Consider the following 144,179-nt stretch of genomic DNA (forward strand, 5'->3'; position numbering starts at 1 on the left):
AGGAGGACCTTGAGTCGATGGTGAAGGACTATCTGAATGACTCCACAGAGGTCTATGTTAATTCTGACCCATTGGCGTATTGGCATGGGAAAAAAGAATTGTGGCCACAGCTCACCAACCTGGCTTTAAACTACTTGTCTTGCCCACTCGCAAGTGTGTCTTCTGAACGGGTTTTCAGTGCGGCTGGTGGGATTGTAACTCCCAAACGGAGCCGCCTCTCGCCCAAAAATGTGGAGAGGTTAACAATGATCAAGATGAATCAGCACCTCATACCACCAGATATAAGAGTACGAGAGAGCGTGCCGGATGAAGAGGAGGTGGCCAGCACCATAGATGAGGGAATTTCTACTCTGTCAGGTGGCACTGACCTCACCCGGGCTGAATTCGCAGAGTATGATGACGAAGCCTTATTCTTATTCCTGGACCGTGATTCCGACTTCGAGCCCTGAAAATGAGACAACGAATCAATAACTTTCTTTTTCATCCTTATTCACTTTTATTCCTGTGTGTCTGTCTTTCTTTGTTGTGCACAGTTAATATAATTCAAACTTTAATCAGATTATCACAAAGACAAGCCCATCAGCAGAACTGTCTTCACTTGTTTGCTAATTTATTTGAAGGTGCCGCAGTCTGCATTCCTCAGGTTCACAAGTTCAGAAGAACATGCTCCTCTATCCTCCTCCTCCAGACTCCTATTTCCATCAAAGCAGAGGGCTGGTTTACGCCCAATGAAGAAAGACTCAGCACTTGTGGGGGTGTTGTTCTACCTCTTTGCAGGTGAGTTGACGGGTCTGGGGCCATTGCTGGGAAGCACTAAAAGTGGTTTGTGCCAAATCCGAGGCGGAAATTTTTTTGTGTTTTTGATGACTTGCTTGCCTTTGAGGTGCTCTTAGGGGGGGTTCCGTCTGTTTGTGGGTGAGTTTCATGGTCTGAGAGCATTGCTGGGACACTCTAATCTTGATTGCATTTGCTTTTCAGGAAATCCGTCGTGCCAACCCCGACTTATGGCCTAGCTACGCAGCGCGTTTGGACCGAAGGCCCAGAAATATTGCAAGTATGAGATTTTGCTTTTGGCCTGTTTGGGGGTGTTATGCTTCTTGGCGGGTGGGTTGCCGGGTCTTGGGGCATTCCTGGGAAGGTCTAATACCGGGTAGAAGTGGTTGGGACAAAATCCAGGCCGATTTTTTTTTGGGCTATTTCAGACATTTTGCTCTATGTAGCGTTTTCGGGGGCCTGTTTGGGGGGCTTGCTGGTGTTTGCGGGTGAGTTTCGTGGTCTGGGAGCACTGCTGGGACACTCTAATCTTGATTGCATTTGCTTTTCAGGAAATCCGTCGTGCCAACCCCGACTTATGGCCTAGCTACGCAGCGCGTTTGGACCGAAGGCCCAGAAATATTGCAAGTATGAGATTTTGCTTTTGGCCTGTTTGGGGGTGTTATGCTTCTTGGCGGGTGGGTTGCCGGGTCTTGGGGCATTCCTGGGAAGGTCTAATACCGGGTAGAAGTGGTTGGGACAAAATCCAGGCCGATTTTTTTTTGGGCTATTTCAGACATTTTGCTCTATGTAGCGTTTTCGGGGGCCTGTTTGGGGGGCTTGCTGGTGTTTGCGGGTGAGTTTCGTGGTCTGGGAGCACTGCTGGGACACTCTAATCTTGATTGCATTTGCTTTTCAGGAAATCCGTCGTGCCAACCCCGACTTATGGCCTAGCTACGCAGCGCGTTTGGACCGAAGGCCCAGAAATATTGCAAGTATGAGATTTTGCTTTTGGCCTGTTTGGGGGTGTTATGCTTCTTGGCGGGTGGGTTGCCGGGTCTTGGGGCATTCCTGGGAAGGTCTAATACCGGGTAGAAGTGGTTGGGACAAAATCCAGGCCGATTTTTTTTTTGGCTATTTCAGACATTTTGCTCTATGTAGCGTTTTCGGGGGGCCTGTTTGGGGGGCTTGCTGGTGTTTGCGGGTGAGTTTCGTGGTCTGGGAGCACTGCTGGGACACTCTAATCTGATTGCATTTGCTTTTCAGGAAATCCGTCGTGCCAACCCCGACTTATGGCCTAGCTACGCAGCGCGTTTGGACCGAAGGCCAGAAATATTGCAAGTATGAGATTTTGCTTTTGGCCTGTTTGGGGGTGTTATGCTTCTTGGCGGGTGGGTTGCCGGGTCTTGGGGCATTCCTGGGAAGGTCTAATACCGGGTAGAAGTGGTTGGGACAAAATCCAGGCCGATTTTTTTTTGGGCTATTTCAGACATTTTGCTCTATGTAGCGTTTTCGGGGCCTGTTTGGGGGGCTTGCTGGTGTTTGCGGGTGAGTTTCGTGGTCTGGGAGCACTGCTGGGACACTCTAATCTTGATTGCATTTGCTTTTCAGGAAATCCGTCGTGCCAACCCCGACTTATGGCCTAGCTACGCAGCGCGTTTGGACCGAAGGCCCAGAAATATTGCAAGTATGAGATTTGCTTTTGGCCTGTTTGGGGGTGTTATGCTTCTTGGCGGGTGGGTTGCCGGGTCTTGGGGCATTCCTGGGAAGGTCTAATACCGGGTAGAAGTGGTTGGGACAAAATCCAGGCCGATTTTTTTTTTGGGCTATTTCAGACATTTTGCTCTATGTAGCGTTTTCGGGGGCCTGTTTGGGGGGCTTGCTGGTGTTTGCGGGTGAGTTTCGTGGTCTGGGAGCACTGCTGGCTATATATACTTTACTTTGCAAGAGGTTTGAAGCAAATCCATGGTGGCTGAGGGGACTTAGGGCCTAGCTGCAGAGCGCGCGCGGAGTGATTTGGGAAATTTGTGAAAAAGTGACTAAGTCCCCATTTTTGTACTTTTGCTCTTTGGCTGTTTGGGGGTCTTCTACTCGTTTTCTCCTGGGTTGACGGCTCTGGGGCCATTGCTGGGAAGCTCTAATACCGGATAAAAGTGTTTTGGACCAAATCCCAGGCGGAATTTTTTTTGTGTTTTTGATGACTTGCTTGCCTTTGAGGTGCTCTTAGGGGGGGTTCCGTCTGTTTGCGGGTGAGTTTCGTGGTCTGGGAGCACTGCTGGGACACTCTAATCTTGATTGCATTTGCTTTTCAGGAAATCCGTCGTGCCAACCCCGACTTATGGCCTAGCTACGCAGCGCGTTTGGACCGAAGGCCCAGAAATATTGCAAGTATGAGATTTTTCTTTTGGCCTGTTTGGGGGTGTTATGCTTCTTGGCGGGTGGGTTGCCGGGTCTTGGGGCATTCCTGGGAAGGTCTAATACCGGGTAGAAGTGGTTGGGACAAAATCCGCGCGGAAAAGCCTTTAGTTTTGGCACTTTTTGTAACTTAGGGTTCGTTAGGGTTAGCCCTAGCACCAGGATTGCATGTGTATCGGGGTGTTCTAGATTTTTCAAACTGAGTTCTGGGGTCTTAGAGCACTCGTGAGAATGTGTAATTTTGGTTGCAAGTCATTTGAAGAAAATCCATGGTGGGAAAGGGGGGATTTGGCATAGTTAAAGAAAGCCTTTGCCACTATTCTTAACTTAGGGTTCGTTAGGGTTAGCAGTATTTCTATTGCATGTGTTTGAGTGGGGGGGATTTCGAGTCTTGGAGCGATGCTGGCTATGGCTACTTTTGCTTGGTTGCTTGCAAGTGGTTTGAATACAATCCACGGGGGGTAATGGGTAATTAGGGTACTTCGGCCTACTTTTACTTTCAAAGTAAGTTTTGTCTCCAGTTTTCTGCTAGGCCTCGTTTTTTGGGTGGGAGCACTGCTAGGAAGATCTATTTTTGTTCTAAAACACAGTTTACAGTACACCTAGCTTGAGGGGCAAGATCCGCTACATTAATTTGCCCATACTTACTTATCCTTCAAAAGGTGACTCAGAGTACGCACTTTCAAAAACATTGTACTGTCTGTCTACTAGGAAAAACAAATTGTGACTTTTTGCACTCCACAGCCTACATACCTTATATTTATTTATCAGTGGTGTTGTAATATTATATCACTTCCTGTTTTTCGTTGAATAATTACAGGCCGGGTTTCAGTCTCTGCAATGGGGAAAAAAGGATGGAGTCAGGCTTCACAGTAGCGAGCCACAATTCAGCATCAGGCAGGCAGTGGACAGGGTGTCTTCTGGTGACCAACATCGGTGGACGAAGCGTCGGCTGCAATGGAGGAGTGCCGCTAATAGGAGGATTTTTTTTCTGCGGGCAACTTACTTACCACTTCCAACAGGACCACTACAACCACACATAGATACAGTATCCCTTGCCTTTTTCTCTGACTGTGACTGCATTTCTTTGCTCTCTCTCGGCTTCTACATTGATCCCTTAACACATCACTTAGTCCACTCCACTATCTGCACCACACATAGTCATTTGTAAGTGCTCCTACGTAATTCGCAAGTCGCAGCACGCCCCAGGCCGTAGAGGACTGGGATGGCCCCAATGATGAAGCATGTCACCAAGGGGCAACCCTGGTGAGTGAGGGGACACCTAGAAAAAAAGCAATTTCTCCTTTTCTATCTACTATACCTTCTGTCAGGTTACGCAGCCCCTAAGCGCCTACCGTACTATGAAACTACATTTCCCATGAGTAGGCGGGAGACTTGCAGACTATTTAGTGAGACTATATGAGAGTACCCTTGTATGTTAGGACATCACTTCACTGATGCCTGTCTTGTCTTCTCTTACAGGTATCCTTTCCCTGCTGACCCTACCTTTACCCATCCCACATTTTTTATTTTAGTTTGTTATTTTTCTCCCTCGCCTAATGCCTCGAACACCCTGTGTTTACACTTCTGGGTGTTGGTGACATTTGGAGGTGGAACCATATTTGCATCGACTGGATCACGGGGAGTAAACGTGACACCTTCCAGACCAACCCCATTGAGTGTTGTTGTGAATGGATTTATAGTGACCAGCAAGGCTCTCGGGTATCTGGCTACAGAGACCTTATGTTGAATATAGTTATCAATAATTCCACACAGGCCCTGTACTGTCGCATTCTTTCTTTCCACAGTTGTCGATGATATATTCTTACTCTGCTTGACAAAGAACCATTGCTAATGTGAAAGAACTTCAACCGAATTAGTAGTTATACTTTACCATTTGTTAGGCTACAATGTGGCACTGCTCTACTGTACTTCTGTCACCTGCTATATTCTCAGTTGTACCGTTGAATTGCTCAGGAGGACAAACCAGATTTCATTTTCTTTTTTTTCATAGGCATGCAACTGCCACTGTGGCACACCACTACTACCACCGCTATGAGGAAATTTTATCCGACCAAGATTGCCAACGTTATTCGGTGTTTCCCGTGGAGCCAGCCCTGGGCCTAGCCCTACTTTCAAACACAAATTACAGGTAAGATAAGCGTTTGGTGGTTTGGGGGTATAATGGAGTATTAGTACGAGAGACGAGAGCCTGAAGGTAGTACTACTAAAGTCCTAGGACTCTTGGATTCACTTCACTTAGTCTGTGAGAGGCACTTAGTGTTGAAAACATTTGGGCATTTACACTTAAAGGAAGAAAATGGAACTAAACTTTCAGGAAAACAGTCAACGTTAAACCCCCACCCACCAGGCAAGCAGTAAAAAACAGGTATGCTCAGATAAAGTTTGAAAAAGTATATTTATATCCCTAACAAAATAATCTCCCGCAAGACCCTCCCTAACCCCAACGATTGTCCTTCAAAAGTCCCCAAAAACCCAACTCCCAATTCCCACCCCCCAAAAGTCTCTAAAAAAGGGGCAAGGGACACTAGGGGTGGATGCTGTTCACTTTTTGGGCCAGGGCATCATGCTCCTCGCGGAGCAAGGCGAGCTCCTGCTGAAGGCGGGACACCATCAGGGTGGTGCGGCGCAGGCGTGCCTTCACTGCCTTGCAGGTGCAAGGCCTGTGAGAAGCAGCTGTTGGCCTTGCTGCTCGGCGGTGGCGTTTGCCTTTGGCAGCCCGGCTCAGTCTCGGTGGACCACTGTGCTGGGTCACGGTGGCAGCCGGTGAGGCCACGGAGGACGACGTTGTCGTTGTTGTCGACCGCACACTTTCCACGTCCTCCAGGGCCACCAGCCGCCGATATTCCGCAACAGTGGCCTCGATTCTCCGTTGCCGGGCCGCTCTAGCCAGCTCCTTCCTCCTTGTTCGTTTGGAAGGAGAACCTATATGAAGAAAGAAAGACATAGTCTGTAACCAATGCTCTTTAAGATTAACTCAATCATTCAGCAGAAATGTGTGCTGCAGTACAACTAGCAACTTGCAAGCGCATTACATAACTATTGAGGCCAGTATCTATCTAACCTCACACTTCTTCATCCTTGCTCTAACATTAGTGGGAGTTTAAGGAACAAATTCTATGAGCACTGTGGACTTCCATTGGAGTCGACTATGAAAGTACACCAGTCTTATTCTTCTTCTTGTCTCTTGTTTTGGAAAATTGGTACGTTATTTTCTGCAAGCCGGCATAATGCCAGCGCGGTAAACTTGCACCCGAGAAAAAGAGACGCACGCCATGAGGAGTGACCTAGACTTGCGTTGCCGTTGCGTTACTGTACCCGTCCAGTACATGCAGGTGGTGAATCTCTTACTTTTCTATTACGGGTGGCACTGAGAATACTCTGTTACAACTCAAGGGCTACTGCTTAATTAATTTAACTTTCACCCTACAGTGGAAATGAGTACTAGAAATGGAAAATTGAAGAAGATAAATAATCTGATTATCTATCACTTCACATGGGATGTTTTTGCTTATATATGGGATGACTTTAGGTGCTTTGCTTTTTATTGAGTGACAGGCAGTGATACATCCACACATGAATGACTGAGTACTACTAAACTTATTAAGAGAGGTAGGGAGTGGCCACCATAATAACCGGATCTATGCAGTGCTTGCAATACAAACTACTGCTACTATTTATGGTAGTATTTGGACAAAATTAAAAGTTCTTTTCCTTGCCTTTCCTACACTGGAACGGACGTGCGGGTGCAGTGTTAGTGTTACATGCTCTTCAAAGTTACACTTACTTCATCCACTGACCGTCTACTCTCTCTAGATCATGGGTACTCACAAACTTTCTCTCAGGGGCTACATTTACAGTGTAGTTTGGGGCCGAGGGCCGCACTGGTGGGGGCGGAGTCAGAGGGGGCGGGGCTAAAGCAAAACGATAACTTGTGACCATGAGGTTGCACACAGGTCCCTGCAGCAGATGCCCTCATCCACTGAGCCACCAGACCCAGCATTTACATACATCTCTCTCCCTCCTGCTGTCCCTCCTGCCCTCCCTCCATCTCTCTCTCCCTCCTGCCCTCCCTCTCCCTCTGTCATCTCACTGTGTGTGTGTCTATCTGTGTCAGCCTTCAGCCCGGGTTGAGACCGCTTCCTCAACGCGCACACACAGACAACAACACCAAAGTACTTAACAGGTCTTTAAAAGACCATTAACATATTATTGAGGCTTTGTTTGTTTTAGCGCCCCTGCTTCTCCACCCTGACAATCACTGCTTGCCCGGCCCCACAGAGCAGAGGCTTAGTTCTATTTCACCTCTTTGTGGCCTTGCATCTCCACTCTGCTCTGTGGGGGCCGGGGGAGCAGTGATTGTCAGAGTGGAGATGCAGGGGCGCTAACAGGTGAAATACAAAAAAGCCTCTGCTCTGTGGGGGCCGGGGGAGCAGTGATTGTCTGCAAGGTCAGCGCACCGCCAACGAAGGCTTGCCGGGCCACCACCGGCCCGCGGGCCGTACTAGGAGTACCCCTGCTCTAGATACACATATGCTATCTAAGAGTCAGATAGTAGCATGATCCAGGTATATGGACACATACAGTTTCTGTGTCACCCACCCAGGCTGTTGTCCTTCCACCCATCATTGCTTCATCATTCACCCAGCCATGCATCTCATATTCTTGCCTTCCCAGCTAGTCTTCAATCTCAATAAGTAAGGAATATATAAGAGCTTACCTCTGGCCGCCACCACCACCGTCTCAACTCTCACAGCTGCCGCCGCCGCCTCCTCCCCTGAAGCATCGCCCGATTCGCCCTCCGCCTCGGTGTCGAGCACCACCACCTCCACACTGGCCCCGCCACCAGATGTTCCACCTACAAAGTACATTTAAGAATGTTAGAATAAAGCAGTCACTAGTATTTGGTCTAGGAATGAAGACATGTGAAAACAATGTAATTTGTGACTGTCGTTAAAGTTAAAAAAAAAATGTCCCTTTTTCCAGGGAAGGTTGTCTTGCTGCACTTTTTGGCACAACTGATGAAGGCTGTTTTTTTAACACGCACCATTTTTCTCCACACAGACAGAAGATGGACTTCTAACAACAAGATCAAGTTGAAACCAGGTGAGAGCTCGGCTCGACCACAAGAAATGTCTTCAATTAATCGTCAGCACTAACCACTTTTCCATTATCAGTTAAACGTTTAGTTTTATTATGACTTCATTTTAATAAATGTGTTTACTTTTAATAAAGCTTTTAAACTTAAATACAATCTGTGTTTTTTGGTCCAGACTAGAGTGACTGAGCGAAAGGTTTTGCAATTTTTGCAAGCATGAGTCCAGATAGAACACTTCAAAAGACATTATGGACAATCCCAGAGGACTGCACTAAGTTGATAGAGCTATTGCTGACTAGAATCATGGGAGTTTCGCCAACCGTGCAATCTTAGTTAGCTACACAGACAGACTAATAAGAATAATCTAGTAATACCACAGGGAGTCATAGTAGAGGCAGGATAAGAATTTAGATACAGTCTACAAGAAGAGCAAAGACAATTTTGAAAAAAGTCAAATGAGGAACGCTAGGAAAAATAGGTACTAGTCTAAAATGAAAACTTACTGGGGCCAGCAGAGGAGCCCTCGCCTGCCCGATCCTGGCCCTGTTGATGAACAGCATCCGCCGCCTGCTGCTCCTGTGTCCTCCTCTCGCCCCTGGGGGGAGCTGACGTACAACATGAAAGAAAGAACAGAAAACATGGATGATTGTTGCTTGTCAATGTCAACCAAATCAAACATTTCAAAAGAACAATAACAAAATATTTCTGCGAAATTATATTGATTATGGTTACTTTTCATTTATATGCGGACCTGTGACTTCGAAAGTCACGTAACTCACTAAACAAAGTACTGAAACGTTCACCTAGGACTGGCAGGCAGCAGTCCGCAGGCAAGACGCAAAGTGACAGACAAACTCCATTGTGATTTCAGTCAGATCAGTGACAACACTAACAGTTGCCTGCTACATTACCAGTCATTTAAATATTCAAACTATCAATCCACCGCCACTATTTTTCTTATTGTCAGGGTTACAAAGGAAGGGGCAGATTTAAGCCCTTGCGGCTCTTTTGCGCCGTTCTTGCGTGACTTTTGTGACGCAGCAGCTAAACAAAAAAGGGCGCCATGGTGCGGCGTATAATATTATAACAACGTGACGCATTTGGGAGATGCATCCCGTTATAAAGCCCTGCGCCATCAGGGGGCGTTCCGGCGCAAGGGAGGGCATTCCTGCGCTGGAACACATCCTAATAGTGGCTGAGGGAAATCTACAAAATATCAATCAGTCACCTTTAGGACAATGATGCGTCACACAAACCCTGCACCTGCTTGAAGCAGACGTACGGCTTGACCCAGCATTGGGGAGATAGGGTACCCCAGAGCATTGATGGAGCTGCGCCATCGTTGCGACGCAACTCCAGCAGTAAAGCTTCGGTGACGTTTTGGGCCCATGGGGCGCCGCCGCCGCATTGCAAATACGGCGCACCATGTTTGGTGGTGGTAGCGGGCCGCACAATTAATGGCGCATCCCTGCTACTTTGCAGGGATGCGACGGTAATTGCAATTCTGCCCCTTAGGGGCATACTTACTTACGCGTTCTGGCGCATCTCCAGAGATGCGCCAGATCAAATGCGTCACGCAAAACTACCCTTGCGACACGGCAGATGTGCCTCATTTACAATGCGGCGCGCCCTGGCGCAAGGGTAGGCACTTGCGTGACGCATCTCGTCACGTAAGAGCGGCGCATCGCTGGAGTCACGTCGCCAACGCAATGCAACTCCAGTAATGCTCAGGGCCACCCAATACTTTACATGCTGTGTCAGTCCTTTCGCCTGCTTCGAGCAGACATAAGGAATTGAATTGACGTAGCAGCGGCGCAGAAGTGCCTGCGTTAAATCTTGTAGATTTCACGCAGGCAATTTTGCGAGGCGCACAGCCGCTGGACCGCCCACCCTGCGTACTAGGAACGCACCCATTGTGGTGCAGGCCCATGGCTTTATAACGTGACGCATCTCCCTAGATGCGTCATGCTGTAAATGACTTGCAGGGATGCGGCACGTTTACGCCGCTGTTGCGTCACGCAAGGCAACGTAAACGTGGCGCAAGGGGCTTGTAAATGTAATCTGCCCCCTAGTGTCTAGCATTACGCAGTTCTGTTAAGTACACTCATACATAATAGTTACTCAGGCCAATGAGACCACGAAATAGAAAACAAATAAGCATAGTAGCAACCCCACTGAGAAGGAGAGCAGTGCACCTGAAATGCACAGAAGATTTTGAAATATAATTTAACTACAATGTAATCGTCATCAGCGGCATTATTGGCTTGCTCCATGTAAAAAACAAATATTTGCAATACAACAACACAGAGCAGGAGAAAACATCATAGTAGTGAGTGATTAAATGCCAATGGCTACTACTACTCACCAAGGCCGGGGATCTCCAAGCCGAGCTGGTCCAGCAGGTCGCGCTCGCGGTCCAGGAGGTCCGTCCAGCGATGGGTGACCTGGCTGTAGGTGCGCTGGACCCCGTAGAGGTGGGATATGGCCCAGCACACCTTCTCCCACCGCTTCCGGCGCTCCCGCATGTTATAGCCGCCGGCCGCGATCCTGCCGCCTCCCGCGATGGTCCTGGGCAGGCGGCGCTGGACAAAGTACACCAGCGCGCCCACTTCCTCCGGGCTGAATATCTCCCGGCGCGTCACCTGCTCCCCCCTCGATCTCACGCCTGCTGTCCTGCCACTGGGTCCAGCACTACTCCCCGCCGCCGCTGCGGCCCTCAAGTGCCTGGGCAGCTTCACGGCGCCTGGCTTGACCATGGTCTGGGCAGGTAAGGTAGGAAGAAGTAGAAAATTAAGAAAGAATAGGATAGGGAAGAAGAAAAGAAAAGAGTTTACAAAAGTAGTTTAAAAGTAAAGAAAAATAGCAGAAAAGACAAAAATATACAGCTAGGAAAAGAGAGGGATAGATAAGAAGCAAAATCGTAAAAAAAAAACTGAAAACAAGCAAAGGATGGGAAAGATATCAAGAGGATTAAACACCATGCCCAGACACAGGAAATGAATGAAAAACAAGATGGCCGGCGCCCGTTTCCGAGCGCGAAAGTCAGTTCGCGCGAGATTTTCCTCGCGATCTCGTGCGAACCTCTAGATTTCCCGCGCGATCTCGTGCGAACCTCTACTCGCAATGCGCTTACTGCGCGAGATTATACATAGCGGGCGGAAACGGAAATACGTCACGCAAACAAAATGGCCGCGCCCGTACTCGACCTTGGGGTAAATTCGCGTGTTGCGCTGCAAGCGGCTCGCGAATACTGCAAAAAAACTCGCGAAACAACAAGCCGCAAAAAAATAAAATGCTCATTCGCACGAATTGGCGGCTTCCGCGGTCGGTTTCGCACGACGCCGCGCCCCGCGAATAGCGCGAAAAAAACCGCAAAACGATTTCAGCAAAAGCAAAAGCAATGAGCAGGTGCAAAAGGTCAACCTCATGATTTGTAACGATTCTTTGTATTGCTTCCTGAGGGGGCCCTCCAGAATTCGGTTGCCTGCTTGCAACTATTGTGTGACCCTGCTCTGACCTTAACTGTATGCCACAAAGGTCCTGATTTACAGCTAAAGGAGCAGACAAGCAGGTGCCAGGCTGGAACTTTAAATTCTTTCAGTGACACATTAATTAGCCCCTAATTCATTATTGTCAGTTGGGGCAGGGCAGGTGTTGTAACTAATTTTGCAACAATGAAAGCACTTAGCAAGTGCAAAAGATCACTAATCAGGGCGCACTAAGGAAGCAGGTGCCAGCTAAAAAAATATTCTGTGACACATTAATCAGCCCCAAATTAATTCAGGTCACTTGAGGCAGGGAAGGTGTGCTTTGCTTTGCCGAAAATAATGTACACTGGACAACCAGAGGGTGTGGTGATGAAACAGAGGGTGGCATGGGTGGGCCAGAGGGTGGCATGAGTAGTCAGAGAGTGGCAGTGGTGACAGAGAGTGGCAGTGATGAAGAAGAGTGTCCCAAACAGGCTGGACATGTAGAAACAACAAGTTCGCAAAACTTGCGACCCGACAGGTAAGTTCGCAAATTGCGAAATTGTAAAAACCCTCGCGAACTGGCAGAAACACGGGCGAACACAAAAAAAAAAAAAAATCCGCAAATTCGCGGGAATTCGCGGATTTTGCGGATTGCGAATCCGCAAATCCGCAAAATTCGCGAACGCGAGATCCGCAAAATTCGCCCATGCTTACTGCAACCTCGGCATTATCTTCGATGACCAGATGTCTATGAAGCAACAAGCGGTCAGAGTCGCTTCCACCTGTGTAACGATTCTCAAGTGGCTCAAGAAGATCATCTGGATGCTTCCTCAGGACGCACAAAAAACCGTAGTTCAGGCGCTAATAACATCCAGACTGGACTATGGTAATGTCCTTTACCTAGGTGCATGTAAGGAAGTAACTCGTAAATTGCAGATGGTGCAGAACATAGCGGTCAGGCTTCTCTGCAAACTCCCTAATAAATCCCCCACATCTATGTCCTTAAGGAACCTTCACTGGCGTTGCATTGAGTGTCGCACAAAGTTCAAGGCCCTTTGCTTTATGCACAAAATCCACACTGGCAGGGCTCCACTTTATCTCAGAAATCTAGTCCACCAATATTGCCCTTCTCGCGTCCTTCGCTCCTCCAACCAGTACAAGTTTCAGGTACTCAGGATCAAACGGGCCAGAATGGGTGGACGGTCCTTCGCTTACTTGGCACCTTCCCTTTGGAATTCTCATCCACCTTCTCCTGGGTACAGAACCAAGTTACCTCAAACTCCGCAAGGACATAAAAACCTGGTTGTTTAATCAATAGGCTGTTTCCCTTGTCTTTTGAGTCTCAAACTTTGCCTTTTTCTCTGCCCTGATCCTGTTCTTAGCGCCGGGAAACCTCTGGGTAGCTGTGCGCTCTATAAGCTTAATAATAATAATAACTCTATTGATAGGAAACCTGTGGTGAAGCATCCAGTAATTTGACTATTAAAAAATAATTTAGGATAAGTAGACCTCCTTTACCAAAATATTAAACGTTATAATGTGATAACGTAGTCTTTATTGTGTTAAATGCCTGTCCTGAGAATCCCGATCTCTCTCTGATGGGTCTATCGAGTCTAATTGACCATGACTTTGCGTTTCAGACAGCCATAATATGGATGTTTTGGCTAGGCAGTGTTCTCTTGGAATTCTGTTCTCAATTTCCAGCTGTACAAAACATTTTTAATAGCCGTGGATTTTCCTGCCTTTCCGGAGCGACCAAATCTCTGGGCTGCTTGATGTCGTAAATAATAGGAAGTTTGAACTTCGGCTCTCTGAGTGCTTGATTCTCAAATCCATCTTTACTTTAGGAAGCTTCATTGTCCTGTATCCTCGGCTACTGTTTCCAGATGTGTTACGTGGTCCATTAAACAATCTGGAATTGATAGAACCTGTTTCATGGGGTCATTCCGCTAGGGGTGCCATGGCTTCCTAAACGTGTGCAATAACAGAACATTCTTCTTTTTTTCTGTGTATATGTTTTTTACTCCTCAACAAGCAGTCAGTTTTCCAAATTATTTTGAATGGAATAGTACAATATGGCAGTTTTTCCTCATTCATGTTCCTCATCTCATCAACTCTTTCAAATACTTCAGCAACCAAGCTGGTAACACCATACAGTTAAAAGGAAGGGAGTGTTCCTTTAGATCTGGCCTAACAGTGCAGTTCTCTCAACCTTTTTTATTTTGTATTTTTGTTTATTGAAATGCTTGCAACAAGTATACACAACACCCCAAGGCTGGGGCGCAGCAATATCATCCTCACATGTGTCGATACATGTCGATACAAGCCAAATTTAGTTTTTAACAGAGAAAATTAAAAAAATAACTGACCCCCCCCACACACCTCTCCCGGCACTGAAATAGTTTTGCATCATACAATTGTCGGATCCAAAAGCCATGTGAACACACTTGAGTGATAGTACATAAAAGGTAGTTCCAAGTCCAATAAGTCCTGGCCAGACACATGAGGGAAGAGCTCATGTAAATACGTAAGGCACGTTACACGTCAGGGTGGCTCAAAAAGTACAGTCAGTGGAGCCCAAAAGTCTTTTGGTCGTGAGGCCTCAAGCCGCTCTTCCGCGTACGCCTCCAGTTGTTCCCTTCAATATATTAAGTCTCGGATCCATTTCTTCACAATAGGCGTGGATTTTGCACCCTAGCATTGCGCCACAGCACGCTTATCCACAGGGTTTAGACAGTGACTACCCGCCTGTTGAAGGGCTTAAGATACTTCATGCTACCCAGCAGGCATGCTTCCGGTACACACCGCACACTCCCCATCACAACATCTGAAAGCACACTCGCTACCTTGGCCCAGAACGCAGCTATCCCATTGCACTGCCACGCCAGGTGTAAAAAATCAGCGTCAGCCCGCCCGCACCGTACACAATTACAAACGCTGAATCTGCGTAATTGCATTGGAGTCTAATATAACTGGTGCATAAATGAATGATGTGTAATAGTTCGCCGTGAGGCGCCTAGTCAACTTGCAGCAGAATTTCCAGTGATCTAACGGTAACTCATACCCCAGCGTAGTGTTTCACTTAAGTTATGAAGGTTGGTCCCCTGGCTGCCTCTCCCGCTGTGATGCATCCTATAGCCTAGTGATCAGACCTTTGCTTCTTTCCCAGCCAGCACCGCCTGCAGTGCTCGCATTGTTTGTGGTTGAGTGGGACAGTTAGGGTAAACGACCCTGACTGCCTGCCGCACTCTCACATAAGTGAATCTCAGCATCACCCTGGAATCCCGACCTGCCTGTACATCTTGGAGTGAGCGGAACTGTCCCCTTTCATATAGGTCACCCATTTGCGTAATACCAACAGTCTCCAACACGCGTAGAGCAGGTGGCTCCTGAGCTGCCGAAATGTCTGGCTGTGCAGCAATAGGGAGCTTCGGGGCATGTAGCTAATCTAGCTGTGCCTTCTTGGCAAGCGTCTGCCAGGTCCAAGCAGTGCACTGTACCAGATAAATCTCCGTCCTCAGGACTCCATTCCCTCCAGAGAGTGTTGCCGCCACTAGCGCCATTGGGAGTGCCACATCAGACTCAATTGCCGTATGAGGCAAAAACCACTGTGGAAAGAACCAATAATGGGCAAACTGCGCCTGCATGCAAAGATAATATAAGCGCATATCGGATGCCTCAAATCCTCCCTGGTCAAATGGCTGCACCAGAACATTCCAACTACATCGTGGCTTCTTACCCCCCATACAAATGACAGTAGGGCCGATTGCAGTGTTTTGAACTAAGAGATATTCAGCCGAATGGGGATATTGACAAACAAATATAACAGTTTGGGTAATATAGACATTTTCGTAACTGCAATACGATCAGCAAGCGACAGCGGCAGCCGAGCCCACTGCTCCGCCCTATCTGTGATCTGTGTTACAACACGTCCATAATTCATGGAGATTACCTGGTCAGGATCCCTATGCAGCCATATCCCTAAGTATTTCTACAGGTCCAAGTCAGAGGGAAGTTCAGCTCAACCTCACACGTGCCAGCTGTCTGCTGGAACACCGTCGACTTAGCCCAGTTAATCCCTAACTCAGAATAGCCCTCAAATTTAACGTACTCTCGGTTTCATTCCTGCTGGTAAGTCGCTGGCTCGCGAACATAAAGTAGCATGTTGTCAGCATATAACAAGAGACAACAAGGGGTCGCTGACGGAAATGCAGAGCAGCTGACGCATGCAACAGGCGCAATTTGCAAGCCAAGGGCGCTAACGCGAAAAGCATCAGCGACAGGGGGCAACCCTGCTGCGTGCCTCTACCGATTGGGAAGGCAGAAGACACCCAGCCATTGACACTCACTCTGGCCATGGGTGCGGTATACAGCACCCTAATCCATTGAAGGAAGAATGGTGGAAGGCCCATCCTTGTTAAAACAGTGAACATATAGTCCCACTGAAAGGAATCAAATGCTTTCGCTGCATCCAGCAGCACCGTCACCGCTTAGAAGTCAGAGTCAAAGTAATGTAAGGTAGCGAAAACCGAGCGCAAATGGTGTATAACAGAACATTCTGTGAACAGCTAATCAGTTTCGGCTTCCACTTTCAAAACTTGCCATTGCCAACCAATTGTGCATGCGTCTTCTGTTATTAAGCAGCTTTAAAATAGCATGATGGCAGTCTCCAGTCTGGCAAGAAAATCCAGATTTTCCCAGTTTTAAAAAATGTCAATTCATCCAAACAATAACTTTGCTACCACACAAGGTGACACACGTCTACTACCAGCTCCATGATATCTGCCTTTCAAGGTCTGACAGTGAATGAGAAAAATAGATATGTAATCTGGTTTGACATTTTGGTACTCTAGTTTTACATATTCTTATTATGCTGGTTTATCCCATTTATGTCTCAGGATGATTGAAAGCCCGCCAATGTAGAGTCTGTTGTTAACACTATATACACCTCATGAATTGACCACTGAACTAGAGAGTTCTTCGCCCCAGGTTACCGCAAGAGCTCCTGCCAGACGGCTGCAGCATCCAGTCATATCCTGAGAGCCAATCCGGAGCAGAGCTAAGCCCAGCTGATGTTTGTTTTCTTTCCAACTTAAATCTCGTAGTCACAGCTTCTCCAATGTGAGCAGGTATGCAGTGTGCCGAATCCCAAGATACTCTAGAGGCACGTTAGCTACTCCAAACTCTTGTAGTGTAGCACATAGCAGTAGTCTTCCAGTTGCTAGGCTCCTAGGAACATTCCATTCTTGTTACAAATGTTCATATTATTTTTGCTGCTAGTAACAGACATTTGTGCTGTACTAATTATATTCTATGTGTTTATTATTACTCGTGTACTAAGCAACTAGGCGGTTGAAATAAACACTTTCAAACATATTTAGGGCATCATTAGGATGTCCGCCCGCCATCCTGATGGAAAATGGGACCGTCCACCATATGTGCGGGGGTCCCGTGGGGGAGATTAGGATGCGCCCGCCACACTGGCGGGCGCATCACACATTTTCAACATTGCGGCTGGCAGTGCTTTCAGCAGCACCAGCACCAGCCCCAGTGGTAAAAATGCATTGTGCATGCAAATGCAGGGAGGTACCATAGGTACTCCCCATGTGCACCCCCCATGCCCCAACTTCCTGGGGGCCCGAAACGGGCCCCCAATAGCAAAAACTGCATGCCTTCGCCAAGGAAAGGCACATCCCTGCATGTATCGTAATATGGATGGCAGTGTCTAACAGACACCGCCAACATATGAAAACCATTTCCGCCCGGTCGACTTGTGGACTGGACGGAAAAGCAGTGGACGGTCTTTCCGTCTGCCACGGTACCCCCGCCATACTAATATAGCGGAAGGGAAATGGGTGGCGGGCGGGGAAGGATGTAGGGCGGATCGTGGCGATCCGCTATCCTAATGGACCCCTAAGTGTCTTTTCTCATTACAGTGCTATTCTAAAGAAAGAAATTTGGTTTGAATTACCACTGCGTCCCTGACCCCATCACAGAACTGTTGGTACCCCAGAAAGCATGGATACCACACCAGCAGGTATGCCCAGTGGGGTTGTGTGGTGGTACAATAACTTTGAACTCTGTTTAAGCGATAGAGCACTGAACTCAGTCCAGGCACCCGTGAGTGGGAAGGCCAAAGCCTAGTGAGCTAGGCCAGCGCCCTAGTTTATGCAACACAGCAATATTGTTTACATGATTATTGGGTTATCATAAACAATATCTTTAATCCAAAAACAGACAAACAGTTATCATATGTTTCACCTTGCTTTACATAAGACCGTGTCTTCAAGACCATAATAAATACACAAAGAAAACATTTTATTAACAAAGGTCGATTATCACCCAAAAAAGTACATGAAAACAATTTAAGATATCAAAGCAATTGTAAATAAGAATGACATCTCAAAAATATAGTGTAAAGTCACAATACATTTCCACAAGGTTATTTTGCTCACTTATGTGATATTCTTTTACGCCTGTCCACATTTAATTTAATAATTTTCTTAGTAAAATATGACACTAAAAGTTATTTCACAGTATTTGTCTCTGTTAAATAGATAGCATTTCATATTTAATATTACACCATAAAGCAGTTGACTTAAACACTAATGTTCGAGGCATGTGTGCTGTAGAAAAGTCCGCTACCTAGTGTTGGGCTCAGATGATTATTTATTGAAGTTTTGAATAGCGCTAGCTGGACCTGAGGGTATCAGAGTGCTTCACAGCATGTACAATTATGAACAAACAAATTTTGGGCGGAAAACGAGAGCAGAGAAAATAAATAAATAAATAATCTTCAGTTTACCAACTTAAGAGCAATATGTACACAGTTCCAGGTTGAGGGGTTTTAAGAAGTGGAGTTAGTTATCCTTCCCCAAGTCCTTTCTGGATTACTCGTTACGATCGAGAGTACTCTAGGAAGAGGGCTTTGAGTAGTATCTTGAATTTCGGGAAGGAGGTGGTCATTTTGATGTGGGGTGGGGGATGGAGTTCCAAATCTTGGGCGCATTACCCGCAAAAGATTTATTTGCGGTTTTGTGTTTCCGTGATTTTAGTGGGATGAGTAGAAGCGTATTGGAACTTCTGAGGTTCCTGGATTGACCCGCCCTTTTGAGTTTGGCGGCCAGATATTCGGGTTTGCCTGTGTGCAAGGCTTTATGCGTGAGACAGGCTGTGCTGAAGCGGACTCGTTGATCAGTAGGAAGCCACTTCAGTTCCCTGAGTTCCGGCGAAATGTGCTCATATTTCTTAGTTCCTCTGACCATTCTTGCTGCGGCGTTGAGGGTAGTGGTCAGGGGACCTAGGTGAGATTTTGTTGACCCGGTCAGTACTGCAATTCCATAGTCAATTCTGGAAAGCACCAATGCCTGTGTGGCCTGTTTAAGATCTTTCCGGGGGAGGAAGGGGTTTATTTTGTACAGCAGCTTCAGATTTAGGAACGCACTTTTGGCGGATTTTGATATGTGTTTTTTCATGTCCAGCTTGGGGTCGAGGGTAATCCCTAGGGATTTCACCTCTTGGTAATACTGAGCATGGTCATCGACGCCATCTTCAGAATGTTTTTTTCCGCTGGCGGGGTCAGATGTAAAATCTCGCAACCCAGTTCGAGTCTCCTTCTGGCTCCCTTCGGTCCGTTATATCTATGGTATTGTCTTGCTCTGTATCTTATTACTTCTCATACTTAGACTCTACATAGCGGGTTTAGGCTCAGGCAAAAACGTCTCCATTTCCAATGCTCTCGGAGAATGACCTGCCCATGGAACGCATTTTGTTCCATTTCTGTCCGATGTGCCACTCCAAATGCCCTCAAACCGACCAACATCCCATTTGTAACCAGTGCTTAATTTGTGCCGGTGCTTTCCGGTGCTTAGCACCGGCACTTATTCATCAGGGCCGGGTCTACACTAGGCATCTGCCACAATGCCATATGACCTGCACAGTAAATATAATTACGTCATTGACTCACCGCAGACAGTGCTGCTCCTCTCCTGAGTCCCGGTGAAGTGTGTTGTGGCTGGGAGAGCTAATTACACAAAGACTTAAATCCTATAGCAGAGGTCTTCAATCTGTGGGGCCCGACCCCCAGGGGGGTCGTGGAGTCCTTGGAAGGGGGTCCCAGATTCTGTCAGAGTGCAGTTCCTGGCTTGGGCTGATCGAGGGTGCTCATGAGGGTGCTCACGGTGGAGGCCTAATTCACACCGAGGTGTGAAAAGCATCAAAGCCTCATTAACAAGTAAAAGGTCTTCTATAGACCTGTCAAGTACGGGTGTGGCTGTGTGTGTGTGTCCCTGAAGCCATTTCGAGCTGGGGGAGGAGGGGAAGTGGGGGCTGGGGCGCAGGGGCCTGGGGGAGCAGGCTGTAGTGTAGCCCTTTGAGGTCAATGGATATTGCGCGCCTGGAGCTGTGGGTCCCTTGACACGTCCCCTGCCCCCAGCAGGGAGGCACAGAGATGCCCTCCCATGATGGGGAAAGAAGGAAGAAGACGCTGAGAGATACTGACCCCCCCCCCCCCGAGAGAGGCACAGAAAAGGTGGGTGGATGAATGATGGGTGGATGGGTGGATGGATGGATGTAAGGATGAAGGATGGATGGATGTGTGAAAAGGTGGGTGGATGCATGATGAATAGATGGATGAAAGGGTGGATGGATGGATGAAAGGATGGATGCAAGGGTGGATGGATGGAAGGATGAAAGGGTAGATGGATGAAGGATGTATGGATGGATAAAAGGTTACATGGATGAATGATGGATGGATGGATGTGTGAAAAGGTGGGGGGATGAATGATGGGTGGATGGATGGATGAAAGGGTGGATGGATGTATGGATGGATAAACGGTTGCATGGATGAATGATGCATGGATGGATGTGTGAAAAGGTGGGGGGATGAATGATGGGTGGATGGATGGATGAAAGGGTGGGTAGGTGGATGGATGAAAGGGTGGATGGATAGATGTATGGATGGGAGGATGAAAGGGTGGATGGATGTATGGATGGATAAAAGGTTGCATGGATGAATGATGGACGGATGTGTGAAAGCGTGGGTGGATGAATGATGGATGGATGTGATGAGGTCTAACAGGCGCATTTATGGTTGTCAAAAGTTGATGATGAGGAGTACCAGTTTCTGGAAACTTTTGTTGGAAGGGGGTCCTTACCCCTAAAAAGGTTTTACAAGGGGGTCTCGGAATCAAAAAGTTTGAAGACCTCTGTCCTATAGATTGTGCAAATTTGCTGTGGGCCCTTAATTTAGTGTTGCCGGTGGGCGGGAAACTGATTGAGCTGGGTTTAGTCCTGCCGGGGTCGGGGCTGTGCGGCAGGCGGCAGCGTGTATAGATTTTTTCAACACGCCACGCCCTCTTGCACACACGCACGCCCTCTTGCACACACGCCACGCCCTCGACGAGTCAGTCGAGGGCAGGCAGCAAAGGCAGTGCAGCCCATCAGTAACAGTAAGTAGCAAACCAATGCTGCTTGATAATAAACAGACTTATTTGGTATGTGAAGATAACGGAGTGGGAGGCCTGCCCTGACCAATTATGCCTCCGGCGCCAGCCAGGCACTGTGTGCAGGTACAATGCCCCTGACCAGGAGGAGGCTGAAAGGGCAGGGCCTTTAACTTAACCCCTATCGGCAATTCTTACAAATATGCAGTGTTTCCATTAACAGCAGAAGGAAGTGAGAATTCATTTCCCCTCAATCAAGGACACGCATCTCTAGCACACAAACATGATCTTGAAAGGACACAAACATATGTGCACAAACCCCTGAACACACATATACTTAATCCCCTAGACAAACACATACGTGCACAAATGGGCGCACACAAACACACTCAGATCACACACAGACATGACCATTATTTCAACATTGTGCACATGCACGCAAACATAGGCACCTAGGAATGCCTCAGACACAAAGCTACACCCACATCTTTATTTCAGCCCACGCATGCGCACATTTCTCAGAATCATTTGCACACTCAGCACTTTCGCCGAGCAGTAGCTACACGCAGCAAAGGTGAACACACACACTGCTATGTATGCCATGTACACACACACACCCCCAAGTATATCTCACATGCGCGCTACATTCACAAACATAGCAGTGGCAGCACATATACACACGTGTTCAAAGTATTAAATGCCTTCATGGAGACCGTCAAAAACTAAATAATGCATACATTAAGCGCTTTTCATTGCCAGGATGTTTATAAATTTGTACGAAAAAAACTCAAAAATAAATCCACACCAGTTTCTCACATTGATACATATGCAGACGTATACACAAAAAGTACATACCAGATTATCTCTTTCCTGTGTTTCTCAGCCACAGATGTCGTGGTTCATCGTCACCATGTCTAATCAGGTTATGAGATTGAAAACTATATTCCAAAATAATCCAAATCACCTTTTTCAGAAAAAGCATTTCCAATATATGCAGACACACGTGACGCACATCCATGCTCACACATACACTAATAACACACACACACACTTGCACACAAAGGAGCAACCGATGCACCCATGCAGACCAGGGGACACACACTCCAGCTTGAGCCATGAGTTTATAGGTAAACAAACAAATAAGAGGATCACTTTCCGGCTCCTAACCCACGCACACAAAGCACTCTACGAAATCGGACCCGAATGCCTCAACACGCGACTATCCTTCTACGCCCCCTCCCGCCAGCTACGATCCGCCAACCAAGCCCTTGCCACTGTACCTCGCATCAACAAAACCACCATGGGAGGTAGATCCTTCTCTTACCTAGCAGCTAAAACTTGGAACTCACTTCCCACTCACCTTCGCCTTACTCAGAACCACCTAGCATTCAGAAAGCAACTCAAAACGTGGATATTCGACAAGTAACTCCCCACCCTTCTTCAAGCGCCTTGAGACCCTCTGGGTATGTAGCGCGCTATACAAATCTTTTGACTTTTTTTTTACTTGACTTGACGTCACACATACAAACAACCCCACACATACATGCAAAATCCTGCACATCCACGCACACGAGGACCAGCCACAAACATAACAATTATTTAAACATAGTTCGCGCAAGCACTTGGAAAGCCTCACGAGTAGACCACAAGCACATACAAATATGGACAAAACTGAATTTTCAAATACATACATATTTTTCAATACAACGCACATTACCATATACATTTCTATCTTTCACATGAGTGCCCATGCACATTGGTCCAGTGGTACCTGCACATAAACATTTGTAGAGCAAGAATTATACACACAGCAAAGGTGCTCACACACACATAAATAGAAAGGGATATGCCTGCGACAGGCACAAACACATACAGACAAGTGGCTTGCGTAAACAGGGACATACAAGCAATCAGTCATGCAACAACACTCTAAGTCAGGCAACACAAACTAACATACGGTAACATACACTATCAGGCACATACAAGCACAGGCACAATTGATGCACATAAGCTTGAGGCACACACAAACATAGACGAGCACACAGGATTTCACTCATAGGGGTATGACACACATAATGTGCACTGTACTTCTCCCGCAAGTGTCCCCCAGCTCACCTCACCACTGTACCACCTGCTGCTCCTCTCTGCCCTGGCCACCCTTAATCTCCCCAGTGCAGGCCTTGCTTACCTCCTGGTGAGCACTGACAGAACTTGTCTTTGTGCCTCTGTGGCATTTAACAACCTGGAGCAGATGCTCCTCACACTGCTGTCCCAGCTGAAGCAAAGGATTCAGGGTAAATCTGTGTTCACAAACCTTAAATATCATTCCATGCTAATAAATGAAGTGAAGTTGTCAGGGAGGTGAGTCTACAAGGGCCGGTGTGGCCTCCTTGTGTGACACTTGTGAGAGCAGGGTCTTCTGGGATCTAAGACAAAGTACCGGGCTCGCTTGTAGGGGTGAAGGCGGAAGGGTAACAACGGAAGAGTATATTCATTTGTTTGTCGTCACAGCAGCAACTACTAAGCACCATTGGCACATGTGCAGGATACAGGTCTGGCTAGAGCCTTAGTCCTGACCCATCTAGGGCTTGCCAAACTGGTGCTCATCTGCTTTAGTTGCCTATGGGTGCAGGAGAAGAGTTTGTTGACCTCTACTGATCTAGCAAGAGTAAGTAAAGCCTAGCCCTTTAAAGTTCATGGAGTTTATCTTCAGGTTGCCAAGAATGAATTCTCTTTCCCTTCTCTCCTCCTTGTTCATGAAGGGTTTTTGCAAGAAGCAGGCAATATCCCTACCTTAAAGGAGGTCAATGGATACAGCTCATGTCGCCAAGTCCTTTTACTTGCCATTTGGCCTCTTTTTATTAATTTGCTGGCCCCTGTGCCATGTGCTTGTTGTGCCTTCGCTTTCCCCTCCTTTGCTCTGTGCATACACAGTCCTGCACTGTCGCTCTGCCTCGGCTGGTGCTGTTTGGTTGCCAGATATGTTGGTATTAACTGTGCACCTGCCCTCCTGGGCGCCGCCCCTCAGATAGGAGCACCTCTGTTGCCAGATATGTTGTTATTAACTGTGCACCTCCCCTTCTGGGCGCCGCCCCTCAGATAGGAGCACCTCTCCGGCTACACACACCTGACACCAAAACACTTCCTGCAAATTCAACACGGCCAACTGTGCACTCCTCGAAGGCGCAGCGTGCTATAGCACACCACATAGGGCTATGAAGCGCTATACAATGCCAAGCACACAGTGCCTCCAACAGAGACGCATCTGTCACGGTCCAGGTTGCTTCTGTACTACACCTATCATTGTCCTTCCACAGACACTTCCCATATAAGCATACATGTAATTATAGCTCAGAGGTTAACAGTGTCTGAAACAGAGAACTTGGCGTGTCTGGCAGGGTCTAATTCGAAGACCTCAAACTCTGCTTTTCAACCTTTCAAACTCAATAAAATCAGTACCATTAAGTTGTATGACAATAAGATGAAGTATTTGGGGAGTCCACTGATATGTGTTTTATACTTTTAAATAGTGCTTAATTTGTGCCAGTGGTTTCTGGTGCTCGGCTCCACCACTTAATTGTCAGCATCATGTCCAACTCTAGTGACAGTCTACCACATGGTAGAGCTGCCTAAGATGTACACAACAACTGTTTTTATTAAGTCACAAGGCACTGAAAAATGAATTCAGCCTTTCACGCCATTATTATAGCTTTGTGTGGCCTGAAAAGACTGAAATGTCATACTTGTAGGATTGCGGTGGTGAGATGTTATGTTGGCATTGCCATTGGCAACGCTGGCAGAGGCAGTGCGTGGTGCTGGCTGCAGTGGCCTTTCGAGAAGAGCCCCTGGGACTTAATTTTTTACAAATTAAGCACTGCTTATGCCTCTCACCCGAACTCCGAGAAGACAGCTGTGAGGCCTGCCAGTCTTTTCAGTCCAAAAAGACTCTTAGGGACTGACATCTTAGAAGACAAGGAATGCAGCGCAAACAAACTGACAATTTCTCTGACATCTTGGGCTCGGCAAGGAGAGGACAAAGAAGCTTCAGCAGCACAAGCAGAATCACTTTCTACCCATGATTCCAAATCAGAGTCTCAATTAGAAGAGGTTTCTGACTCTCTTTAACAGGCAAAGAAGCAAAGTACTGTGAACACTTCTACACCTGCTCCAAAGCCCAAATCATCTGTTCCCCCCCATAAAAATGCTAACGGGCCTCCACTGCACACAAGCCATGGTGCGTACTGAAAACCAGACTCTGAAGCCTCGCCCTCTGTCTTGGCTCCGAAAGTTCAGCCTAAAGCACGGGCTTTACTCCATCCGAGAGCATAACGCCTCGGTTCTCAGTCTCAGCAACAAAAAAAAGACTTGTTTCGGAACCGAATGTTCCTGCATCGAAGACAAAGCATCCACCACCAAAATGCTTTGTTTTCAGACCAAAATCTCAATCCTCGAGCAGTTTAAAAAAAATCTCAATCCAAAACAAACAAAATGCTCCAAATTTAGCTAGGAACGAAGAAAATAATGGTACAGCTGTTGTATCTTAATGATGATGTCATGTTCTTTGGTCACTGTGCTCACTGGATTCCAGAGTGTGGAATCCAGGGAGCAGTCCAGAGATGCACGGTTACTGAGGAGGTTGGTCCTTGAATACCTATGGGGTTGTTGTACTGAATAAACTACTTTTTCTACTTGAACCACTGTACTCCAAGTCATTTCAGTGGCCACAAGGATGGGATCCATTTAAAGAAATCATTGAAGAAAAATTGACTTGGACTGAAGATTTTCTACAATCTGAAGACTTTCTACATACAACCCCAGGTTAAAGCTGAATGTTTCATGAAGTTTCAAGGTACCTAATGAATATTTATTCTAAACGTTTTTCTTTTTAAAACCAAAAAACTCTTATTTTTGCTCTTAAATTGAATTTTCTTGAGAAAATCGTCTTAATCTAATTTCAAAACTACCCTGGCATTTCAATTTAGCGCGTTACATCGTGATTTCAATGCTAACTCATTAGCGAAAATTCGTTTTCCCCTGAGTAATTTTGCGGATTATAACAGACTTACAGCGTTACTTATTTTTGAAAAATGCCACCATGTTAAAGATTTCAGTGGACTTACATCGTTGTTGCTTTTGAAAAATGCTCCTGTGTTGATCGCTGCCGCCTTCGTGTGCACTTCGGTTTCCTTCCTGGTTACCGCGTCACTGCGTTCTGCATCAGCACGTCTAACGCTCTAACGTTGATCACCTGCATCATCACGTTTGACGCTCCCACGTTGAACACGTACTGAAGCGGCCATCTTAAATTTCCATAGCAACCAATGCTATTTCACTTGTCGGAAGAGAGCAAACAACGCTGTTTCACTCGTCGGATGTGATTTCTTCATTAACTCGGCAAGTTTACATTTCAGCAAGTTTACAATTGGTTATTACTGGAATTTTCACATGGTAAAATTTAACGTGCATCAAAATTTAACGTGCATCAGTAAACAAGATTATTCATTCATTCTATATATACACATTATTACCATGAGATTAACTTTGAGCATGAGATAAACTTTCAACAACAGGTGTATACTTTATGAAATAAACTTCTGGCAACAATTTTACAAGCAAACACCAGCTATTGACGACGGTGACTACATTATTTATTTTAGTTCATTTATTTATAATCTATATCGACAACGGTGACTACATTATTTGTTTTAGTTAATTATTTTATTATTTCATTCACAAGGTGGTGTTCTAATATTTACATATCTATTTAATTAATATGGATGTTTCATCATCAGTAGTTGCTCCTCCCAAGTTTTTGCAATCTCCAGGTCCTCCTTCTATGAATTGGGAGGATTGGTCAGAATCTTTTGAGACCTATTTAGAGGCGATAGGCGGTGATGTATTCTTACCTTCAAGAAAACTAGCATTACTTAAGCACAATTTGGGTGTAGAAGGTAGAAAAGTTTTAAAAACTCTACCTATAGTAAATCGTGTTGTTTCAACAGTTGTTGATAATGATGAAACTAGTGAAACCAGTGAAACCAGCTCAAATGATACATCTATTGATGTGTATTCTGATGCTTTAAAAGCTTTAGAAGAAAATTATGGGAAGAAAACGAGCATTGTAGTTGAAAGGCACAAATTTTTCTCTAGAGCACAATTGGCTGGTGAAAATGTGCAACAATATGTAGCATGTTTAAGAACCTTGGCCATCACATGTAAGTTCAAAGATTTACACGAAGAAATAATAAGAGATCAATTTATAAATAGAATTAAAAACATCAAAATTCAAGAACGTTTACTTGAGTTCAAGAATCCATCTTTACAGAAAACACTTGATACTGCTAGAAAAATGGAGAATACTTCCCATTATGTTAAAGATTTAGGTTCTAAAGATGAATCTAGTAATGTTAATGCTTTAACTACAGGTTATAAAAAATTTGAATATAAAAGTGACAGCAAGGAGGTTAAACCTAATTTTTCTAAAAATAAGTCTAGTTTTACCAAAGAGTATGTTATAGGTGTGGTAGTCAAAAACACACTGCGGACTTTAATAAATGTCCTGCTAGCAAAGTTACGTGCATTAAATGCAAAAAAATTGGTCATTTTGCCAAATGGTGTAGAACTGGTGATTACAGTAATTGGAAACGCTCTGTAAATCTTGTGGAATCTCATGTTGACAGTGATGATGAGGAAGTTGATGGCAATGATAATGATATTGAAGTAATGATGCTGCAGGATGATTTTGTTAATGATATTTCTGAAGATTATTGTCCGCCTAAATGTGAAGTGCTAATAAATGAAGTGTACATGATGCTTTGGGCGGATTCATGTTCGCCGTACACTATCATTGATAAAAATATGTGGGAAAATGGAAACAAATACACCTTAATAACTTCAGATGCACGACCTAAAGGTTATTGTGGCGTTAAGTTACCTGTTTTGGGTTATTTTGATGCTAAGGTAACTTTCAAGGGTAGGTCTTGTTCAACTAAAGTTTATGTTGTAGAACAAGGACGTGCTTTATTAAGTTGGAAAGATCTTAAAAAGATGGGGTTAGTATTAAATCCTAATCATCCTGATCAAGTGGTTTTGGCTAATGATTATCTTGAACACGTATTATTAACTAATGAAGATTCATCTTCAAGATGGGAATCTGTTTTTCCCAAATTATTTAGCAAAGATCTAGGATGTTTAATCAAATTTGAACATAAAATCATTTTAAAACCAGATAATATTCCATCTGTTCATAAGGTGAGGAATGTACCATTTGCCCTACGAAATCCTTTAAAGGAAGAATTAAATAGATTGTGTGATGCCAAGGTAATAGAACCTATTGAAGCTTCAGATTGGCTTAGTCCCATCGTTTTGGCACGCAAACCCAATGGAAAAATTAGGATGTGTGTGGACCTGAGGGATCTAAATAAAAATATTTGGGTTGATAGATATCCTCTGCCACATATCAATGAAATGATTTCAAGTATTAAAGATGCCATGTATTTCTCATCTATTGATTTGTCAAATGCATACCACCAAATCAAATTACATTCTGACTCTAGGCATCTAACATCTTTCATTACACCTGAGGGTGCTTTTCAGTATCTCAGAATGCCATTTGGATTGGCATCTGCATCCTCAGTTTTTCAGAGAGTCATGTGCAGCATTTTGAAGAACGAGTTGAATGTGAGAATATTTCAAGATGATGTTCTTATTTGGGGAAAAGATCTACTTTCTCACGACCATGCAGTACATAGTGTGTTACAGAAATTACAAGATGCTGGTTTGACTGTATGTGGTGAAAAATGCAAGTTTGGGGTGAAAGAAATTGACTATCTTGGTCATACCATTTCCAGTGAAGGTGTTAAACCTAAGATGAAATTATTGGAAGCCATTGAAAAAGCACCTCATCCCATTAATAAAGATCAGTTACGATCATTTTTGGGACTTGCAGAATACTACTCTAAATTTGTCCCAAACTTTGCTGACAAAGTGTATAATTTAAGATTACTAATGAAAAAGGGTACTTCTTTTGTATGGTCAACCTTGTGTCAACAAGCTTTTGAGAACATCAAAAATGATATCACAAAAGCTGTAGCTCTAAAACCGTATGATCCTGATCATCCTTCTATAATTGTCGTGGACTCTAGTGCTTATGGTTTGGGTGCTTTTCTTATGCAAAGGCACAATGGGGCCGAAAGAATTATAGCATTTGCGTCTCGCACACTTAAGGGTGCTGAACCTTCATATTCCGTAATTGAAAAGGAAGCGTTAGCATGTTGGTGGGGTGTAGACCATTTCAAGACTTTTATTTGGGGAACTTCATTTGAATTAAGAACTGATCATCGACCTCTCATTGATATTTTTACCACTAAAGGTGCTTCAAGAGCCACACCTAGAATAGCAAAGTGGTTATATAGACTGCAGGGTTATAATTTTTAAATAAACTATGTTCCTGGTCATAAAAATATAAATGCAGACTGTTTATCTCGTCTTCCTTTGCCTTATGTCGAGGATGATACAACTGAGGATAATGATGAGTGGTTAATTGCCAGTATCGAAGAATCCTGTAATAATGCATTTAGTGAACAAGAATGGGTTCAAGCTGTAACCGATGACACCTTGCTACAACAGATTATCAGTAACTTACATGTTGGTGTAGATCTGTCATATCTGGACAAATCTATTTTGGCCGATTATAAAATGGTTTGGCCGGAATTATCTTTTTATGATGGCATTCTTAGGAGGGGCGACAGATTAGTTGTACCTGCAGTTTTGCGTGACAAATTATTGAATTTGTTACATGAAGGACACAGTGGAATGACTAGCATGAAAAGGAGAGCTAGGAATTATTTCTGGTGGGTTGGCATGGACAAAGACATAGACAGGTGTGTTAGAAATTGCCTAGCATGTATGTCTAGTGATAAATCTCATAAATCCCAAGAAACTACTATTTCTGCAACTCCTTTTCCTGAGAAGCCTTGGGACAAAGTTGCCATTGATATTTGTGGTCCATTTCATGTTAAGGGTATTGAAAATAAGTTTGCAATTGTCTTGATGGATTTTCATTCTAAATGGCCTGAAGTGGCTTTTGTAAGAGATATCAAAGCCTCCAATATTATTGAATTTTGCGAAGGAATTTTTCGTAGAGAGGGATATCCAAGTGCCATTCTATCAGACAATGGTCCACAATTTATAGCAGAGGAATTTTCCGCTTACCTTTACAAAGTTGGTGTAAAACACATTACTACTTCTGTATATAATCCAAGAGAAAATGGTTTGATAGAAAGATTCAACCGAGTGTTGAAGGAATGCATTCAACTTGCCAGCAATAATAATGATGACTGTAAAGATGCTGTTAAGGAGATGTTATGGTGTTATAGAAATACTCCCCATACAGCTACGGGAATATCTCCGTTCTTCTTGTTAAAGGGACGTGTGGCTGGATCCAAAGTCAAACCTACATGGATGTCTAGTAAAATTCCAAAAGTAACTGACGGTAAAAACCTAGCCATTAAAGTTCGACAATATCAAAATAAATATGTTCAAAATCACAATTCTAAGATCAATCGCAGTAGCAAAGCATTTAAGGTTGGTGATTGGGTACGCTCACAATTAATGGGAAATCGGAAACCTGGTTCCTCTAAATGGTCCAAACCAAAACAAATTATTCAAGTGTCTGGTAATATTGTGAAATTAGATGATGGTAAACAATGGAATGTAAGAAGCATTACAAGATGTAATGATCTGGAATGCAGACAAATGAGTGGTTTGGTTGACAATTCTCCAAAAACATCTGTTGAGAAGGGAGATAATGTACCCATTTCTGACAATTCTCCAAAAACATCTATTGAGAAAAGAGATGATGTACCTTTTTCTACAAGGCCTAAGTGTAAACCAGTGTGGATGAAGGATTATATCTGTCCATGATTTGGGTTGTAACATTCTATACTTGTTGCTCTTTTAGTTTTTCTTTAGTTTATTATTTTGTAGTTTGTTTTGTTTTTTTATAGAAAGGGAGATATGTTGTATCTTAATGATGATGTCATGTTCTTTGGTCACTGTGCTCACTGGATTCCAGAGTGTGGAATCCAGGGAGCAGTCCAGAGATGCACGGTTACTGAGGAGGTTGGTCCTTGAATACCTATGGGGTTGTTGTACTGAATAAACTACTTTTTCTACTTGAACCACTGTACTCCAAGTCATTTCAACAGCCACCAAAACAACATACTCCCAAGAACCAGTTGAGTTTTGAGGAGGCTTTGGACATTACTTTTCAAACCCTAAAGAATGAATGCTGCATCTAGTCCATTACACATTACCATTCATACTTTACCTGTACCACAAACACCAGCTCCTCCACCACCTCACTCACCACAGTTGTCTGAATCAGGTAACCGATCTCCTCAGACGATCAGGAGATCCCAGATGATACACATCCAGGGGACGCTTGGGATGATTATAATATTGACCCACTGATCCTAATTTATACCACAGCCGTCGATCACCAGTAGATGATAGATCTGCTTATCAGGCTCTCAAAGCCAGAGCAGCCACATTTCAGCAGGTGCCTTTATATAAGGTCTCAGTAGAGGAGGATTTCCTCTTTGAGACTTTGTCTACTGCACAAAGAGTGGCACAATATTTACCATTGCTCAAAGGCATGACACTTCACTGAGATGAACTTTTTAAACACTCAGTCAAAGCAAGGATAATAACCCCGCCCATTGACAAAAAAGACAAACCACCACAATCAGACCCCTTTTTTTAGGTCTCACCTGGCGTTGCAGCACAAAGCGTTGCTCTCTGGGCCAGAAATATTATAAGAAAGTAGATTTGAGAAGGGGACTTGAAGCCCCTCATTTTCATTGGCTGGCGTCACCTTTTATTAGGTCTCCCCTGCGTAGGCTGCGCATGCTCAGTCTCTCTGGCGAGATTTTATGTTCCTGGTGATCTTTCCATTATGGGTTTTAAGCCCTTCCCCTCTTTCCCATTGGCCGGTGTCACTGTTTATGCTAAATGGTGGCCAGCCATTGGGACATCTTTTCTCTTTTTCTTCCTTCCCACTTGGACGGCCTGGCCTGCCTTCCTTCTGGCGTAAAAGGTTTCTTATCTTTATGGGGCAAAACACATGGCCCCATAAAGATAATAAACCTTTTACTTCAGAAGGAAAGCAGTCTGAGGCCGTTCAAGTGGGATGGCAGAAAACATAAAAGTCTCCGTCGTGGCGAGCGCTTGTGCTGCACATGATTCGAGGTGAGCGGGCAATCGAGCTGAGAGGCGAGGAGACCCAAAGATCTCTCTGTGTCTGCCCGTAGAGAGGGGCCATGAGTTCGTATTTCATTTACTCGCTCTTCTCCAAGTACAAGGCGGGGGACTCCCTGCACCCCAACTACTATGACTGTGGCTTCGCGCAGGAGCTGCGGGGTAAGCCCACAGTGGTGTACGTGCCGGGCACCAGGGGCTCCTTCCAGCACCCCTGCCAGAACCAGGACTTCCCGTCACCCACCCAGCTCTTCTCGTGAATGCGGCCGTAAGGTGAGGCGGGTTCCGGATGGACACTTCCGGACCAATAAAGGCACTTTTTATTGTTTTACGGGTTCTCGCATGCCACCTCCGCTGCTGCTCTTAGAGTTTAATCGCGTTAATTGGTGTCTTTTGTCTTCCAGCTCAGGCGCCCCCCTTTCAATGACCCTTATGGCACTTTTTACAGCTCTCGCGCCTCTTTGTCTCCTAAGACTTTGCGCACTCCTCGGAAGAAAAAATAAATCTGCAGGAAACAAAGTCTTCTTTATTTATTTATTTATTTATTTACTTATTGCTATTTGTAAAGCGCGACAAATACCCGCAGGCGTCTTGGCTCTGCACACAAGCTGCTCCCTCGATCCGATATTGTACTTGCAGGATATTTCTTCGGCTGATGTCGTAGGTCCCTTGGCAATACCGAAGTTTTGAAAATTAGGCATCAGCTCAGAGAACGGGGAGGACAATGGACGGAGACGCAGCATCCCAAAAGACTCGGAATAAATATTGGCTGGCGTTGTTTTCCTCATGAACATCTTCACATAAACAACCCTTAAGAAACCACCGGTGTTGACTGTATTATATTTCCAACATTGTATCAACTGTTGAATGTAAACGGGTGCCCAGGATATGTTCAGACTCGGAATAAATATTGCATCTTCACCTAATAAAGGTCTCGCCCGCCTTGCATAATTTTTATCAGTTTTTTCCCAAAACGCCAACGCACCTTCTTCCTCCTTTGTCCTTAAAATACACCAGGGGCCGGAGCTCACAGCTCTACTCTAGGGCAGCTGCCGCTGCCTCATAGCCCCCAGCTTCTCTTTCTATGCACATGGGGTCGTAGCTCCCCAACTCTACCCCAGGGCAGCCGCTACTGCCTCAGAGCTTTGCCAGTGCCACAGCTTCTCTGTCTTTTATAAACAAAGAGAATCCAACTAAAGGTCTGGGTGAAGTGTTCAACAAATTGGTGTTGGAGCACTTAGTGTTTTGTAAAATACCCCTCACACACCAAAAGGCCCCTTGGTGTCATGCTTCATCGTCGGGGTCTTCGCACCCCTCTAACGGGATGCAGCGTGCTACGACCTAAGACTACGTGGGAGCACTTTTTTAGTTATTGACTATATGTGGTGCATGTGTTTTGGGTGTATTTATAAGTGAGTGGTGGGACGTGGTGAAGGATAAAAAGTACCTGGCTCGTGAGTATACTCGAAAAGAATTTATTTCTAACTCCGGCTGGTACTATTAAAAAAAGTGCAGTGCGAGATCAGATCTGTCGTGTTAATGGACATGACCTCAGGTGTGCGTCGACATGTTTCGGAGGCAGAGCTCCTTCTTCAGGACGGGGGCACAACTTCCCCACCTTACTCACATTTCATTAAATATTTATCAAAATGTATTAAAGTGAAAATAATATATTAAGGCTATGGTGTGCCTACAGCGGTCTGCTACAAGTTCAATGACCTGTAAGTAAAGGAACAAAAGGAACAAAGAAAGGTTACCCATGTATCGGGTAGTTCAAACAGGTGCAGTCACCTGGAACCTCACCATGTGCTTTAACAAGCCCTGTAAAGAAAAAGACACTGACAAAACATACAACACAGATACATATATTGCTAATATGCAATCTGAAGTGAGAGGTAATGCAGGTATAAGTATACATTCTCACTTACTTAGTTGGTCTTGGAAGTGACTCACGGCGTGTCCTATAACCAGATACCTCCTGAATCATACTGTAAACAAACCTTTATAAACCATATATAACACCTGTTATTTTGACAAAATGGCTCCCATATACACCAATCTCCAAAATTGTGGCAGTTTAAGAGACTGAGGCTGTTCCATGTTATAAAATCGTTCTTTGCACTGCACGTTTACAACAACTTCTTTCAGCCTAACAACGCTATCCGCGCATGCGCCGGTGACTACCGGCACTCCTCGCGCATGCGCGATAAAGGATACACGCTTCTGAGCAAGCGCAGAGCAACAGACGGCTCCTCTGAACATACGGAGCCATGAGTTCTACTGATCGCTATCGGATATCCCATACATGGGCATGTAATTAATCAATTTAACTTCGATCTGACGCCGTGAGTCGGAATACCCATGTTTGGCCATTTTTCCTTTTCCGTTTACTCGCATCAACAAGGCCAGACAATTAGCAACAGGGTATAAATAAGGATCACCCTGTGCTCTCCTCACTTCAGCGGAGCAGCGTGCGGGGTAAGACGGTGGATAACTCATCCCGAACTCGTGAGTATGAAGTAAAAAACAACCACTTCCAAGACCAACTAAGTAAGTGAGAATGTATACTTATACCTGCATTACCTCTCACTTCAGATTGCATATTAGCAACCCCCCAGACGTTCCTAATGTTCATGAAGCAAGCAAGCAAGCTTCATAACTATGACCACGACTTCCAGTATTTCCTAGTAATATATGCATCTGTGTTGTATGTTTTGTCAGTGTCTTTTTCTTTACAGGGCTTATTAAAGCACATGATGAGGTTCCAGGTGACTGCACCTGTTTGAAATACCCGGTACATGGGTAACCATTCTTTGTTCCTTTTGTTCCTTTACTTACAGGTCATTGAACTTGTAGCAGACCGCTGTAGGCACACCATAGCCTTAATATATTATTTTCACTTTTTATGTTATCAACTTTAATACATTTTGATAAATATTTGATGAAACGTGAGTAAGGTGGGGAAGTTGTGCCCCCGTCCTGAAGAAGGAGCTCTGCCTCCGAAACATGTTGACGCACACCTGAGGTCCTGTCCATTAACACGACAGATCTGATCTTTAATAGTACCAGCCGGAGTTAGGAATAAATTCTTTTCGAGTATACTCACGAGCCAGGTACTTTTTTTCCTTCACCATGTCCCACCACTCACTTATAAATACACCCAAAACACATGCACCACATATAGTCAATAACTAAAAAAGTGCTCCCACGTAGTCGTAGGTCGTAGCACGCCGCATCCCGTTAGAGGGGTGCGAAGACCCCGACGATGAAGCATGACACCAAGGGTCCTATTGGTGTGTGAGGGGTATTTTACAAAACACTAAGTGCTCCAACACCAATTTGTTGAACACTTCACCCAGACCTTTAGTTGGATTCTCTTTGTTTATAAAAGTAATTCTGTGGAGCAAGAATCCTTCTCTATTTGCTCTGCCTCCCCCTCCTGTTTTTTGTACAGCTTCTCGGTGTGCCATACTCTCAGCTCCGACATCCGGGGAGTTGCGACCCAGCGAACCTTTCACCTAAAATTCACAGCTCCCCAGCCATCTGATGCCTTCTTACTACATAGCTGCCAAGGTTTCAAATTGCCAGCTGAGACATTTTCAAAATTTCACTCAGCAGCTAGTGGAGTTAGTCCGGTCGCAGGTTCATTTACTGCCGTGTGAGCAGCTGTGTTGCCATTGCCAGCACGACTCGGAGCAGGTTAAAGTTAGCCGCCGGTGGGGTCCGACCCAGTTGTGGGACATATCTCACCATTAACGGCCGCTGTGCGAGCAGCTGCAAGCTGCACTGCGATTACCAGCAGCTGCCAAAGCTCTATTCAATTATCTCATGAACTGCATGCTAGGACTTGAAGTCTTATTTTCCTTTAGGAATGACATATGTAAACCTCTGTCTGCCTCAAGCTAAGGGCGAGGGCCTCCTCTCTAAAATAAGTGTTTGCACTCTGTCCACCTCAAGTTGTTCCCTACATTTTGCTGTGTCTCTGTCCACTTCCTGCCTCGCTCAAGGCTTGCCTCTTGTTGAACGTCGAAATGGAGCTTTCAAGTACAAGCACTGTCACAATACGTATCTGCTTCCTCCGCACTGTGTCCTCTTCAACAGGATCTCATCCTCGTTGCCAGTTTTGTAAGACAGGGCCCAGAGGATAACACTAATTAGAGCTTTATTCAGCAGGTTACAATGACCCCTGGCACATCCCTGATCTCTGGCAACTGTCTGCTTCAGAGATTCTCAGAATCCACACACACCAGATTCCAGAAGTGGAATCGTCCATGTTGCGGGGAAACAGCATCACAGCACCAGGGTTAAAGTATACAATACAGAACACAACACTCTGGGGGTAGAGGCTTGACGAATCAGCACAGCACCCTCAAGATGCAGGTGTCTGTTTACAGTGCAGGGAGCTATCGTAAAGAAGCTAAAAGGAAATATGCTTATTTATTGTTACCTGTGATATTGCATAACAGCATAGACCGTGACAGCTGCACCTATGTGAAATGCTTGGATAGAGATGAGGTGTGACTTCAAACTTGTGACCGGCACAACTTTATTTTACATTGTAGCCTGAGGCAGCTGGTCTCATGGTGAAAGGCGCAGCTTTTATTTGGAATTCTAGTTTTCCACACTGAACTGTTTGGACACTAGGTGATAGGCCCACTATCAGGCTGTGTCGCATGCATTGTGTAGTACTCGGGGTTCATGGTCTTGGTAATGTCATGATGCAATGTCATGTCGCAATGTTGTGGGTGCGGGATTCTACCTGAATAAATTGCTCTGTGGCTGGGGAGGGGAGAATCACGCTACATTATTGATGTCTGTTACTAAAGGTGTTCTACCTTTACAACTAGTGTGGTGCAGTCACTTCAACATTTTGGCAACAATCGCCAGCCACGTGTTGTGAATGACACCAGACTGTGGTGTGAGTGGAGTCGGTGCTGGGTGTGTGTCGCACCTAAATGAATTTTGAGGCATGGGTAGCACTGGAAAAAGAGTTTCAAGTCAGTGCTTCCAGTCAAGATTTATGTCAGGTAGCCGAAGTGAGAAATGGGCACGTTTACTTTTCGCATCCTGTGTCTGCCTGCTGTATCTGCAGTGTAACATTGTCTCATGCACCGAGGCCTCTGCTGTACTGCCATGTCAACCGCTCTACAATGCTGGACTTATAATGTGTGAAGACTGCGTCTGTCAAGATGTGCGGTTGGGGGCCGAAGTGTGACCGGAGATTGCTGTGAGTAATGGGAGCATCAGACTGTCTGGCCTGCGGTGTCTGCCCATTGTAGCTGCTGAGTAACGTTGCCTCACAAGGCCTCTGCTAAGCTGCCTGGCTGGGCACACACACTACACAACTGGTCTTGTGTTGGAAAAGACTGCACACTCTCTACACGACGCGCCTGTTGGAACCAGTCCCCTTCCGTTCTGGGTCAGTGTACACTGTGGAGGACAATTCATCAGTTCTGCTCTGTGGCTGGGGCATTTCTGAAGACGGAGAGTCATGGCTCATGTGACACATTAGAGGAAAAGCTGTATCCTCTTTCTGAGTAGACTGTGTGGTTTTCAGTAGAAGAAAGTACCTCGGCAAGCAAGACCCAGCAAGACATTAACCCTTTCAGAGCTCCCCTGGCATTTAATTATGGCACGTTCCTCAATTGTGATTCCACCCCCATTTGTGGCAAAACAAGGTCAACCTTCCATTCAAGGGGAGGAGTGGATAGACCTGTTTGATAATTGCATTATTGCACTGGATGGGCTGGAATTCACTCCTGAATGGAATAAAGCGTTGTTATTAGACACCAGTAGCAAGGAGGCTCATCATATTTTTTTTAATTTTACTGAGACGCTGGGTAGTGACAATCAGCCTGTCGAGGATGTGTTCAAGGAAGCAAAACTACATCTGGAAAAAAGGTTTGCCAGAAGAAAAATATTGTAATGTAATGTTACGAGTTTTATAGCAGCCCTCAAAAAGCAGGCAAATCTCTGGATGACTGTGTATCAGACTTATGTAGTTTGAGAAAGGTCTATAGTCAAGTGAAATAACAGGAACTTTAGAGCACTATATGTGAATACCACCATTTGAATTAATGGTAGTAATTGTCGAGAGTAAGTAAACTCACCACCCAAAAGAACAATATTGGATTATGTACTTTATTTATTCAAAAATATATATATATATTTATTTTATTTTCATAGAGGTATTTCATCTTTATGTGACAATAATTTTATATACATATATATCTATTTTTTTCTCATTTTATATATTCATTTTTCATATGACTAATTTATAGTTCATGAGCATATAGGTTTAAAATCATTTACAAACAGACATTGGACATGGAACACAATGAAGTGATATAGGCAATACGGCAAGGTAGTTCACAACGCGCATTTCGGCCAATTAGCCTTCCTCATGTGGCCGTGTATTGCAGTGCGACAAATTTATCCAAACCGTATGTTAGTAGCGACGAACTGCTAGATATCACGCCTCATTTCTTGTAAATAAAACTAATGTAGACTGGAGTAAACCATGATGATCAATGCCACACTTTGGCGGTTTGTTAATGACAATATCGTGAAGGGTGGGTTTTCGTATGGCGTGTTAATATTCCTATTTGTAGATGCAGCAACTTGATTTGATAATTTCTATGTCCAAGCTCGACTCGGGGCCTGATGATAAGCCAATATGGATGTGAATATCTTCCGGGTATATTGAAAGTTTAAATTTACGAGACGTTCGTGGAGCAACAGCTCCTCCATTCTAGTCCTGAGCGTATATAGATACAGACACCGAGAGTCAAGATTCAACGGTTTTGTAATATCTCCTTGTTCGTGGCTCGTCAAGATTCGATGATTAGGTAATATCTCCTTGTTCGTAGCATGGAAGACTGTTTTCCGGGTATGACTCTCGATTTTATTTTCGCACCATGACAGATCTTCAGATAGCGGCTGGCTGGATTCAGACTTATGTACACATTCTATAAAATTTAATTTTGGCCAAATGACCGACGATCAGGGACCAACTTATTGTCCAGTGGCAGAGTAAAAAAACACAAGAGCATCTGTGGGCAGAAAAAAATCCTTCCTTGAAGGATGCCATCTCCATTGCCAAGGTTGTTGAAGAATTGGAGGGATTGTATGAAAGAGATGAGTAGGAAAGAGGCTGTAAAAGGCGAAGTTGCTGCAGTTGGAAAGACCGAGCAAATACAATAATCAAGCACAGAGAGAGGCAAAAGCGAAGGGTTGCTCTTGGTGCTGCAGTGCCTATCATACCAGTGACTCAAAGTGGTGTTTCACTTCAAACAAGGAGTGCAGAAGATGTGGGCATAGAGGTCAATATGCCCGTGTTTGTAAAGAGTCTGCCAAATCCCGTGCTGCAGTTACCGATGACTTCAGTTGGGAAGACGAGAATGAGGATTGTGTGTTGATGGTTCTCCCTGGCTTGGTAGAATATGTCAGAAGGATTCAACCAAAGGCACAGGTGTGGCCAGCATGGCTCACGGATGGGGGGCCGGCGAGGGGTCACGAGGGAATGGGGGTCGCGTTGGGAGGGGGGTTCAATATTTTAGGAAAAATAAAACCTATCTTTCTGCCGGCCTGGGTCTTGCATCTTCACTGCTCGGTATGCTCCTACTTTCCTGCCTCCGGCTGGAACAGGAAGCAGGCAACCTCCCTCCCCTCCCCTAAGCCAATCACAATGCTCCAGTAGAGCGTTGTGATTGGCCGGGACGCCGCCCTACCAGGGGCTATAGGGGATTGCATATTCTCCATGTCGGCTGCAACCCAGAATACTTATGACTGGTTTGGGCGGCCCAAGAGGGCTGACCAAACCAGTCATGCGTACTCAGGAGTGGGCAAACCACTCCTGCCCTGCCCGGGCAGCTCTGACCACCCCCCGCCCCCCGCAGTGTGGAAAGAAACATAAAATGGTAATAATCAAAAGTTATTATCATTTTATGTTTTGGCTTTCTCGCACTGCGAGAAATCAGTGGGGCAACGCTCCTCCGTCCAGGTGGAGGAGCCGCCCCTGCAAAGGCATCATTCAAGATTCTGGACAGATGGGTGGAACTGATGGATCGACTCCAGCTCTTTATTGAAGATCGTACCTGGAGAAACGAGAGGCCTTATGTTACGTTTCTTCCCAAAGATATTAATCCTAGAGGTTACAGGGAGAAAAGATAGAAATGTTGGGATTTTTTTCATCTCCCATTGAGTTCAAATCACAACAGGTCGTGGGAAAAGCTATGTGGCTGAAGATGGGCCAACGATTTTGGGGTTGGTCCATCAGTTTGACCTGGGGTTGCTGCTTCTGGTGAGTTATTACTATGTATAAAGAGTGGCCAGGCGAAGAGGTAATACGACTGGCTGGCTCACCTTAGTTCCCTTGCTGTACTCTACTGGAGCATCCCACTCGGTGCAGTGACACCGCAGCTCTTGCCTCCTTGCCCAGGACAGTACTGTAATGCCGGTCTATTCGATGTGGTCCTCCGTGTTGCAAGCTCCAAACACCGTAACACCTGGGCACCCGGCTCGCACACCTCCTATGCCGGTGCTGGTGCAGTAAGGTCGGCTGCCAGAGATGCAGGGGGTGCAGGAGTGCCGGGGGGGTCCTCCTGTCTTTAAATAATGCTGGCCGCTGCTGCCGCCCACCGTCTTCTATTCACCTGTGCGGCGGCGGCAACAGCCTCTCAAAAATGCAGGGAGTACGGGCGGGGTCCTCTGTATTGAAGTCTTGCCGGTGCCGGTGCCGCTGCACGCCGCCTTCTCTTCACCACGGCGGCGGCGGCGGCAACAGCTGCGAGTTAATCGGTTTCGCTCGGAGATGCGGAGAGGGGGTGCGGGAGGGATCTTCTTTGCCGAATCTGATGTCTGCTTGCCGGTATAGCCGCTCCTGCAGCCCGCTGCCGTCTCTTCAACTCGGCGGCAGCGGCAGCGGTGGCAGCTACGGATTTTTCTGCTGGTTTTTTCAGCTTCTCGGCTCCTTTAGAGTTCGGCTCTGCTCCTCCGTACTGCTGCACCCTCCGCTCCTGCTCTCACTCATTGCTCCTCCTCCTCGACACAAGTATTCCTGTTATGTCGCGAACTCCATTCTGAGACCCATAGAGTAAAAACCGGGGTTTGTTCAAAATTGATGTGAAGGTATTGGAGGGTTTTTTAATCCAGCTTTAGAGTCTGATGCTTGCAAAGTCTGATCGAATTCTTTTGAAAATCAGTTTTTCTTTGAATGATCTTATTCTTTGTCTGAGAGCTCCTAAAAACAACGTCTCAGTTAGAAGACCGTCTTGTCTTTAATTCAAATTAATACTCCGCATCCTATATTTGCCTACTACTACTGCTAAGTCGGCGCCCGTTTAGACTGAGACTGTTGACGATCAAAGCGGGGGGATTGATGAGAGTTGGGGTCTTCACGTCCCCACAGGCAGAAGTCACTACGGAGCTCAGGTCTTCACGCCGCCACAGCCAGGAGTCACAAGACGCCAAGTATTCCTTTAAGTCAGTCCCCTTGCTTTAAGCAGGAGTGGCAAGGAGTCCAGAGCAGGCCCCAAAAAAACTGCATAATCCTATAGGAACGAACTTGGGGAATTGGATCTGGGTGCTGGTGCTGGCGTTGCATGAGCGGCGCGCCGGGCATTGACCCCGAAGTCTAACTACCCGACTGTGTTTATTGGAAGCAGGCACTTCTATCGTGGGTCAAAAGCAGGGAATAGAAGGGGAAAATATATATAGTCTCCGCCCCGCCTGGACCTCTGGACAACAACGTGTCACCTCTAACTGACCTAATACAGTGCAATGGCTTACAAGAAGCTCAGATCCAGAACCATCTTCATGAAAAGAATGGGAACGGACGATGCAATCAGGAAGATCACCAATAAGGCAGTAAGAAACGGAAAGACAATAGCAACCCCTGGAATCAGAAAGTATTTTGCAAAAGAAACCCAGATGACCAGGACCATATAGTAAAAGAACAGGCAAACTCGGAAACAGTAGGTGTCACGGAAGTTGGAAACGGCACCCAAATAATCCCAGAAGCAGAGGAAAAAAATACCTTTATGGAACAAGTGGACTCAACCTCAGATTTAATGGCAACAGGATCAATAACACCGGATCTTTCTAAAATACAACAGTCTTTCGACTGCAACATCATCTCCCCAGACACCAGCAGCAAGGATGGAATATCTCAAATGAAACACCAAAGGAGGATCGACAACATACAGATCAGTACTCCACAAAAATCAATAGATATAGAGGGCCATCTCGAAAATTCGCCAGATCTTTCTATCTTTAAAACCACTGGCCTGATCAATCATTACACTCCAGTCTCTAAATCAATGTTTGTTTTACAAAACATCCTGGAATCAGTCCTCAACCATTTAGGTAACATATTGGAAAATTCTAAAATTTCTGGTTGAGGAAAAAAAGAAGAAAGAACAAATTCGGTCATCAAAAACAACAAAAATAACAGGAATCTGTGGCAAATGTCAAGAGATAACCGGTGATGCCTTAAAAATAAAAAAGGACACTATGCCGCCTCCCTCGAAAAAAGAAATTGCAACAGAAACCGGGAAGAAATCATCTGGCGAAAGTGTGGGAAAGCAGAGTGACATCACCGTATATTCCCTCAGGAAACTCTTTAAAGAGCAAACTAACTTAGAACCACATCAACAATCTGTGACGTACTACCCAATATTTACAAAAAGCAAATCCAAATTAAACATGACCAATCCTGTAATACCTGATCCTGAAACAAACACTGGGTTAACTAGTGAAGACTCGAAAAAAACAAAGAAGGAACAACGGCAAAGAAAGATAAAAAAGAGAAAGGCGCTAAGAAGATTAAAAAGAAGAAGGCCACAAAAATCAAATCTCAGATTACCACTCCCCTACTTAACGCCTCACCAGGTTATGAAGGAAGACCAACACTGCCCCCGACACCGAGTATGAAGCACCAGAAGATACAGGTGAAAACCAACAGCAAAAACCTTTACCAATACTCCACATTAACCACATGGCTGCTGCGGGGATTTTTGCCCTGTGCTGCAAATTACCATTTTGGTACTTCCATGACGAGCTCAGCTTGTCATCAGCACACGACACCCGTGGGTGATGACGAGCTGAGCTCGTCATCAGCATCGAAAGGGTTAAATCCAAAGGCTACTGATTTCATACACAGCTCGGAAAGTGCAACTTTAAGAGGAACACTCGTAGGACATCCAGAATCACAGAGAAAAGAATCCCAAGTAGAGGAGATAAGATCCAACTACTTACAAATCACAGAGTTATTCCCTATTGATGAAGCTCCACTCAACCGCGGCCGAATCATTAACCTACTGCAACAGATCCAGCCGCTAAAATTTTTTGCGCAAAATGAGATCAAACTAGTAATGTTTCCGGACAAAGCGAAAACAAAAATTTGCAATTGTAGAATTCTGGTCCCCAGCCTTACCAGGAATTATCCTTAAGGAGAGCGAGATCCTCCACAAATGTGGCTATGACTTTATCCCAGTATTAAAAAATGAAGTCTACAATATGATGTATCCGCTTGAATCCTCTCAAAAAACGTACCAAACCATAAATAAAAAAAACTATGCCTTAGATCAATCAGCAGCAAATCTATTTGTTTCAGTAAAGAATGGCGAAAGGGAAATTTGGAGCAAAAGCACTCGCAGTAAGGACACAACACAGAGGGACCAGTCATGGGACTGGATCTCTGAGACCCTGAACAGTAACAAACAAACGAAGGACACTAGCTCTTCTGTTTAGCACAGGCTTAGTAATCTCTTCTTTGAATATAGCGGGAAAAACTAAAGAAAAAATGGCAGAATTAGTAAAAAACTCTCCCGCTATCGTGGCCCTACAAGAAACCTGGAGTACACAAAATTTCAATCTCGAGGGATACTTCATGATGTCCTTGCCCTGCGGGTCAAGCGGGGGCACGCGAAGGGTGGGATTGCAATTTTACTAAGTGAAGAGTATGACTGGGCGCCAGGAAATAATCTCCACGGATTCTTATAATTACCAATGTATTAAGGTTAGGTGCAGGACAAACCTCTCAGACTCCCAAAATAACGTACTAATCTTTAATGTATATATCCCGCCTGGAGGAAAAATGGACGGAATGATGACAGAGATCCTGGATGACATAGATCAAATAATTGAAATGCATGATTATCCACCGTTGCTCATCATGGGGGATCTAAATAGAAAAGTTTCCAACAAAGAAATATCAAAATGGTCTAACTGGTATGAAGAAGAGGCGCTGGAAATGTCCACACCATTATTCCCCAAAGGGAACAAGGCGGATCAAAGGGGAAAAATTCTACTAGCATCACTCCCAACGCTAAATGGAATAATATTAAACGGGAATGTGGAAGGCGACATCCCCGCTTCAAATACGAGACAGGTGAATAATAGCAACACACTTTTGGACTATATGATATCCAGTCTCGACTTGTTCGGATCCGCCCCACAACTAAAAATAAATTGTGTTCACGGAAGCGATCACGCTATCCTACAGTTATCTACAGAGTGGAAAATACTTCCATGTTCACCTACTCAAATCATGTACAAGCACAGTACAGTCATGGTAAATCAAAACCAGAGGCGGATTTATTGGAACTCAGCGACACTTAATAAGATAACTAATATAATAGCCACTAACCAGCTTCTTCAAACAGCACACTCTGTAAACCCAATAATGAATTTTGAACTGATCATAAAAGAACTAACACAACCAAGAACTACAAAGACTAAAAACAAAAATCCAAAATTAGATACTGGAACAAAGCTGCTAAATAAACTGATAAGAGCACAGTTCTTAGAAGCTTCACCATCTAGGCAAGCAGAAATTAACAAACTAAAGAACCAACGGAGGAGAGAAAAAGAAAAACACAAGAGAATAACCCAAGATCAAAATTGGGTGGATCTGCAGATAGCAGCTAAACAGAACAACCAACGTGCCTACTAGACCATAATCGCCAAAGAAACGGGCACGAAAAAAACATTACAAAGTATTCCTGTGCCCCCAAACGAATGGGAAACCTATCTCACTAATCTATACAAATTAAACAATAATTCAGAAATGGCCTATACGTTCTCTAGTATTTCAGAAACTGAAATCTCAAATACAGGAACATCGACTCCCCTCTCTATTGAGATACACGTAAGAAGGGCGAGATCAACAGGAGCAACTGGCCCAGATCAAATCCCAATCAAAGTCCTCCAGATCGATCCTAAAGGGTGGAGCAGGATGCTTTCCCCCCTCTTCAACTACATTCTCAGCACTGGGGTAATCCCGAAGTCGTGGAAGGGGAGTATCATCACACCTATACATAAAAAAGGATCAAGACTGCAACCTGGTAACTACAGACAAATCGCTTTGCTGGATGCCACTGGAAAGATCTTCACGGCGGAAGTCCTGGATCAACTTCAAAACTGGGCCTTCTCATCTGGACTGATCCCTCTATATCAAACTGGCTTCAGACCAAAGCATTCAGTCACGGACAATATTGCCATCCTTCAAACTATCCTAGATAAATATGTGTCCATCAAATCTCAGGCTGTTTACGCAGCTTACATCGACTTTTCGACTGCGTTCGTTAGGGTGGACAGGAGAATACTCTGGGAAAAATTTAGTGAAATGGGTATCCCTGACCAGTTACTACGAATATTAATATCACTGCATACAGACACCTGGTGCCAGGTACAAATGGGGAGAGAAAAGGGCCTAACCAGCCCTATCCCGACCCCCAATGGCCTCAAACAGGGATGTCTCCTTGCTCCCCTACTCTTTTCACTCTATCTCAGTGATATGCCTCAATGTCTCCAGAAAGCACGCAATTTTCCACCAAAAGTTGCCTTCCAAAACATACATACACTGTTATACGCAGACAATATTGTCATATTAGATTTAACACCATTTGGACTACAAAGCAATCTCCAGGCACTGAACAAATATACAGAGGAAAATTACTTAATCCCTAACATTACCGAAACAAAAATAGTTTCTTTTTCAAGAAAGAAAAAGAGTTCTAAATATAACTGGACCCGTGGTGGAGACAAAGTGGATAAGTAAATGAATACACCTATCTAGGCAGGATCTTCACCAAGTCTCTACAAAATCGGCCACACACTGTGAACCTGACCAGAAAAGCTGATGTGCACGCAGGAGCTCTTGCAAGACTATACGCAGCGTCAGGACACAGGCATTTCTCTTCTCTGCTCAAGGTATATAGTGTTAAGATACCGCCTGTACTATCATATGCCGTGGAATATATTCCCATAAACCAGTGGAACTTCCTAGATCTAAAAGAAGGAAAAATATTACGGAGACTAACAAAGGTATCCTGTACAAGCTCTCCGCCTCGAGTTCTCATGAACCAGCTCCTACTCTCGGGAATTGCTAATGTCATCAGGTGGGCATATCATCTCCTGCACGCCGAGGAAGGAACTCTTCGATCTCTGCTCAAAAAAGAAACAATTGATCGTGACTCATCCAAACACGTTTTTAAGAAAAACATGTCAGTTGCCTTTAAGCTAGCGGAGATTAATATCGATTTGCTGCTAGCCTGGACACCATCCCAACTTAAACTCTTTCTGAAACATTTCACCTCAAGGCTGAGCTTTGATCTAGACCTTTTGCATTGTTCTAAACTATCTACATATAAGAATTTCATTGAAACTATAACATACAAGAAAATTCAACAGTACATTGCTTTCAACCCAAATCATTCTGTCAGGAGAGCGATTGTTCTGCTCCGGTTCGGTATTTTACCAGTCAAAACTGTAACAGCCAAATGGCACTTAAAGGAAAACTCTAAATGTAATCTGTGTAATGGAGGAGAGCAAGATGTCGAGCATCTAATGTTTGCCTGTTTAAATCCAAAGGTGGTAACGGCAAGGAAGCGGTTCTTGCAAGCCATATACATTAAATGTAGGATTAACTCAGCAAAGGAACTGATCACTCTATGTAAATTCCCGCCAAATGAATTTGTCTGTTATAACTTTTATACATTTTTAAAATCTTTTTTAACATTGTATTAGCACAAGAAATTTTACTGTTGTAAATAACCTGAATTTTAGGTTTAAAATATTTGTGGTCCTCAGTTGAGTACCAAAGCAAATAAAAATAAAACTTGAAAAAACTTGAAACTTGACCTGCATATTGTTATTGATCGAAAAAGGTAAGAGAGGCTGGCTAAGTAGAAGGCGTCCCTTTAAAGGACGGTTTCCCTCACCCAGCAGAGGCTTCATCATAAGGAATCCCCCTCGCACAATGAAGCCTAGTCATGGTGCGGGCTACAACCCTCTCGCTGCGAGGGAGGAGCTCAGGGATGTTTTGGTTTCAAAAGGGTTCTCATTAACCTCTTCGATGCTCATGAGGGCTCCCGCATGAGGAAACAAACTAGAAACCATGGGCCCGATTCACAGAATGAACTTAAGACTCAATCCTAAACTTACTACTATTTTGGTATTCACAGAATGCACTTACTACTTTTGGTATTCACAGAATGCACTTACTACTTTTGGTATTCACAGAATGCACTTACTACTTTTGGTATTCACAGAATGCACTTACTACTTTTGGTATTCACAGAAGTTAGGATTTTGTATTAAGTCTGTCTTAAGTCTGTCTTAAGTTTGTTTTAAGACAAACTTAAGACAAAATCCTAACTTCTGTGAATACCAAAAGTAGTAAGTTCAATCTGTGAATACCAAAATAGTTGTAAGTTTAGGATTGAGTCTTAAGTTCATTCTGTGAATTGGGCCCATTGAGTTGTATACTTACTCATACATTGCTCAGTATGTTGTTTTGTGTTCCCCTACAGGTACCACCAGTGAATCCACCATCTTGCTACCCCTGGATCACTGGTCTAGTATCAAACACAGGTTATTGAAACACTTACCATTCTTGTTATTTCTTTTCACTATTACAGCATTAGCTCACTCACTATCCTGAAGAAAACCATGATACTTTCAAGGTCATAGGCTGAAACATGTTGATTTAAGTTGAGGATGACTTGATCTAATGGTTCCTGTCGTACCTCTTTTTCTCCTTACTGTTTTTAACCCTAGCACAAGGGGTTTTGCTTGGTCTTTTGCTTTCTCGCCCTAAGTGCGGTGGGTAAGCCCCCAGAAGTGGGTCCCGGGCTCACTGTACCTGTGGATTCAAGTTAGCCTGGCTGATGAGGGGTTGAGATCCCGAAACTGGTCCCAGGATGTTTATTTCCAGTCCAGGGAGGACCTAATTTGGCAGTTCAGGCTGGACTGTTCCCATGAGGCACAGGGTCAAGACTGATTTTCATATGGCCATGTCTAAACTGGGGTGGCATGGTGAGCAAATGAATGATGAATTTACCCAGATCTCTTGACTGGGGGTGAATGTTCTGATTTGTCCTACATTCCAGCCATCAATTGTGTGTCTTTTGTAAATGTCCAGTATTTGTAATGCGCAAGCAATTACCTGAAGGTGTCAAGGTGCTGGGGGCCGTTGGGAAGATTAAGCAAGCTATTGCCCAGAGTCACATGGTGCTGGGCAGACCCCCGCCGTCGGAGCCGGGGATCGAACCGTGCTTCAAAGGATTATGGTGGAGGTTTTCAGTGATCTGGAAAACCTAAAGTTTTTCCAGGATAATATTCTGGTTTTTGGAGAGTCCATTCAGGAACACAGCAACATCTTAAGGCTAAAGCAGGCTAAGGGAGGCTGGTCCTACCCTAAGGAAGGAGAACTGCAAGTTCCTTGTAGAGGAAATTGAAAACCTTGGCTATACGATTTCGGGGCAGGGCATCCAACCTAAAATTTAATTAAGTCTGCACCTATTTGACAAGACCAGTTACGTTCATTTATGGGCTTGGTCGAATACTATACAATTAATTTTCCCAATTTTGCAAACAAGACTGAGGAATCTAGAATGTTATTGCGGAAGAGGTGTGTTCATTGGGTTAGGGCAATGCTCAGCAAAGTGATTTTGATTGTGTAAGGAGAGACATTTGTGAGGCGGGAATTCTTGCACCTTTTGACACTAATCTTAAAACATTTCTAATGGTGGATGCCAGTGCGCATGGATTGGGGGCAGTATTATCCCAGGTGTGGATGGGTACGCAAAAAACTGTGGATTGAGGGAACGTGAAAGCAACTATTCAGTTATAGAGTTCGAGGCCCTAGCAGCTGCCTGCTCTGTCGAGCATTTTAGGACCTATTTATGGAGTTTACATTTTTGCATACGCACTGATCACTGCTGGTACTGGTAAGGGCTCAGTTAGGCTAGCAAGACTCGCTTCCAGACTTTAGGAGTATGGTTACAATGTTGCCCACATATCAACATGGAAGAACGTGCACGCTGACTGCCTTCTTGTATGTCTTTGGAGTGTCCCGGGGAAAACGGTGACAGTGGGTCTGCCTGGGATCAGGAAGGGGCTTTGGTTTCATTTGTGTAATGTGGAAGAATGTTGCAGTAGCTGGGTCTGTGCTGATGAATTGGGTTCTCAGGAAGTCAAGTGGGATGAAAACTGGGGGAGGGTCTCTCAAAGGGGTGTGGCCGATGGTATTAAGGGCGTGGCTTAAAACATCTAAGCTAAAAACCTATGCTTAGCATAGTGTGCCACCAGACAAATATTTTTCTGCTTCTGTCATTGCATTCACATACATAATACAGCACAGAAGATTACACCTACAACAAACTTGGACTATCGGCTTTGTCATTGGTTGTTATTTGCATAAGATAAATAAGCAACAACTATGGCTTTGTTGTATATAATATTGAAAATACTTCCGTTCTGAAATGAGATTGTGATAGAACTAAAACGAGGCTCTTTGAAGTTACATTAAAGGCAGTGAAGGATGGCACTGATGCAGAGTCAAGATTTTTTTTTTCACCCTTTGGGTAAAGTCAAAAATGGGGAGCCCATCTTAGTACCTGCTTTTTAGGACTGCCGGTGAGCACCGGCAGGACATGGCCCGCTTAACGCCTTGGGCGTTCGTGCATGGATTGGGACGTAGTCTTGAAGAGTGTTGAACAAATAGTAGTGCATGGCGAGCTTAGGGAGAGCATGGTTGGCCCTTCTGTGAGACCACTTGTTAAGATTCTGGATGAACTAACTCTGAGAGACACAAAAGTTCTAATGAGAAATTACAAGTTTGTACCACCTGAGGGTTTGAGGTGCTAAAACATTATCGTGAGGGGCACTTAGGGCACACTTTAGGAAAAAACGGGTGAGGGAGAATTTTTGGCGTTCCTGTATGGATGATCAGATCATGGCTTGTGTGTGGATTGTGAAGTGTGTAAGGAGAGGGGAAAATGGCTTAAGACCGGTGTCCTTACAGCACAAGGACATATTGAATACCCTGATGCACCTTGGATAACGGAGTACGATACCCTGAATAATAATTAAGAGAAAACTAAGGCAGAAAAGTGATGTTACAAATTTATACATATGATTTTGTTTAAAGTCCCATTTAGTATCATACCCGGGCCTTTCAGACTCTTAAAACAACAACAACGGGTCGGTATTTATCTTGTGGAAAGGGGTCAACCCTACCTGAGGTGACAGCATAAAAAGCACAGCAGAGTCATAGTGGGCTCTGCTCAAGCCTGCTGGGTGGGGGTGGAGAGGCACCAGAGGCTAGCGCTGAGCTGTCTGCTGCTGCCATAGGCCTGGAAAGTGAGATAAGGAGGCGAAGTGGCTAAATGAAAGAATAGTGACTTGAGCTGGCGTGAAATACCCTGGCCTTGTGCACCTGCAGAGTCCAACGTCTGACACATGTCTAGTCATCAATGAAAAGTGTGTACGGGCTGAAGGCAGAGCCAGCAAACACAACCAAAACAATACACTTACGTGTTGGCACTGCCGTAGCGAATCCAACAGGCTGTTCTTTTAATTTCCGCATTAAAGCATGCCTTATGCCAAACTGAATTTGATCTGGTGGATAAAACATCATGGCATTTTTCTCTATTTACATTGCTATATACCCTGCTGTGCATTTGAAAAACCCAATAAAGAGTTTAAAAAAAAAAAGAAAAAAGAAATAAGCTGTCCAGTTTATTTGCACATCTAACACATTTTCTCATATATTTAATGAAATACAAAGTCTCTCTTCCAGTTGACAGCTTCCTGTAAATACTCTTTAGTCCTCTGCATCAGTGGTTTGTAGATGTGAAGTAAAGCTGTAAATATTTTTTTACAGCAGCAACCAAGAGTGAGACCCTGTATCTTGGACTGTGTGTGTCTTAAAAACATATCTGTGGTATCTAAAACCCAGGTCTTTCCTGCCACAAAATGTTTGATCCTGTGAAATGTGTTCACTCCTGGGGACTGTGAATGGAGGTTCTGTTAGTGGCCACCAGAGGGCGCGCCTCGCTTTCTGAGGAAACCACTGAGCACGTTGTATGAAAGGAAAGAGTTTCCTTTTCCAGGTCAGCGGTGGCAGAGACAGCACCAGCACCGGATGCTGACATCACTTCCGGCCTCTTTATCTGTTCCCAGTCTGCTGCAGAGGATGAAGGACGCCCTGTCTGTGCAGTTATCTTCATCTTGAGACATTCACAGACCCCCCCAGACCGTAGATGTGTACCTTCCCCAGCCATAGGAGGAGGAGAGAGCCTGTAAATGTCTGCACAGGTTTCTACTCAGGTAGGAAATTGTCAGCACCTTCTGCTGTGTTTGTAGAAATAGACGGTATAATCCTGGGGAAATCCCTGCCAGGAGCCGGCTCCTCTATGGGGTGGGTTGGGGGAGGGTAGAGGAGGGGAGGCTTTCATTTTGGCCCTGTGGGTGTTTGTGATCATCATTTGTGTTAACATCTGTGCAAGGTGCTTTGCATCTTACTGCACTGGGACAAATCTGTGCACAATGCACTGCATCTTACTGCACTGAAAAATCTGTACCACAGCACTGCAATTTAGTAAGATGAAGTGCAGTGACACAGATTTCTCATAGTGCAGTAAGGTGCAGTGATACAGATCTCTCATAGTGCAATAGGATGCACTGCGGTGTGTACAGATTCCTCATAGTTCAGTAAGATGCAGTGCAGTGTGGGCAGATTTCTCATAGTGCAGCAAAGTGCAAGGTGCACAGATTTTTCACAGTGCAGTATATGGCAGTGCAGTGCATAGATTCCTCATAGTGCAGTAAGGTGCACTGCAGCGTGTACAGATTCCTCATAGTGCAGTAAGGTGCACTGCAGCATGTACAGATTCCTCATAGTGCAGTAAGATGCACTGCAGCGTGTACAGATTCCTCATAGTGCAGTAAGATGCACTGCAGCGTGTACAGATTCCTCACTATTTAGTCATATGAAGTGCAGTGAGTGTGTTTAGAGTTTAAGAAATATGTGTGCTCTACACTGATTATTCCCCACACTGTGAGAGGTATTTACTTTTTGTGGAAACTTTCACACACTGTATCTTTTATGTCTGGCACTCTGAGGGGGTTTAAATAAATGCAGGTGTCTGTGACCATTGCACTGCATTGTACTCTGTGATGGTGGGCGTACTGCAGGCTGGAAAAGCAGGCAAGGAGGCCGGATATAGTGGGCGATGTTGTTGTTTATTCGGATACAAGGTATAAAGCAAGATGCGGGGATAAAAGAACAAAGTCCAGATAAGGGGTCCGAGGTCTGCTTCAGGGCTTGGGTCCAGTTCCTTTCTTCAGGTTCGTCTGGCGGGTCCGGCGTCGGGGAGGAACCTCGGAGGGCAATAAGAGACACAAGAGACCTGTTAGTCTGGCCGGGATCTCTATACAATACTTCCACCGTCACCCGGGTAGTGAGGGAGAGAAAGGAATGACCGTGAGGAAGGGGGGGGCGGTATCCAGAAGGGAGGTAGGGGACGAGAGCGAGTCGAGTGAGGTCGTGAGGGGAAGAGTTTCCACACAGTGAAGTGCTATAAAACTAATATGCAGTGAGACTAAGAGTATGTTTGTGCCTATGGGAGAAGATATTTACACAGTATCTACAATGAGCACCTAGCGAGCTCTGAGGTGGAATTACGGTACTCACACGGTCCGCCGTGACTCTCCGCTGAGTCACGGCCGCTCTTCAGCCACCTCCTCGGGTCTCCACCAATCCTCCGTCCACACGTCTTCTTTGGTCGCCTCGTCTCCTTCTCCAGCTCGAGTGTCCTGCCACGATACTCCAACGTCGGTCTTCTGCCAAGTCTCGGCTTTTCCCTGTTCTGACGCTGCCACGGGGGTGGGACTTCCGGGGTTAGAGGGTTGTACTTCCTGTGATCGAAGGTCTCTGATTGGCTCCTGCAAGAGAGAGGAAGGCGGAGTTCCGTTGGACATGGTTGCAGCTCCTATGCTCGTTATTGTCATGGGGAAGCGTTCGTGGGGCTGCAGTCCCGGCGGGAAGGAAGGTGACACAGGTGTGTGGGGGCGTTCGCGGGGTAGGAGGGTCCGAGTCTCCGTCTCACATACTCACACTGTATGCAGTGCTAACAGAAGAGGAAACCACTACACTGCACTTCACTTTGTGGAGACCTTCACTGAAGACTTAATCTGTGTATATGGAACCTTGACTGGGGAAAATAATTGGGATATGCATAATCGTTTGTTAAGTGTATTTGTAGAACGCATTATCACCCGAGAGGTATCCTGGTGCTGTGCAGGTGTGTAAGTCTAGCCTAGAGGGAGGAATCATTCAAAGAACCAGGGCATCAGCTTCTTGGTTAGCTCAAGAAGTGAGGAGGAGGCTCTGATGTGTTGAGGGAAGTCGTTCTACGCGTTAGGAGTGATGTATGAGAAGAGTTGGCCTCCGGATCCGTTTCTGTGTATGCGTGGGCTGTGTCTGAGTATGAGTCCGGCTGAACATAGGTGCATAGGGGGTTGATGGAAGGAGATGCAGTTGTGAATGTAGGCAGGGATTTGTTGGTTAGTGCCTTGAAATGTGGCCGCTTATATATCTGGAGCTAAGCAGCTCTGAAATGTGTTCTGAGTGGGAGGTTGTGGATACGTCTGGTTGCTGCATTTTGGTTGGTTTGCAGCTGTCTGGTGAGCTGATTGATGATTCTTACACGGAGAGTGTTCACATAGTTGAAACTACTGGTGATGTGTGCGTAGATGGCGGTCTTCTGCGTGAGCCATTATACATTTTTTTGCAGGGTGTGGAAGCAGTGACGTCATAGACCTGGGCGAACAAGTTAAGCTTTTTGTAGATGATGATCCCTAGGCTGCTGGCAGGCGAGTTGGGATTGGAAGTAGGTCCTAGGTTGGATGGCCTTCAGGTGGAGTCCCATGGGCAGGTGTTGTTTCCAAAGATCAACACTTCTGTCTTGTCAGTGTTGGTTTCTACTTCCGTAATGCAGGTAGTGAACTTGTTTCTTGTGTTGTAGTTTTTGCCCAAGAGTGTCACTATTAGTTGTGTGTTGTCACTGTAGAAAAGGATGTTGATGTACTGGGTATGAATGATGTTAGTCAGTGGGGTTATTTAAGTGTTGAATAGTGTTCTGCTGTGGAGTGAACCTTGAGGTGCTCCGCAGATGAGATTTCTGGTTTACAAGGAGTATGACGTCATGTTGAATGCCAGAGTTCTTTTTATCTGGAAAGAGTAGATCAATTGCATGCAGATTCTTGAATCTCGATCTTGTGAAGGCGCCAGATGAGGATGAGATGTGGTACCATGTGACACACCGCCATGAGGTTCAATAGGATGACAGCCTTACCCTCTCCTCTGTCCTGGATCATGCAAATGGCATAGGTAGGTTCAATGGGTGCTGTTTCTGTGCTCTGGTTGGGCGGCATCGAGATAGGGTGGCCTTGAAAAACTGGTGGTTGATGAGGTTGCTGGTCAGACACTTATTGATTGTTTTCTCTAGGACTTTGGCCATGTATGGTAGGAGGGTGATTAGTCCGTAGTTGGAGAGTTTGTTAAGATCCTCGGAGGGTTTCCTCTCTAGGGCTGTGACAGATGCCTGCCTCCAGGTTTCTGGGAAGAGGACCACATTGATGGAGTCATTCAGGATGGGAGTGAGGACTTCACTGATGGTGGTTAGACCTTTGTTGAAAGTGTGGTGGGGGCATGGGTCTAGGGGGCCCCGGAGCTGAGGGTCTTCATGGTTGCGTCAGTCTCGTTTGCGGTGATGCCGTTCCACATGGTCAAGGTCCATTCTTCAGCTGAGATTGGAAGACTGGCTGCGAGGTCACTGGAGTCAGGTTGAAGATTGAAGTTGCGTACGTGGATATAATCTTCCTCCAAAATAAGTTAGAGATTGCTTCAATGGGTTTTGTAAGGGAGGTTGTTGCTGACTTCAATGCGGTTGTTGTGGGATGTTCACGTGGCATTTCAGACATGCTGGTGGACGACTGTCAGGGCAGATTTGAAGACGTTGTTGTCTGCCGTGTCTTTGCTCATTCTCAACTTGCTTTAGAGTTGCTTATACTGCTGCATCACCACCCTGAGTTCTTCTGTGTACCAGCTGGCATGCTTTTTTATCTTGATTTTATTTTTGTGTTGCTATGCTTGAGGGGGTTGCAGGTGGTGATCCATTCATTGACGCACTTGACGTCTTTTGTTAGGCTGCTGGTATGCTTGAGGGGTCCACGGTGTTGATGCAGGTGGTGAGAGATTAATTGAAGTTCTTGACGTCTTCTGTTAGGCTGCTGGTATGCTTGAGGGGGTGCAGGTGGTGATCCATTCATTGAAGTTCTTAATGTCTTCCGTTAGGCTGCTGGTTCGCTTGAGGGAGGCAGGTTGTTGGTGCAGGTGGTGAGCCAGTCATTGAAGTTCTTGATGTCTTCCGTTAGGTTGCTTCTGTGCCTGAGGGGGTCCAGGGTGTTGGCGCTGGTGGTGATACATTATTTGAAGTTCTTGATGTCTTCTGTTAGGTTGCTGCTGATATGCTTGAGGGGGCCAGGGTGTTGGTGCAGGTGGTGATCCAGTCATAGAAGTTCTTGATATCTTCCGTTAAGTTGATGGTATGCTTGAAGGGGGCTAGGGTGTCGGTGCAGGTGGTGATCCATTCACTGAAGTTCTTGATGTCTTCCGTTAGGCTGCTGGTATACTTGAGAGGGGCACGGTGGTGGTGTAGGTGGTGATCTAGTCATTGAAGTTCTTGATATCTTCTGTTAAGTTGCTGGTATGCTTGAAGGGGGCTAGGGTGTCGGTGCAGGTGGTGATCCAGTCATTGAAGTTCTTGATGTCTTCCGTTAGGCTGCTGGTATGCATGAGGGGTGCCAGGTTGTTGGTGCAGGTGGTGATCCAGTCGTTGAAGTTCTTGATGTCTTCCGTTAAGTTGCTGGTATGCTTGAGGAGGTTCAGGGTGTTGGTGCAGGAGGTGATCCAGTCATTGAAGTTCTTGATGTCTTCCGTTAGGTTGCTGGTATGCTTGAGGGGGTCCTGGTTGTTGGTGCAGGTGGTGATCCAGTCTTTGAAGTTCTTGATGTCTTCCGTTAGGTTGCTGGTATGCTTGAGGGGGTCCAGGTTGTTGGTGCAGGTGGTGATCCAGTCTTTGAAGTTCTTGATGTCTTCCGTTAGGTTGCTGGTATGCTTGAGGTGACGTGTGTTGTGGGCAGAAGCCCAGTCCTTTTCTGAGATGTTCTTCCAGCAGCGGCTGCCTACCCAGAGGTGGTGAATCTCCTGTGATTCAGGGTGCTGAGCTTGAACCTTTAAAGGGTGTTTCAGTTCAGGTGATAGGTGTTTGTTTGTAGACTCAGATGTTATTTAGTGTGGAGAAGTTAGGGTCCAGGAAGTGTTCAGCTGTGTGGGTCAGTCTGGTGATGTGCTGAGTACGGCCGAGGGTCCCAAGGCATTTGAGGAGGGAATTTGAATTGGAATCAATACGGTCCTCTAGATGAAAGTGCTAGTCTCCATGGAGGTTGAAAGTGCTGGAGTCAATGATAATCTCAAGTCTAGATTCGTTCTGATGTCCATTCTTTCTGTTGCACAGACCTATATCTCTATATTATCAAAGTCAAAACAAGCCTTTTCCAATCTTTCTCCTGCATTTTTCTTTGGGTCTACTGGCTTCTGATCATTCACTTTATCGTTAACAGGAAAAGACATAGGTTGGCTAGTTCACTTTAATGCTTCCAAATATTTTGAGGATACCCAGTGCTGAATGCTTCAATCTGTGACCCAAATTGAACCTCGTTTGGTTCGTGAACATCTGAGGAGAAAAATAAATGGTTTTATTTCCCCACACGGGACTCGGTCCTTGTGAAGGTCACCTTCATCAGATAGGAGCCTGCTGTATCCTCTCTGGTTGTCTACTTGATGTCTGGAAATACTACGTGGAATACACATCTAGGCTCCTGTGATCCCATACTCTTTACCAAGAGACTAAAAACAGCCAAAGTTTACCCCAGGCAGACTCGGGGCTAGTGAGCGGAAGGTTTATCTTCCAGTGCACTTGTGAAAGAACTCAACAAGGTGTGACTGCAGGACTCGTACTTCGAAATTTTGGACATTTACAGAGATACTGTCGCAAAGACAATCTCAGCCTAATTTAATGACAAAAACATCAAGCTTGATCTGACTGTGAAAGCAACCGTAGATGTACCATGAGAAGCCTTCTGGTCCTGGTACTTAACCAGGGTCAATCACATCAATTCACCTTGTTTCACGCCCAACCATCCATTCATTTTGCATTTTGTGCAGTTTTCCGATCCTGCTGACAGAGGGAAACATCGCTAAGGCTATTTCCTGCATTTAGGCTTCAGGCTTCAGGTTCAGTGGGTGGAGGCAAGATCTATTTTATTTCGTCATTGTTTAAAAAAATCTTGAATAACCCTGAACACCTACCTGACTTATTACACACTCTTGCGCCCCGGTCCAGCGCAGCCCTGTGGCTCATTGATGTGGAGGGCACAGACAAGAGCAAAGACCGGAACCACTCACTACCGGTAGCGCGCCATTTTGGTCGGCACTCTGCTTGCTGCACGCTGCATTTCCTATTTAAAGCTAAGAGGCGGCGCGGGCATACTGTTTGTGCAGTTTTCCAATCCTGCTGACTCGGGGAAACATCGCTAAGGCTATTTCCTGCATTTAGGCTTCAGGTTCAGTGGGTGGAGGGAAGATCTATTTTATTTCGTCATTGTTTTTAAAAAAGCTTGAATAACCCTGAACACATACCTGACTTATTACACACTCTTGCGCCCCGGTCCACCGCAGCCATGTGGAGGGCATAGACCAGAGCAAAGACCGGAACCACTCACTACCGGTAGCACGCCATTTTGGTTGGCGCTCTAGTTGCTACACCCCCCCTGACAACTATTTTAATCCAATATGGCGCGTGCCCGCAGCGGACGCGTGCAGCGGGTGTGCCGGCGGTGTGCCGAATGGTGCGCCAAAGGCAAGCCCGTCTGCACCCGTCCCCGCCAGTATGTCGCCTCTCGCCAGAAATGCTGGCCAAAATCTGCCAGGTAGCTGTCTTTACTCCAGAGAGGTTTTATTAAATCTGCGTTCTTCATCTCACCATTGTAGCTTTCCCCCACTTCATCCCTTGAGTGGCCCGTCATGCTGTCCGCGCGGCACGTTTGTACTTTCTAAACCTATGCCTTTATCCGTATCTCCTGTCATACCCCCCTCAACATGGGCTAAAAATACTGCTGTTAAATGTTTGGTCATTAGCTAAACACCATGCAGAAATATACGACCTTATCATTAATGAAACTCCTGATATTTTCTTTCTGACCGAGACTTGGCTTAGTGATGATATGACGAATGCACTGAATCTGGCGCTACCCCCTGAATACTCGATTTCTTTGGTGAACAGAGCGACTAGGGGAGGCGGTATTGCTGTGATTACCAGGTCTAGCTACTCCTGTCTTTTTGATAAAGTTAATATGGAGGGAGGTGAATGTGCTCACTTTAGTATCTCTGTGAGCACTCATTTTACCCTTTCCGGTCTATTAATATATAGGCCTCCCAGACCTGCCTCCGGTTTTAACAATGCTCTCTTAGAGACAGTTAGAGCATTTGCTGTGGAATGGGCTAATTTTAGCATTTTTGGCGATCTTAACTTCCACTTTGATCTGGATCAGGATCAGACTATTTGCACTATGCTTGCCGATTTAGCCGCATTTCAGCTCCATCCAATAGTTAAAAGCCCTACACATAAAAGAGGCCATATTTACCAACATTGAGATGTCCACAGCGACTACCCCTACTCCTATGGCCTGGTCCGACCATCTCCTAGTCGAAATGACCACTCCCACATCTACATCTTCACACAACAATACTCAACGTTCGGTATATAAAAGACTGTGGCGTAAGTTTCGACTTGAAGATTTCCACGCACTTTTAGAAGCGGACCCTTTAGGCCCTTTTAGTAATGTTGACACAGGATATGATTCATTTTGTGCCTGGATCACCCGGGCTCTTGACACTCTTATCCCGGCAACCTGGATTAAGGGTCGCACGCAGGATTCTAACCCCTGGTATAATGACACCTTGACTCCTCTGAAGAAGGCATGTAAAAGGTATGAGCGCGAGTGGAGGAAAGACTATACTCCTTGAAAAAAGCTTGCTATCTAGCCGAACTTAAAACGTATCATAGAGCTGTATGAGGGGCTGGAGCGGAGTGCTATGCTTCTGAGATTAAATTGAGCTCCAACCCCGCTAAAGTCATCTTCAAAATTCTCAAAGATCTCCGTGCCAAAAAATCTCCAGCGCCTATTCCTACGTCAGAACCCCAATGTGAAGAATTGGCCTCCTTCTTCGTGGAGAAAATACAGGCTATTTATCAATATTTTCCTTCCATGACTATGCCCGGTCCATCTCTTTTCATTAGACCAGCCCTAGCCTCTAATCTGACGGCTATCCCCGAGATTTCCTGGGAAGAATTTAGCAAATTGACTGTGAAAATTAAGTCCGGCTCTTTGGCCGACCCACTCAAACCTGCTCATTTCAGAGAATCCTCTCTGCCCTGTATGGCCCCGCTACACTAGCTGATTAATGCCTCTTTCTCATCCGCAATTGTTCAGGTGAAATGGAAATAGTCGTGGGTCTCTCCCATCTTTAAAAAACCTAATTTAGACCCTATGAAGCCTGAAAATTTCAGGCCTATCTCTTTTCTTCCCTGGGTAGCGAAGGTGGCAGAATCACATGTTAATATTATACTCACCAACGTCCTGAGCTCCAATAACATTCTGGACGAAACGCAACATGGTTTCCGCGCCGGTCATAGTAAGGACATCACTCTCTTGGCCATGACGGAACACCTGCGGATTATCCTTGACCATGGTCAAACGGCGGCACTGATCCTGTTAGATCTCAGTGCCGCCTTTGACACTGTATCCCACAAGGTTCTGCTCCACCGTCTTGAGGAGGCAGAGATCACTGATCTGGCCCTTGCTTGGTTCAGATCCTTTCTGACCGAGAGGTCCTTTTGTGTTTCCACCCCTCCTTTCCTATCTCAGGTACATCTTATTGAGCAGGGCATCCCCCAAGGCTCGGCATTGAGCCCCACATTGTTTAAACTTTATGTTCAGCCGCTAGCTGATGTCGCCAGACAATGGGACCTCACCATCGTCTCATATGCTGACAACACGCAGCTAGTGGTTGTGAGGAAATATAATTTTTGATCGAGTAGTGTTCCCCAGCGCGTACCCCACCGTCTCCATGTACTAGCTTGCAGTGCATGTGATTTCCCTCCTGTGCCAGCTACGAAGACGCAAATACATTTGCGTCCATCTTTAACATGTCCTCTTTCAGATCCGCCATGAACGGATTGAATATTCAGTTCCTATATATGCCGTGCCACCGTCTTTTTGTGGTACACTTTACACGTTTTTCAGCTCTGGCGAAGTAGGCCCTGATTCTGCCATCGAGCCTTTTTCCTGCTTCCCGACTCTGAGGGCCTCAACCCAGGCTGCCTCTGTACCAGTGACCCCTGCCTTACTCCTTGCGCGGCTCCAGCCCAGCCTTCTGCCTGCCAAGACTGTATTCAACCTTCGAATTATCTGCTCCACTCCTCGAAAATACATTCCTGTCTCGTAGCTCAAGTAAACATCCTCCCAGCTGCAGGAGCATTGGGCCCGGTCTTTCTGTCTCCGTGCAAGTAATTCATAGACTCTGTTGCCATGGTAGGCCCATGCCCCCTCACCCCGCATGCCGACACGTAGACACATATACACGCACTCACAACCAGTATAGAGTAGTCTCCGCTCGAGAGACCTTTTCCCTTCCAGATACTACAGTTCCTTAAACATATGATATCAGATACGATTTGGGATTAGGTTGATCTGACATCCCAGACTTATGTCTACACTTGTAGTGCTAAATGTCAAGTCCCCTTCACCCTCCGGTTACACGTCAGACTCACGTCAAGCTGCTGCGCGCGCATCTCTGCTATGAATTTTTGCTGACATTGCAAGATTCTCCTATGTATCCACCCATTTGTGACCTCATGATAAATGACGTCTCTAGTACACGCCTTCATGCACGCCTATTGTAACGCCTTTTCTATGACGTATTCATGTTTTATCTCCTTTTTTTCCAGCTATTACGCCTACTGCATATTCGCTATTGTAATGCATTGACTATATATATGAACTTCTGTAAATAATATGTTGTCTGTCTGCCCCTTCCCGAACCTGTGTGGTGACGGAATGGTATGCCACCTTAGCTCGAGCCAATAACCCAATTCCTTTTACAGGAATAAAACCCTTTTGAGTTAACCTCAATATCCCGGATTATCTTGCCTCCTTGATGTCTGCACTACAATCTTGTCGTTCACAGGTAGCTGCAGCCTTTCCCGACAACACCGAGGTGAAGCCCCACGAGGTGGTCCCGGGTGACTACGTGTTCACCCGCAACTTTGATCGGAGAAGTCCATTTGGAGCCCCGCTGGCAAGCCCCGAAATTGGTTCTGCTCACGACGAGGACAGCCGTAAAGATAGAGGGCAGGAAGGGATGGCTGCATTCCAGCCACGTTAAAAAGTTTTACGGACTTCCTTCGGACTTGGTCTCTAAGCCCTGCCCTCCTACACAAACTGACTCAAAACTCCCTTTGGTTGAGAAATCCGCTTCTGAAGAATACAGAACGAAATTACGATCTAGCAAGTCAGACAGTTTAATTGTTTAAGTCCTCCCCTAGGTGAATCGGTTAAATTAGTTTCTGACATGTATCCCCTAGATCGAGATAGAGAGAGAGATAGACAAAGACAACATAAGAAGAATGCATATTGTAAATCACTTCGCAGTCGCTGTATAGTGACACTACTTATTATGTTTTTCTTAAGTCTGCTGGTTATTACTGCTAGTGTTTTATTGCACATATATTATCCTATATTCAAGCGTGCACAATCTGCTTATAATGTTACTGCCGAACATTCTTTTAGTGAATTACCCCCACATGAGTTATCCTATAGACTTGCGCTGCGCAATAACACTTTCATTAGTATGTTACATCACTCCCATCAGACTACCAATGCTACAAACTGTTGGATATGTGGTCGACTCCCTCCCTACCAGGAAAACAAGGGAGTTCTGCCCCTTTTCCCGTACCCGTTCACTCACAACGGCACATGTGGTGCATGGTTTAAAATGCTCAATTCCCTAGTTTCTGATGCTGCTATTTTCGAAGGTAACTGGGTTTGGGGAAACCTGAACTTAGCCTTGCTTAAAGTATGCTACCCTGACAAGGAGGGACTCCCCGTAGATACTGGAACTGATCTAAAAAATGAAGTATATGGATTAGGTAATTACACAGTTACATTCATGATTTTATCTGTCGAGTCTGAAGCTGCTCCTGTTCTACCTGCTATGGCAGTATTGCCAGTTACTGGTGAACTATGTGTTCGCAAGAATGGTTCCGTACACTTAGGTCATAGTAAATGTACTACTGTGGTCGATTTCAGTGATCATGGTAGATCCACGTTTAGGGCTTTACGTCATTCCTATTTTGTTTGTGGCCATACTGCATATGTCCGTTTGCCTCTAGATTGGGATGGTACCTGTTACATTGCATTCCTTCTGCCGCCTGTTTTTCTAGCCCCTCCTGACTACCATAGAAACACCAATCTGGTTAAGCATAGATATCTAAGAGATCTCCCGCTTGTCGATTATACTGAAACAACATGGGAACAATATGCAGATTTTAACAAAGGTTTCTTCCCCTACCTAGGTACTGTTTCTAATAGTAAACTAATCCGTAGATTAACCAGAACCCTCGAAGCGGTGGTACTTGAGACCACTTCAGCCCTAGGTAACTTAACGGAGGAGCAGTCCGCCATGCGGGTTGTTGTTCTTCAAAATCGTCTCGTTATTGACGTCATCTTGGCAGATAGGGGTGGAGCTTGTAAGGTCATCGGGTCAAGTTGCTGTGTTTTCATCCCAAATAACGCGCCAACCGTGTACAAAGCTATTACACGTCTCCATAAAATTGCAAGTTTAATACATCAGACTCCAGGCACCTGGACTTGGTCCGGTTGGTTCTGGACAACGCTATCAGCCTGGGGGTGGAAGATCCTATCCCTCCTAGGTATTGGCCTTCTCATAGTACTCAGTTGTTGCCTGTGTCTCCAATGTGGACCGGCGATTTGCGGCCTGTGTGCCACTTCATGCATTCCACATCCAAGTTCCCATTCAAAACGCGAAAAGAAAGAAGAGCAAATGATGTTAAGTGAACAAGTTGATCAATTGATGAGAATTGATGTATCATGAAGGGTCCGTGGGGAACAAGGAGGGAATGAGGAAATATAATTTTTGATCGAGTAGTGTTCCCCAGCGCGTACCCCACCGTCTCCATGTACTAGCTTGCAGTGCATGTGATTTCCCTCCTGTGCCAGCTACGAAGACGCAAATACATTTGCGTCCATCTTTAACATGTCCTCTTTCAGATCCGCCATGAACGGATTGAATATTCAGTTCCTATATATGCCGTGCCACCGTCTTTTTGTGGTACACTTTACACGTTTTTCAGCTCTGGCGAAGTAGGCCCTGATTCTGCCATCGAGCCTTTTTCCTGCTTCCCGACTCTGAGGGCCTCAACCCAGGCTGCCTCTGTACCAGTGACCCCTGCCTTACTCCTTGCGCGGCTCCAGCCCAGCCTTCTGCCTGCCAAGACTGTATTCAACCTTCGAATTATCTGCTCCACTCCTCGAAAATACATTCCTGTCTCGTAGCTCAAGTAAACATCCTCCCAGCTGCAGGAGCATTGGGCCCGGTCTTTCTGTCTCCGTGCAAGTAATTCATAGACTCTGTTGCCATGGTAGGCCCATGCCCCCTCACCCCGCATGCCGACACGTAGACACATATACACGCACTCACAACCAGTATAGAGTAGTCTCCGCTCGAGAGACCTTTTCCCTTCCAGATACTACAGTTCCTTAAACATATGATATCAGATACGATTTGGGATTAGGTTGATCTGACATCCCAGACTTATGTCTACACTTGTAGTGCTAAATGTCAAGTCCCCTTCACCCTCCGGTTACACGTCAGACTCACGTCAAGCTGCTGCGCGCGCATCTCTGCTATGAATTTTTGCTGACATTGCAAGATTCTCCTATGTATCCACCCATTTGTGACCTCATGATAAATGACGTCTCTAGTACACGCCTTCATGCACGCCTATTGTAACGCCTTTTCTATGACGTATTCATGTTTTATCTCCTTTTTTTCCAGCTATTACGCCTACTGCATATTCGCTATTGTAATGCATTGACTATATATATGAACTTCTGTAAATAATATGTTGTCTGTCTGCCCCTTCCCGAACCTGTGTGGTGACGGAATGGTATGCCACCTTGGCTCGAGCCAATAACCCAATTCCTTTTACAGGAATAAAACCCTTTTGAGTTAACCTCAATATCCCGGATTTTGCCTCTTATTTATCTGAGTTATTCTTATTGATTATTGATTATAAATTATGCATAGGTAATTGATTTTACCACAGTTGCCCTAACTGAAGGATCGGCCCCAAATGTCTCCAGGTTTAAAAGCGGCCTTATTGCCGTGGAAGACTGGATGACATCTCACTGTCTGCAACTAAATGCAAACAAGACAGAGATGCTACTGGTTGGAAAAAACGTAGACCTTTGGGGCGATCACTGGTGGCCCAATGCTCTGGGTAAAGCCCCAGAACCCAAAACAGAAGTCAAAAACTTTGGGGTGTGGCTGGACTCCGCCCTTAGTTTTTGCTCACATACAAAAAAAAGTTGCTGCTACATGCTTTGGCATTTTACGTGGTCTAAGACCTATTTTAAAGTAATTTGACTCATCTACAAGACAGCTGATAGTCCAGTCCACGGTTCTTTCCCGATGATACTACGCTTGTTCCTTGCTTCTGGGAGCCAATCAAGCTGAGATCTCTCTGATGCAGCGCACTCAAAATGCGGGTTTGTTTTGAAACCCAGTGAAAAGTGCACGGTGCTAGTAAGTTCTCTTGCTAGTACTTCATAGTATCCCCACTAGATAGCCAGCCTGTGCCACACGGCACCAGGGAGAATCTCCCCATGCTCTGTATTTTTCCTCCCAACCATAGTCCTGTCAGCACCTCCATCCTTCAGGGTAATGAGCTTCCTCCCTTGGAGGATAACTAACAACACAGACCCCATGATATTTAAATGGATGCACCTAGGGACATCTGTGTCCCCTTCCAAAATGGTGATTGCTGCTAGATTGTGTCCAACAGGGGCATATTACCCAAGTTAACAACTCACTATAATGGGTGCTGCTGGGACACGTCTGTCACCTGACAGTTCTTTAGTGAATGCCCCCTCAGTGTGACCCCTGTAGCAAGTTATCCTTTTGAGCTTGAAAGGATATTCTTTTCCTTTTGTACTGACTTGAAACCCAATTCCTTTTTGCCTGCGTCCTATCCATGGGAATGTTATCGGTTCCTACGTATTAAGTAGGACTGTGTATTCTGGACAACATAAGCGTCAAAATATGGGAACTTGGTTCATGAGTATCATCAGGAATTGTTGGCCTGGTTCCTAACTTGCTCCCAGTGCCCCATCTGAACCCCCTAAACTCACTAGGATACCAGATGGTATGAGCAACCACGAACATGACCGCTTTTGTACTCCCCAGGGGAAACATGGAAACAGACCTAGCCTTTTGTTGTTTACTTTTGCATGCCCAAGGTAAACACAAGAAAGATACAAATTGTCTTTTCAAACATTTATTGAAACAATCGTATTCTTGTGTAAAAAGAGTGTGTTGCAATTATCAGGCAAAACAAACAAAGCAGTGTAACCAGCATTACAAGAATGGTATAAAAGACAAAGATGTAATGCTTTCCCTTTTGGGTCCACTTTGGTTCTCCCTTAGTTTTGCATTTTAGGGTTCCTCTGCTCGCTCTGCATAGCCACATATAACACATTTGTGGTATTAGTTTGAGACTATGCCACGCACACAAAGCACTTTACGAACTTGGACCCGAATGCCTCAACACACGACTTTCCTTCTACACCCCCTCCCGCCAGCTACGCTCCTCCAACCAAGCCCGGGCTGCTGTACCTCGCATCAACAAAACCACCATGGGAGGAAGATCCTTCTCCTACCTGGCGGCTAAAACCTGGAACTCACTTCCCATTCACCTTCGCCTCACTCAAAACCACCTAGCATTCAGAAAGCAACTTAAAACCTGGATATTCGACAAATTATTCCCCACCCCTCCCTAAGCGCCTTGAGACCCTCTGGGTATGTAGCGCGCTATATAAATTATCTGAATTGAATTGAATTGAATACGTGTTTGTTATTCAGGGTCTATTCTTGGGATTTCGTCTTCATATTTCACACAAGGTGCTTGGAATATATAACAACGTAGTGTACTGTTTTCTTTGCTCGTCCAGCAACAGCTCCTTACATTTAGACATAACACGGTCCCATAACTGCAACTCCAGCACAATAGTTTTATGATATAAACAGTGTTCCGTCCCCTTGGGGTCAGAGAGGAGAAATCCAGCAAAGGGGACTGTTCTGGAATGACAGCAGTGCCCGATATGCAGCCCTGCGTAAACTAACTTTACACTCATGATGTGGACCAACTTACTACTTACACTAGGTATGGGGTCTTGGGCCAATCCCAGAGATCGCGAATGTATCCCTCTGCTCACATATTAAGGGTAGAACTAGACACATATATAATTTGCCATGCTTGGGATGTCGGTCCTATACAATCAGATTAGTAATTATAATAACTTTTAGTTGCATCTGTCTAATGAACACAGCACATTTGCTTCATAATAGAATATGATCATTCCAATAAATGTATTTTAAACATTTATTGTGTCTTTCTTGTGTTTAGAATGGGCATGCATGAGTGAGTAAGTGAGTAACAAAAGGGGAGGATCTGTTTCCACAGTGCCCTTGGGGACAGAGGGTCGTGTTTGAGCTTGCTGAAATCACCTGTCACTCTGGAAAGATTAGGCGTTCAGGTGAGGCACTGTGAGCTGCCAGGATTGGGCCGACAAGTACTGACGTTGTAGAGAGACTCAGTCCCTAAACTTTGATGTCCTGTTGTCCTAACAAACAGTTCTGCTTTACCAACGGAATCAGTGCAACAAGTTCACCGTTATAACATTACTGTGTGGTTATATGATTATATTATTCTACTCCTACCTAACACTATCTATACGATTGCTAGCATAGTGGGAGTACCCTTTGCCAGATACCTTGGGTTAGCCTAAACTGCCATACCTGACTAAGATGGATCACAAAGCCAGCCTGTGTAGAATGGTTAGCCTCCTTTTTTTTGCATCAGTCTTTGTGTGTGTGTTAAATTTTAAGGCAAATACAATTCTGTTGAGTTTAGACATTTCGAAGGCACACGGTTTGATTTTAAAACCTGCAATTTCCACTCAATTCCATAATCATTCTCAGTTGACTTTGTCCATGCTGCAAGAGAGAAGTGCCATTAAGTGTAACATAGAATGCATAAGATACAATATTATTTAAAGATTATATATGATTTGGCCATGCTGTCATGCCATTGTCCACCACAGCCAATGCATTTTCCAAAATAATCCTGTCAATTTATTTTAATCTTAAGCTTTCAGCTGCGTCCACAGTTCATTGTAAGTGGTGTAGATGAATCTTTTAGCATGTGGTGACCTAGGACCCAACAAGAAATCTTGTAAATCCATGTCATCAGAAAGTAAATATGGATGTTCCTTAACCCCTTCCACGCAGGGCTAATTCCCCCGTGGTGGAGCTGTGCTTATGACGAGCTGAGCTCATCATGACTCCGCCCACTCCTTTAGAATGCCCGCACAGGCGGGGAATTACCCCCGCGTGGCCGGCAGCGGCAGTCATGAAGAGCTCAGCTCGTCATGGGCACAGCTCCACTGTGCCTCATGGCGAGCTCAGCTCGTCATGAGCATGCAAGGGGTTAACTGCAGATAATGTGGAATGTTGTAACCATTGCTGTGTTGAAGCAGGTTCTGATTATCAAAAAAGAGAACAGCGAGGCTTGGCAATCAGTAACAGTTTAAATGCAATTAAACAATAATGATCAGGAACAGCAGCCACATCTCCTACAGCTGCTTGCTGAAATTTCCTTTGCATTAGGTACATGGCATGCTTTATACTGTACACCCGGTGCGATAAAGTGAAGCTTGTCCCACTTTGGGCAGGAAATACTGGTACAGTGGGTCATAAATTGTGTGTTTACATGCTTAATCCCACTCTGATAGAAGGGACCATAAAAACCAACTGAAAGTCACATTCTGAGGTGGTCCAGGTGGCTGCGTGGTAAGCCATTCACAAACGGGAAGGGGTCCCCTTTGCAAATGCGGGGGAAAATATTTTTGAAGGTTCCCAGGGGCCACTCCCTGCCTTTAATAAAGGAAGGGAAGGGGTCCAGTTTGCAAATGTAGGGGTAACAAATTTTAGGGGTCCCAGGGACCACCACCTGCCCTTAAAAAAAGAAACAAAAATGTTTCTTTTTTTCTGATATGCATCCCCTTTTCCTTTAGGGAAAACGGGCTGCTTTAAAAAAAACTGCTTTATTTAAAAGCAGTCCCAGACATGGAGGTCTGCTGAACCTTGCAGGCCACCATCCCTGGGAGGGCCAGCCATTCCCAATGGGGTTGCAAATTACGAGCACCTCATGAATATTCATGAGGCATGCAATTTGCAACCCCATTGGGAATTGCTGACAGTGTCTCAGAAACTGTTGTACATGGTATTTTCCGACTCTCAAATTGCAACTCGCAATCAAGCGCAATTCGCGAGTCACAAATTGTCAGGGTCGTACATCTGGCATCTGGTGTCTCCATCACTTGAAGTGCTAGGGGTGAACAGAGGGCGGCTGTGTTATGTTAATTGGTTAAAGTTAATTTAGGTAGCGTAGGCAACAGTTGTTCTGTGGTGTGCTGGACTCCTAAGAGCGGGATCTTTCTATAAATTAATCAGAATCTTTCTATAAATTAATCAGAATCAGAGTGTCTTGAGCATGGACGGTTTCTCTTTCTGTCTTGAGGTACGATCGTGTCCCCTGGCATTGGCTGTCCTAATCAGGTGAATTCCCCCTGTTTTCTGGGTAGCCTTCTTCACACAGGCACATATTAGTTGAAGGTTGCATCACAGCAAGAGTAAGATTACAACCACTGGTAACAAGGCTTTGCATAAGTCTGCGATCCTCCTTGGTACGCAGGTAAACAAACCTGTGAACAATTCTATGTTTGGGGCACCTCCTTCTTTAATCATGACCTGCTGTAGGTTGTGCAGTGTTTGGATGGCTATTGACAGTGTGCAACTGTATAGGTCTTTCATGGGGATGAAGATACAACATGCTGTACCTATGTTGGCGCATACACACCCTTCCATTATGCTCATTAAGTCCAACACATACCAGTGCTGCCTCACCAGGAGACAGATGATGCACATTTTTTATTTTCGTTGAGGCCATCTTCGGTGGTGTTCTGCAGGTCCGGATCTCTGTACTGAGATTAATGTATGACATTGTTGCGCATTCTGTCCATCAACTTTTACTTTTGCATCTGTCTCCCCGAGTGTTTCGGGTATGCCCAGATGTGGGTCCCGTGCTCTCCATGCTACTGGAATCAAGCTATCCTGGCTGAACAGGGGTGAAACCCCGAAACCGGTCCTAGGATACTTGTTTACAGTCCAGGGAGGACCTGGCTTGACAGTTTGGGTTGGACTGTTCCCATGAGGCACAGGTTCTAGACTTATTTACATATAGGTGGGTTCAAACTGGAATGGCATGGAGAGCAAAAAAACGATGGATTGAGGCCCAGATCTCTGTACTGGGGCGAATGTATGACATTGTTCTGCATTCTGTCCATCAACTGTTGTTTTTGCATTTGTCACCCTGAGTGGTACGGGTATGCCCAGACGTGGGTCCTGTGCTCTCCATCCCACTGGAATCAAACTATCCTTGCTGAAGAGGGGTGAAACCCCGAAACTGGTCCTAGGATGCTTGTTTCCAGTCCAGGAAGGACCTGGCTTGGCAGTTTGGGCTGGACTGTTCCCATGAGGCACAGGGTCAAGACGGATTTGCATATGTCTGGGTTCAAACTGGAATGGCATGGTGAGCAAAAACGATGCATTTAGGCCCGGATCTCTGTAATGGGGTGAATGTATGAGATTGTTCTGCATTCTGTCCATCAACTGTTGTTTTTGCATTTGTCACCCTGAGTGGAATGGGTATTCCCAGATGTGAGTTCTGTGCTCTCCATGCCACTGGAATCAAGCTATCCTGGCTGAAGAGGGGTGAAACCCCGACCGGTCCTAGGATGCTTGTTTCCAGTCCTGGGAGGGCCTGGCTTTGCAGTTTGGGCTGGACTGTTCCCATGAGACACAGCGTCAAGACTGATTTGCATATGGCTGGGTTCAAACTGGAATGGCATGGTGAGCAAAAGAACGATGGATCTAGGCCCAGATCTCTGTACTGGGGTGAATGTGTGACATTGTTCTGCATTCTGTCCCTCAACTGTTGTTTTTGCACAAGGCAGCTTTAAGCGCCATGATAAAAGTGTAGCTTCAAACATTGATTTCCCATGAAATACAGTATCCTTATCTGTCCCTGGAACTTCCTCCTGTGGCATGGGGGTCTGAGCTGTTTGTTCAGCTGCAGCAGCGGCCTTTTTCTCCTCCCACAAATGGAACGCATCAGTTCGTAGTTTAAAAACACGTCTAATTAAATCGGCCATCTAGGAAGGGAGAAAAAGACTGTCACTCAATTGTTTATGTATTTCAAAAGACAGTGGTCCCTAGTAGTTCAGGGATAGGGCAGAATTGATAGACATACACTCAATAGTTGGTATGACCTTTGTCCTACAGGACAGGTTTTTATTGTAAGAGATATTGAAAACATAAAAGGATTTTTTTACAAGGTGGGTACAACCAGTAACCCACAGGGGACAAGACAAAACAGGGGGGTAAACTTTACGCAACAAGGGCAGTCTGTGCTAGTATCTCAGTAAACAGACAATTATGAAGTGCAGAGCATCATTGTAAACATGTTACTATTTGTAGGGTACATATGATGCTACTTTGTCGACGGCGTTTCGATGCCTACACTCAGATACATGGCATCATCTTCAGGACAAAAAATAATTAGTTTGTCTTGGAAGCATAACAGTTTTTTAGGGCCTATATGCGTACACACAGTTATATTGGGGAAACAAAAGAGGCGAGACAAAACATAAACAATGATCAATAACACCAAAGCAACTAGGCATGTATTAAGGTCTGACCGGTGATCATCTGTGCCTTTGTGAGCTATATTGTGACTTTTTTGGCATTCTTTATATAGAGCAATATTTTTGTGAGTTAAAACGTGGTAGTGTGACTGGCTTTTATTTCCATGCAGCATATAGTGACCACATTTAAAATCCGACGCAGTGACAAGTTTGTGGGGGGCGACGCATGAAATTTAAAAACATTCAGGGAGCTCAGTGTTGGGCCGTGTGGGGTTTTTTAAAAAAAAAGGCGAGTGGCGCGCATCATTCAATGTATTTAGTCTTGGACCATGCAAGGTTTAAGAACGAGTGGCGCGCATTGTAAGCGGCGAAGTGTTTGGTGGTTATGGGCAATGTGCTTTGACGTCTAGCTCTAAGTGGTCAGGGGTAGCATGAAAAAAATATATATGTGTGTTTACCAAATTTGAGGTCCACAAAGTTTTCTGTTAAGCAGTGCCCATGCTTTTTTAGGTTCAAAGCAAGTCGGCTGTTTAGGCAGTGCCTATGCTTCTTAGGTTTAAAGCAAGTAGGCGGATAGAAAATTTTGGGAGCACAATGAGAACCTGCCGAGAAAGCGGGAGATACAAAGGTGAGTATTTTACAAAATTATTGAACTGGTGCGGTGGTTAACGGAAACGCATAAAATAGTTACCAAACCAGGGCAAGGGAGCCTCTAAATACGAGACCGGACCAACCGCGTCTCACTAAGAAGGAAAAAGTAGGGATTGTATAAGTTATGGTCCACGCGGGGTTAGGAAAAGTCGAGCCGAGCTTTCTACTGTTACTTACTTCCTGGTTTGGCTGCTCCTCGTATAAGCAGGATACAGGATGGCGGGGATCGCTAGCGGGCTCGTGCCTGAGAGCTAGATGAAGTGAGTATGCGAAATGAAAAAGGGACTAATCGTTGTGAGAACGGCGGCCATGCTGGAAAGGTGTGGGGGTGATTTAGAAATAAGAAAAGGACTAATAGTAGTGAAACTGGCGGCCATGCTTGAATGGTGTGGGAGTGGAGTGAAAAAAGTGAAAAGTAAACATTGTGCAATATAAACAAATTTGCATATGTACAAGATTCACTCAAGAATCATTTAAGAAACATCTCGAAACCTAGGAGGAAGTCAGATATACAGTACAGTTTGAATGATCACAGGAGAGATGTCCAATCTTCGAGGCGATTGAGGCCTGTATGGATGCTGTTAGTTCGCAGTATCCAGTGAAGTTCCTCCTTGTTGAGTAATTGGGTGACGTCCGCTCCTCTCGGTGGTGGTTTCACCATGGTAATGATTGTCCATGTTAGGTCATTTTCATTGTGTCCTTTTTCTTTGAAATGTTCAACAAGAGGGGCATTTGGGGTGTTGCACCGGATCCTACTGCGGTGTTGTCCGATGCGTAGCTTGACCTTCTGACTGGTCTGTCCAACATATATCAATTTGCAGGGGCAAAAAATGGCATACACCACATTGATGGAGTTACAGTTAGTGAAGTGTTTTCTTTCAAATGAAATGGTACCAAAGGTGAATGTTTATGATCACTTTTTATATCAACAGGCTTTAAGTCTGTGGAATGTTTCCTAAAATTTTCAATTACTTCTCCGGTAAATGACTCTGTAAAATATAACTGCTCTGAGTCCGGCCATTGCTGAACATCTGCTACAATGTCTGGAGCAGAGGCATCACCACGCGCTGCCTTGTCGAGCAGCAGATCTGAGAGTGGCTGCACGGTCAGCGGTCAAAAAAGAGCGAGTCAGTCATTTAGGGTCTAACTCTTTCTCTGTGTGATCTGAGGAAGATTTATCATCATCAGAATCATCTTTGGGGGCAGAGGGAAAAGTATATGGTGGAAGAGATCGATCTAACAAAATTGAATCATCCTGTGGTTTATTAAGTAGAGGATAGAGAGGACACCCGACAGGGTATTGGCCATTTACCTGTAAACTGCGCTCCCTATCCTCTTTTTCTTTTATTTCCATAATTTCTTTACTTTTTATATCCTCCCCTTTCAGATAGATGTTTTTGCCCTGTTATTTGTCTGCTAAAACTTTCTCTTTCCTCACTCTCTCATGCGCTTCTTTCATCCACATTCGCAGACATTCAAACATATCTGGTCTACTTTGGCGCTTAAACACACACTTTTCCACATACTAAATTTTTCTAATATTGAATGACCTATGTATTTGTCATCTTAAATCAGGATCATTCTTAGTATATTTATTCCATAGTGCACTATACATTGTGGAAGAAATACCATTTTTAATGTACATATCCCTATTTGGTCTCCCCTCGGGGGGAGCTGTCTGATTTTGTTCTAAATCCACATTGGTTCCTCCAAGAAAGCAACACATCCTTCGAAGCGTGCGTGAAACAGGCACCCAAAAATATTATAGTATATATAATATTATAACAAAGTGATACTTAACACAAATATTGTACCATTCAAGAATTAAAAAAATTATAGAAAGATCTCCACATTACTTTCCTATATAAATTGCATTTTATATATACCCAAACCAAACCAAAATCTTGGCCAAGCAAATCGAAACAAAAAGCGCCACATTTAGCGATCTTACCAAACAAAAGTCTCCAGCCTCCAATTGCCAAGCTCTGAATCGACCAAATGGTCACTGTAAGACGAACGCCAAAAGGGATCTGAGTCGTAGACCGGCACCACCTAGAGGGTCGAGTCGGGAAAATCGGAAAAGCACTTCAGCCTGCAAAGACAAGGGCCTCCTCATGCAGTGCACATCCTTAGCGAGATTCCAAATCTCCGTCAAGACCACTCCATCAGGCATCTGAGTCGCCGATGAGCCCCACGTAAAGGGCGCCAATTTGTGGAGGTGAGCCTTTTCAGGAGCCCACCTGGTGCAGGGGTTTGCCCTTTTGCGCAGTGGTCCTTTAGACTGACAAAGTAGAGATTGGCATGGAAGCTGTAATATCACGAAAGTATTTTTATTAGGACACATGAGTGGAACTGCATCGATACAGAACCCTCAGGCAAAGTATGAGGCAGCACATGGAATACAGAAACCATGGGCCTTATATATACACCTTTTACTGCTGAGTAAGCACAGAGGCTCAAAAAGAGGCGGTACAAGTGTACACACAAATAGTCAGTTACATACAACGATACATCAGAATTGCTTAGTCAACAGAATGGGAGCAGCTACAATGCTGCTGACATCAGTTAAAATAGCCTGACAGTTAAAAACATGACAGGTGCATCCTAACAGCTAAGGCCTCTCTGAGCATGTGCAGTACTCAGTGTCGGAGCTAGTTATAGATGATGACTCGGCGAAATAGAGAAGCAGGCACCAGCAAGGACGGGGAAGCTTATGGCAAACACATGGCTTAACTAAAATTGATGCTAAAAACAAAATGCTCATCCTAACAGTAGTCTCTGCCAAGTTTCCACAGCATGAAGTCCCATTCCCAGATCCCAGAGTATGGTACCTGGTTCCCGGTTAAGAGGGGGACAGGTTGATATTCAGGGGAAGTAAGATGCTGTCTCACCAGTCTTGTGGGGGGAGTGTGGATGAATGTTGTGATGCCCTGGACATTTGAGTGATTGGATAGCATGGTAAATGGTGTTTAAGGGCTGTTCAAAATGTTTTGTCAGACCGAACAGGCCCCATAATTGTTTTTCGGAGCCGCGCCAACACTGTTGGAGTGTGTAAGTTCTGTGGTTGTAGGGAGCTTACACTGGGGAGGGATACTAGAAGAATGGTGCAGGTGTCTTCCAACCCAGAGTGGTGGAAGTGGTTCAGATTAACCCAGCTAGGTGACCTTGTAAGTGAGGAGGTTGCAAGGCCTCACATCCTGTCCCGCAGGGGAAGGTGTGAGACTGGGCTGAATTCCGAGCCTCTACCTCAGTCTCCTGTACTGGATGGTTCTTAGAGGGAACACCAGGTAGGGACACTAGTCTGTCCTGTCAGACTGTCCTTCGAGGGGGATCTCCCCGTGTTAGGTAAGCTGGGAGTGTCTGAATTCAGGCCTCCATCAGTTCTGGTGTCTGGCAGTGCTACTCTTCAGTGGAGTACGGAAGTCCAGATTGAGGTGTGACAGAGGAAAGAGTCCCCAGTGGGGACTCTTTCCTCTGTCATGCTTCTGTCAGCCCTTCTGGCTGGCCTCCGACCCATTGGGCTGGGGCCAGCCAGAAGTGCTAAGTCACCAATTATTGGCCATGTTGACGCCACTTCTGTCCAGGGGCATCTTCGCACACTGTCGGAGGGACAGGAGGTCACGAGCTCTGCGCCAGGCAGACTGTATTGTAGTATTGTAAACAGATTTATAAAGCGCATGGATACCCAGAAGCGTCCCAGCGCTAAAAGAAAGAGCCAAGCTCACAAAGGGAAGTGGAGTCAGTAGGATCACTGGGGAAAAAGAAAGGTTTTGAGAAGCTTCCGGAACCGTAAATGGCATGGTTCAGCCCGCAGCTTCCGGGGAAGAGCATTCCACAGAGTTGCTGCATTCACAGAGAATCGGCGACCTCCAGTACGCGCTTTCTTTACTCTCGGAATTCTGGCCAGGCATTTGTGATCAGATCGAAGAGGCCTGTTGGCCTTATATGGCAAGACTTAACTCTTCAAAATAGAAGGTCCCTTACCTTGTAGAGATTTGTGAGCGATACACAAGGATTTGAACTTTATCCTTTCGCGAATAGGTAGCCAGTGCAGCAATCTGAGTGCCGGTTTAGCTGACACCCTGGCCGTGGTGCCCGTGAGCAACCTAGCTGCAGCGTTCTGGATCTGTTGCAGTTTATTAATTGTGGCTTCACGACAGGTATGTGTCACCCTAGGGGAGAGGGGTAGGCGTGCTCCCCATGAAGTCCTGATTCTGCGGCCATCTGACCAAAGGGTAGCGTCTCTGGGTTGGGGAGCCAGGAGCAGGTGTTTCCGAACTGGACGGCAGGGCAACTGTAATCAGTGTCCTGACCGGTTTGCCTTCTAGGGGTACCACTCCAAAGGGGTCGTGCATGCCTAGCCGGGATCTTTAGGGTCCCTGGCTGAGTGTGGTAGTACTACCCTGAGAGCAGGTGGGGCCCATCTTAAGGGGAGGGACCCTGATCTTTAGAAGGGAGGGTATAGGGCTCTGGAAGGGGGTGCAGAGGGAGCGAGTCCTCACCTCTGACCCCGGTGCAGCTGGTAAATGTGGATCCATGGTGGTAGACCAGTTGATGGAGAGAGGTCCTGAACTGGTGGGAGAGTTGTGTTCTGGTGGGTGCTTCTCCTAGGAGAGTGCTGAACCCCTGAAGTAGAGGTAGGGTTAGGAGAGGCTTCACCCATGACCTCTGGTTAACCTGAGGGTGCAGACCCTAGGTTGAAGGATCGGTGGTAGTTTGGAACTACACAGAGTGCGAGTGGATAACGGCTATTATGTGCCAGGGGTTAAGGACCAATGACATCTGGAAGGCCTGGTCCTGACCGTGGACAACTAGGGAGTACCAGTGGGGTAGCCTAGTTGGGCCTGAGAGGTTTTTTTTCAGAGGGAACCACGTGGGTTCAGAGTGGCGTAGAACCGGAGGGTGTCCCTGCAGTGCTGGCCCACGTCCGTGTTCTATCGCCCGAAGCAGGGAAGCCCATCAACATAGTGATTGGTCTCCCCTGCATTTTGGCTGGTAGGGGTTTGTGTTGGAGTTGGCTCTTTTTGTAGGTTCACCCCTAAACATTTAGCATTTCTCCCAGCCCTTTTCTCTGTGTAGTGTTAGTGGTTTAAGGCCGCTGGGCACTTTAGCCCTGTGGTCCAGTGTAAAGTGTGGGCACTCTCTGTTACATTTAGTGGGAGTGAGAGTGGCCTGCCCTCCCATAGGAATGCCTGGGGGATTCCCTGCGCAGTGTGTGTCAGTGGTAAATCCTGTTATGAGAGGAGCAGTATGGTCAAGTCTGGTATGTATGAAATTGTGAGAATAAATGCTGCACAATGGTGTGCGCAGATTTATTATGACTATGTGAAAAATGCCACTTTTAGAAGTTGGCATTTCTGTGTGCTAAGTGTCCGCCTGCCTGATGTGAATTGCATGTCTGGTTTTGGAGGGACAGGGCAGGCTGAGCCAGACGTGGGTTGAATAGAGAGATCTGCAGTTGGAGTATGGGGAGGGGTGACCCTTTGATCTGAACAGGGCTGTGCCTGGCAAGGTGAAAGATGGATCAACCTTCCACTGTGCGGCTGATGGCAGACCACCTCTTCCTCAAAGGCAGGATGCAGCCTTGTAAACAAAGTTCTCCAGGACCACACCAAACTGGTTCTGGCTTGGTTCAGTGACTTGTGACTTTTGAGAACAAAGTCTTTTGGTGGTATAAGTAAAGGGGCTGTGACCCAATGAAATTGTTCAGTTCTATGGTGCTCTTCTAGGATGATGTGCTGCTCCTGGTCCTGCTGGGGCATGCTGCTGCTGGGTCCCATGAACTGCCATGAGGGCTTGCCTCCCTGGCCCCTGCATTGCCCCCTTGATTGCTGAGGGCTATTTGTTTTGGAGCTATGGCTCCCTGCAGCCTGTGAGCGATATATTTTAATTCTTTCCTGGAGGAAGAATGTGTTACTTCTGGATGATAAGACGAACCTCTGTCCGTGTAACTAGAGGGAAAGGACTTTGAAACTTTCATCCATCTTGCTGAAGCAACTACCCAGGGGCCTGATTTGAGCTTGCCTCCTCCTGAAGTCTCAGGGAGATTAGACTTCACCCATCTGCCGTCCGGATTCTTATTTGAGGGGAATTCTCCTCGCAGGTGATGCCTCTGTTGAGAATTCCAAAGCCTCTGGTTCAACTGCGGGGAACGCGGGCTGAAAGTCATCATTATCACTATTGTGGGCTGCCACAGCAGAGGAGCTGTTGCCGCTGAGAGCCCGCATTTGCCTGTGTTATCAAAGTCTTTGTTATCGCTTTTGTGGGCCGCTGCAGCTGAAGAGCTGTTGCCGCTGAGAGCCCGCATTTGCCGTCCTGCCGTCCTACGAGAATCATCGCTATCGCTATTGTGGGCCACTGCAGCTGAGGAGCTGTGGCTGATGAGTGCCCGCATTTGCCGTCCTATGAGAATCATCGCTATTGCTATTGTGGGCCGTTACAGCTGAGGAGCTGTTGCCGCTGAGTGCCCGCATTTGCCGTCTTACGAGAATCATCGCTATCGCTATTGTGGGCCACTGCAGCTGAGGAGCTGTGGCTGATGAGTGCCCGCATTTGCCGTCCTATGAGAATCATCGCTATTGCTATTGTGGGCCGTTACAGCTGAGGAGCTGTTGCCGCTGAGTGCCCGCATTTGCCGTCTTACGAGAATCATCGCTACAGCTATTGTGGGCCGCTGCAGCTGAGGAGCTGTGCCGCGGAGTGCCCGCCTTTGACATACTACAAAAATCATCGCTAACAATGTTGTGGCCGGCTGCAGCTGAGGAGATGTGCCTCTGAGTGCCCACCTTTAAGCCCCGTACTTTCAAAGCTGTGCATCACTTAGTGCCAGCTGCAACGTTTAGGTCTGCGCAATTGCGCACATGGATTCTGCTGCATTGGCAGCCGCCCTGACATTTTGGACATAGGGCATTTTGAACCCCTTTGAGAAGGCCGGTTGGCCAGAGGAACTGTTAGGTTTGTAGGGCGCCAGGCCCTAATGTGATGCATGTGGTGCTTGGAAATGTGATTTATGTAGTATGATTTACGCGCCCTGTTTTATGCCTCTAAATGTGGTTGAAGATTATGAGGTTTTGAATTATGCATTTATGTTTGAGTTATCCTCTACTGTGGTTTATGGTAGTGAGATTATTTCCTAAGGTGAGTTATGCTTAGAAGGTTATGGTCTAAAATGTTTAGGCTTATGAGGTTGGCGCAGGATATATTTCATGCCTAATGTGATACAGTGGATAATATGATTTTTGTTGCCGGATGATGCTGAGTCCAGTGTTTGCCAGTAATTGCTGGTAGTGTTCTATGCTTATTATATGTTCTCCGTTTACTATCTATACTAAGTGATGGTTCTGACAGTGGTCCAGGTGGCCCTGTCATGTGTATATAATCTCCTGTAAATATTGCCCAGTGCCAGTTGGCACAGTGTATATTGTGTGATTACTATTCTAATGTGTTTTATGATAATACAATGGCTATTTTTGATATCAACTTGTGTGGAGTTCCTTTTGTGGTGTGCCTAATATGTTGTTGCTGTGTGGGTTGCGCAAATGCTTTACACATGGCCTCCGGGATAAGCCTGACTGCTCGTGCCAAGCTACCAAGGGGGTGAGCAGGGGTTATCTTTGGCGTGTAACTCCCTTGTTCTGACTCTGGATGGATACAGCTCAAGTCCTAGCGAACCAGAAATCCCATTTCTAACAAGTCTCATCTAAGGGCTCAATTGACATCCACCAGCTGGTTGGAGTCACGTGTTGGGAGCCTTCACTAAATATTCAGTGATGACAAAATAGTCGTATTTATTCCGGGAGCAGCGCGCGTCCGTCTGTCAGCTTCTTAGATGAGTTAAAGCAAACGTAAGACATTAAGTCAGATACCATGGTAAGGTAGAAAAAGACAAAAAGCGCACACTTTGCAGCAGGGATATCGAAGATATATTACTGGCTGTGATGAAATCTCTATTATAAATGCTGCAATCTTCCAACAAATGCTTGAACCATCCCTAGGAATGTGGCAAAGATAACTTAACAAACAGAAAAGTAAAGGCAGGAGTTGGAACTTCAGCTGCTCCAGTGTGAACAGGAAAGTATTGTCAAGAAGAGTGTGAATGGAGCTGCATTTGTTATATACTTCCTGAAGTGTCACCTTTATTACATACATCTTGAAGAGTTTTCTTTGTCGTACACTTCCTGAAGAGTTACAGTTGTTATACACTTTGTAAAACCCACGTGACAGCAGCATATCCTGATCATCTCTTTTTCCACAATGTCTTCCTGTTTAAATCTTGACTATGTGCGTCTCCCTAAAGCTATACCGCTAGCGAATGCGTGCTCCGTGAGTGCTCTTTCTTTACTAAGTTATCACCTCCTTTTCTGAATTAAGATGTGGCATGTTCACTAGAACATTTAGTTAAATATCTGTGTATTGTGAAACATCTCTTGGTTACTTTAAAAAATGGTAAAGAAGAGCTGGCTTTTACAAATAGTTAAATATTGTATATTTACATTCTCTTACATTTCGATTTAGTGATTTTAAATCTCTTTACATCCAACAGGAAACCAGCCTTGAATGCACAAATGATTGTGAATAATGACTTTAATCGTGTAAATCTGCAAAAAGTCATCAGAAAAAATTAGCTCCAATATTCAGGTAAAGAGCTGCACAGTCAGAGACTGAGGAACCTGAACATAAACTGATAGATCCTGGAAGAAGCAGTCCAGAGCAATTCAGTGGATATAAGAGTCTGAGCTCTGCATCTCCATGCCACAAGACGAAGAAATGACCTCTAGAAAATTAACGCAACAACAATAACAACTAACCACTGCCTGTATTATCAAGACTCCAAGATTTGATTATTGGATCGGTGTGAGGTGTATACAGCATTGTACTGATGGCAGACCACCATTCAGTGCGCTAGGTATATTGTAAACTATTTATGGCTAGACCATAGGAGCAGGAGAAAAGCACAATGGAGTAGAGCCAGACAACTGAAGGGTAAAGGAAAGAGAGGGTCTCTGATCTACAAGTCTGTCCCAATTTGCATCGAACTTAAGGAAGACTAATCTTCACTCGTAAACATGCAAAACCTTTATACAATCTAAAGACATAACCATATACAAAGAAGCTTTACTTGCCACAATTACATCATATGTAGTGGGTGGGTCTTGCATTTCATTGTGAAATCTGAAATCAACCATCCAAAATGCCACACACATGCAGGGAATGTGATAATAACACCAGTGCTTCATCAACCGTGTAAGCTCCTCAGGAAACACAGTCATGGGATGCAGACAAATATAAACCTGACCCAGAGACACTAACCAAGAAGGAAAAATCATACATATGCAGCAAGAGCTTTAGTTTATCATCACTACTAAAGAGCCATCAACAAACACACACAGGAAAAGCAACGTGCAATTGCAATAAATGTGTGAAGAACTTTAGTCAGTTAACACTCCTAAAAGATCATCAGCGGACACACATGGCGGAAAAACCACACCATTGCAATGAATGTGTGAAGGCATTCAGTCAGTTATCAAATCTACAAACACATCAGCGAACACACACAGGGGAAAAACCATACCATTGCAGTGAATGTGTGAAGAAATTCAGTCAGTTATCAAATCTACAAACACATCAGCGAACACACACAGGGGAAAAACCATACCATTGCAATGAATGTGTGAAGAGCTTCAGTCGATTATCACACCTACAAATACATCACCGAACACACACCGGGGAAAAACCATACCATTGCAATGAATGTGGAAGTAATTTTAGTCAATCCTCAACTCTCAAGATTCATCAGCGAACGCACACAGGAGAAAAACCATTCCAGTGCAGTGAATGTGTGAAGCGATTTAGTCAGTTATCACAACTCCAAACACATCAGCGAACACACACTGGGGAAAAACCATACCATTGCACTGAATGTGTGAAGAGCTTCTGTCTATTATTTCAACTCCAAATTCATCAACGAACACACACTGGGGAAAAACCATACCATTGCAATAAATGTGTGAAGAGATTCAGTATGTTATCAAATCTTCGAAAACATCAGCAAATACACACAAGAGAAAAACTATACCATTGCAATGAATGTGTGAAGAGATTCAGTATGTTATCAAGTCTTCGAAGACATCACCGAACACACACCGGGGAAAAACCATACCATTGCAATGAATGTGGAAGTAGTTTTAGTCAATCCTCAACTCTCAAGATTCATCAGCGAACGCACACAGGAGAAAAACCATTCCAGTGCAGTGAATGTGTGAAGAGCTTCAGTCGGTTATCACAACTCCAAACACATCAGCGAACACACACAGGAGAAAAACCATACCATTGCAATGAATGTGTCAAGAGATTCAGTCAATTATCACACCTCAAAATACATCAGCGAGCACATACTGGGGAACAACCATACCATTGCAATGAATGTGTGAAGAGCTTCAGTCGTTTATCACAACTCCAAATACATCAGCTAACACACACTACTACTTTATTGTGCATGATTAATTAAAACCTTTACAATGTAAATCAAAGAGGATTCATAAAACATACGTCAAATTTAAGCGTGTTAAAACAAAGGTTCCGTCCTTGAGACTAAACACAAGAATCCATGGTGAGATAGCAGCAGCAAAATTAAAAGAAGCTTAACATCATGTTAGACAGCCTATTTATCCTAAAATCAAAACAAAACAACAACAAAAAAAAGAAAAAGATTAAGAATTAGATTCTTCCTCACTGTCTGGCATGGGAAGATAAAAAGATGCCAAGGTGCAAAAAAGAATAATTAATTTATGATAACAGATCGGGGGAACCTTATTACCTAATCAGTTCTAGACAGTGTAAGGGAGGGCCAAAGGAGTCACTCTGGGGGATACTCTTCTGAGGTACCATTAAGCTCGTCCTTAGGGCCCTTTACGGTGCTACTTGATTTGTTTGGATCCTTCAAAATTTTGAAGCGGGCCTCAGCGATTTGAAGAAATGTTACCATTCGGCTACTCAATTGGATGTCATCTCCTTTGAAGCAGGCTAGCACCGCTTGCCTGCAGGTCCGTAAATTACGGATGTTGAAAAGTGGTCGCAGGAGAACGCGACGATCTTGGGTGAGCTTGGTGCAGGTAGTAATCAAATGGATTAAGTTTTCCTTACCAGTCCCGCAAAGTCGGCATGTTGTAGGTAGGTGTGGCCGTAACCATGGAGGTAGGTGAGCCGCTGACGGCAGTAGACCTAGGTGAAATTTCAAGAATTTCTCTTTAGTTTTATTAGTAAAGCCTTTCTGCAGATAGTTTTGAGGCAAGAGCATGGTGTATGATTGAACTGTAAGCCAGCCATGAGCCCGCTCTGTTAGGGCGGCTTTGTCCTGCAGCAATGATTCCTTCCGTACTATTTTGTTGACCACCTTTTTGAAGAGTGCTGTGGAACCTGAAAGTTCCCAGAGTTGCTTTAAGACAAGGTCCTCAATGGCTGCTTCCAAGTACAGCCTTGCTGGGCAAGTTTCTTTGTTTTGAAGTTCCTTCCACAGGAGAGCATTCAAGACCTTCGCGTCCCCCCTGCTTACTTTATGCCAGGTTTTTATGTAGGCTCCCTTGCGCACCAGCTCTTCTTTTCGTAACCCAAACTCTAGTCTCAGTTGGGCTGGTGATGCATACCTTGGAAGGCCGAAGATCATGCGAAGTGCTTTTGCCACTGTTCTGTCTAGTAAGAGAGCATCCCTCCCCCTCATAGCTTCACTACCATAAGTGATTGCCGGGACTAATTCTGCCTGGATTACCTTTATCAGAGGAAGTAAGCTTGGCCCCGAAACTGTGTTTGTTAGATTTCTGAGTGCCGCTGCAGCGATTAATCCTCTCCTTTTTATGGCTTCACATTGCGGTGTGAAATTACCCTTGTGATCTATGATGACCCCCAGATATCGATATTCCCAGACCTTTTCTAGCTTACTGGAAGACAAGAGCCATTTTCGTGTTGTTTTGTGTTTTGAAAGGTTAATACACATAACATTTAATTTATCACGATTGATGGTGAGCCGGTTAGCAGCGGAAGAACTTGAGGTGATGTCCAACAGCCGCTGAAGACCAACCGGGGTTCGACTGATGAGTAACAGGTCGTCTGCGTAGAATAAATTTGAGATCTGTGAGCCCCCTAGCTTTGGAGCGTGCGAGTTGCATTCATTTAGTAGTATAGATAGTTCTCCCATAAAAAGATTAAAAAGTATCGGGCAAGTATACAGCCCTGTTTTACCCCTGTATGTGTCGGAATCTTTTTTGTTAGAAAGTCACCTGTGCCGAGCCTAACTTGCACCCATGTCTCGCTGTGTAGGAGAATTAATTGGTTTAACTGCAGCGGGGGAATGTTCAACTTGTGTAGCTTTTCCCACAAAAGGTTTCTGTCCACATGATAGAAAGCCCACTATAATCAATATAGCACAGGTAGAGTGAATGGTTCGCTTCTTGGGCTGCATCAATAAATAAAGAAAGAGCTAAGATATTAGAGGTAGTTCCCATACCTTTGCAAAAATCTGTTTGGTTGTATGGGATTTCTGAAACTTCGGTTGCCCAGGATGACAGTTCCTCTAGAAGCAGACCCACGAAGTATTTAGCTTCGTTATCGAGCAGAGACACTAGCCGATAATTTTTTCGGTCGCTTTTGTCTCCCTTTTTGAAGATGGGGGGAAATGATGGCTCCCCTCCATGAAGTCGGGATTGATGATTTCTGCAAAATCTTGACGAACATTGGTCTGAGGGCAGATGCCCAAAAATCGGGATCTTGTTTGAACAATATGTGGGGGATCCCGTTTGGTCCTGGGGCCCCCCTCACGCCTTCACTTGGATATTCGGTAACAGATCGATGCACACTTAATTTCAATTGTCTGGTCTTGCTGCTGGGGCTCGTAAAGGTCACAGCTGAGTGTTAAACGTTCCTCAGTGTATTTTGTGAATTTGGGCATTCCTTGGGTGTTAACATCAGTACCCTTGAAGTGAGTGCTAAGAAAGGTTATCCAATCTTCTTCAGGGACAAAGGAATTAATGCCTTGACTCCTCCCCGTAGACAAATTGTTGGTTTTTCTCCAAAATTGAGCGCTGTTGCTTGATTTGGCGTCATGTAGTAGTTTGGCCCACAGGGACTCTTCGGATTCTCGCTTAAGCCACCAGACCAGCCTCCTGCGATCACGCTTTAATAGCCTCAGTTCTTCTTTGGCAACAGGGTCTATCCTTACCCTTCGTAGCTTTTGGCCGATGAGAATTTTTTGATTTTTTAGGTGATCATTATTTGTAAAAGCGTAATTGAGATACCGCATTGGATTGACAGTGTGGAGAAGTGTGGCTCAATGGTTAGAGCGGCAGACCCTGATGCAGAGGTCTAGCCCGGGACCAAGGTTCAATTCCCCGCCTCGGCAGGTCTTGGGCTCAAAATTCCACGGACCTGATAATTCTCGCCTCGGTGCCTATTCCAATCATGGAGTCCCACTCTGCAACTCTGGGCAATAGCTTGCTTAATCTCCACAACGGCCCCCACAACGCTAAGGATGCCTAGCCTCCACCTTGGGGGTGCCCAGGAGTGGACGCCTCACAGGGAAAGCCAGGATGGGTTCCACAGCGGTATTCGTACCAGCGCCTTGAGACCCTTGCGGGCGAGTAGTGCGCTATACAAGTATCAATTTATTATTTATTTATTTACAGTATTGCCCCCTCCATCACGCTGGTTTTTCCTCTGTGTTTTTCCCATGTTTTTGCGTAGTATTTCTGTAAATTTCTCCCAGCTGGCAGTTAGGTCTGCTGTTTCTTTTTGAGCTTCGCCAAGTGCTTGCTTTGCATAGAGCAGGAGGCCCAAAGGGTCGTCTGTTCTGCACTTTAACCGCCTATCGTTCGCTGTGTAAACTAGTTCATGCCCAATGGCGCGTGCTGGGCTTGGAGTTGCAAAAGCCTCTAGTGTCACTTCTTGAGGTAAATGGTCACTGTAGTCAAGTAAACCGATATGGAAGTCAGTGGTCACTTGAAACAAATTACCAGAGAGGAAGGTGAAGTCAATTATTGAACTGGTTGTTGTACTGTGGAATGTTGCTACTTGGGGACAATCCCCTGGGAATCTCCCATTAAGCGCTCGTAGACCAAGTTCTTCAAGTGTTACTAAAAGTCGCTGTTCTGTTTTTGTACTTCTTCCCCCTGATGAGTTGTCCTGAGAGTAATGTTCCAATGCCAATGGGTCCTCGGTGCTGCTGACTTTAGTGGCCAATTTATTGAGCATGTTCTGATTGAAGTCGCCGCTAACAATCAGACTGTATCCTCTGCAGTTAATAGCTTTGTAAGCTCTTCTTTCAGTTGCAGGGCTCCTTGCTTCTTTCCTCGAGGATGTAGGCAAAGGTTTACTAGAATTAACTCCTCCGTCTTTCCTTGGTCTCGAATTGAGATTCGTGATACTTGCATTGCATTGGGGGAGTCTCGATTGTATGGTAGCGGCACTACTGTACGCGTTCTTTTTAATGAACAGTATGTTACGAGGCCCCCTTTTTTGTGGCCAAATCTTGCAGACTGGGTTGGAGCGATGATATGCAGGGTAAAGCCTGGTAGTGGTGGAGGAGAGTCTGACCAAGTTTCTTGCAAGGCTATGATGTCAAAGCTTTGCAAGTAGAGTTTTAGTTCCGAGTCCAAAAGCTTATCCCCAATGCCGTTGATGTTCCAGGAGCAGACTTTTAAGTTTTTAAGAGAATTCCCAGTTACAGACTTGTCATGTCAGTGTTTTTCCGGCTTGTTATTTTTAGTCCTGGATAGCCATGTCCAGTCTAAATTAGTGCGCTCATTCCCAGCGTATTGCCTTCTTACGCCCAGTTCTTTTGGTTCTGAACTGGACGGGGAATTGCTGCGAGCCCCTCGCAATACAGAGAGCGAGTGATGGTCCTGATTGGCCTGGTTTTGTGCGTTCCGATGTACAAAGTCACTTGCCAAGGGGTCTGGATATCTCAGTTTTACAAATGGGCGAAGTATTATGCCCCAGCTATTGAGTTTCGCTTGTTCATTGAGCACGCTCTCAGCCAACTTTGTTGAGGCCCATACTGTTTTAGTGACCTCCACCCCTGGGTGCTCCGGTGAAACTGTGAATTCCACTGAGTCGAGATCATTGGTGGATATGTTTGTTAAGCTGTCAATGGAGTTTAACAAACGTAGAATGTTACCCCTGTTTAGGATGTCAAAAGCGCCCCTTGACGTGTATTCCGGAATTAATAAAACTGTGGGGTTGCCTAAATGCTCCTTTATCCTGTTGGAGCTGCTCTGCGGGGTTGTGGAAGTGATCGCAACCCTGGTGGCTTCCTCTACTGGGGTTCTCTGGTCCGGGGCCTTTGGTTCATCTGCTCCACTTACAACCTGTTTTTAGGAACTTCCGGTTGGTATGGCTTCTGGGGGATGGTCTAATTGTACCCTTTTGTCTGCTTTGGGAGGTGGGTTTTTAACTCTTGTGGTGCTCGTGCTAATATTGGTTCTTTCCCCACAATCGATCAGACCCTCGCTCGAGTTAGATTTTGTAATTTTTGCGCTGCTCCTCAGGGCGGGGCTTTCAACTTTTGTTGGGGTCGTCATGTCAGAAGTATTTTTCTTTCGATTCTTTTTCCTTTGTCTCATATGCCACTGATCCTGATTAGGGAAGGGACGTGAGTCCAATTCCGTGTCTGTCTCTGGACTCGTTGGAGCCAGCTTGTCGGGCATTGGGTCTGGAGGCAAGATGCTGACTTGGTTATTCTTAACTTTCCCTTCAGCCAGAGTGCCTAGCTTTAACTTGCGGCCCTTCCTCCTTTGCTTTCTGCCCCGCTTTGGGGAGCACACGTGGTTCCGTGGGACGTCGTTTTGGTTGGATTCCCAGGGGGGGAGTAAGATATTATTTGCTGCTACCTGGGTTTCTCCTTCCCTGGTATGTCCTTGTGCTCTTAATAGCGTTGCATTTTCCTCTTCCCTTACCAGCTTGTCTTTTTGTATTACAGGGGGGGGGCTCAGTAGGAGTTAGAATTCCTCTGTTGTTTTTTTGCCATGCACTGTTTGTTCTCTCCAGTTGACCCGTCGATGAACTATTTTTGACGGCCTCTCTAATACCTGTAAGGAGGTTGTCCATTGCTCCAGGGAGTGTAGCCAACTTGTCCACAATTGCGATCCCAGGACAATTTGATTGTATAAGTGCTGTCTCCTCTTGTGCCCTTTTGACCAGACTGTTCAGTTCAGCTAGCTTATTATCGATGTTGGAGACAAAAACTGATAGTGAGTGTAGAACTGTTAGCTGAAGGTCAATTTTGTCCGATTGATATTGGATGGCATTAACAGACAGTTGCATTGTGTGCAAGAGAGATTCCCATATGTCTACCATAGGTTGCGGTGATGGAATCGTGGTGCTGAGCTGTGCGGCTTTGCATTTTAGACTTGTTGCAGCTTCTTTTGGGGCCCCATGAGGTGGTGAGGTGTAATAGGCGACCAATTCTTCCCACTCTTCTTGCGTGGGGTATGAAGCCATTGGGTCCAAAGGTTTTGATGGGGTGGTGACTGTGCTAGCCTGCCCCGGGAGCTGACCTCGGGGAGGGGTTAGGGGTTGCTCAAACTGTGCCGAATGATGAACTTGTGCCTGAAGCACGAGCGGTTCCGGTGCCATGGATAGGTTCCCCACACGAGACTAGCCCGTTGTTTTGTCCTCATAGTCTACAGTTACCCCTGAGCACTTACTAAGTTCTGGTTGCTCTTGCCTGAGATCTTGTGATGAGGGTGTGTTTTTCTCTACCATAAGGTCCTGTGGTAGTCCGGGGGGGGGCTGTGCCCTGCCTTTGTTACAGGACCTGGGATCCACACATTCAAACTGCTTGAAGTGCTAGGAGCTGGTGCCAGAGAAACCGGGGTTTCAGGAGTGTCAGGAGTGCTGGGCACCTTTAGATCCATTTGTACCCCTGGATTTTTCTCAGAATCTCTGGCGATCTTAGACCAGTCTTCTGGGGAGCCTTTTTCTCCAGATGATTTGATGGTGACCTTCTGGGCCGATTTTATTGTGGAACCCGTACTCATAGCACTCTGAATAGATTCTTGCTGTTTGCTCGTGAGTGCCTTTGTTTTTAATTCATGCACCTGAGGCAGGATTGATCCTGGGTCAGAATCGAGGCCCCACTTTCTGATTGTCGTTGAAAAGGTCGCCCCTCTGTGAGATTCGCTGTAGTTTCCACTGCGATTTTCGGTCTGTGTGGTGTCAGGGCAGTCCCTCACGTCGCAGTCTTCTTCTCTGTCTTCATCTTCTTCTTCTTCTCCTCCTCCCCCTCCTTCTCCGTCTTCATCATCCAACGCCTCAGGGGGGGCTTTCTCTTCAGCCCTCTCATTAGCTCTTTCTTTTGCTCTATCTGAATTCCTTGTTCTGATGCGTAGGAGACCGGTAATATCGGTGTTGGCAGATTGTCGGGCTGCCGAGTGTTCAAGCAAAGGACCGAGCCTGCATACTTGATGAGTGAGAATTTTGTATAAATTTTAGGTTGGAAGCTTAACCCTTTGGGGTTTCGTGCGAGCTCAGGGCTTGGGAGGCGTGGAGAAAGGGGGATCGGCCGGTCATCCCCCCTTCATCACCCCCTTCCCCTGCCCCCTTCTTCAGTTATTTTTTGCCGTCACTCATAGAATCTGTGTTGGAATTCTTATTGCCCTTGTTTGCTCTCTTCGATCTTTTAGTTGGGTTCAGGGGTACATGAGGATCCCTAGATCTCCCGGATCTCATTATGGTCTTCTTGTCTTCCTGCTTTTGTTCCTACCCCTTGTTCTTTATTTCTTGATTCTTCATCCTCTTCTCCCGGAGTCCTGCCTTAGCCCTTACTGCGGTTGCTCCCTTGGCCCCCCTTGAGCCCTTTGGGCCCAGCACCCGAAATTGAGAAATCAGGTATGGTAGAGTCTGGAATAGTCTGTTGGGGTCTGGCGGTAGGAGAGCCAAAAGACAGTAACACAGGTTGATAGGGCTAGATCCTAAACAAATTGCTGTGGTGTTCGTGGTTTTGTGGTTAGGTTGCTACTTCCTTCTAACACCTCGGCATAAAACACTGAGGCGTCCCTCTTGTATGTGCCTCTCGTGGTGCCTCTCCCTCCTGCTCTTACTGTTTCTGTGAATCCAGCCTCTGCCTTGAAGGATGCCAAATAACACTTTCCTTCCCGCTGCCTAGGACACCGGTTCCATCCCAGCCACGACATGTAGGTAATAAGGCTGCAACCTCCGCCTATCTCACTTACAGGAAGGGCAGGGTGGAGGGGGGGAGAAGCAAACAACTCACCCCCCCCTCTCCGGCCGTGCACTCCAAGGTGAGGTGAGAAGAGTGCTTGGGGCCCGCTATTACTACTTGCTGCTCACACAGCGCTATTCCGCTGCCACAGCTCACCTGCTCTATGGCTGCCGACAGCAGCGAAGGCTTGAGTAGCGGAGTTGCGGAGCTCTTTCTTTTTCTGTTGCGGCTGCGGCATGACTAAGGCTCCCACTCCCCAGCTCCCTTTGCTCCCGGCTGCCGGCTGCTCCGGGGGGTTAGAGGGGGCTAGAGGTTGAGGTTTAAGGCTGAGGAACGGCAGAGCGACGAGGCAGCGTCCTCCTTGATCCTCGCTCACACAGTATGATCGGTTGGCTGCTGCGGACTGGGAAACCCGGAGTGGATTCCTGAACTGATGGAACACACACAGGAGAAAAACCATACCATTGCAATGAATGTGTCACAAGATTCAGTCAATTATCACACCTCAAAATACATCAGCGAACACATACTGGGGAAAAACCATACCATTTCACTGAATGTGCAAAGAGCTTTAGTCGATTATCAATACTACGAAGACATCAGCAAACCCATACAGGGGAGAAACCACACCATTGGAGGGGATTTGGAAGTAGTTGTGAAAAGAATTTTCAGACAACTACAGGGATTAGTGATAAAACCTATAAACACAACACACTTGAATAAGTTTAACAAGCACAGACTGGAGAATATTTGTAGCTGGTTTTGGTGTTTGGCCATTTTGTGCAACAACTGGTTCAATGACAGCTGCTAGAGAACAACGTCCAAAGGCACGAGTAGTCAAAGTAGGAAAATGTAACCTGTAACTCTGAGAGTTAATGCTTGCAGTACAGAACATTTACCTGCGAAGCCCTGACACGGGAAACAATGATGCTCATTTCGATCATCACTTGCATCTGTTAATGCACCCACCACAGTGGCACTTCCCCAGAGGTGTCCAATATCTAGCTGGACCCTTGGGAAATGTGCTGGCTCACCACTGACTGAAAATGATTCACAGTGAGATTAATTGTATCTGATAATATTTTAGACGTTTCTTATTTACAGAGAATTACCCAACCAACTCCTAACTGGTGAAAGGACAGAATCGGTGAATGATGGCGATCGGAAAGAGAGCTGTTGAAAAGTTTAGTTCTTAAAAGGTTTCTGAAAGCTAGACAGTTAAATAATGAATCTTGAGCAGTAAAGAATTCTAGCTCTTAGAGTCCAGAACTATCCATTCCCTGCTTTACATTTCTTGAACTTTGGCACTGGAAAATAAATCTGGATTCAGAAGTAAAAGAACACAAAAGATACTGAATTTTGACACAAATGATATTCAGGTTCGTTTTTACATGCAAAAAAAACCTCTTGTTTTATAAACTGCCAGTGAATGAATGGACATAAAAAGTGTGTGCTGCCTCGTGAGCAAGCAGTGAAACTTTGTGATGCAGTTGGGACGTCCTCAGACCACAAATAAGATAAATCGTAGCATTCTGAATCATCTGTAATGTGCTTTTGTGTTGCTGTAGCTGCCAAATACACAGTGTTCTCATAGCCCTGCCTTGCTTAGAGGAATGTGTTCACCAATATAATATGCACATCAGAAGAAAGGATACATCTTCAGCAGCCAAAGATAGTAGAAACTAATGCTTTCCACCGAGGTCATTTTAACAAAGTGCTGAGTCCGGGAAGTTCTTCCTGCTGCCGACCATCATCATCACCACCGCCACCACCCAACCAGTGAGGAACAACAAGAAGACTGCTCTTCAGCACGCCCGTCCTATACATAACACACTGCAGGGGTTTGCTCAAGGGTCAAACTCACTTTACCTTCACGTTAACAGCAACAAGTTCTAAACTGAACAAGTCTTTTGCATGGCCATTAGTGGCATAATACATTTGAAACCCAATACTTTATAAATCTATATTAATAATACATAACCAAACATCCAAACACCACCCATGGATGGACATCCAAGAGCCTTTAAAAACTACACTACAGAGGTGTGTACCAGGATCAAACTCAATTTATTTTAACGTTACCATGAACTAAATTATGATACAGCAAGAGCAGGCATGATGCTATGAAATGTACACAATGATGACTAGATTTTACATATTACTACCAAATGTATGTTTTTTGATTTGTAATAAAAACAAAAAATGTATTTGAATTCATGGTATTTGACTGCTGATTGTATGGAAAGAGATGTTAAATGTGATTTATTCCCTAAACTATAAAGATAATTTGTGATGTCAGCAAGGAGCCTAGTTTTTTGGCAATAGAGGGGTCAAATCTCGATAGCATGACTGATTTCAGCAGGGAGTCTGTCGCAGGTAGTATCAGAGGGGACTATTCTCCTCAATGTGCCTTCTCTCAGAGCGAGAGGCGGTTGAGATGGTAATTCGTCTCCTTCTGTATAAATGAAGAGTGAAATGCTACCAGTAATACTGAGATCTGGGCTTCACTCCTGTGTTGGGAACTTAATTCAGTCGTTTTTACCCATTAAATACCGGATTTATTTTGGAAAACGAAACATATGCGTGTATCGTGGCACTACTCTCGTTAATAATCCATAAAAATGCTACAGAATGCTGAGTGCTTGAAAGCATTCTGCCATACGAGGGATTTAAATATGCATTTGTCAAATACAAAATTGACTTTTTATTTGAAGCTTCTTATATAGCGCTTCTTTATCTAATAATGCCTGATGGGTTTTCTCCGAGAGCCCCTTCTCCTTCGGAAGAAGTTTTTCATTGACAGACCCAATGTGATCTCCAATGCAAAGATGACAGTCTCTCTAACTTTAAACAGGGCTGGTGTGTGGACCGTTGGTTTGGCTGGTATAATGCTTTGTTTAATTTTTGATAGAGAGCCCTTTTCACCACACCCTGAATCCCGCCCGTCTTTCTTTAGTGATTTTTGTATTTTGAGTTACATTTGAAGACTGTCCCCCTCATTTATAGTTTGACAGGTGGTCCACGGTCTGCCAGAGGAGCAGGCGTAACAACTTCCACTACCCCATTGGACTACCGTCCACCATATTTAGCGATCTCCACCAACCTGGCTATCCCTGTGTCTTCAGAGAAGCAACAGGAGCTCCTCTAAAAGCACCTAACGTTGCTGAATGGCTGCCATGGTTCACACGGGCGCCCAGAAGACTCTTTTGTTTTACTCCTAAAGTGAAAGTTTGCTTTTACTTTTTGTAAAACCAATAAATGACGTACTTGGTACACTGAGAGATTTCTACAAGGGAGTCGGGGTAATATTTTCTAGTTTTTTTCAGTTTGAAACAGCCAGTCTTTACATAGTGCTCCTGAAGAGAAGCAAGTAGGTCAGAATGCCTTCCATAAGTAGGGCGGATGGTCTGATGTATTTACACCAACGGCCCCAGGTATGTCGATCTTTGTTGTGAGGGTTCCTGAGGTTCTGACCTCACTTCAAGTAGAAGGGAACATTGACGGCTTCGTCTCACCAACCTCCAACATGCTCCTATTTATTTTTATATTCCGTTAAAATACAATTTACTAATGGATTATAAATGAGAACCACAGCCATGCTCTCTTCTCTTATTCATGCATTAGGGATCATGAAGGTGTCTCTATGATTCTTGGCCTCTTATTCGCCTGCTTTGCAGTCCTTCTGGGATAACCTTTTCCAACAATGTATTCTTTGAGAATTCCTGTTGCTTCATGAAAGAGCCTTATATGTGCAGTTTCTCCTAAATTGTAAAAACTGTTATATGCGAAGTTTCTCCTTAGAGACTGTGAGAAATTAGCCTGGTATATGATGTGCACTATTCTAGTGGGCACCTTGCACCAGTCTAAACAACCCTCATGGTGATGGTTGTAAAGTCAACCTTATAGACCAGCTATCCTAGTGGTAGCATGGACAAAGCAGTCTTAGGCTAAACTTCAGAGGGCATGTAAAGCCAGCTGTTCTACCATATATAATCCCTTGAATATCAAATGAAAGGATACCACACAAGGTATATATAAAAGATATATGTATTTATTACTAACACAACCCCTCTGGACTCTTTATGAGGTCAGAGGTCGAAGTACATTACAAGTTTCTTAATCAGCATTCTATAAGTTGCACAAAATACAGTTATGCCCTAGGGGCCTCACAAACCATATACTAAGTAAGTGGTATAAGAACCACTTCACGAATAGGCCTAGGGCCTAAGGAATTGCTGGGGCTACACTGGACAACCCAAGGATTGGAAGTAGGAGGCCCACGGGAAGCGTGTGCAGTGTCTAAACTCACACGCGGGTTACCGTAGAGTTATAATGGGAACGTAAAAGTAACAAAGTAGGAGATTTCGGACACTTCCAGGTGAACTACGGTGAAACCCTTAAAGCTAGGACACTTGGCTAGTCAACACCCACGTGAGTACCGGAGCACTCGAGTTACCTCACCCAGGGAAGCCGGGTGCATAGGTGTTCTTCTGTGTCGGCTTTCGTCGCTGTTTCCTATGGAGAGCTGCAAAGAAGTGATGCAAGTGACCAGGAGAAAAGTGCCCAGTTGGATCCAAGGGTGGATCGAAGATGTGAAGAACCTGTAAGCAGAGGGAACAGAGCCTGGGTCACTAGCCAGTGACCAGGAAGGAACCAGGCAATGTTGAGTGCTGTCCAGGTGAAAAGGTGAAGCTTGTCTCTGCAGCCACGGGGTCCAGGAGGCGTCGACGACGACCAGGAGCTGGAGGGCGACTGTCCCACAAAGGATCTTGTTGGCTGGGGTGTCGGTATCCGGATTGGAGCCACCAAGCCGTGGCTAACGCAACCCATGCAGGAGATGAAGATCGGCTTCTGTTCAGACCAGCAAAGTCTGGGGAGCTTCAACTTTGCAGGGAAGCTGGGGCGAGCCTGGAGCAACTAGGCCAGCAGTGTAAATTCAAAGGATCGTCTTCAAGGGGCTAACTAGCCAACGGGCTAGCAACCAGGAAGACACGGTGAGCTGTAAATTGCCAGCAGGCCCTACGCGACACTCGTGGAGTGTGGAGGGCTAAGCTTTGGCACAAATGGTGCTCGGGTCTGGGGCTTCTCAAACCCCAATGCACAACTGCAAGGGTGCCTTGGTAGTTGCACAGTTAGCAACAAGCAGGATCTCCAGGGAATCTGGTCCCCCGTCTCTCGTGTCCTCCACGGGTCTCAGCTTTGCTATAGGTGTGGGTCGGAGTCGGAGAAGTCTGGAAGTCCAGTCCTGAGTAGCTGAGTCTTCGGGTTCCGGCAGGAGCGTCGACAAAGCAAACCGGCGAGTCACTGATGGTGCCTGTTTGCACAGGGTAGTCACTCTTTGGCCACAAGGGAGATTTCTTCAGTCTTCTAGTCGTGTAGAACACCAAAGGTCCAAGAGTTTCGTTTCAGAGTTTCGGTCCAGGATAATCTAAAGTCTCTTGACACAGCTCCGATCTTTATATTAAACTAAGGGGCTGGATTACCTGCTAGGTCCCTCCTATTGGTGGGACCAGGGAAGGGGGTGGTTACACCCCTCTCCCTTTGTACAGTTTCATGCCAGAGCGGGGCTGGAGTGCCCCAGCAACTGGTTTGATCCGGGCTATGCATGGAGCACCTTGTGTGCCCCAGGCAGTGTCTCATTTCTCAACCCACCCTGCCCCAATACACTAAAAGCCTGTCTGGGGAGGTGCTAGCACCTCCCAAGGCAGGAAACCTATTTTCAAGGCCTCCCCTGTCGGGATTTCGTCCAGCAGCAGCAGGTCTGACTCGTGTCTGTGGCAGCAGCATCCATTTTGTGATGCTGGGGCTCTGTTTAACTGTAACCGGTATTAACAGTAACTACATGTCTTCTCCCTCTAGAAGGGTGGAATGCTACCCCGTCGCCAGAACTGGCGAGGGGGTAGTATTCCAAAGTGTTTGACACCTTACACGACATGTTTCGATAAAGCCAAACCAAAGTTAGCACTAACCGCGAGGATTATAATGCACTTAAGAGTATATGGTATGGCTATATCATAGAACAGCTATAAGGACATGGTTCCGAAAGCTGTAGAAGGGCTCAGCTCATGCTAGAGCACCCTCTCACATAAAACCAAGCACTCTGCCTCCAGGATTGTCGAGGCCTACCCTAGGAGTGACTTATAGGTGCATATGTGTCTTTATATAAGGAAGATATAGATATACTATATCTAAGTCCGGGGTGATTACACCACCTTACTCCAGCTGAGTGATCATCAAGTGGTGTCAGTTTGGATGGCCAGCCAGGGGTGGCATAATACATGCTGCAGCCCCTGGTAGGCCTTGGATGCACCTATGCCCTGGGTACCTAAGGCACACTGTACAGGGGCTCACAAACGTGACCCAATTCCCAATTAGGTATGTACCTAAAGTACATGGTATTAATTTAGAGAGAGAACAGTTGGGCTGTGGGTCTGATTAGCAGGCCCACAGCCACACTAAAGTAAAAAAAACAGAGAATCACAGCAAAAAGTGGGGGTGACCATAGGAAGCAGACCCTATTCTCCTACAGAGACCTTGGTTGGAAGCTTGCAGCAATGTGTCAGCTGTTGTGTAAAACCAGTGTGACATTCTCCAAGGCTGCTTTGTTGCATCAAATGTTGTGTAAAATCAGTGTGCCACCCTCCAAGGCTGTGCTGTTGAATCGGATGATGTCTAAAAAGTAGTGTGCAGCTCTCTTAGACTGCACCGGGCTTGTGCAAAACCATTGTGTCTCCAAACACTTGCTGCTGACTGCGGTGTCTTCGTGTCCACGTTCTACCTGGGATCTTATCTGTTTGACGCCACAGTTATAAGAAGCTGGTGCTGCAGATAAAAGGGCATGAGAACTGTAGGGATGCCTTCATACAACCAAAGATCTTTCAAAAACATTCTCATGTGTCTGCGCCCAGCTGTCGCCAGGAGCCCAGACCCCTGCACTTTTCATGCCTGACTTGGGACACAGGCAAATATACTCTTATACGGGCCGGGAACTCCTAGATATCAAATGATCAAGTACATCTAAATGTATTAACCACCCACATGACACTTTCGGGTATACCATGACATGGAGGGGCCTTTCGCGTGCAGGAGCATGCGGCCCGCTGCTATCTGATCCAGAAAAGTCAAAACATAATTATAAATTAGATGCTCTCCCCCAGACTTGCCCTCAGACTGCCCAAGACTGTCCTTCCGACAAATCTGGTCAGGGCTGGAACTGCTTTTGGGGCAATGTTAGATCTCTGCCCAAGCATGCCACTGAAATCTGCGACCCACTATCTTGTGAGAATCCCGACATCGCATTTCTGACTGAAACCTGGCTCAAACCTAGCTCCACCCCTGCTATTGCGGTGACAGTTCCTGATGGCTACCATATTCAAAGGCTGGATAGACAGTCTAAGGTGGGTGGAGGGATAGCCATTATCCATAAAGACATTATTAATGTATCGACACTTGAGCAATGTTGTAACGATTAAACAGATATGGCGGTTTTTAGATTTTTTTTTCACCTCATTACAGCTGGAAAGGTGCCCTTGTATTTCAGCCGCCAGGGCCCCTTTTAGATTTCTTGCTTCAACTGATGGAATTAATTGCCCCTCATATTATCTCCACTAAACATTTTCTGTTACTAGGTGACTTCAATGTACATAGTGAGAACACTTCTAATCAGGAGGCCTTTATGTTTCTCGCAAACTTGGCCACTTTAGGACTAGGAAAGATCAACAAGGGTCCTACACATCTAGCAGGACACACGTTAGATCTTATCCTGACCAACTCTCCAAACATCTTTTGTGGACAGATCACTCTTTAATTTACTTAGGGGACCCAGGGTCAACTCTGCCCCTTCCATGGCCCCTTACGTTCTCGGTAGACAGTGGCATAACATACACCTGACTCTTTTCTTGAACACATTCCCGGCAACTATTATCCTGGAATCAGCGAATATTGAGGAATGTTTGACTAGCTACAACTCCATAGATCTTTCGTTGGGTAAACCTTTGTATATGTATATGTATTGTATATATTGTAATTGTGATTTGTATATATTTGATTGTACTGTATATAGTTGATATGTGCTTTCTGGAGGGCGGGATTTCAATGTCTATGGGTTCCTTATGACTCTCTCAATACCATAAGAAAACTCACCAAAATGGTTAATTTAAATGTGGAAATGACTAATGTGAACAGCAAGTAAAATGCAGAAATACAATGCATTCCCATACATTCACTGGGGGGGGAAAGGACTGCATAATCATCCTAAAGTAAAACGGATAGATTCCGAACTACAAATCCCAGAAAACCCAAAGTTATGGGCGGTGCCAGTGATTAAGGGGGTGTAACGTTAATGTTTTGTTTGTTTTATAAAACTGTGAGCTTCACTAACCAAACTGACCGTGATCAAGACAGCGGACGCTGTCGAAACACGTTGGTTGCTTTTTGTTGTTTAAATCCCCCCACATGGATTGATGAAAATAAACTGTGATTCTTCATTGAAATAAGCGTGTCAGAGCCGTCTTTCTGCGACTCCATCCTTCCCCGGGACCGGGGAAATCCTGTGATAATATATATATATATATATATATATATATATATATATATATATATATACTAGCAGCCCGCCCCAGCGTTGCCTGGGGTAGAAGGGGGCTGGGGCTGCATTTCAGGTTTGCGTGCTCTCCCGCCCGCCACGACATTGTCTGTGTCCCGGACAATGTTGTGGCGGGCGGGGGCCGGGGCGGGAGAGCACGCAAACCTGAAATGCTGGCTTCCCCTACCCCCGCCTGCCCTGACATTCCCCTGCAGCCCGTGCCCCGCCCGCCCCGACCCTGGCTGCCCCGGATTCTTACCTTGCCTCTGCTGCTCACACCGCCGGTCCATATTTCTCTGCTCTGCCACTCACCACCTGTCCGCCGCCGCTCCTCCCCGCGCCATATCCACCTCTCCGCTCCGCCGCTGGCCTCACTTCACCGCTCCTCCCCTGCGCGCCATGTCCGCTGCTCCTGGGACGCTGCTCCTCACGTGACGACGCACAGTCGCGGCCGGCGCTACTTTGGGGGAACTACTTTTTGTAAAAATGTAACTTTTTATATAACGTTTATTTTTTTAATTTTTAAAGCCTATGACCATCTACACACCCTGCCGATTTCAACGGTGTATCGGGTGTGTAGATTGGCGCTGTGGTTCCCGAGTTTACCTTGCCTAAAGGTGCAAGTTCTCTTTTTATAATAGTAGTATAGATTACCACCCTTGGACTCTCCACTTTGTGCCATCTACTTGAAATAATAAATATATATATTGATACTACTTGATTCCTGATCATTCTTCACTACTATTGGGACAAGGATAAATCTTGATCTCTCCCTGTTCTGCTGCCAAGAAGCGAGTGTCCCATTCCTTCTGCCCGTTCTTCAACATTAGGATTCTCTGCTTCCTCTGTGCGGCGTTGCTCAGGAAAGCTCTTGCCCTGTTGTGCTGTTGTCCCTATTTCAATCTCTGTGATTTGTTCTGCCATTTTCAAGTGATTAACTTGTGAGAAAGGACCTCCAGCGCGCAACTTTCGACAACTGTCTTCATAATAATTCCTAGCTACCTAATTCAAGGCTGCCTGACTGAGTTTATTTTTGCCTTCATCATTTTATTCATTTTCTGAAGTGAAGCAGGATTCCCCTGTTTTAGTGTTGTTTTTTCCACGTTGAGATCTTCCATGAATTACATCAGCACCACCAGGCATTCGTTTTCAAAAACTACTTTAATGATTGAATTTGACAATGTGTATGAGTTATTGCCATCGTCTAAAAACTCATTTGTACCTAATTTGATTCTACTGAAAGGGTTTATTTTCAATTCATACCAGCACTTCGAAAGTCAGTGTATTGTGGGCTGTTTTTTTCTGGGCTTTTGACATTTCCGACGGCATTGGAGTAAGTTGGGAGGTGCTGCCTTTCACTGCTTTCCGGAACGTCTTATACATGCAGATTAATGTTGACACAACGTGGATATTTTAACTGTATTTCACCTTGGGGAATCAACTGTTATATTAACATGCGCCATTCACGGCAGTTTCATTCAAATAGTCTAACGTGCCTCCTTACCTGCTTCCTCAAGGTTTTCTGTGTCAGTGACGTTCTTCCTCCAGCATCATCACTGCTGTCTTACTTGGTGCATCTTCGTGCCTTGAACCACCCGGTTGTGCGTAAGAGTGCGTGCCTCCACTTTAAGAGTGGGCTAAAGAACGGGCCATGTCCGCTGCTCCTGGGACGCTGCTACTCCCCTGCTCCTCACGTGACGACGCACAGTCACGGCCGGCGCTACTTTGGGGGAACTACTTTTTGTAAAAATGTAACTTTTTATATAACGTTTATTTTTTTAATTTTTAAAGCCTATGACCATCTACACACCCTGCTGATTTTAACGGTGTATCGGGTGTGTAGATTGGCGCTGTGGTTCCCGAGTTTACCTTGCCTAAAGGTGCAAGTTCTCTCTTTATAATAGTAGTATAGATATATTCTTCTGTGTGTCACTTTTTTCTTGCAGCATGTCTATATGTCTTTAGAAATTTGTGATTAATAACCTCTATACATTAAGTTGTACAGAACAGGATAAATAATTTTTTTCTTGTTCGAAATTAAATGTTGAATTAATCCCTCAGTATCATCTTTTCTACTTTTTCATCTTTTCGATGTTCCTTGCCCAGATATGTGAGGGTGATGTGGGCAGAACCCCTGTAGTATTTTCAGTATAACTTAGGGTCCAGCCAATGTGATGCCATTGCTACTTGGAGGAGGAATCATTTCCTACAGCTAAATGCTGGGAAAACTGAGATCACGCTATTCGGAGAAGTGCCTTTGCTCTGGTATCCAGAATTGTGGCCTCCAGAATTCGGCGAGACCCCGGTCCCTAAGACTGTGGTCGAGAACCTAGGCATACGTCTGAACCAGAAACTCACAACGAAAGAGCAAGTTACAATCACAGTAGGCTCATGCTTTCATATATTATGCCTCCTACACAGGGTATTTACATTCCTCCCCCTAACCGTACGGAAAACACTCATCCAGGCTCTGGTGATAGTACTCTTGGACTACTGTAAAGCTCTCCTGATTTCAGCAAGTGAGTCCTCCCTAAGTAGACTTTAGGCAGTCCTAAACATCGCACTCACCTGGTCTCAAACTCCCTTGCCAGAACAGCTTCTCTCTCTCTATTGCAATGTTTGTACTGGCTTCCAATACGTAAGCTGATCAGATTTAAGATATGCTGTATTGTGCACAAAGCACTAAACGGTAAAGGTCCTGGCTATCTAGCAGAAAAGCGTATCAGCCACCTAGATCTCTACGCTCATGAGCCAAATCCTTGCTCCTTGTCCAGCGTTTCCAAAAATCCCGCTTAGGTGGGAAAGCATTTTTCCACATGGCCCTCTATTATTGGTGCACACTATCAATATGGAGCATAAAGGGAAAAAAGAGCCCTGGTCGCCCTCCGTTCAAAGAGTTATAAACCACAAAAAGACCAGGATCCTAGGACTACAGAGATCCTAGTCTCTCGTATCTCCTATTATAGTCCACGTGAAGATTTGTAGTTTTCTACATAACCGCAGAGGGAGACAATACGCTCCGTGTTGCCTGGGCGATACAAGTGACTACAGGAGCACTGGTCTACCGGAAAGGCTCTCACGTGAGGGAACCTGTTTTTACTCTTGAACCTCTTGGCTGGTAGGCCACATCATGGCTCACAGAGGATTTTTAGATTGATGTGTCCAATATATCGTGCTGTGGGGAAAGAGCTTGGTGATGAATTTGCATAAAGTATATGAAGCAGAGAAACTTGTTGGCATCTAACAGTGGTATGCATATATGGCAACCTACACTGTCTTTTAGTTTGATTGGGTTCACTGAGTAAATGAATAAAGTTGCTGTGCATTGAGTGAATCCCTTCAATTTTAATCACTATTTTCCACATTGTGAAGTGTAATTTATCTTTTCACTTCACTTTACGCACCTTTACACCGTTTATATTTGACTTTGGACACTTTTCTGTTAGGGCTTAATGACCGCCAATGATGATAAAAATGGGCTTCACACAAATTAGTGTGTGAATGGGACTGAAGCAGTTGAAAGTGTCATTCCTATGAGTCCCTGATATCTTAAAAACTGTCAACAAAGTGTGGGAAGGGGTTTTTATGTTATATACATATATATACTACTGAGTAGAGTATAATGAAGGTTATGTAGAAAACTACAAATCTTCACGTGGACTATAATAGGAGATACGACAGACTAGGATCTCTGTAGTCCTAGGATCACGGTCTTTTTGGGGATTATACCTCTATTATTGGTATCAGCTCCCTATTCTTCTCCGGAAATGCCCAGAATACCTTCTATTTAGAAAGCTCCTTAAAACCGACCTCTTTTTGGGGTGATTCGGGCACTTTATAAGCCAATAAAAATTAAAAATTAAATAAATGTGAGGACACACAGGGCTGAGTATATCGGTTTTGTTTGCTGCTCGCAGTGGCGTAACGAAACTTGAGGGGGCCCCCCTGCAAGGTACACACAGAGCCCCCCTCTGGACTCAACCAGGAGCTCTCTTGCCAGGGTACTGTGCTGAGGGGGACCGCTGGAGCTCAGGCCAGCCCACACTGCAGGGTCTGGAGGGCGTTTGTTACCCTGCTGCTTCTTCTTGTAACATCCAATACTGTGCTATTGGTCTGTTCCAGGCGCTGCTTGAAGATATCACCTTATTAGCTGCTTAATGTCTGTCTTTATAAGGTACATGCAGAAAAAGATTACACGCAAAATTACACTCTATGATCTCTTCAAAATGTGTGCTCTGAAGTTACGTTGTGATGTTGCAAATATTCCAAACACTGTCCCCCTCATACTCTTCATATTTTAGAAAGACAACCCACAGTGTACTAGTGCTCATTGTTTTAGCGTATGCATTTCAACACAGCTGAGCACATTTCACTTTCTGACACCATCAATGTGTTGTCTTATATAGTGACTGAGCACATTTAATTGCCAATGAGTAGAAGCTTATAACCGTTGCGCGCTAGTAGCACTCAGTTGACTTCCCAAGGTGAAAATGAACAATGTTTGGATCTTGGAACATGTTGTGAATGAATCACGTTGTAACAATATGTATTACATCGTGAGTATTCGAATGTAAAACATGTGTATGGGAGAAAGTGCAGCATAAAATCCTGCCTATATCTATTCGAAGCTAGGAGCGTATTCAGTTGAACCCATAAGGTGTTGTTATTAAAATGTTACAGATCACAATGACCAGTCGCACTCCATTAAATGCTGTGGCTATGCCACTATTGTGGCAAATATCTTAATCTAGCTAGCGTCTTCATCTAAGTCTTACAGAAAGGTGAACACACTTAGATGGACCATCGTATACATCACACTCTATTGATAGGACACCCGTGGTGAAGCATCCAGTACTTTGACTATGAAAAAAAATTCATTACGATAAGTAGACCTCCTTTACCAAAATATCAAATGTTACAATGTGATAACGCAGTCTTTATTGTGTTGAAGGCCTGGCCTGAGAATCCCGATCTCTCTCTGATAGGTCTATTGAGTCTAATTGACCATGATTTTGCGTTTCAGACAGCCATCCTATGGATGTTTTGGCTGGGCAGTGTTCTCTTGGAATTCTGTTCTCTATTTCCAGCTGTACAAATCATTTTTAACAGCAGTGGATTATCCTGCCTTTCCAGAGCGACCAAATCTCTGTGTTGCTTGATGTGTTAAAGAATAGGAAGCTTGAACATCGGGTCTCTGTTGGACTTGGCCCTTTTCCCGGAGATTTTTTGCTTTTCGCTCCCCTAATTCTGTATGTCCCCCCATTGTAATAAAATTGTATAGGTTGAGATGCCCTGTGTATTATTAAAATCAATGCTAGGTGCAGGTGCTCTCTACTCCCAGTATGGCTGCCGCTGACCCCTGCTACTGCAGCATGGTCTTTTCAGGCGCATTCTAGTTACCAGGAGCTGGCTGGGACCCCAAACATTGTTGCCATTCCAGCCTGCCTTGCCTGCCCACAGTTAGAATAGGGAAGCTCCTAGCACCTTCTAGAATAGGGGCGGAGCCTATTTTTGCCGCCTTAGAGGGTGGTCACCTGACCTGGGCCAATATAAAGGGAGGGAAACTTTCCAGTCAGTTGGGGCATCACTGACCTGGGGGACCCACGCACGAGACTTAGGCGGTAGGGCCTAGACAAGGACCTATGCCACTGGGAGTGACAGGGCTTATGTGCTGCCTTTCAAGTTGAGTGAGGAACCCTGAACTAGCCCACTGATCTGGCCCGACGGGAGGGGAACCCAGGGACCACCTGCAGTGACCTGCTGAGGAATCCTGTCAGCAGCCCTCAACTCAACCCCCCTTCAAGAAACGAGGAACTATCCACAAGGGCGCCAAAACAATCAAGCGCCAAGAAGAAGAAGTCTAACTCCACTAACCAGGACCACTGGGGATCCACCAGGTATTGGGCTGTGCTCCTTCTGCCCCTTTGTCCTGACCTGGGTCTATGCACAATCCTGCCACTGTCATGTGGCCTGTCCTGTGTGAACTGCTGAATAAACTGCTTGCTAAGCGCTAGCCCCCTGAACTGCCTCACTGGTCTTAGCTGCCTTTCCAGCTCTCTCCTACTGATCTGCCAGAAGAGCGCTGGGTTTTCCCCTCAAGCGCTGGGTTTTCCCCTCAAGCGTTGGACTTTCAGGGGTGCTGTGGCCGTCCTAGCGCTACCATTGCCAAGCGCCAACTGGCCTTCAGTCGCTGTGGGCCCCCCCAAGAAGCGCTGCATTTCGTCCCAAGCGCTATATCTACCCAGCGCTATAATTGTGCCTCAAGCGCTCACCTGCCGAATCCTGTGAGGAACTTCTAAGCGCTCCTTTGACCAACGAGGCGCTGCGCAGGCTGAGCACTGTGAGCGTCCCGGCAGCGCTGCCCCTTATCGGCGCTGTCCCCAAAACATCACCGCTGCTCGTGGGACCGCCTGCTGAGCCGACACTGCGGCCATCTGCCCCCTCGGCGGCCCCCGTTAGGAGAGGGCCGCCGCCGTGTGCTGAGGGCCGCGCCAGGCCCGGAAGAGTGGGGGGGGGGGGGGGTAGAAGACGCCGACCTCTGGCGCACCCAGGGGCCGCTATCACCGCCGTCAGCCCAGATCCCAGGAGGGCCTTCCTGCCACTGCCAGCATCGTCGCGGCAGCCCCACGATGTCAGGAGGGACCTGCTGCAGTGTCGTAGAGGGCCACGTTAGGCCCTGAAGCAAGAATACCCCCCATCACGTGACGGGGGATGCCAGCCGTGTCATCGGCCGCGCCCCCGTCCATAGCCGCGCAGCCATTGGCTGCAAGTGTCATGCCCCCAGGAGCTGCTCCGCCATTGTCCGCTGAGGTCAAGTCCCTCCTGCACCGCATACCGATTGGTTCCCGGGCCGGGGAGGCTGCAGAAGGCCCGGGAACAGCCTTGCATCGTCGGGGAGGGCTCCGAGAGAGTCTGAGCCCCCCCCCCATCCCCAGAGAAGCCACCGCAAGGGCCCGGTAGGCTGAAGACTGAGGTAATACCCCGGGTGGGCGGGCGGAAGGCCTGAGACCGCCACCACCCCGGGGGAAACTGTAGTTGGGCCCCGTTGGCCCCCCATCGGCCCATGTAAGTGCTGGAACTGGGCCAAGGCCCCAAAAGACACGCTTGGGGGCATGGAGCTAGTCGAGTTAACCCCTGCCTAGGGTAAAGTTAAATGTTTATTTTTAGCCTCAGGCCTGGTTTGCTCTGGATCAATGAAATGTTCATTCGTGCTTAAAGCCATGTCTATTCCAGCCCTAATGACAAGAGCACCTTAGCCTGAAGCATGGGTTATCCTGGTCTAGTGAGAGGCTCACCTTCGCTTGATGCTTAATTAAAATGTGTAGGGCTGAGTACTGAAAGGTTTGCTCTCACCTGCTAACAGGGTATTCCTGATTAAGGAAATGTTTACTTCTGCTAATTGAATGTTTTACCTTTAATGAAATGTGTAAGCTCCTGTTTAGTGCTGCAATCCCTAAATGCCTACAGGTATCTTTTGAAATGGTTGTCCTTACCTACTGAAAGGTTTTACCTCGGTTAATTGACTGTTCTACATTTAAGGAAAAGTTATTCCTACCTAATGAGATGCCTGTTCTTTCATGATGAAATGTTGCCTGGTTTTCACTAACGTGTTTAGGCCTGCAAAGGAAGCTGTTGACTCAAGGCATCCAGTTATCTAAGGAACTGCCTATGACAGAGTAAGGAAATGTTTTACCTAGGCCTAAGGAAATGTTGACGCCCAGTTAAATGCAAGGGTTATACTGACCTCCTGAAATGGGGGCCTTGCCTGATATTTAATGGAAGGTCCTATACTCCTGCCAACGGAAATGCTAAGTGAAAGCCTACAGTTATTCCATGACATGTTTACTGCTGAGTAATAACACGTTTATTCCTGCTAAGTAGTTTAATGAAATGTTCACCCTTGCTTGGTGAGAGGTTAATTGGTTTGCCTACTGAACAGGTTCCTTACCTGGTGAGACGTGGACTCTTGCTACAGGATATGCTCATCCTTGCCTGGTGAGCTGGTTGTCCATGTTTAATGCGAGGCCCACCGTCGCGGGGTTCCTTGGTATTTAATGTCTAATGAAATGTACCCTGGTTTATAGTAGAGTAATGAAATGCTAATCTCTTTATGAAATAGTTATTGCAAGACGCTACATTGATTTTTGAACTGTTCCCTTTACTCCCCTCTGATGAAACAAATTGATACTGTGATTTTTGATTACCCTGACTCTGCTCTAGATACAATTATTTGATTGTTTTAATAAAACTTGCTGGTGTGGTCTCCGTCATTGCATGTGCGTTTATTGTCTCAGTGGATGCGTGTGCTGTGTAGTCACTTAACACCTAAGCTTTTGGGTGCCTACCTGCTCGTGCCAGGCTACCCCCGGGGAACTGGTGACCCCAGTTCCTACAGTCTCTGAGTGCTTGATTCTCAAATCCATCTTCACTTTAGGAAACGTCATTGTCCTGTATCCTCTGCTACTCTTTCCAGATGTGTTACATGGTCCATGAAACAATCTGTAATTTATAGAACCTGTTTCATGGGGTCATTCCTCTAGGGGTGCCATGGCTTTCTAAACGTGTGCAATACCAGAACATTCTTCTTTTTTTTCTGTGTATCTTTTTTTACTCCTCAACAAGCAGTCAGCGTTCCAAACTATTTTGAATGGAATAGTACAATATGGCAGTCTTTCCTCATCCATGTTCCTCATCTCATATCAACTCTTTCAAATACTTCTGCAACAAAGCTGGTAACACCATGCAGTTTAAAGCAAGGGAGTGTTCCTTTAGATCTGGCCTAACAGTGCAGTTCTGTCAACCATTTTATAGTTTTTATTTTTGTTTATTGAAATGCTTGCCACAAGTATAAACAACACCCCAAGGCTGGGAGGCATCAATATCATCCTCACATGTGTCAATACAAGCCAATTTTCGTTTTTAACATAGAAAATGCAAAAAATAACTGACCCACCCCCACCTCTCCCGGCACTGAAATAGTTTTGCATCATACAATTGTCGGATCCAAAAGCTATGTGAACACACTTGAGTGATAGCACAAAAAAGGTAGTTCCAAGTCCAATAAGTCCTGGCCAGACACATGAGGGAAGACATCAGGTAAATACGTAAGGCACGTTACACGTCAGGGGGGCTCAATAAGTACACAGTCAGTGGAGCCCAAAAGTCTTTGGTTCGTGAGGCCTCAGACAGCTCTTCCGTGTATGCCTCCAGTTGTTCCCTACAATATATTCAGTCTCGGATCCATTTCTTCACAGTAGGCGTGGATTTTTCACCCCAGCATTGCGCCACAGTACGCTTATCCAGCAGGGGCGAGACAGCGAGTACCCGCCTGTTGCAGGGCTTAAGATACTTCACACTACCCATTAGGCATACCTCCGGTACACACCGCATGCTCTCCATCACAACTCGCAACCTTGGCCCAGAACGCAGCTGTCCCATTTCACTGCCATGCCAGGTGTAAAAAATAGGTGTCAGCCTGTCCGCACCGTACATAATTAGCTGTGTCCCGCAGGCCGAATCTACGTAATTGCACTGTATAATATAACTGGTGAAAAATTTTAAATGAATGATGCGTAAATTATAGTTCGCCATGAAGCGCCCAGCAACTCTCAGCAAAATTTCCAGTGATCTAGAGGTAACTCATACACCAGCGTAGTGTTCCACTTAAGATATGAAGGTTGGTCCCCTGGCTCCCTCTCCCACTGTGACGCATCATATAACCTAGTGATCTGACCCTTGCGTTCATAGAAGGCGTGTTTAAAGCGTAAGAGTGGGTATTCCCCACGAATTGCTTTCTAGCGGCCTCAAGTTCTCTCCATACTAGGTGGATATGTTCAAGCTCTAGCACCTGTTGCTGAAGCTGTGTGCTTATCCCTCTTGATCTTATTAACAGCTGCCGAGATGGTGATAAATTTCCTCCTTAACACTGCCTTCATTGTGTCCCAGATCGTTGAAATTTGTACATCTGGAGTGTCATTGACTTTCAGATAGTTCTCATTTGTTCTTCCTCTCTGACCAACCACTTCCGGTCTGAGAAAGAGAGTCTCTTGCAATCTCTAGTTGCAAGTAGAGGTTGTGTATCATGGGAAGGAGGGATCTAAGAGGACCAGAGAGTGGTCAGACAGAGCACCAGGCTCTATCTCTACCAATGTGGTCCCATCCTGTACTCGCAGGAGCCCAAGAAATGGTCGAGATGGGCATGGGATTTATGTGCATGGGCATAGAAAGTGTAATCACATGTAGCAGGGTGTCTTTCTCTCCATACGTCCCGCAGACCCATCTCTTGAAGCCAAAGGACCCCGTGGATGTGACTCCCGCTGCCCCCTGATGTTGCAATGAGCGATCTAACTCATTGTGGAAAACTAAATTAAAGATCATCCTGTGTCAACATAATGTCTGCTACCGCCCTTTGCAAAAACTGTTCCTGACCCTCATTGGGGTCATAGATGGCGCCTATGACCAGAGAGTGCTGACTAAAGTGAATTTGATACCCCAGTAGGGGGCCAGTTATATCAGTGATTTTTGTCCTCACCTTCCTTCGAAAGGAGCGTAAGAAGAGCAGTGCCGCCCCAGCTGCCTTACATGGCAGAGAAGAGAAAAACTACTGAGGGAACAATCTGGATTTAAGTCTATGCCAATCGCTAGCTGGTTGGTGAGTTTCCTGAAGTAAGCAAGCATCAGCGCAGGAATTGCTCCAGGTATGAAAGAATAGCCTGTCTCTTAACTGGATTGTTAAGTCCTTTCACATTGAAGGTCAAAATACTCAAGTCCCCGTCATGGATGCCATAGGAAGTGTCCCTCACCTGTCCTACCGCTCCTAGCCCCTAGCCCTCCTGAACCTTCCTCTCCTGGCCACCCCCTACGGGATCTCCCTTACCACTATGTCTTTGATTGCAAAATATGTGACTTTGTGATGAGCAGCCAGAAACAAACCCCCAATTCAAAAACAGTAAACAGCTATTGTCCCTGGTTCGGGGAGTGGGGGGGAGAAGTCCAACCCTAGAAAAAAAAGTGTAGATGGGGAACATGGCCATCCTCCTCAACTCTTACTCAGCCACTCCAAACATCAAATAGCTTATCTTCAGATGGGACCCTGAGCCACAGAGTCCTCTGACAGCTTGTCCAGCAGAGCTCTCCTCTCTGACGCGATGATCTCCGTGCCCCCCAGACCAGTAGCCACCCACCTCTACCTCTGGCGTCCACTTGCTCGACTTTTCCTGTTCTCGGGTACTGAGCAATCCAGATCATGAGCATCTATCTGTAGGAGTTTACATGGCTCCGCCAAGGAGTGTAGATGATGATGTTGATCTGGCCAGTGAAAAGTCAGTCTGAAGGGATGCCCCCATGAGTAGGAGATCTTGTCCCCAGGAAGGCTGTTACCAGGCGAAACTCCCTCCTCTTCTGGAGCGTAGATGTCGCAAGGTCGTGAAATAACTGTAGGGTTTTTCTTCTGAACACTATTGCATTGACGACCTGGCCACCCGCAAGATCCGCTCCTTCAGGGGAAAGCGATGCACACAAGTTAAGTTGTCCTATGCCTGTGGCTGTCCAGGAACCCCACGGCACACTCTCTGGGTTCTGTCAAGGTGTATCTCAGTTCCTGACTTGTCTCCCAGTATCTGGGCAAACAGATCTCCCACATAGACTTCAACATCCCCTTTCTACTGTGGGGCCCCTCTGATGCGAATGTTGTTCCACCTGGAGCGGTTTTCGAGGTCCTCCGCATGGGCCTGCAGGTCCAATTGCTGGTCCGTGGGCCGTATTATCTCCAGCTGCAGTTTCTCTATTTACTCATCCCATGCTCTCTCATGACCCTCCAAAGCATCCATTTGATCATCAGTGTCTGTCACCTCCTTCCTTATTGCCTGTAATTCGCTAGTTCGGTCTCCCTTGATGTGTTGCAGGCCCTTTCTTAGGGACGAGAACAGAGTCTCCATATAGGAGCGTGTGACTAGCGCCTCTAGATCCTCTCCGGGCAGAGAAGTCCCTCTTCCGGCAGCCATCGGATTTTGTGAACATGTCTTTGAGGGTGCCTCCTTTCTTTGCGCGGGCTGACGCCATTGAGACGAAACCACCAAGTCCACTGCCAAGAGGCCTGTACCTCAGGCAGCTCTCCGGCTGCAGCGAAGCCCACTCCTCCTCCTTGCGTGGGGGGTGAGAACCCCGCTCCACTGCCTCCCCATGGGCTTCTTCGCACTCACTGAATACAGGCTTCCTCAGGGGAATTCCTCCTATACTCAAATGGCCAGATTGCCCCTCACTGGGCCTCGCCACGCCTCCACAGATCCTCTACCTGTTGAGGCACAGAACCCTGCTGGTTCGCTCTGCTGCTTTTTTTCCAAACTGGTCTCCCTGCACTGTCCAGACAAGGGGGGGGCAGCAGCAAACCTCTCTGCCCTTGGCCCCCCCACCACTTACTTCTTGTTACTAAGCGACTAACACGCCCACCAGTCAGGCTACATAAACGCTTTGAAAGCGCAACGATTCACTTGATTTAAACTCCCTCTGAGGCGGAAAGCCGGAGGTATTGCACGCTGTATATTGATTTTAAAACCTGTCACTTGTTGTTGTTTTTAAACTAGAAAGACTAACGAAGCTCACCTGTCTTAAAGCGCCGCTATTACGCGCTAAGCCTGTCCTCCCTGACCCTCCAGATACAGCGAGTTCTCAGCTGTTAGAGGGGGAAAACGCCCACACCGCCAGCGCGGTCAAAGGCGAAGCCACGCCCACTGCGAGGCCACGCCCACCAGTCAGACTACATAAACGCTTTGAAAGCGCAACGATTCACTTGATTTAAACTCCCTCTGAGGCGGAAAGCCGGAGGTATTGCACGCTGTATATTGATTTTAAAACCTGTCACTTGTTGTTGTTTTTAAACTAGAAAGACTAACGAAGCTCACCTGTCTTAAAGCGCCGCTATTACGCGCTAAGCCTGCCCTCCCTGACCCTCCAGATACAGCGAGTTCTCAGCTGTTAGAGGGGGAAAACGCCCACACCGCCAGCGCGGTCAAAGGCGAAGCCACGCCCACTGCGAGGCCACGCCCATAATACTCACTACAAATGTGCCGGCCACTCCAGCGCAGCGGACGAGCGCAGCGGGAGCGCCTAATGCAAGCCCGTCTGCGCCTGTCCGCGCACGGCCGGGCCTAGGGCCAGACCCCCTGGTAGATAAAGCTGCCACTAAGGTAACTTACTCCCGTCGAGACCTCCTAAGTCTCAGACCTCCCATCGCTGCCTCATGTGAATATGTTCACGACATGAATGGACTTTTCACCAGCTGTACTCACTGCCAGCCAGCCCAGCTTAGACTCCCGACGCGTGCGACTAAGCCTGTAGCCCTCAAATGCGCTTCGCTGAATTGCCGCTCTCTCCCCAAACATGCGACACTGATTAACCACCTCATAGAAGATCGTGAGATCGACATCCTCTTCCTGACGGAAACATGGCTCACCCCACACTCTGATTCAGACATGGTATTAGCCACCCCTCCGGGTTTCCTCATCCAATCGCTCCCTCGCCCATTGGGTAGAGGTGGTGGTGTCGCCATCATTTACCGGGACTGTTTCACTTGCAAATCTAACGACGCACAAATTCCCGACTCTGAAAGCCTACATTTTACAATCAAACTGGATCCAACTAGTTCACTTTCAGGAATCCTAGTATACCGCCCCCCCTCCCCCCACCCGGGCATCCGGGTTCTTTCACCAGCGCCCTCTTGGATACAGTGGCTACACAGGCTCACTCAATCACGAATTTCATGTTACTGGGAGACTTGAATATTCACTTCAACGACCCTTCAGACTCTGGAGCAGCCGACCTAATCACTGAGCTGGCGGCCCTGGACATCCGTCTCCTCAACTCAGGTGCCACTCACATTAAAGGCCACCTGCTGGACCCAGTGTTCACTAGCACCCCCACGATGCAAGGGAGAGACTCCCTCCCCTTACCTTGGACTGACCACTTCTTAGTCCCCTTCCAATTCCCAGGAACTCTTAGGAAACCTCAAAAACTGCCTACCTACACCAGAGATAGGACCTGGTCCAGACTCCCCACCGAAGAATGGGCCAAGACCCTTAAATCAACCGCCCCAGCCCACGAAGAAGACCCGGCCATCGCCGATAGCAATTTCAGAAAGTGGATCACGACCTCCCTTGACTCCGTACTCCCACTCAGAACGCGGGAAGACAAAACCAGCAAAACGGGATCCGCACCGTGGTATACCCCGGAACTTCGACAGCTCCGTAAAAACTGTAAGAGAGCCGAACGGCTATGGAGAAAAGACTGGCAAAACGCTAGCAAAGAGGCCTATCACACTTCAGTTAAACTCTATAAAACTGCTATCAAGCGCTCCAAAGCCTCCCACTACGATACTCGCATAAAGGAAGCATCTAATTCCTCCAGGGAATCCTTCCTCATCGTAAAGGAGCTATTGAAAGTGCCCATTTCCTCCTCCTCCACCACCCCCCAGGTAGACAGAAGCAATGATTTAGCCACATACTTCAATGATAAAATTGCCCGTATCCTTACATCCCTCCCCCCCCCATGTCCCTCCCACCATAGGAACAACAATTCACCCCCCTGTCAGACTGGAACACGCCCCCAACTTGCGACATTTAGGCCAGTCACGCCGAACGAGGTAGAAGTAACATTGAATAAAATGAAAAGCGGGTCTCCCCTGGACCCTGCACCCATGAGATTCCTCAAAAACGTAGCTCCCGTCATCACCCCCACGCTCACGGAGCTTATTAACAGCTCACTCGCACAGGGATCGGTCCCCGACAGCTGGAAAAGCGCGGTGGTGAAAGCACTCCTTAAAAAACCCCAGCTCGATCCAACAGACATGGCAAACTACCGGCCAATACCCCTCCTCCCTGGAATTAGCAAGGTAACCGAGAAATTGGTCAACAGCCAACTATCCCAATTCCTCGAAACTAACAACATCCTACGGCAATCGCAAACCGGGTTCCGTCCAGGGCATGGCACAGATACCGTCCTTCTTGCCGTCATCGAGGAGGCAAGGCGCATCCTTGATTCAGGAGGGTCAGTGGCAGTGATCCTCCTGGATCTCAGCGCTGCCTTCGACACAGTCAATCACCGTGTCCTCCTCCATCGGCTGGCGACAGCAGGGCTCACCGGGACGGCACTCAGTTGGATAGAGTCTTTCCTTACCGGACGCACGTTCCAGGTGTGGGACGGAATCTACCATTCATCCACCCTCCCTCTTACGAGCGGGGTCCCTCAGGGCTCCTCCCTGAGCCCCACGCTTTTTAACGCATATATGGCCCCCCTTGAAGACGTAGTGATACCATTTGGTATAAAAATAGTGAGCTACGCTGATAACACACAACTGGTCGTCTCCCTTTCCCAACTAGACGACCACCCAGACAACCTGACAAACTGCCTCACCGAAATCCACGGTTGGATGTGTGAATCATCATTAAAACTAAACGGATCAAAAACCGAAGTGATGCTCATGGGTAAACAATGGGCGACCATCCCCCCAGCGGTCTGGCCGGACGTGTTCGGGGAAATCCCCACCCCGAAACACGAAATCAAGACCCTCGGAGTCTGGCTAGAACCCAACCTCTCAATGAAGACACAAGCGGCCAAAACTGCAGGTACCTGTTTTGGGCTTATGTGGACTACCCGCAGAATCCTCCCCTTACTTCCACCCGCGTCCAGGAAATTACTAGTCCAAGGGCTCATACTGTCACGGCTGGACTACAGTAATATGGTCTATCTGGGAGCACCGGAGACTACCCTAGCGAGACTGCAACGAACCCAGAATGCAGCAGCCCGTCTACTTATGAACGTTCCCTCTAGAGTGTCCGCCAAGCCTGCTATCAAGGCACTGCACTGGCTCCCAATTCGCCAAAGGGTGGAATTTAAAGCCATGTGCACGGCCTATAAACTGATCAACGGTTCGGGACCTACGATTCTCAGCGGCCTGGTTACTCCATACAAAGCTCCCAGAGCTCTACAGTCCGAGAACGAGCACCTAGCCAACATCCCCAAATTCAAGAGGACACGTACCGGAGGCCGACGCTTCTCTGTAAAAGCGTCCACTGGATGGAACTCCCTCCCACGTTCCCTCAGACTGGAACCCAGCTATCTGAGTTTCAGAAAAAATCTTAAAACCCATCTATTTCCCAAATAAACCCTCTGTACTTCTCCCTCTCAGCTGGACTCAAATCTCTCATAGCGCGGGGATGCCCTCGGGTCACCAGGCGCTTTACAAATCGCTAAATAATAATAATAATAATAATCTTGACTTCCTCTGGTGATCGGGCCCAGGCAGCCCGCCCTCCCGGTCCAGCCAGGCACATCACAAACCGGATCCTTCCTCACAGTCAGGGCCACGGCAGGTTTCAGATTGCAGCCCTCGCTGCCTCCACAAGTCCGCCTCCAGGAGGGCGGCGGTGGGGGTAGCAGCTCAGTCCAATTAGGCCCTTTCTCCTCCCTTCTTCCTTCAGGGGAATGCTTCCCTCACTGTCGCAGCCCAGGGAGACTCTCCATACCCACAGGCTCAGCAGGGGGGTTCGCTCCTAACCGCTCCTGCACTGGATCCAAACGCATAATAGCCCGGCACACTCTGTACACAAATGTTACAAATTCAAAATCAGTTCAAAGGAAATTGTTCCAAAGATGAGTCGATGTTCGATTTCAGTTCATTCTTTATTTTTCAGTCTTTGAAAACTTTTGAAACCGCCACTTTTGAAACCGCCAACGCGTTTCGTCCCTTCCAGGGACTTCTTCAGGGCTTGAAATGTAAATACAGAGTATTAAAATTGATAATCTCTCATATGTTCATAATTGGTGATTTTTTTTATTTTAAGTTAGTGCACTTCCTTGTACATTAGATGTGGTATTGGCAGCTAAAGAATCTCTGATAAGAAACAGTGTCCCGGATGAAGTGATTCCGGTTCCGCAAAAAAGTCCTCGACAGTGTCCGTCTCACGTAGATCTGGAAAGCGCTGTTTCTTATCAGAGATTCTTTAGCTGCCAATACCACATCTAATGGAAGTGAAGACAAGAAAAAATCTTGGCCAGAAACGTCTTTAGTGGTGAAGAGTCATCAATGTTTTTAAATTATAGGTCAATATTGTAGGAGAGTAGGGTCTGCAATCCTATGATCACCCAGATTTTTTGCTTTTGTTTCACTGGTTTACGACTTCCTCTGGCTGTGGGCCTGCCAATCAGACCCACAGCCTGGCTGTTCTCTTTCTAAATTACGTTATGTACCCTAGGTGCATTTACCAATTGGTACTGGGCCACCTTATCAGACCCTGTAACTCAGGGCATAGGTGTACCCAGGGCCGCCAGGGGCTGCAGCATGTATTATGCCACCCTTGGCTGGCCTCCTAAATTTGACACAACTGGCTGCATGACAGCTGGGGCAAAGTCGTGTAATCACCCTTTGCTTTAGATATAGTAGCCCTATATCTAACCATACAATGGACACCCGAGTTCCTATCAGTCAGTCCTATGGCAGGCCTTGACAATCCTGAAGGCAGAGTGCATGGGCTCGTGTGAACTGTGTTCTGGCCCGAGCCGAGCCGGTTGCAGCTTGCGGAGAAAAGACCCAATGGCTGTTCCATGATAACGCGTACCACATCGGTAACTTCGGCGTCGCGTTATCAAGACATGTCGAGTAAGGTGTCATACGAATCGGGGTGCTGCCCTCTCACCAACCCTGGCGACGAGGTTAGCATCCCGCCCTTCTAGAGGGACACGACATGTACGTAACTGTGAACCCCGGTTAAAGTTAACGAAAGCCTCAGCTCCACAAAATGGATGCTGCCACCACAGACACGAGTCTGACCTCCTGCTGCTGGGAGTCCTTCCAGCGAGGAGCGCTTGGACAAAGGGTTTCCTGTCGAGGGCGGTGTTCGCACCGTCCCAGACAGGGTTTGTGTATTCTGGGTAGGTAGGGCTTTTGCAAGAAGGTGACTGCGGAGTGGCACCCCGGTGCTCACTACGCATCTGCCGGTTAGAACCAGTTCCAGGGGCGACAGCCCTGGCCTGGGGAAAGTCCGGCAGGGGAGAGGGGTGTAACTACCCCCTTCCTGGTCCCACCCTTAGGGCAGGACCTAGTCATACCCGCCCCTTTCTTTAGGATAAAGGCCGGAGCGGGGACCCTTCCAAATTAGATCATCTTTGAATCAAGAATACTTTCTACGAAAGGACTTCAAGACTCTTCTCAAGATTTCTCCCTTGTGGCTAAGGAGTAGTCACCCTGCATCAGCGGGCACCATCTAAGAACTCTGCGGTTTGCTGTAAGTCCTTCCTCAAGGAATCCGACGGCCCAGCTCGACGAGAACCGGCTTCCCTGGCACCTCTGACCTCTACCCACGTCATCAGCTCAGCTGTGATCTGTGGGTGCGACGAGACCTCGAGGGACCGGCCATCATCAGAACCTGCACGCTCTTAAAACCAGCACGACCACCGAGGTAACTCTCTGGTGAGTGCTCTGGGGTCCGAGAAGCCCCGACCCTGAGCCGCTCCAGCACCGAAGTGCAGTCTCCCAGCATCTCCACGATCTGCGTGGGGCCCTTCTGCTCGCTGCTCAGCACGTTGTCTGGTCACTAGCCGCTGGCTTGTGCCCTTCTGTGACGACCTCCGAGAACCATCACTGCTGGTCTGGTTGCTCCAGACTGGCCCTTGCTTCCATCTTTGCGAGAAGCACCCCGGACCCTCCTGGTCCAACCAAGACGCCATCTTAGGCCCACCACGTGGCCCTGAGATCTGCCAAGGCTTGTTGCCCCATCCTGGGCCCAGCGACGCCGACAGCACCATCCTTCGTGGGACAGCTCGCACCTCCACCGTGGTCGCCGACAACGCCTCCTGGTCCGTGAGACTGCAGAGCCTAGCGTTGCCCACTCACCTGGTCGAGGTGACGGCCAACCGGTGCCTTCCTGGTACCCTCTGACTACTGGCTAGTAGTACGAACTTGGTCCCCTCTGCTTTCAGGTTTCATCAATCTCTGATCCAGGCTTGGATCCCTACGAACTATTCATCACTGGTCGCCGGCCAGCAACTCCTTTTCTTCCGGCTCCTGGCTCGTCAGCGAAGACCCCGACGCCTGTAAGACTTGTGCAGCCGCAGCCCTCGTGGCTAGGTAACTCGGCATTTCGGTGCCTGCATAGCCTCCTTACTCTAGGGTCCCGAGTCCCTCGCTTCCGACTTGCCTTAACCTTTCCGTGTCCTCGGACACTTGTTTAAACGTGCACTTGAAGTATTTGCTAAAGAGATTTGGTTGTGCTTAGTACCCTGTCCTCATAAAGAGTACAGGGCTGTTGTGATTCTTAATAAATATACTGTTATTTTCATAACACTTGTGTGGTGTCCTTTCACTGGGTGTTCAAGGGGTACATGTGTGGTAAACAGCTAGCTTAACGCGCCCTCTCGAGTCTTTAGCCTTAGACTGCTCGTATCCACGCTACTAGGATAGCTGGTCTATAGGTTGACTTACAACCAAACACCATAAGGGTCGTTGGAACGATACATAGCGGTCGCTAGAATAGCGAACGTTGCATATCGGGCCAACTTCTCACATTGGTGAGCAGCGGTTGGGATTTGAGCTTGCTGTTGTTTTACCACACGTATCCTAAGAATATCTTGTTGAAAGATCGCACAAGTACTGTTAGTACATATAACTAAAAGCTTAGAATACTCTGAGTTCTACTGAACCAGCTGTTGTAGCTCCTCAAGGCTTAGCACACCTTGGCTACAACTCTTAGCAAGGGAACAGTAGGAAAACACATAGTGTAGGTAGGTGCATCACTTACACCACACTAGAAACAGTATGTCGGGCCAAGGAGGAAACTCTGAGTCTCCCCTTGTGGCAGTTGACCCTCCACAGGTCATCCCTTCAGGATATACTGTGCTGAGCTTCAAGGAGTTAAGACGACTGTGTCACTCCAGGAAGATTCAGCAGGGGTCTAACCCCACAACGTCCTTTCTGATTGGTCTCTTGGAGACTTATGATGCCAGGAGAGCTGAGAAACTTCGTAGCTCTTCTAATCCAGAAGGAGACATGCCTCCCCTCGAGGGAACCCGGGACGATCCTGACCTCATCCACCTCGCAACTGAGAACGAAGATGGGGAGGAGGATGAGGATGAGGATCCCTCTGGGGATGAGGCAGATAAGGGACAGGTAGAAGTCGTCAGACTAACACGGTCCAACTTAAGCAAACATGATAGTGGTACTGGGGAAACCCCGGCGCTACTGTCAGGTCCGCTTAACATGGGGAATGGACGAGCCAGATCTCTGTCAAGAGGCTCTGGCAGATCCCTTCATACCAATGGCTCTCACAACTCTTCTCAAAGAGGGATGACGTCCCCTCAGAGGAGAGTGTACGAAGCGAAGGAAAGGGCAGCTAATCTGAGGATCGAAAGGGAAGAACTTGCCCTGGCCAAGGAAAAGCTTGCTTTTGCTAGAGAGCAACAGTTAAGTGGGGTAGTCCCCACTGGTGGCAGCAATGTACCTAGTAATAGGGAAAAGAGTTTCGATACGAAGCACCTTGGGAAGATAGTGCCCCCCTTTAAACAAGGGGACGACATCCACAAATGGATTACTGCTTTGGAGAGGGCCTGCACTGTGCAGGGTGTTCCCCAGAGTCAGTGGGCAGCTATCTTGTGGCTCTCCTTTGAAGGAAAAGGAAGAGACAAGCTCCTCACCACAAGGGTAGAGGACGCTAATAATTACCAGGTCTTGAAGAATACACTCGTTGAAGGGTTCGGCCTAACCACTGAGCAGTACAGGGTGCTGTTCAGGGATACCCAGAAAACGCAGTCTCAAGATTGGTCTGATTTTGTCGATTGTGCCACTAAGGCTTTTGAGGGCTGGTTGCTGGGCAGTAAGGTTACTGATTACGCAGGATTGTATAATTTGATGATGAGAGAACAAATTTTAAACAATTGTCAGAACCAGTTGTTGCATCAGCATCTTGTCGACTCGGATCTGACCTCTCCCCAAGAATTGGGAAAGAAGGCAGACAGATGGGTTCGTACGAGAGTTAAACAGAACCAGGGCCAGAATCAAGGTGGTCAGAAGAAAGCAGACCAAAAGGGTAAAGACTCTAAGGGGGAACAAAATGACCAGAAGTCTTCGACAGGTCCCCAACAACCCAAAGAGGGTGGGGGTCAGGCTCCCCAAAAGAAGAAAGAAGGCCAATCCAAAAGATGGTGCCAGTACTGTAAGAGTAAATCTCACTGGTTTAGTGAGTGCACCAAGAAAGGAGGAGGGCAGACTCCTGCCACTGCAGCCCCTAAGGCACCTGTGCCCCCTAGTACAGTCAGCAGTGGTAGTGCGCCTCCCAAGGGTTTAGTAGGGTTAACCCTGGGTTCTGAGGGGCGTGACAACTTAGTTGGCACACTCACTCAGGCTGTCCTTGTCAGTACAGGGGACGCGGACGTATCCCCTGACGTAAGCCCCAATACTTTGGGCAAATACCGACAGACGCCTTTCATAAATGGAAAGATGGCTCAGGCCTATAGGGACACTTGTGCCAGCGTCACCATGGTGACGCCTAACTTTGTGGACCCTGGACAGATCATGCCAGGTACAGAATTCCTGGTGACCAATGCAAGCAATGTCACTACCAATCACAGTATGGCAATTGTAGCTTTCTCCTGGGGAGGGGTAACTGGCCAAAAGAAGGTTGTAGTTAGTCCAGACCTCCCAGTGGATTGTTTGTTGGGCAATGATTTGGAGTCGTCACAATGGTCAGAAGTGGAGCACCGGACTCACATGGAAATGTTAGGTTTGCCAGCACATGTGTTCGCTGTGACTAGGTCACAGGTCAGGAAATGCCCCACTGAACAGGTGCTGGATCCTGGAACAACGGACCAGACACCTCCCAAGAAAAAGAGCAGTAGGGTTAAGGCTGCGCCTTCCCCCTTGCCCCAGGTCGAGGATCAAGTCTCAGAGGAGGCTGACCTACAGGAATTGAGGGAAACTGAGCCTAGGGAGTTCGAACTTGATCAAGTTGAATTCTTGGGCTCAGGGGGACCCTCAAGGGAAGACCTGGGGAAGGACCAGTTAGACTGCCCTTCTCTTGAACCCCTCAGACAGCAGGCTGCTGCTGAGGCTGCTGGGAACGCCACAGGTACCCACAAGGTATACTGGGAAGATGGACTCCTGTACACTGAGTCAAGAGACCCCAAGCCTGGCATGACCAGGAGGCTGGTCGTCCCCTTGTCTCAGCGTGGTTTCCTCCTTACCTTGGCCCACGAGATTCCCTTAGCAGGTCACTTAGGCCAGACGAAGACATGGGACAGGCTTGTCTCACACTTTCACTGGCCTCACATGAACGAAGATACCAAGGAGTTTTGCCGCTCCTGTGTCACTTGCCAAGCCAGTGGTAAGTCAGGTGGCACGACAAAGGCCCCCCTTATACCAATGCCTGTGGTGGGGGTGCCCTTTGAACGGGTGGGGATCGACATCGTCGGTCCCATGGAACCACCGACAGCATCAGGGCACAAGTTTATACTGGTGGTAGTGGATCATGCCACCAGGTATCCTGAAGCTATTCCCCTTAGGACCACTACAGCACCTGTTGTGGCAAGAGCCCTAGTTGGAGTATTCTCCAGAGTGGGCTTCCCTAAGGAGGTCGTCTCCGACAGAGGTGCAAACTTTATGTCGAGCTACTTAACTGCTATGTGGAAGGAATGTGGTGTCAACTACAAGTTCACTACACCCTATCATCCACAATGCAATGGGCTTGTTGAGAGGTTCAACAGGACCCTAAAAGGGATGATTCATGGACTACCGGAAAAGCTTCGGCGTAGATGGGACGTCCTGATCCCCTGCCTCTTGTTCGCCTACAGAGAAGTCCCACAGAAGGGGGTCTTGAAGTCCTTTCGTAGAAAGTATTCTTGATTCAAAGATGATCTAATTTGGAAGGGTCCCCGCTCCGGCCTTTATCCTACAGAAAGGGGTGGGTACATGACTAGGTCCTGCCCTAAGGGTGGGACCAGGAAGGGGGTAGTTACACCCCTCTCCCCTGCCGGACTTTCCCCAGGCCAGGGCTGTCGCCCCTGGAACTGGTTCTACCCGGTAGATGCGTAGTGAGCACCGGGGTGCCACTCCGCAGTCACCTTCTCGCAAAAGCCCTACCTACCCAGAATACACAAACCCTGTTTGGGACGGTGCGAACACCGCCCTCGACAGGAAACCCTTTGTCCAAGTGCTCCTCGCTGGAAGGACTCCCAGCAGCAGGAGGTCAGACTTGTGTCTGTGGTGGCAGCATCCATTTTGTGGAGCTGAGGCCTTCGTTAACTTTAACCGGGGTTCACAGTTACGTACATGTCGTGTCCCTCTAGAAGGGTGGAATGCTAACCTCGTCGCCAGAGTTGGTGAGAGAGCAACATCCCGATTCGTATGACACCTTACTCGACATGTCTTGATAACGCGACACCGAAGTTACCGATATGGTACGCGTTATCATGGAACAGCCATTGGGTCTTGATTCCGCAAGCTGCAACTGGCTCGGCTCGGGCCAGAACACAGTTCACGCGAGCCCACGCACTCTGCCTTCAGGATTGTCAAGGCCTGCCATAGGAGTGACTGATAGGGACTCGGGTGTCCATTGGAGGGTTAGATATAGAGCTACTATATCTAAAGCAAAGGGTGATTACACGACTTCGCCCCAGCTGTCATGCAGCCAGTTGTGTCAAATTTAGGAGGCCAGCCAGGGGTGGCACAATACATGCTGCAGCCCCTGGCGGCCCTGGGTACACCTATGCCCTGAGTTACAGGGTCTGATAAGGTGGCCCAGTACCAATTGGTAAATGCACCTAGGGTACATCTCGTAATTTAGAAAGAGAACAGCCAGGCTGTGGGTCTGATTGGCAGGCCCGCAGCCAGAGAAAGTCGTAAACCAGTGAAACAAAAGCAAAAAATCTGGGTGATCATAGGATTGCAGACCCTACTCTCCTACATGACCCCCCCCCAAACGTCGGAACAACTAGCTAACCTTGACCAGGTGAGTCTTCTTGTTCTAAGTGGAAATATCTGGAGAGCCCATCGGCATTGCCATGATCAGTACCAGGTCTATGTTCCACTGTGAAGTCCATCCCCTGTAGGGAAATGGACCACCTAAGCAGTTTGGGGTTTTCACCCTTCATCTGATTTAGCCACAAGAGGGGCTTATGGTCGGTCTGAATCTTGAAGTGAGTGCCAAACAAGTATGGCCTCAGCTTCTTCAGGGCCCAAACCACAGCAAAGGCCTCCCTCTCAATAGCTGACCAATTCTTCTCTCTAGGGGTCAGCCGTCTGCTTATAAAAGCAATGGGCTGGTCTTGACCATCAAAATTCAGTTGAGAAAGAACAGCTCCCACACCCAACTCAGAAGCATCTGTTTGGACAATGAATGGTTTGGAGTAGTCCGGACTCTTGAGGATAGGCGCCGTGCACATGGCCTGCTTTAGGTCATCGAATGCTTTTTGACAGCTCGCTGTCCACTGAACCTTTTTTGGCATTTTCTTACTTGTCAGTTCGTTTAATGGTGTCACGATGGAACCATAGTTCCTGACAAACTTCCTGTAGTAACCAGTCAGGCCCAAGAAAGCTCGAACCTGAGTCTGGGTGGTTGGAGGAGCCCAGTCCCTGATTGACTGTATCTTGCTCTCCAGTGGCTGAACCTGACCTCCACCGACAAGGTGGCCCAGGTATACAACCTGTGTCTGCCCTATCTGGCACTTGGTGGCCTTGATAGTGAGGCCTGCTGCTTGCAGTGCCTCTAACGTCTTCCGCAGGTGGACCAGGTGATCCTCCCAGGTGGAGCTAAAGACAGCAATATCGTCAAGATACGCCGCACAGAAGTCATCCAGCCCAGTAAGGACGTGATTCACCAACCGTTGGAAGGTGGCAGGTGCATTTTTCAGACCAAAGGGCATCACCACGAACTGATAATGCCCACCAGGGGTTGAAAATGCGGTTTTAGGCTTGGCGTCCTCGGCTAACCTGATTTGCCAATACCCAGCTGTCAGGTCAAACGTACTTAAGTAGTTGGCCGAAGCCAATCTATCGATAAGCTCGTCTGCCCTTGGTATTGGGTGGGCGTCAGTCTTAGTGACTGCATTGAGACCCCTGTAGTCTACGCAAAACCTCATCTCTCTCTTACCACCCTGGGTGTGAGGTTTCGGCACTAGAACTACGGGACTAGCCCAAGGGCTATCCGAGGGTTCAATGACTCCCAGCTCCAACATTTTCTGCACTTCACTTTTGATGCAGTCTCTAAAGTGATCAGGCTGCCTGTAGATTTTACTCTTTACGGGCAAGCTGTCACCAGTGTCGACCTCATGGGTGCACCAATCGGTCTGACTGGGTGTCAGAGAAAACAGATGTCGGAACGACTGAAGAACCTGTTTACAGTCGCTCTGTTGATGTTCGGAGAGGCTGCCACAAAAGACAACACCATCTACCGAGCCATCGTCAGGATTCTGAGAGAGTAGGTCGGGGAGAGGGTCACTCTCCTCTTCCTGTCCCTCATCTAGGGCCATGAGCAAACTCATGTCCTTCCTGTCGACATATGCTTTTAGCCTGTTGACATGAAGCACCCTGTGGGGGCTCCGGGGAGTTCCCAGGTCGACCAGGTAGGTGACCTCTCCCTTTTTCTCCAGGATGGTGTGGGGCCCGGACCATTTGTCCTTGAGTGCTGCTGGGGCCACTGGCTCCAACACCCACACCTTCTGTCCGGGCTGGTAAACAGTCAAGACAGCCTTTTGGTCATGCCAAGCTTTTTGGAGTTCTTGGCTGGCCTTAAGGTTTTCGGATGCCTTCTCCATGTATTCAGCCATCCGCGAGCGGAGGCCGAGCACATAGTCCACTATGTTGGTTGCAGGCTTTTTGAGAGGTCTCTCCCATCCTTCCTTCACCAAACACAGGGGTCCTCTTACAGGATGCCCGTACAAAAGTTCAAAAGGGCTGTAGCCAACCCCCTTCTGTGGGACTTCTCTGTAAGCGAACAAGAGGCAGGGGATCAGGACGTCCCATCTACGCCGAAGCTTTTCCGGTAGTCCATGAATCATCCCTTTTAGGGTCCTGTTGAATCTCTCAACAAGCCCATTGCATTGTGGATGATAGGGTGTAGTGAACTTGTAGTTGACACCACATTCCTTCCACATAGCAGTTAAGTAGCTCGACATAAAGTTTGCACCTCTGTCGGAGACGGCCTCCTTAGGGAAGCCCACTCTGGAGAATACTCCAACTAGGGCTCTTGCCACAACAGGTGCTGTAGTGGTCCTAAGGGGAATAGCTTCAGGATACCTGGTGGCATGATCCACTACCACCAGTATAAACTTGTGCCCTGATGCTGTCGGTGGTTCCATGGGACCGACGATGTCGATCCCCACCCGTTCAAAGGGCACCCCCACCACAGGCATTGGTATAAGGGGGGCCTTTGTCGTGCCACCCGACTTACCACTGGCTTGGCAAGTGACACAGGAGCGGCAAAACTCCTTGGTATCTTCGTTCATATGAGGCCAGTGAAAGTGCGAGACAAGCCTGTCCCACGTTTTCGTCTGGCCTAAGTGACCTGCTAAGGGAATCTCGTGGGCCAAGGTAAGTAGGAAACCACGCTGAGACAAGGGGACGACCAGCCTCCTGGTCATGCCAGGCTTGGGGTCTCTTGACTCAGTGTACAGGAGTCCATCTTCCCAGTATACCTTGTGGGTACCTGTGGCGTTCCCAGCAGCCTCAGCAGCAGCCTGCTGTCTGAGGGGTTCAAGAGAAGGGCAGTCTAACTGGTCCTTCCCCAGATCTTCCCTTGAGGGTCCCCCTGAGCCCAAGAATTCAACTTGATCAAGTTCGAACTCCCTAGGCTCAGTTTCCCTCAATTCCTGTAGGTCAGCCTCCTCTGAGACTTGATCCTCGACCTGGGGCAAGGGGGAAGGCGCAGCCTTAACCCTACTGCTCTTTTTCTTGGGAGGTGTCTGGTCCGTTGTTCCAGGATCCAGCACCTGTTCAGTGGGGCATTTCCTGACCTGTGACCTGGTCACAGCGAACACATGTGCTGGCAAACCTAACATTTCCATGTGAGTCCGGTGCTCCACTTCTGACCATTGTGACGACTCCAAATCATTGCCCAACAAACAATCCACTGGGAGGTCTGGACTAACTACAACCTTCTTTTGGCCAGTTACCCCTCCCCAGGAGAAAGCTACAATTGCCATACTGTGATTGGTAGTGACATTGCTTGCATTGGTCACCAGGAATTCTGTACCTGGCATGATCTGTCCAGGGTCCACAAAGTTAGGCGTCACCATGGTGACGCTGGCACGAGTGTCCCTATAGGCCTGAGCCATCTTTCCATTTATGAAAGGCGTCTGTCGGTATTTGCCCAAAGTATTGGGGCTTACGTCAGGGGATACGTCCGCGTCCCCTGTACTGACAAGGACAGCCTGAGTGAGTGTGCCAACTAAGTTGTCACGCCCCTCAGAACCCAGGGTTAACCCTACTAGCCCCTTGGGAGGCGCACTACCACTGCTGGCTGTACTAGGGGGCACAGGTGCCTTAGGGGCTGCAGTGGCAGGAGGCTGCCCTCCTCCTTTCTTGGTGCACTCACTAAACCAGTGAGATTTACTTTTACAGTACTGGCACCATCGTTTGGATTGGCCTTCTTTCTTCTTTTGGGGAGCCTGACCCCCACCCTCTTTGGGTTGTTGGGGACCTGTCGAAGACTTCTGGTCATTTTGTTCCCCCTTAGAATCTTTACCCTTCTGGTCTGCTTTCTTCTGACCACCTTGATTCTGGCCCTGGTTCTGTTTAACTCTCGTACGAACCCATTTGTCTGCCTTCTGTCCCAATTCTTGGGGAGAGGTCAGATCCGAGTCGACAAGATGCTGATGCAACAACTGGTTCTGACAATTGTTTAAAATTTGTTCTCTCATCATCAAATTGTACAATCCTTTGTAATCAGTAACCTTACTGCCCAGCAACCAGCCCTCAAAAGCCTTAGTGGCACAATCGACAAAATCAGACCAGTCTTGAGCCTGCGTTTTCTGGGTATCCCTGAACAGCACCCTGTACTGCTCAGTGGTTAGGCCGAACCCTTCAACGAGTGTATTCTTCAAGACTTGGTAATTGTTAGCGTCCTCTACCCTTGTGGTGAGGAGCTTGTCTCTTCCTTTACCTTCAAAGGAGAGCCACAAGATAGCTGCCCACTGACTCTGGGGAACACCTTGCACAGTGCAGGCCCTCTCCAAAGCAGTAATCCATTTGTGGATGTCGTCCCCTTGTTTAAAGGGGGGCACTATCTTCCCAAGGTGTTTCGTATCGAAACTCTTTTCCCTATTACTAGGTACATTGCTGCCACCAGTGGGGACTGTCCCACTTAACTGTTGCTCTCTAGCAAAAGCAAGCTTTTCCTTGGCCAGGGCAAGTTCTTCCCTTTCGATCCTCAGATTAGCTGCCCTTTCCTTAGCTTCGTACACTCTCCTCTGAGGGGACGTCATCCCTCTTTGAGAAGAGTTGTGAGAGCCATTGGTTCGAACGGATCTGTTAGAGCCTCTTGACAGAGACCTAACTCGTCCATTCCCAAGGTTAAGCGCACTTGACAGTAGCGCCGGGGGTCCCCCAGTACCACTATCATGTCTGCTTAAGTTGGACCGTGTCAGTCTGACGACCTCTACCTGTCCCTTATCTGCCTCGTCCCCAGAGAGATCCTCATCCTCATCCTCCTCGCCATCTTCGTTCTCAGTTGCGAGGTGAATGAGGTCAGGATCGTCCCGGGTTCCCTCGAGGGGAGGCATGCCTCCTTCTGGATTAGAAGGGCTAAGAAGTTTCTCAGCCTTTCTGGCATCATAAGTCTCTAGGAGACCAATCAGAAAGGAGGTGGTGGGGTTAGCCCCTTGCTTAATCTTCCTAGAGGTACATACTTGTCGTAACTCATGGAAGTTAAGCGCAGTATATCTTGACGGGATGACCTGTGGAGGGTCAACTGACACAAGGGGAGACTCAGAGTTTCCACCTTTGTCCGACATACTGGTTCTAGTGTGGTGTAAGTGATGCACCTACCTACACTATGTGTTTACCTACTTTTCCCTTGCTAAGAGCTGTAGCCAAGGTGTGCTAAGCCTTGAGGAGCTACAACAGCTGGTTCAGTAGAACTCAGAGTATTCTAAGCTTCAGTTATATGTACTAACAGTACTTGTGCGATCTTTCAACAAGATATTCTTAGGATACGTGTGGTAAAACAACAGCAAGCTCAAATCCCAACCGCTGCTCACCAATGTGAGAAGTTGGCCCGATATGCAACGTTCGCTATTCTAGCGACCGCTATGTATCGTTCCAACGACCCTTATGGTGTTTGGTTGTAAGTCAACCTATAGACCAGCTATCCTAGTAGCGTGGATACGAGCAGTCTAAGGCTAAAGACTCGAGAGGGCGCGTTAAGCCAGCTGTTTACCACACATGTACCCCTTGAACACCCAGTGAAAGGACACCACACAAGTGTTATGAAAATAAACAATATATTTATTAAGAATCACAACAGCCCTGTACTCTTTATGAGGACAGGGTACTAAGCACAAACCAAATCTCTTTAGCAAATACTTCAAGTGCACAGTTTAAAACAAGTGTCCGGGGACACGGAAAGGTTAAGGCAAGTCGGAAGCGAGGGACTCGGGACCCTAGAGTAAGGAGGCTATGCAGGCACCGAAATGCCGAGTTACCTAGCCACAAGGGCTGCGGCTGCAAGTCTTACAGGCGTCGGGGTCTTCGCTGACGAGCCAGGAGCCGGAAGAAAAGGAGTTGCTGGCCGGCGACCAGGGATGAATAGTTCGTAGAGATCCAAGCCTGGATCGGAGATTGATGAAACCTGAAAGCAGAGGGGACCAAGTTCGTACTACTAGCCAGTAGTCAGAGGGTACCAGGAAGGCACCGGTTGGCCGTCACCTCGACCAGGTGAGTGGGCGACGCTAGGCTCTGCAGTCTCACGGACCAGGAGGCGTTGTCGGCGACCACGGTGGAGGTGCGAGCTGTCCCACGACGGATGTCGCTGTCGGCGTCTTGAGTGGACCAGGAGGGTCCGGGGTGCTTCTCGAAAAGATGGAAGCAAGGGCCAGTCTGGAGCAACCAGACCGGCAGTGTTGATTCTCGGATGTCGTCACAGAAGGACACAAGCCAGCGGCTAGTGACCAGACAACGTGCTGAGCAGCGAGCAGAAGGGCCCCACGCAGATCGTGGAGATGCTGGGAGACTGCACTTCGGTGCTGGAGCGGCTCAGGGTCGGGGCTTCTCGGACCCCAGAGCACTCACCAGAGAGTTACCTCGATGGTCGTGCTGGTTTTTAAGAGCGTGCAGGTTCTGATGATGGCCGGTCCCTCGAGGTCTCGTCGCACCCACAGATCACAGCTGAGCTGATGACGTGGGTAGAGGTCAGAGGTGCCAGGGAAGCCGGTTCTCGTCGAGCTGGGCCGTCGGATTCCTTGAGGAAGGACTTACAGCAAACCGCAGAGTTCTTAGATGGTGCCCGCTGATGCAGGGTGACTACTCCTTAGCCACAAGGGAGAAATCTTGAGAAGAGTCTTGAAGTCCTTTCGTAGAAAGTATTCTTGATTCAAAGATGATCTAATTTGGAAGGGTCCCCGCTCCGGCCTTTATTCTAAAGAAAGGGGTGGGTACATGACTAGGTCCTGCCCTAAGGGTGGGACCAGGAAGGGGGGTAGTTACACCCCTCTCCCCTGCCGGACTTTCCCCAGGCCAGGGCTGTCGCCCCTGGAACTGGTTCTACCCGGTAGATGCGTAGTGAGCACCGGGGTGCCACTCCGCAGTCACCTTCTCGCAAAAGCCCTACCTACCCAGAATACACAAACCCTGTCTGGGACGGTGCGAACACCGCCCTCGACAGGAAACCCTTTGTCCAAGTGCTCCTCGCTGGAAGGACTCCCAGCAGCAGGAGGTCAGACTTGTGTCTGTGGTGGCAGCATCCATTTTGTGGAGCTGAGGCCTTCGTTAACTTTAACCGGGGTTCACAGTTACGTACATGTCGTGTCCCTCTAGAAGGGAGGAATGCTAACCTCGTCGCCAGAGTTGGTGAGAGAGCAACATCCCGATTCGTATGACACCTTACTCGACATGTCTTGATAACGCGACACCGAAGTTACCGATATGGTACGCGTTATCATGGAACAGCCATTGGGTCTTGATTCCGCAAGCTGCAACTGGCTCGGCTCGGGCCAGAACACAGTTCACGCGAGCCCACGCACTCTGCCTTCAGGATTGTCAAGGCCTGCCATAGGAGTGACTGATAGGGACTCGGGTGTCCATTGGAGGGTTAGATATAGAGCTACTATATCTAAAGCAAAGGGTGATTACACGACTTCGCCCCAGCTGTCATGCAGCCAGTTGTGTCAAATTTAGGAGGCCAGCCAGGGGTGGCACAATACATGCTGCAGCCCCTGGCGGCCCTGGGTACACCTATGCCCTGAGTTACAGGGTCTGATAAGGTGGCCCAGTACCAATTGGTAAATGCACCTAGGGTACATCTCGTAATTTAGAAAGAGAACAGCCAGGCTGTGGGTCTGATTGGCAGGCCCGCAGCCAGAGAAAGTCGTAAACCAGTGAAACAAAAGCAAAAAATCTGGGTGATCATAGGATTGCAGACCCTACTCTCCTACAGATACAAGCCAATTTTAGTTTTTAACACCGCACGCTCTCCATCACAACATCTGAAAGCACACTCGCAACCTTGGCCCAGAACGCAGCTATCCCATTGCACTGCCACACCAGGTGTAAAAAGTCCGCGTCGGCCTGCCCGCACCTTACATAATTAGCTGTGTCCCGCAGGCCGAATCTGCGTAGTTGCAATGGAGTATAATATAACTGGTGCAAAAAATTTTAATGAATGATGTGTAAATTATAGTTCGCCGTGAGGCGCCCAGTCAACTCGCAGCTAAATTTCCAGTGATCTATCGGTAACTCATACCCCAGCGTAGTGTTCCACTTAAGATATGAAGGGTGGTCCCCTGGCTCCTTCTCCCGCTGTGACGCATCATATAGCCTAGTGATCCGACCCTTGCTTTCTTTCCCAGGAAAGCATCGCCTGCAGTGCTCGCAGTGTTTGTGGTTGAGTGGGACAGTTAGGGTAAACGGCCCTGACCGCCTGCCGCACTCTCACATAGGGGAATCCCAGCATCAACCTGGAATCCCGACCCGGCTGTACATCTTGGAGTGAGCGGAACGGACCCCGTTCATATAGGTCACCCATTTGCGTTACACCAACAGTCTCCAACGTGCGTAGAGCAGGTTGCTCCTGAGCTGCCGAAATGTCCGGCTGTGCAGCAATAGGGAGCTTTGGGGTATATAGCTAATCTAGCTGTGCCCTCTTGGTAAGCGTCAGCCAGGCCCAAGCAGTGCACGGTACCGGATAAATCTCCGTCCACAGGACGTCGTTCTCTCCAGAGAGTGTTGCCGGCACTAGCGCCATTGGGAGTGCCACGTCAGATTCAATTGCTGTATAAGGCAAGAACCGCTGCGGAAAGAACCAATAATGGGCAAACTCCGCCTGCACGCAAATATAATAAAAGCGCATATCGGATGCCTCAAATCCTCCCCGGTCAAATGGCTGCACCAGAACATTCCAACTACATCGTAGCTTCTTACCCCCATACAAATGACAGTAGGGCTGATTACAGCGTCTTGAAGAAAGAGATATTCAGCCGAATGGGGATATTCACTAACAAATATAACAATTTGGGTAATGTAGACATTTTCGTAACTGCAATACGAGCAGCAAGCGACAGCGGCAGTCGAGCACACTGCTCCGCCCTATCTGTGATCTGTGTTACAACACATGCATAGTTCATGGAGATTACCTGGTCAGGATCCCTATGGAGCCATACCCCTAAGTATTTCACCGGGTCCAAGTCAGAGGGAAGTTCAGCTCAACCTCACACGTGCCAGCTATCAGCTGGAACACCGTCGACTTTGCCCAGTTAATCCCTAAAACAGAGTAGCCCTCGAATTTAACGTACTTGTGGTTTAATTCCAGCAGTTAAGTCGCTGGCTCGCGAACATACAGTAGCATATTGTCAGCATAACGAGACCTCAAGGGGTCACTTCCAGAAACGCAAAGCATCTGAGGCATGCAACTGGCGCAATTTGCAAGCCAAGGGCGCTAACGCGAAAAGCATCGGAGACAGGGGGCAACCCTGCTGCGTGCCTCTACCGATCGGGAAGGCCGAAGACACCCAGCCATTGACATGCACTCTGGCCACAGGCACAGTATACAGCACCCTAATCCATTGAAGGAAGAATGGTGGAAGGTCCATCCTTGTTAAAACAGTGAACATATAGTCCCACTGAAAGGAATCAAATGCTTTCGCTGCATCCAGCAGCACAGCCACCGCTTAGAAGTCAGGGTCAAAGTAATGTACAGTAGCGAAAACCGTGCGCTAATTGTGTATAACAGAACATTCTGAGAGCAGCTAATCAGTTTCGGCTTCCACTTTCAAAACTTTCCATTGCCAACCAATTGTGCATGCGTCTTCTGTTATAAAGCAGCTTTAAAATAGCATGATGGCAGTCTCCAGTCTGGCAAGAAAATCCAGATTTTCCCAGTTTTAAAAATGTCAATTCATCCAAACACTAACTTTGCTCCCACACAAGGCAACACACGTCTACTACCAGCTCCTTGATATCTGCCTTTCAAGGTCTGACAGTGAATGAGAAAAAAAAATATGTAATCTGATTTGACATTTTGGTACTCTAGTTTTACATATTTTCATCATGCTGGTTTATCCCATTTATGTCTCAGGTTGATGGAAAGCCCGCCAATGTAGAGTAAACGTCAGTTGTTAACACTATATATACCTCATGAATTGACCATAGAATTAGAGAGTTCTTCGCCCCGGGTTACCTCAAGAGCTGCTGCCAGACAGCTGCTGCATCCATTCATATCCTGAGAGCCACTCCAGAGCGGAGCGGAGCTAAGCTCAGCTGATGTTTGTTTTCTTTCCAACTTAAGTCTCGTAGTCACAGCTTCTCCAATGTGCACAGGTATGCAGTGCGCCGAATCCCAAGATACTCTAGAGGCACGTTAGCTACTCCAAACTCTTGTAGTCTAGCACATAGAAGTAGTCTTCCAGTTGCTAAGCTCATACGAACATTCCATTCTTGTTACAAATGCTCATATTATTTTTGCTGCTAGTAACATACATTAGTGCTGTACTACTTACATTCTATGTGGTTATTATTACTCATGTACTAAGCAACTAGGTGGGTGAAATAAATACTTTCAAACATATTTAGGGCATCATTAGGATGGCGGAAGGACTTTGTCCGCCTGCCATCCTGATGGAAAATGGGAGCACCCACCATATGTGCGGGGGTCCCGTGTGGGAGATTAGGATGCAACCGCCACACTGGCAGGCGCATCACGCATTTTTAACATTGCGGCGGGCGGTGCTTTCAGCAGCACTCGCCGCAATAGTTAAAATGCATGTTGTGCATTTGCATGCACAATGTGGAAGGCACCGCACGGTACCTTCTGCATTGTGCATGCAAATACAGGGGGGTACCATAGGTACCCCCCATGTGCACCCCCCAACTACCTGGGGGCCAGCAACGGGCCCCCAATAGCAAAAACTGCATGCCTTTCCGTGGCGGCAACGCGCCGCCACAGAAAGGCACATCCCTGCATGTATCGTAATATGGATGGCAGTGTCTAACAGACACAGCCACCATATGAAAACCATTTCCGCCCGGTCGACTTGTGGACTGGGCAGAAAAGCAGTGGACCATCTTTCCGTCTGCCACAGTACCCCCGGCCATACTAATATGGCGGGGGAAATGGGTGGCGGGCGGGTAAGGATGTAGGGTGGATCGCCACCGCCCGCATGGCGGTGGCGATCCGCCATCCTAATGGACCCCTAAGTGTCTTTTCTCATTACAGTGCGATTCTAAAGAAAGAAATGTGGTTTTTATTACCACTGCGTCCCTGACCCCTTCACAGAACTGTTGGTATCCCAGAAAGCATGGATACCACACCAGCAGGTATGCCCAGTGGGGTTGTGTGGTGGTACAATAACTCTGAACTCTGTTTAAGCGATAGAGCACTGAACTCAGTCCAGGCACCCGTGGATGGGAAGGCCAAAGCCTAGTGAGCTAGGCCAGCGCCCTCGTCTATGCAACACAGCAATATTGTTTACATGATTATTGGGTTATCATAAACAATATCTTTAATCCAAAAACAGACAAACAATTATCATGTGTTTCACCTTGCTTTACATAAGACTGTGTCTTCAAGACCATAATAAATGCAAAAAGAAAACATTTTATTAACAAAGGTCAATTATCACCCAAAAAAGTACATGAAAACAATTTAAGATATCAAAACAATTGTAAATAAGAATGACATCTCAAATATATAGTGTAAAGTCACAATAAATTTCCACAAGATTATTTTGCTCACTTATGTGATATTCTTTTACGCCTGTCTACATTTAATTTAATGATTTTCTTAGTAAAATATGACACTAAAAGTATGTGTCTCTGTTAAATATATAACCTTTCATATTTAATATTACACATAAAGCAGTTGACTTAAACACTAATGTTCGAGGCATGTGTGCTGTAGATAAGTCCGCTATCTAGTGTTGGGCTCAGATGATTATAAGTTGTTTTTGTTCCAAAAAGTTTTCTTCGGCTTTGTAACTCCTCCTCTTGGTAATACTGCGTATGGTCATCAACGTCATCTTCAGAATGTTTTTTTTTTTCTGGCGGGTTGAGATGTAAAATCTCGCAATACAGTTTGAGTCTCCTTCTGGCTCCCTACGGTTCGTTATATCTGTGGTATTGTCTTGCTCGGTATCTTATTACTTCTCATACTTAAACTCTACATATCGGGTTTAGGCTGAAGCAACAACGTCTCCATTTCCAATTCTCTCGGAGAATGACCTGCCCATGGAATGCACTTTGTTCGATTTCTGTCCGAAGTGCCACTCCAAATGCCCTCACACCGACCAACATCCCATTTCTAACTTATGTCTCTCGCCCAACTTAGAGAACACAGCTGTGAGGCCTGCAAGTCTTTTCAGTTCAAAAAGACTCTTGGGGGCTGACGTCTTAGAAGACAAAGAATGCAGCGCAAACAAATGGACAATTTCTCTGACAACTTGGGCTCGGCAAGGAGAGGACAAAGAAGCTTCAGCAGCACAAGCAGAATCACTTTCTACCCATGATTCCAAATCAGAGTCTCAATTAGAAGAGGTTTTTGACTCTCTTTAGCCGGCAAAGAAGCAACGTACTGTGAACACTTCTACACCTGCTCCAAAGCCCAAATCATCAGTTCCCCCCCAAAAATAATGCTCACGCGCCACCACTGCACACAAGCCATGGTGCGTACTGAAAACCTGACTCTGAAACCCCGCCCTCTGCCTTACCTCCGAAAGTTCAGCCTAAAGCACGGGCTTTACTCCATCCGAGAGTATAACACCTCGGTTCTCAGTCTCAGCACCAAAAAAAAGACTTATTTCGGAACCGAATGTTCCTGCATCGAAGACAAAATGTCCACCACCAAAATGCTTTGTTTTCAGACCAAAATCTCAATCCTTGAGCAGTTTCATCAAAATCTCAAACCAAAAAAACAAAATGCTCCAAATTTAGCTCGGAACGAAGAAAATAATGGTACATCCACTAAAACAACATACTCCCAAGAACCAGTTGAGTTTTGAGGAGGCTTTGGACATTACTTTTCAACCCCTAAAGAAGAGGAGAAAGAATGCTGCAACTAGTACATTACACATTACCATTCGTACTTTACCTGTACCACAAACACCAGCTACTCCACCACCTCACTCACCACAGTTGTCTGAATCAGGTAACGGATCTCCTCAGTCAACAGTAGGGGACGATCAGGAGATTCCAGATGATACAAAATCAGGGGACGCTTGGGATGATTATAATATTGACCCTCATGCTTACACTGATCCCGATTTATACCACAGCCGTCGATCATCAGCAGATGATAGATCTGCTTATCAGGCTCTCATAGCCAGAGCAGCCACATTTCAGCAGGTGCCTTTATATAAGGTCTCAGTAGAGGAGGATTTCCTCTTTGAGACTTGGTCTACTGCACAAAGAGTGACACAATATTTACCATTGCTCAAAGGCATGACACTTCACTGAGATGAACTTTTTAAACACTCAGTCAAAGCAAGGATAATAACCCCGCCCATTGACAAAAAAGACAAACCACCACAATCAGAGCCCTTTTTTAGGTCTCACCTGGCGTTGCAGCACAAAGCGCTGCTCTCTGGGCGAGAGATATTGTAAGAAAGTAGATTTGAGAAGGGGACTTGAAGCCCCGCCCCTCATTTTCATTGGCTGGCGTCACCTTTTGTTAGGTCTCTCCTGCGTAGGCTGCGCATGCGCAGTCTCTCTGCGAGATTTTATGTTTTTGTTGATCTTTATGCTAAACGGTGGCCAGTCATTGGGAAAGAGCATGCTCTGACGTACACTTTTCTCTTTTTCTGCCTTCCCACTTGGATGGCCTGGCCTGCCTTCCTTCTGGCGTAAAAGGTTTCTTATCTTTATGGGGCCAACACATGGCCTCAAAAAAGATAATAATCCTTTTACTTCAGAAGGAAAGCAGACTGAGGCCGTCCAAGTGGGACGGCAGAAAACAGAAAAGTCTACATCGTGGCGAGTGCTTGTGCTGCACATGATTCGAGGTGAGCGGGCATTTGAGCTTGAAGGCGAGGAAACCCAAAGCTCTCTCTGTGTCTGCCCATAGAGAGGGGCCATGAGTTCGTATTTCGTTAACTCGCTCTTCTCCAAGTACACGGCGGGGGACTCCCTGCGCCCCAACTACTATTACTACTACTACTATGCCTAGCCCCACCTCCATTCACCTTCCCTGGTCCACCACGGGTTTCTGTCCCAATTGAGTGGAGGGAAGCGCCCATTTCCGGTTGGTCGGTGGTCTAGTGCTGTTTCTGGTTTCATTATAAATGCCCCCAAAAAAGCGGAGCGCGCAGCGGACGCAACGGAGGCGCACTGGAGTCGCACCAGAGTCAAGCCCATCTGCGCACGTCCGCGCCAGTACGTTGCCAGGAGCCAGGGATTCTGGCAAATCTCCTTTAAACCATAGCCCCCGTATTTTATTAAACTATACCAGACAAGAACTTTTTTAACTTCAGGCTAAGACACCCTCTTTTTGTAAAATTGAGCCCTGGCCATGTGTAGTAGGACCTCTTTCCTGTCGCACATGTCAGTTTCAAACATTCACTACTTTCCCAGGTCGCTCCACCAACCCTCTTGAGAATACCCTACAGGGAGAATGGAAAAACCTGCTATGTAACGTTCGCTCTTTGCCTAAACACTCCATGGAGGTATGGGACCTCGTGTCCTCAGCTCAGCCAGAGATAGGGTGTTTTACAGAAACCTGGCTGAAACCTCATTCGGTGCTGGCCATAACGTTAGGTATCCCAGAAGGATACAAAATGACCAGACTGGATAGACCTATCAAATCTGGGGGTGGTATCGCTATTGTCTATAAAGACAGTATTAACATCTCTGTCTTAGAGCAATGCAGTGACGCCATTATGAAAATATTAATTTTTAGGATAGATGCTCCCTTACATACCAGCTGGAAAGGGGCATTAATCTACCGACCTCCGGGACCCATAGCTAATTTTTCTTTACAAGTGGTGGAAACACTTGCTCCTCATATGAACACAAGTAATAACTTTTTATTGTTAGGCGATTTTAATGTCCACAGTGAAAGTAACACCAACTTAGATGCTCAGACACTTCTGGCTGATTTATCCCTACTTGGCCTAACCCAGCTTAACGAAGCGCCAACTCATGTAGCCGGCCATACTCTGGACATAATTTTCTCCAACTCTCCTAAGATCAAATGTGAACCTCCCAAACAAATCAATTTGTCTGATCATGCAGTTGTTGAATTCTATATGTAGGACCTCACAGACCCTAAAAGTTCTCACTCGGCCACAGCCTATTTACGTAGACAATGGCACAAATTCTCTGCGGAGAATATACAGACTGTTTTCACAAAACCTTTATTTACAGAATCCGACAATATTGAGGAGGCACTACTTAAACACAATGCAGCAATTGTAAAGGCAATCGACCGTATCGTGCCTGTGAAATCCTGTATTAGCCACCTCAATCGCCTACAGGCAGCCTGGTTCACTTAGGATATGCGAGTTCAAAAATAAAAGTTTAGGAAGCTGCAAAGGGTCTGACGTACCTCACATAATGAGGTGGATAAAAACCAGTATTATGCCATCCTGACCAGCTATCACAAAAACATAAAAAGCGCTTGCAAATTTTATATAGCATTGCAGCTAACACAGGCTGGGAACTCCTCAAAGATGTTTTATAAAATCCTCCAGTCCTTCATTAATTCAAAGGCGTGTGAAAGTCTTGAGGCTCCATCTCAACAGCTGTGTGATGACATTGCGTGTTACTTTTCGCAGAAGATTGAGCTCATATATGGCAAAATCATGGCAGCAGGTAACGAGCAGCAAAAATCCTGTGCCTTAGATAGCATCGTACTGGATAATCTTACTTTTCTTAACAACTTCCCAGTTATTTCTGTGGCTGAGGTTGAAACTCTGATCCACCAGATAAAGTCAGGATCACCCACTGACCACATCCCTGCTAAAGTCATTACCCTAGGGCTCTTGTTTGAGCCCTACATTATTTAACATATATGTTGCTCCTCTGGCCACTGTCCTACGGACATATGGGTTTATTCCCATATCTTATGCCGATGATACGCAGCTCCTCTTTCCATTTAACAAACTAATGGCTGCAGTTCAGCTGGCCTTTTCAAATGAGATGAAGGCCGTATCCCAATGGATGGTTAACAACTTCCTACAATGTAATGTAGGAAAGACGGAGGTTATGCTCTTTGGGGAAGCTCCACTACTATGGACTCCGGACTGGTGGCCATCCGAATTGGGTTCCCATCCGGCTCCTAAGCTCATAGTAAAGAATCTGGGCATTCGTCTGGATGAGGCCCTTAGCCTAAAGGAGCATGTTATTCACACTGCTGGTGCATGCTTTCATGTAATTGGATTACTTCGACATGTTTTCCCACTGCTTCCTGATGCTACCCGCAGAACTCTAGTCCAGGCTCTGGTATTGCGCGTTTGGATTACTGTAATGGTCTGCTGATCTCGGCTAATGAAAGCTCACTCAGCAGACTACAGGTAGATCAAAACACAGCAGCATGGCTGGTACTGAATGCTCCCTACCGGACCCCTTCCCAGCCTCTTCTTGTCAAGCTCCATTGGCTCCCCATTAGACAACGGATCAAGTTCAAAACCTGTTGCATTATACAGAAAGCACTTCAGAATCTGGGTCCTCTCTATCTTTCGGAGATGTTTTTGCCCTATGTTCCTTTGAGATCTCTTCGCTCCAGTGGCAAACATCTCCTGGAAGTGCCTGGTATTAGGAGGGCTAGATTAGGAGGGAAAGCTCTCTCCTACCTTGGCCCTCGTCTCTGGAACGAGCTCCCTCTTCCTCTCAGACAGTGCTCCGAGCATCTGAGATTCAGGAAATTGCTTAAAACCTTTCTGTTCGGTATCTGTTAAACTGCTAAGTACCACCACCTTGTTCCTTCTAGTCCGCTTAAGCGCAGAGATACCCCTTCGGGGGTCGATTTAGCGCTATATAAACAAATAAATAAATAAATGACTGTGGCTTCGCGCAGGAGCTGCGGGGTAGGCCCACAGAGGTGTACAGGCCGGGCACCGGGGGCTCCTTCCAGCACCCCGGTCAGAACCAGGACTTCTACCACAGGGCGCCTTCGCTCTCTGCCTCCACCTACCAGCAAAGCCCGGTGCCGTCACCTGCCACGGGAACCCCGGCAACTTCTACGGCTACGACCCCTTGCAGCAGCAGGGGGCGCTGTTCGGCAGCAGCAGCAGCAGCCAGGACCCTGAGCTGCTGCAATACCCGACTGCAAGCTGGCCGATGAGGGCGAGACCTCTGAGCAGAGCCAGTCGCCCACCCAGCTCTTCTCGTGGATGCGGCCGCAAGGTGAAGCGGGCTCCGGCCAGACACTTCCGGGCCAATAAAGGCACTTTTTATTGTTTTATGGGGGTCCCACGTGCCGCCTCTGTGCTACTGCTCTCAGAGTTTATTTGCGTTAATTCGTGTCTTCTGTCTTCCTGCTCGGGCGCCCCCTCTTTCAACGACCCTTATGGCACTTTTTACAGCTCTAGCGCATCTTCGTCTCCTAAGACTTTGCTCACTCCTCGGAAGAAAAATGTCGTAGGTCCCTTGGCAATACCGAAGTTTTGAAAATTAGGCATCAGCACGAGAACGGGGAGGACAATGGACGGAAATGCAGCATCCCAGGAGACTCGGAATAAATATTGCATCTTTGCCTAATACGGGACTCGCCCGCCTTTCAACATTTTTATCCGCTTTTTCCCAAAACGCCACCATGCCTTCTTCCTTCTTTGTCCTCAAAATGCACCAGAGGTCGGAGCTCACAGCTCTACTCTAGGGCAGCTTCCTCTGTCTCATATCCCTGCAGCTTCTCTGTCTATGCAGACGGGGTCGTAGCTCCCTCTCTACTCCAGGGCAGCCACCGCTGCCTCAGAGCCTTGCCAGCACCACAGCTTCTCGGTCTGCCATACTCTCAGCTCTGACATCCTGGGAGCCGCGACCCAGCGAACCTTTCACCTAAAACTCACAGCTCCCCAGCCATCTGGTGCCTTCTTACTACATAGCTGCCAAGGATTCAAATTGCCAGCTGTGACATGTTCAAAATTTCACTCAGCTCCCAGCGCTAGTGGAGTCGGGTCTGGTCGCTGTATCATTTACCGCCATTGCCAGCACTGTCCTGAGTACATAGTGCCAAGGTTTCAGATTGCCAGCTGTGACATTTTCATAATTTCACTCAGCAGCTAGTGGAGTTGGTCCGGTCACAGGTTCATTTACTGCCGTGTGAGCAGCTGTGTTGCCATTGCCAGCACGACTCAGAGGAGGTTAAAGTTAGCCGCCCGTGGGGTCCGGTCCAGTTGCGGGACATATCTCACCATTAACGGCCACTGTGCGAGCAGCAGCAAGCTGCGCTGCGATTACCAGCAGCTGCCAAAGCTCTATTCAATTATCTCATGAACTGCATGCTAGGACTTGAAGCCTTACTTTCCTTTAGGGATGACATATTTAAACCTCTTACTGCCTCAAGCTAAGGGCGAGGGCCCCCTCTCTAAAATAAGTGTTGGCCCTCCGTCCACCTCAAGTTGTTCCCTACATTTTGCTGTGTCTCTGTTCACTTATTTTATTTATAAAAAATAAAGTACCACTTCCTGCCTCCCTCAACGCTTGCCTCTGGTTGAATGTCAGATATACTCCATGCCTGTCTATCTTCGTGTTCCCCCTTCCCGCCACTCTTCCTGTGTCTCTCTGCACCCTCAGTATCAGCCCCTTTTTGAATGTCAGCCATGTACCTTGCCTTAATAAGGTTTTGTTTCCTTTGTATAATGTAGGGAAATATCAAGCCCTGATGCTTTTCCGTGTGCTTTCCAGCAGCGAAGAGCGCCGTGCAGCAACACAAGGCGGAGATGTTGTGCATTCAAACACCAAGATTGTGTTCCTTGTAATTCCTTCCCTCCTCCATGCCCCCTCTCTTGCTCCCACTGCTATTTCAGTCTCTTCAGTTAAAGCCCTGCTGCCCTGACAGGGAGCTTGTAACCGCCCTCATGGGACCAGGTACTTCTCTTCTGCTGTGTTTGCTGGTTTTATGTTTTGTTTCGGCGCTATGCATTCTGGAGCCCATAGTCCCCAATGTTAAAAGTGAAACTACAAGGGCCATATTATGCAACGTAGTTTTTGGTTAAAAAGCCAAGACCAAGACGGATGATGTCACGCGTGATATCCGGTCATGTGATAACTGTGAAGGGAACATTTGTCATCTTTTCCGATCTTGTGTACATTAGTGTGTGCATTTCTGCTGAATACAAAAATTCTGAAGCTGGCATCTTAGCTCCTCAAGCTTCCAACGGGTTAATTAATCTGTTTTTAGTTTTCCACTATATTTTTCAAGGAACAGCAGCCCTCGTTTTGATCTGCGATGCCTCTAAATTCAATTTGTCTATGTTGACTCATACATTTTAACCCGTTAGTGATTTGCTTTTAGGTATACCTTTTTGTTTTTATATTGTGAAAACGTTCAGGTTAATTTGTATGTTATAGGCTTGATGGGGACAGCTAATAAAAGTACTTTCAATAACATAAGTGGCCATCTTCGTAGGTAAAAATACATCATTTTGAGACGATATGTTAGAATAGGCTTGGAGTTGTAAGGCTCATGTTTAAATTCAATAGAAAAATACAACCTGCATTTTTGAAGCATTGATTCGAAGACATTTTGAGCAGTTGTACATATTTTTGACTTACCTGTTTATTGACGAAAATATTTTTAAATGAATGGGTTTAATATAGAGAACATTTTAAAACGAGCCTTAGCAAAACCAATAGGTCATACTTTGGCTGTTAGCGTTTAATCTTTCACAATGTTTTTTTTTCTTGCCATGGCTGTTGTAAAACGTTATTGTTGGGGGAGCTACAGGACCTCCTACCAATGAGACAGAAGGGATTGGATAAAACCAAAAGTATGTTATTGTCACAGTAGCTCCTGGTTCTAAAGGGAACTTATTTGTGGAGGGATATGCACTTTATGAAAGAGCAGGATGCCTTCACTCAGGGAAGCTAGCCAATGGCTGAAGTGGGCTGACCCACTGCCCTGTTCTGTGCTAGGTGGAAGTAATATGTGAATGGCATGACAGCGAATTTGTGGATGAAGGGGACTGGCTTTATCCTTTAGCCAGTCCTCTTCATCAGCAGGTCTGCTGCCATGCCATTTACAAATTAATTCCACCCAGCACAGTAGTGGTTTTTAGCCCGTCTTCTATAATTTTAGTAAATTCAAAAGGTGCTAACGGCAGACCTATGAAGCCATCCATTAAGGTTGTTTAGCTTATTGGAATTTCAAAGGCATAATCTTCAACATTTTATGCAATGTGTTTTAGTGTATGAATGTATTAACCTCGCGCTCACTTTCATACCGTGGACCCTGTACAGTGGCGTCACTAGGGTTGGTGTCACCCAGTGCGGGTAGCTCATGGTGTCACCCCCTCACGACGTACTCCATGAATCCATGATGGACCTCCTGGAGGAGATGTATTCATCTGCGCAAAACACCCACGGAGGGGGTCCTTCTTCTTCTGGGGCCTTTTCAAGCCTCCTCCTCTACATTGTAGTCTACAGCACTGCCGAGGTGTTACCCATCCTTTCATAACTCCTCCCCTTGCTCCTGGCCAACATAGAAAAGTCTTAACCACACGCGGGAAAATGTGGAGTGTGGCTTTGACGCATTTCTTCTAGGCGGAGACGCCTGCCCCATTCCAATGTGTGGCGCTTCGCATCATGCTCACCGGACTTGACTGGAGGTTACTGCACCTGTCAACGGTTACGACAACGCCAATTGTCTTACCAGGCACAGTGTCATTGCTATTCATTCTTCCCAACACATCACTCAACCACTTTCTTTAACAAGGAAGACAAGAGGGCAATTTTATTTTTTTTTTTGTTACTTTTATTTATGAATGAAAGGGCAGTTACATCATCACAACGTTCCATTTCCATATATACATAGTGCATGTACACTTTGTCTAATATTATTTTTTTTTTTTTTAAGATTTTTGAAAACCTTTATTGTGCATCAAATCAGGACAAATACGGGCCTAC

At 46.6% G+C, this 144,179-nt stretch overlaps 1 pseudogene; it reads left to right on the forward strand.

Annotated features, from left to right (window-relative positions):
- Nucleotides 1-82,119: 82,119 nt before the first annotated feature.
- Nucleotides 82,120-83,357, forward strand: LOC147663016 (uncharacterized; annotated as a pseudogene).
- The last annotated feature ends 60,822 nt before the right edge of the window (nt 83,358-144,179 follow it).

The sequence above is a fragment of the Lissotriton vulgaris genome, unplaced genomic scaffold, assembly GCF_964263255.1.
Source record: "Lissotriton vulgaris unplaced genomic scaffold, aLisVul1.2 SCAFFOLD_1744, whole genome shotgun sequence".
NCBI classification, from domain to species: Eukaryota; Metazoa; Chordata; class Amphibia; order Caudata; family Salamandridae; genus Lissotriton; species Lissotriton vulgaris.